General features: G+C 37.1%; 1 protein-coding gene and 2 long non-coding RNA genes across 4 annotated transcripts; 1 reads left to right on the top strand and 2 right to left on the bottom strand.

Moving 5' to 3' along the window:
• LOC110262075 lies at nt 58,313–75,453 on the bottom strand. Its single transcript, XR_002346600.1, has 3 exons — nt 71,337–75,453; nt 68,958–69,033; nt 58,313–61,848 (listed from the first exon to the last, which is right to left on the bottom strand). It is a non-coding gene; the product is annotated as an uncharacterized LOC110262075 (long non-coding RNA).
• LOC106504615 lies at nt 91,535–101,216 on the bottom strand. Its single transcript, XR_001298242.2, has 3 exons — nt 98,972–101,216; nt 94,860–95,010; nt 91,535–94,149 (listed from the first exon to the last, which is right to left on the bottom strand). It is a non-coding gene; the product is annotated as an uncharacterized LOC106504615 (long non-coding RNA).
• Nucleotides 101,681–105,643, top strand: LOC100520753 (macrosialin). 2 transcript variants are annotated; one of them, XM_013978575.2, is made up of 6 exons: nt 101,681–101,933; nt 102,018–102,514; nt 102,691–102,810; nt 102,942–103,014; nt 103,127–103,297; nt 105,310–105,643. In XM_013978575.2, exons 1-6 carry the CDS (start codon nt 101,696–101,698, stop codon nt 105,489–105,491), a joined length of 1,281 nt encoding a protein of 426 aa, XP_013834029.1. In that variant the 5' UTR covers nt 101,681–101,695; the 3' UTR covers nt 105,492–105,643. The 2 variants fall into 2 exon arrangements, with proteins under 2 accessions (XP_013834029.1, XP_003128950.2); XM_003128902.4 differs by lacking the exon at nt 105,310–105,643 and adding an exon at nt 103,596–103,997.

Genomic DNA, 144,179 nt, shown 5'->3' on the forward strand with positions numbered 1-144,179 from the left:
GGGGCACAAGTTGCTTATGCTTCTATTCCCATCCTACCCTGTTTCACATGGCTCTTTCTTATAGCCTTGTTTGGATAGTAGTCTTTTTTCTAGTCTCCAGTTCATGAAAATAAGAATTGTTCCATGCAGATGATTTTTTATGTCTTTTGGGGGTATGTGATTTCCAATATCTTCCAGCTTGTTCTTCCATATTGTTCTTAAGATCATTATTTTGTATGACTACGAATCCTCTAATTTTGGGCAGCAATGATGTTAGTTTAAACCACTGTTAAAAATTATGGCTTAATAAATCACTCTACCTCAACTAATGTCAAACAAAACTAAACTCCAGCTTTACAAATCATGCTTCCTGCCTTCAAGAAATACAGAGTGTAGTAGGGGAAAGGTGTAAACAAATTATGGTATAAGATGATAATTGTTGGTATAGATGTACAAATAACATGGTAGGTAAGAGAATGGAGCAACTATTTGTTCCTGCCACAACTATGAAAATTTAATGGAAGACCCAAAGAAAGAATGAGCTTTGTAGGATAAGAAATTTAGCTTTGGATGTGTTTTGTTGAAAATATTCATTAGTCATTCAAGTGGAGATATTAAGAAAACTGATTTTTAGGGAGTCTAGAGTTCAGAGAAGTCTTAGATGTAAATTACAAGGCATTTACATGGCTTTAAAATCCTGAGAGTACAGGAGATTATCAATGGAGCAGGTATACATTCCCAGAATGGAAAAATCCAAACATTATGATCTTTTAATTCAGCAGTCAAAAAAAAAAAGGTACAAGGCAGCTACCAAGAAGAATGTGAAGGTGTGGCTAATGATATGGAAGTAAGGCTGAGAGTTTTAGTAAGGCTATTGAGTTTTAGCAGTTAAGCAAAGAAGAAAATATTTGTATAACTTACCCAGTTCTGCTCTCTAAACTAAGTGTATTTGGCAATGGTTGTAAATATTATGCAGGATGGCCAAAACTATCCATATCTAATCTTAATCTGGAGGTCAGGATGGAATTCTAACAATCCTCAGTTATCTTCGGAGATTAGTAGATTAAGAAAGCAGCAGAGGTCCACAATACCTTATCTGCCTTTCCAAAATCCAAATCTGAAAACAAAAACGATTTCTAAAAATGACAGTCACAGAAATCAGGAATGTAGGGACATGAGGAACATAATCCACTTTCAACTGCACATGAAAGAAAGCCTCTCAAATTTCCAACAGAAAGAAATGTCAAGTTCATTTTAACAACATGATTTACAGCTGCATAGGGTAGGTAACTTAACAAAATAATTGGCAAAACACTTTTATTTTTATTACGTAGTTCTGTCACTTGTAAAATTATATCATTAGTTTTTAGATATATGTGGATTATATAAGAATACAAACTAGTTGAATTGTTTCCTCTATTCCTGCAGAAAAAAAAAATGCCACTGGGATTTTGATAAGGATTGCACTGTATCTATAGATGACTTTGGGTACTATGGCTATTTAACAATATTAAGTCTTCTAATGCAGGGACATGGATATCTTTATATTTGCCTTAGTCTTATTTAATTTATTCCATTAATGTTTTCAGTATACAAGCTTTTTACCTCTTTAGTTAAATTTATTCCTAGATTTTTTTTTTTTCTTTTTGTTTGGTACTGTTGGTAGGAATTCAAAATGGTTCAGTCACTATGGAAAACAGTGTGGAGATTCCTCAAAACTTAAAAACAGAACTACCGTATAATACAGAAAAAAATTCACGTACAGATGCTATTGTAAAATAATTGAAATCGGGATCTTGAAAAGATATTGGCACTATTATGTCCATTGAAGCATCATTTATATTAGCCAATATATGGAAACACCCTAAATTTCCATTGACAGATGAATGGATAAAGAAAATGTGGTATATGCATACAATGGAATACTGTAAAGCCTTAAAAAAGATAACCTGCAACATGCAATAACACAGATGAACTGTGAGGATAGCATTCTCACAAATAAGCCAATCACAGAAAGACATATTGTATGATTCTACTGAAGCATCTAAAGCATCAAATTCATAGAATCAAAGAATGGATCACTGGTTGCCAGGAGCTAGGGGAGGAGAAAAAGGAGAGTTATTAAACCAACAGGCATAGAGTTTTATTCATCAAGCAAGATGAATAAGCTCTAGAGGTTTTCTATACAATACTGTACCTACAGTCAACAATAATGTATTGTACACTTAAAATTTTATGAGGGTGGATCTTATGTTAAGTGTTCTTAGCATAATAAAATAAAAAAGAAAGTTTTAAAAATATACAAATGGTTCAAAATAAGTAGACTCTAAATTCTGAAGTTTTTCTAAAATATGCTTTAGAATTAGAGTATGACAAAAACTGAGAAATGGAGAAAAAAATAATAATTAGGTAGAGCTTTGATGATCAACAATATCTAAGTTATTATGCATTTTTAAAAAGTAATTGGAGTTGGGGAAGATTGAAAAACATTAATGGGAAAAGTCAAAAGGTACAATTAAAAGCAGTTCAAAGCCCAAGGCAGAATTACGCTTTTTTTTTTATAGCAAAGTGGATTAGTCTTTCAAAAGGTCAAAACAATTGTAAATTTGAGAACAAAGCAAATGTTAAAGGAAGAGAAAGTCAAGAGAGCAATCCTCTGACGCTATCTTGACAAGGCAAAGCTACAGACCACACCCAACTAACGCTTGGGTAGAATGTCTATATCATGAAATTATATAGCTATTGGCTTAAACATGCTAAGACAATCCAGGGAAACATGACAAGTTGGAATTAGGGAAAGGAAAGGGGACTTAAATTAAAAATTCCATAAGTTTAAATGGATGGAAATGTTGGTAAAAGAAAATCCAAAACTGAATTCTTTTTTTTTTTTTTTATCTTTGTAGGGCTGCACCTGTGGAATATGGATGTTTCCCAGGCCAGGGGTCAAATTGGAGCTGCAACTACAGGCCTACACCACAGCCACAGCACTGGATCCAAGTCACCTACTCACAGCTTGTGGCAACACTGGATCCTTAACCCTCTGAGCAAGGCCAGAAATCAAACCTACATCCTCAGGGAGACAACACTAGGTCCTTAACCCACTGAGCCACAATGGGAACTCCCCAACTTGAATCTCTAACTTCCTCTACCAAATTCAGAAGATAGAAAATATCACTAACCTAAAAAGATGGGCATGAGAGCCATACATATATAAGTCATCACCGTGCTACTCTGAAACAAAGCAAGTTGATATAAAGCCTCAGCAGAACAAATTCCTATCTCCCACGCAAATATGAAACCACATTTCCAAAGAAAATCTGAATCCCTAAACCTAATATATCCACTAGTAACAAGTAAGAAAAAGAAACAATATTTAATTTTAAGTATAATAGCATACTTCAAATTTGAATGAAAATAGGTTTCCCAAGACAGTTCCCCCACTTCTAGTGAAAAATTTTCAGACCTGATAAAAATGTTTATTAGCTCTTCTGCAAAACTGTGAAAAGCACATGGTTTAACTATTCTCTTTATAATCAGCAAGCAAAGTTGGAGCAAAATATTTGCCTACTTCTTTAGGCATTCTAGCATTATCAGAAGATACTGAAGGATGGAAAGTGGGCAATAGAAATAGAAATCAAGTTTCCCATGAAATAAAAACACTGGCAAAATGCAGACTTAATTTGAATTGCATATGCCAGTGATGGTTTTTAAAATAAGTGATTTGTGTTTGTACAGCTCTATAAGGCTGTGAAGACAGATTGTCAATAGTAGAATGGGAAATCTAAGCAACAGAATTCAGATGGTTCTTGAGAACATTAAAAATAAGATATATCATGCATTAACTGCTGCATATAAAGAACGGATGCACATAAAGCTGGAAACCAAATACGGCTACTTTTCAAGGTCATTGAATAGATTTATATAGACAGTACAAGCACAATTCCAGGGGGCACCATTTGAACAAGCTATAATATATAAGGCACCTTCGATAGCTGTTCCTTGGAAAAACTTACCAGGTAAAAAATGCAGAAATTATCTGAGGAATCATATATCCTAGGACTTTAACCTGGGACTACAAACTAGCAGAAATTTAATTTTTCTTCAGAGTTATAATGGCTGACTCAAATAGGCTAAATGTAAGATAGTTCAACCCCAAAGTATCTCCTGACCATTTTAACAAGTATTCCCTGGGCATCAGTTGTGTTCAGGATGAAGTTCCCTCACATTGAAACATTCCATTCGCCAAAACTTGCCACAATGGACTAACTGCAGCTTCTAATAAGGCCAATGACATGGCCTCTCCACTCTCTTCAACCATGACTGCCATCTGGTGTCTAGGATAGAAACTCAGTACATGGGGATTTTCTTATCTCCAACTCTCCAACAACCAAATTTAAACCAGAGCTGACTTTTATAAGGCTAAATGTGAATAAATAGTGAAAGAGGACCACCATAAGTCCTTAAATAGCTAAAACTACTGCCAAGGCCACACTTTTCCTGGATCAGTTCTTTGGTTTATATCAATTCTGTGTGATTTAGAGAAGATTATACCATTATTATTATTATTATTATTATTATTATTATTATTTACATCTGGAACCACTTAGAATCTAGGAGATTTCCTCTCTCTCATCTCCTGTTTCTACTTAAACCTGGAGAACGAATTTCCCCCACCTTTCAAAAAAGCCAGTCAACTCAGGATCTCAGTTTGTTCAGAATGAATAACAGTAGGAATATTAAATCCCTTAGGAAAAACTGCAGCAACTGAACTCACAGAATGTGTTCTGGCACCTATTGCCCTTCAACACAATGAAACAAATATAGACATGTTAGAAATTATATTAGTCTTATGTTCAGTCTCTTGTTTCAGGCTTATAGGTATATGATCACCCTGTTTGTTTTTCTTTATGCAAAAAAAGTACTAAAAATAAGAGTCATGTTTTCTATATTCAGGTTGGTTAATTTTTTGTGCTATTGAGTACACGACAACAAATAACATCAACTTGAAAAGAATAAAAGGCAATTTGACTAATTAAGGCCCATTTAGTTGAGCAGTCTATAAAGACCTAAAAGCTTCAATATCCTATTTCCATAACCATGAAGTTTGGGAAGAAACAGTACCTGGCACAGTGAATAGAAAATAGAAGAGAATTCAATTTGATCTTTAGGAACTGTCATCTGCATGAAAAAAATCATCATATGTGAGTTTTTTGTGCTTTAAATTCAGTTATCTAGGAGGGATTCATTTTCCCTCTGCAATGACAAAGCATGATGCTTCTGTCATAATTAATTTCCAAAATGATATCTTCAACATTTAGCATGGTACTTGGCACTCCCTCAATGTTTATTAAATGAATGCATGTGAAGTACGTCTTTTATAAATGTAGGAGTTCCCTGGTGGCCCAGCGGGTTAAGGTTCTGGCATTGTCACTGCTGTGATGCAAGTTTGATTTCTGCCCCAGGAACTTCCACAGGCCACTGGTGCAATCCCCTCAAAAAATTATAAATGTTAATGACCATACCCATAGCTCTCATTGAAGGATCATAATATGTGGCATGAAAATTATGCTGTATTTCTTTTACAAGGATAATCTAAAATATGACCTTCTTGAAAAACTCAAGGAAATACTTCTTAAGATTTTTTTTTGTTTATTTTAAATTCTATTTTTTAAACTCCCTTATGCTCACTTTGGGTATCTGTACTATTAGACACTTGTGTCTTTGGATGAAGATGATCGTAGGACTTAAGCAAAGAGGAAATTTTATGACTCCTTTGTTACCATACAGTAAAATCTGTCTTCACTTTCAAGGCCTACTTTATGACTTCTTTGAGTTAGGGCAGTGCTCTTCCCATCCTAAAAATTATCACACTATGCTTTTTATTATTTATGGCTACCTGTCTGTCATACTAATTCTGAGCTCCTTGTGATTAAAGGCTTGTCTTTGCTTTTGCAGTATCCAGGGTGAACTTAGCATGGAGAAGCTATTTATCTGATGTTTGCAGAAAGTAAGGATGAAGGAATCAATGTAACTTTAATGAGGCAAAAATAATAATAAATAGAGAAGGAGAGATGTCTTTGATTTTTTAGCATAAGGTTAAGGAACAAAATTCTTTAGCATTTATCCTTTTCTAACCTTTCACTCTTTCATTCCTCAGTACCACCAACCTATTTACCATGACTTACAATTTTTATCTGACATTAGTTTCACCTTTTATCCCATGAGGAAGCTCTCCATGGAGCAAAAATTGTTCTCAAGTAAGTAGATGGTCTGAACTGATAGCTTTTACAAGAAAAAACACAGTTTTTTTTTCTATTGTATTTATCAAGGACTTGGCAGAACTAATAAAAAAAGACAGAAAATAAATGATTTTGAGCTTCTGCTTTTGTTTGTGAAATCCGTATTTTATATTACAGTGGTTGCCAGGAGAGCTCCACACGGCTGAGAAGCATTAAAAAATAATACATGTAACCTTCACAAAAGCCCTCCTTCACAAATCCTTTCTTCTGAAAGATATTATTAACTGTATAGTTAAACTGAAACTGCAAAGATTGCTATAAGAAAGACAACTGTCAACATTTTAATTTCAGAAGTAAAGTTTCATTTCCATAGCTTTAATCACAAATTTTAAGACCATACAGTCCATGGTAAGTAAGAATAGAGTTTGGCTGCATAATTGTTCCTTGGAATATAACTTAGGGATCATATTTGGGTAGTTTTTGCTATAAATGCCTCCAATGATCTATGTGGCACAGCAGGTCCTTAAAGCTATAAAATTCCTGAATATTAATCTTTATCAGTAGGTAACATGACACTGCTTATGAATGACTGAGATAAATTATTTAATATTGAATGGAAAAATTCTGGGAGTTGTTGAAGAGAAATAATAGGAAAATCTGTAAAATGAAAATGACTGTATAAAAAAGAAATGCATTAAAAGGCTTGTGGTCTCACCTGTCAAGCGAGGACTTTATGTCACCTGTGCAGTGATACTGGCAATGCCCATCTGGCAGGTTCAGGCATCTATATCAGTCATCTCGCTTGTTTTCTTGGTAACCATCTCCTCCTACGGCCTTTACCAGCCCAATGATGGCCCCAGCTGCTGTCGATGTGTAGCTTCTTTAACCCATTAGGTGTATGTTCTCTTAGAACCTAAGATTCTTCAAAGATAAGCGAGGTCCAATATAAATGGGAAGAATATTCCATTATCAAAATCTTTTAAATTTACCCTTCGTCACGAAGACATAAAAGTGCTACTTGTGACTCACAACTGGATTGTTCTTTTGCGAGACGACTTCCTGCATGTTCTTCCTATGGAACTTTCTCCTTTAGGCTTTAGCTAGAAGATGATAACACATCAGGGCTCTAATCTCTGAGACAAACACTCTGTAGTACTATGAATTTCTTTCCTCCTTCTTTCACCCTATGCTTTCTCTCTCACCTATGGTCATTCAACTGGAGCTACACTTGTGCAACTTTTCCGATGCCCAAAGTAAGGTATGGGTTTCATTTTCACTATGCACAGACTGACCTGGTGAATATGTTCTGCTCTGAGAGGCAAGTAATATTTCAGCTTGGAAAATGAGTATATAAAACTTATTATAATAGCATTTTGACATTTACTTGTTCCTATCTTTGTCTAAAAATAAAACTTCATGTTTTTCAGACAGAAGTCTTCTGACTGAATGTTCATAAGCCTTTATCAAGCAACCTTGGAAATGAAAGTTATCTGTTTAATAATGTGTCAAGTGCTTATTCTTTCACATAGTTAAGATTTTTCCTAATTTCATAAATAAATGACAGAAGCACTTGTCAAAAGGAAAAAAAAATCTACTGTCATTTGGGAAAAAAGCCAGGCCTAATGCTTGTATGATTCCCAGTATAGGGATATTCATGCTGATCTGTTAGTGGAAGGAACTGGAAAGAGAGCATCTTAAGGGGTCCCCAGTGTCCTCTCAGTTCTACTCCACATTAATCTCATGGCCATTTTTAATCAAACTGTCATTCTGAGATCCAGTTGCTTCATTTGTACAATGAGGGTATTAACCCAGCACTATCTGAAAAGCACACTTATTGGAAATTGCTAAGGTTGTCTCAGATTAACATGAGTTGTTACATGAATCTGAGGTTTTGATTCTCAGTTTCCTGAGCGATAAAGGACATTTTAATATACACTTATTGTGGCATACACTTAGCCCACTTCTTAAGCCAGCTGTGCCCCCAAATTATATTCAGTAGAGTGTGGTAGCTCATACATGATCTCTGGAATCAGAGTCTTTGTTAGAATAAAAGCTCTATCACTTAAAAACTGTAACTTTGGGCAATTTTCTTACTGTATCTGTTTTATGGTTTCTTGTTTCTTTCTTTCTTTCTTTCTTTTTTTTTTTTTTTTTGGTCTTTTTGCCATTTCTTGGGCCACTACCACGGCATATGGAGGTTCCCAGGCTAGGGGTCTAATCGGAGCTGTAGCCACCGGCCTATGCCAGAGCCACAGCAATGCAGGATCCCAGCCTCGTCTGTGACCTACACCACAGCTCATGGAAATGTCAGATCCTTAACCCACTGAGCAAGGCCAGGGATCAAACCCACAACCTCATGGTTCCTAGTCAGATTGGTTAACCACTGCGCCATGACGGGAACTCCTGTTTTTCATTTCTTTATATGTAAAATGGTATAATAGTAAAGCGATTCTAGGGTCATTGAGCGGCTTGTGTAAGATACCTATAAAGCACTTGGAAGAGTGCCTAGTGCACAGTAAATGGCTGACAAGTATTAGGTGTCATTACCAGGCCACTATGTATTTGTTCTAAGATCCTGTCCAAGACCAGAGCTGAACAACTGAGATATAAACATGGGAATGATTTGGACCATTCAAATCTCCATCTCCCCTACATGCACCCCGCCCCCGGCTTTAGCACATGCACAAATGTGTGCCCATGCTCAAAAATTTCATCTGAGAGGCAGGACAGTTGGAAAGTTGGAAGCTGACATATACTGACCAAGTTGTTGGAAGTTCCAAAAATTTTGCCATTAAGGTCTCTGGCGCTCCCATCACAAAAGCAAAATGGTTTAGTTTCTTCCTTGGCTTCAGAGGGATTCTCCCAGTATGATTAGAATAGTTCTTGTTTTCAGGATTGTCTCTAAACTAGCTCAGTTAAACTCCTCTGTTTGGAACTAAAAGAAATAATTCACATAAATTGTATGTACTATTTAACTGTTTTAATAATTACTGTGTATAGTTCAGGGTACCGCATATAGTTACATGGCAGTACTTCTCCCTTTAAGCTATAATTAGTTCAATATGGAATAGATACTTCTAAATTGTCTAAATTAGAATTGTATTCTGCTAAACAAACAATGAAAACACTTGCCTTCTGGAAAACCAAGCAAAGTGACATTGGTAAAATATCAGAAAGAAACAAATAAGAAACAAGTTCTTAGCTTTTCAAATTCATTATGAAAGAAATGTATTTAGATTTCAAAAATAGAAAACCTTTTTTAAAATAAAAGGATCAAATACCGAACCTGATGAACATTTTTTTGAAGTTTGGATTTTACATTGTATGTTTTGCATGGAAATTTAGTTTTTTAGTTTTTCAGAAAAAAATGACTAATTTTTAAAATTATTCTACTTTATTTTTTGTTTTTTGGGTTTTTTGTTTTTTACATTTCTTTATTAAAGTATAGTTGATTTAAAATGTTATGCCAATTTCTACCAAGCAGCAAAGTGACTCAGACCAAGTAATCTATTCTGCTTCACAGGCTCTTCATCTTTTCAGAGTTGATATTACTCATGTTTATTTTTTTTGGCTACTTTCCCTACACTCTTGTAACTTCAGCAATTCTGACAATTCACTGATCACCAGCATCACCAGTATGTTAATAATCCTTCAATCCCTATCACCTGCCCTTACCTCTCTATTAACCTATTCATTTGTCTGTCATGTACACTGTCTACTAGATAGGACACCATCATTTTTTTTCTCTTAGGTCTGTTTCACTAGTCTATCAATTAGCAATTCTTCCATCACATTAATTCTCCAAACTAGAATACTGGAAATCAATTTCAGTTAATGCATGAAATCAGTTCTTGCTTATTGACGAACATACTTTCAATAACATATACTTTAACCAAAACTTAACTGTCTCAGTATCATCCAGTACAAAGCATTAAATATAGAAGTATCTCAGTAAACTCTCATTAGGTAGATTCCTCCATCCTAAGTTTTCAGGAACACTCTATAAAATATTGTGAGCCAAGTAAGAATGAGTTAATTTGGGAAGATGATGGAATATTTGGGAAAACAATTTGAAGCATTAAGAATAATTGAATCACATACATAAAGGCTAGATTACTTGAATTTTCTCATTGGAAACTGAGTGGTCTGAATTATTCTTTTTCCTATTACTTTAGGTATCAGATCTCTTGAATAATGTGGCTCATAAATGCTTATTCTTACAAATTCAGAATATGTTATAAAAAGTAAAGAAATATTTTTAAAGATTTCAAATAATTGTACTAAGAAAATGGAGTTTAGCTCCCTAATTTCAGTTTATTTATAGTGCTATCACCTTAAGAGAAAGCCTGAGATGGACACACAACACAACTCTACAATGCATGGATAAATCCTTAAATTTTAAGGATGAAACATATCTTTATACATTTACTAAATTCATAGTAAAATTATAAACCTAAGCATATGCTTCTATTTTAATGATTTTATTTTTTCCATTACAGTTGGTTTACAGTGTTGTGTCCATTTCAACTGTACAGCAAAGTGACCCAGTCACATAGGTATTTATATACATTCTTTTTCTCACATTATCCTCCATCATGTTCCACTATAAGTGACTAGATATAGTTCCCAGTGCTATACAGAAGGACGCCATTGCTTATCCACTCCAAATGCAAGAGTTGGCACCTATTAACCCCAGATTCCCAGTATATTCCACTTACTCCCCCTCCACCTTGGCAACCACACCTCTGTTCTCTATGTCCATGAGTTTTTTTTTCTGTGGAAAGGTTCATTTGTGCCATATACTAGATCACAGATATAAATTATATCATATGGTATTTGTCTTTCTCTTGTTGACTTTCTTCACTTAGTATGAGAGTCTCTAATTCCATCCATGTTGCTGCAAATAACATTATTTTGTTCTTTTTTGTGGCTGAGTAGTATTCCATTGTGTGTGTGTGTGTATGTGTGTGTACCACATCTTCTCTTTTTTATATAAGATTTTTTTTTCATTAGCGCTGGTTTGCAGTGTTCTGTCAATTTTCCACTGTACAGCATGGTGACCCAGTTACACATACATGTATACATTCTTTTTTCTCGCATTATCATGATCCATCATAAGTGACTAGATATAGTTCCCAGTACTATACACCAGGATATCATTGCTAATCCATTCCAAAGGCAATAGTTTACTTCCATTAACCCCAAGCTCCCCATCCATCCCACTCCCTTCCCCTCCCCCTTGGCAACCACAAGTCTATTCTCCAAGTCCATGATTTTCTTTTTTATGGAAAGGTTCATTTGTGCCATATATTAGATTCCAGATATAAGCGATATCATATGTTATTTTTCTTTCTCTTTCTGACTTACTTCACTCAGTAGGAGAGTCTCTAGTTCCATCCATGTTGCTGCAAATGGCATTATTTTGTTCTCTTTTATGGCCAAGTAGTATTCCATTGTGTATATATACCACATCTTCCTAATCCAATCATCTGTTGATGGACATTTGGGTTGTTTCCATGTCTTGGCTATTGCGAATAGTGCTGCAATGAACATGAGGGTGCATGTCTTTTTCAAGGAAAGTTTTGTCTGGATATATGCCCAAGAGTGGGATTTCTGGGTCATATGGTAGTTCTATATTTAGTTTTCTGCAGGACCCCATGCTGTTTCCCATAGTGGTTGTACCCATTTACATTCCCACCAACATTGTAGGAGGGTTCCCTTCTCTCCACATACTCTCAAGCACTTGCTATTTGTTGAACTGTTAATTATGGCCATTCTGACAGGTGTCAGGTGGTACCTCATAGTAGTTTGATTTGAATTTCTCTAATAATCAGTGATGTTGAACATTTTTTTATGTCTTTGATGGCCATTTGTATATCTTCTTTGGAGAACTGTTTATTCCGGTCCTTTCCCATTTTTCTATTTGGTTGTTGGTGTGTTTTTTTGGTTTGTTTTTGTTCTGTTTTGTTTTGTTTTGTTTTGCTAGTAAGTTGTATAAGTTGTTTGTATATTTTAGAGATTAATATATTTAGTACCTGTTTGATATTAATGAAATATTTTTCAGTTTAATCCTTTTCATAATATATCTAATACATTTCTATAGCAGCTCTAGGACCTGCTCCTCTTGATAAGGAAATTCTATAGCTAATAAACCATGGAAGTCTGTGTTGGTTCAGCACTAAGCAGATCACTAAACTCAGAATTCACTATAAACAAACCCTGTTTACTTTTTAAAAAATCAGTATAATTGATGACAGTTTTTAGGATGGCAGCTGTCATCTAGACCTTAGTAATTTTCCTCCTTTTCATCCTTCAAACTGCTGAGAATCATTTCCAAATGACTTGCTAACATCAGATTCAATCCCTTAACTCTGTTTGATAAAGACGGCCAAATGCACACAAGGTATACATACAGCAAAGCCTTATTAATAATGGCATTACCCAAACCAGTGATTCTCAACTCCTCTTGACATTAAAATTGCCTAAGGATATTTTTAAAAAATACATGTGCCTATATTCTAAAAAAAGAGATTCTGATTTAACTAACCTGATTTAAAGACCAAATCTCTTTTCCTTTAAGGCAACAAGGGTAAATCCATTATGTATCTAGGTTCGAGAATCACTGCTAATTTAGAGCAGTGGTCAACAAAATTTTAACAGAGATGAAATAGAGCAGAACCCTGTGTTCCCCCTCCCCCAAGTACAAAGGCTCCCCCTTGACCTCTGTCTTCTGTTTGTAGAAAAGCTGAACTCTCCCAGGCCTCTCTGAGTCACAAAAGTGCTGGCTCAAACAGTCAATGATTAGGACAATAAAATCACAGAATCCTTTAGTCTCTGATGCACATTTCTGAGTGGTTTTGCAGATACTATAACTTCTACCAGGGGGAAAAAGCTAACTGTATGATGGCCAGATTGCAGCCATAACATAAACTGTTCCATCTGGAGCTGTACTGAATCTACAGCTAGCACAATTCTAACAAATGGCTTTCTGAGAATGGGATTAACAGTACCGCTCATAATAATTTATATATTTGTGCCCACAAAATAATTATAGCTTGTTCTGCCCATGTATGTTAAAGGGCAACTAACATTGTCAGCAAAGAAAGGCTACAGACCCATATTGATATCTTCCACTTTGAGAATACGGTGCCCCATGTCAGTACAAAGAAATTACAGAAGATGGACCTTCACCCATAATCTCATAGAAATGTAATGATATCCTGACAAGCGGGTATTTTCAAAGCAGCTTTTGGCAGGAAAGAGCTCTCTGTAGGAGGCCACTTTTGCCTTGTCACTTTAGCAAAGCTATATTGTAACATCTTAAACCAGGCACCCCCATGGTCTACTCATCTCCAGCCCAAGCACACCTTTCAAATCTTTCAATTACACAATTTCTTACTTAACCATTTGGTTTTTTTTCAGTAGGTCAAATGTGTGAACAAGATTCTTAAGATCACAAGGAATCAACAGGGTGAACACAGTAGAAGATGATGACTAGTCTGATCCCCTATCTCAGTGACAGTTAAGAGAGTGTCACTTCCCCTTTTCCTTTAAAAACTTTCAGGGCTGAGCAGAATCATCCAAGTTGGTTTTGTGGACACAAGTCTGACACTCCCAGATAGCCAAATTTCTGATTAAAAGCAATGTTTTCCATTTCTACCAACACCTGCTCTTGAGTATTGATTTTCCAGTGAGGAGCAGCTGAACTTCAGGTGGGTAACAGAGATTAGATGTAACAGAGAGTAGATGTTTACAAACTGCAACAAAGTGAAAGAGTTAAAACTGAAATAAAATGTTTTGTTGTCTTAACCATGTTTTAAATGTGGTGCCTTATGGTTTACACTAACTGATTAGAAGATTGTTTAAGAAACTATAATTTTAAAGTAGCCAATTCAACACCACCAGGAGTTTTCCTTGGCCTACAAAAAATGTAAAAATTAAACACAATTCATATAAAACCTGAGACAACAATTTGGATCTACTAACTGAAAACAGGAATGGCCAAACCATGTGCCATACAGGAAATACATAATTGACAATGTTTGTCTTATAGCAGATTCAGAACAGGATATGCTTAAATCCATTTTCTTTTCTTCTTTTAAGATTCAATCTCTACGTCATTTTTCTTCCAAAAGAAACACCTGACATTGAATTAATTGCATTCATCTGTTGATATTTATCTACTTATATATTTTAATTATTTTAGAAAATTGTAACTTTATTGGGGAATGATTAAAAAATATATACACTTATATATATTTATAAAGTATACAACATGATTTACATACACATACATTGTAGAATGGTTATCAAAATTAAGATAATATAGTAATCACCCCCCATAATTAACACAGTTAACATGTGCAGGGGTACATGCATGTGTGTGATAAAAATACTAAAGATCAACTGCTCTTAAATATGGAGCATTGCTTTTTAGAAAGAGGTATCTGGTTTCTAAAACATGGAATGCTTCAGTGTGACTGCTCTCTGTGGGAAAATTTGGGGCTTCAAAGAATTCTGGACCAGCTCTACCCTTTGGAAACACAAAATAACTTGCTGAGAGTAAGTCCAACTTAAGTCTATTTGGTAGGGAGCTACAATTGAATCCTTAAAAAGAAAACCTAATTACTTTTATTTATTTTTATTTTTTGGTTGCATCCGTGGCAAGTGGAAGTTCTGGGGCCAGGGATAGAATCCATGGCACTACAGTGAGCTGAGCTACCCCAGTAACAATGCTGGATCCTTAACCTGTTGAGCCACCAAGGAACTCCCCTAGTTTCTCTTAGATGGCCTATCCAACTTTTTGTTTGTTTCACACTAAAATTGATTTTAAATAGAAATAAAAATATCATCAGTTTATGCGAAGAGTAAAGAGTAGATACCAGAGGAATGCTGGCGATGTGAACAAATTATTTTAAAATGAAGTTCTTTAGAGATTCAGGCATATATGTGATTCAGGTATATATATATATAAACACACACACTATATATATAGTGTGTGTGTGTGTGTGTGTGTGTGTGTGCACACACTGTGCACATGCACTGCCTATGGGCTCTTTGGACTCATAAATACAAAATGAAACTAAGACAAGGAGGTAATGAAGGGTAAGGTCATTATATTCACGGGCATAGTCAAATACAAATATAGACATATGTTTGCATATGTTACCTACATCAAGTAGTCAATGACATGTCAAATGGAGGTCAGAAAAGGTATTTCTGTCCTCTTCTACAGAAAACATCAGCAAGTTGAAGAGAATGATAGTCTTATTGGACAAGTGACTGCCTGATAATGACAAAGATGCTTTAAATGGAACACAGCTGATTCCTTATTTCAGGATCCAAGAAGTGGTTACATTATAAAACTGTGATTAAAAATTTAATGAAACTCTGTTTAGTAAAGATGGTGTATTACCTGTTATTTCCATGTTTTAATCATTGGAAAATATCAATTAAAAATTTACTAGTATTAACATCCTCAGATAACTTCACTTTAAAATTAAAATATTTAAGCAAGGTCAATACTAAATACTGGTAGGACATGGCTTTTTTCCTGATTAGGCCAACCTGCACTTTTACTTTTTGATAGAGAATGGAAGCTTTCAGAATCAATATCCAAGTGGGACCAGTTATAAAGTGGTAGTCAACTGCTATTTATGCCTACAGTTTCAATTCCTCAAAGGCCATTCATCTATCTGCCAGGAGTAATTAAATATGTGGAAGATGCATCGGAGGCAAGTATGTTCTCAAGTAGGAAGATTTTTAAACCATCAATATGAGTAAAAGGTGATGTGGAGAAAAGATACCACAGGAAGTTTCATATCTACAAAAATAAATAAATAAATAAAGGCAAAAAAAAACATTGCCTAAGGGAATAACCCCCAAGTGACTTTTGAATTGTTTAAACTGAGATTTTAGATGGCTCAATACATACTGCTCTTTGCTCCTATGAGGCTCTGAAAAATTAAGGGCAGACAAAGGGGTAAAGAGAAAAATCACCTTTACTGATGAGTATGTTTGAGACTATTCCTTAATGTCTGAGCTTGAAGTAGACTCATTAATACTACATCTGGGATTAAGGAAACTTGCCCCTCAGTTTCAGGCAGTCTCCCATGTGAGAGCTGGCCCCCAAAAAACTTATTTTGTCAAGGAACATCATCTGCAGGTGCAGGTATCCAGACTCTCAAAAGATGGAAGAGACTGATTTCCTCTTCCAAACTTACAAGTAATCTACTCTTCTACCTCTGAGGCAAGGAAGTATGTGTGCAGAGAGGTCATGAGTGTTACACTAATAATGAACCTGTGTGTAGAAATGTCCCACAAGAGAAAGGTGGCTCCTCCTCCCTGCAAATTAATACTCTGGGGTAATCAGCCTGTGGGCAGTATTCTGGGATTGTATCTGCCTGTTTAAAATGCTGTAGTGACTGGCTCTAACCTCCATAAGTCTACACATACATACAGCAAGAGGTAAGTGAAAAGAATTTGGAGTCAGGCACACATGACTCCAAATCCCAGCTCTGCAGCTCATTAATGTGAAAATGAGGGCAAAGGAATCACAGTTTCCAAGGTTTGGGTTCTTTTCTCTGTAAAATGAGGTTGTATTGGCTTTCTGCTGGTGCTATAACCTAGTGGCTTAAGACACTACACATTTTTATCTTAATAGTTCTGAAGGCCAGAAGTCTAATGGGTCTTACAGGAAAAAAAAAAAAAAAAAAAAAATCAAGGTATGAACAGAACTATACTCCTTCTCAAGGTTCTAGGGGGAGAATCTGTTTCCTGGCTTTCTAGAAGCTTCTAGAAGCACTTGCATTCCTTGAATTGTGGTCCCTTCCTCCTTCAAATTTCATCATCCCAACCTCTCATTCTATTGTCATGTTTTTTATTGTTTTTCTTCTTCTTTTTTTTTTTTTTTAACTTTGACATTCCTTCATATAAGGACCCTTGTGATTACATTTGGGCCTACTGGGATAATTCAGGATAGTCTTCTCATTTTAGAATCCTTAGTTTAATCACATTAACAATGATCCTTTCTACATGTGACATAACATATTCACAGATTTTGGTAATTAAAATGTGGATAACTTTGGAAAGCTATTAGTCAGCCTACCACAAGGGCAATAATAGTATCACCTCTTAGGCTCATTATAAAGATAAAATAATCCACACACAAAAAACGGTGACATAGTAAGTGCTCAACTAATATTTTTAAGTCTTGTTGCTCCTGTTAATGGAAACCTTAGAGGACATCGTGTAAACCACATAATTCAGCATTACATTTTCTACTATAATATAATGGGTGATTGAATTTAATTTGCCTTGGTGTTATCTAGTGAATATCAGCCACTCCTCTTGGCCCTTTGAAGCCTTTGAACATTCTTCCCCTACTTAGGGCAATTCCTCTCTTTGTGAATTTCAACCATGGAAGTCAGATACTGGTATTCCTGGACGCTCTTTCAGCTAAGGTGCAGACATGTGGCCTAGGCTCTGTTAATCAGATGGATTTGTGGTGATTTTTGAATCAGAAGATAGCAAAATCAAAATGAAGCCTTCATGTGGGAACCATTTCAGCAATGGTGGTGGCAGCCACATCTAGAAGAGTAGTGGAAGACCTTCAAGAAGGAAAAATCTAGAGCCTGCCAATCACAGGGTTCTGGCTGCAAGGCAGTGTTTGGTTGCAGTGGTGGCAGTAGGGTTTCCCTTTGAGCGGTACCAGTGTGATTTGGGGCACTGTTCCCGGTTCGACACCCCCAACCTTGGCTTCCCAGGAAGTTAGGTAGGGTATCTGATATCCTACTTAAACAGGTTTATGTCTTTTTTTACCCAACCACTACAAATGCAGACATTTTTATCTTGACTCTGCTATTAAATTGTTTTCTCTCTGAGGACAAGGATCCTAAGATGTGTAACCTAAGACGTGATTATATAGAATATGTATGGGAATCAAACACTGGGAGCTTGAAAATGGATAATAGGAAGTTGTATCCTCTATTGGCACAAGTCAGCAAATATAACTCAAATTATAACAAGGAACTCTTCTAAACAGCAATATCAGCAAATGACCAAGTAGAGGGAAAATAAGTAAAATCAGTATGAACACATAATCATCAGCCAAACACTGATGCCACGTAAAACTTATTTCCGGTCTTTGCGGTAAAGTGAATGGACTCCAGAAAGGGAAAATAGTATTAAGATGTGAAGTTCTCCAAAGTCAAGGCTTTTCCTCTTTGTAGCAATCAAACTATGCCCTGGCTGATGCAGTAGAGGTACAAATTGAGTGCTTTGGACAAAGTGGGTCCACTTGTGCTATTTTGAGCATCTTATGATGCTACAAGTTAAGAGGTACAAACTGTTGATTTAAGGTAGTGAAATTGCACAAAATGAAAGCAAGATGTATTTTTTCAATTTCACTAGAGCAAAATTTTTTTAAATGTCATTTTAAGGCAAAATCATCAAACTGCCTACTTCCTACTCTGCTGAGTGAGTAATAGAGAAATTTAAAAAGTATATGTGGCTGAGTGACTGTTTAGGCTTTTATTTTACAGAAATGTGAAAATCCTGATTTCATGTCTCCTTTATACGGTATAGTCCAGAACTTTACACCCCTAGCTAACCCTGGGCTCTGGTTAATAAAGATCCATTATCCTCAGAAGAGAATTTGAGAACGCAGGCTGTGCACTGATTAGAATAAAATACACAACAGAAGTAGTTAGAAATATTACTTCAACTTGCAAACAAAAGGCCTTTTTTGGAGAATAACATATTAATTGTGCCCTACTAGTTAAATAAAAATTTAACTAAATTGACCTATCATTAGGCCACGGATTATACCTACAGACATGTGAAATTAGTTTTAAATATTAACCTCTCTTTAATTGTTCAGTAAAATGCTCTCAAATGGACTTTGTTAGTATGGTAATTCTGCTGTTTTTATTTTTCACTCATACCTTTCCATCTTATCCCCTCCCCCCATTGATTGCCTTCTGTTTCTATCCATTTGGAAAAGAAGAAAGAGAGGAGGAATGAGGAATTTTCCAGATCCTGAACTGACTTTTTCTCAGTAATTACTGTTTCTAATATGGGGGATTTAATCAAATCCCTGTGTAAGCCAAAGGATTGAACGACCATGCAGAGCCTTTATGTAAAAAATAGATACAGGTCTTCTTAAGAGCTGAAGGATTTACACTGTTATGAAAATGAGTAAATATAACTGTCACCTGGGAAAAAGTTGTGTCAGGGCTTTGAGCACCTGCCTTGGGATTATTTACATGAACATCTCAGGGAGATGTGGATAAGGATTTGATTCTGGGAGCCTTGATATTACTCCTCTCCCTCCTCCTCTTCCCTCTTTTCTCAGTCAGAGGATTAGATTATGTATAGAAGAAGTAGGGAACTTGAAGGCGTGATAGGGCATAGGATGTTCATATACATGAAGACAAAGAACTGAGGGCCCCAAACTCAGAAGAGGTGGGTTAGGATATTCAACATACTCCTTCCAAGTTAAGAAATTTAGGATAGATAATGTCACCTCTCTGTGCCTTACTTTTAAAATAAGAAATGGGCATAATAGTAACTGTTTTTTAGGTTACTTAATGATGAATGTTTTAAACGAGTATATGAAAGATATTATCCTGCCAGAAAAGTTTAAAATGGTAAGACACTCAAATTCGAGCAAGTGGTATGGGAATAACTCCCAGTATATCTTCTATTTCAGTCATCTAATTTTATTCTTTTCCCTCCCCAGCAGCTCTTTTGCAATAAAAGCAAGGCCATGAAGCTTACTGTTCAATAAAGGAGATGGTGGCTTCATTGCAGAACATAGAGCAAAGGAATATATCACATGGAGAAACACTGAACCACTGAAAGCAGACATTAAAAGCCTTTCCTCTACAGACCATAGATGTCTGTTGAGAGATGAATAGTATAGTTTTAAAAAAGGCACTAGTTAACCGGTTTCTCTTTTTAGTTATAACACTGGAACTACTGAAGGTGTATTACAAATCAAGGAATCAAAGAAAGACTTAGATTTTTTTTTTTTCAGGGGCAAAACCCCAGGGTAAGAGATTAGCTTCTCATTATTTATCTATCTACCCATCTATCTATTCATCCACCCAGGCTATTTCCCTGGAAAATGCAAATCCTTCTAAGAAATCACATGGTGAGCAGGCTGCCATATCTAAAGAGACACAGGGAAGTAGATGAGAAATGGCCAATGGAGATGTCCATAGAAGTGTTTGTCCCCAACCTCCTAAGAGCCTGCATAGAATGGAGGGAGATGGATAGAATGGGAAGTGAATAAAATGGAGAGCTCCTAGGCTACGACTGACTGTGGTAGCTGGAGAACTCATCAGAAGAGAACCACCATGAAGGGAGAAGTGATCTTGAAGCAGAGGGCTTAAGGATGGTTTTCCCAAACCTAGAATTGTCCTAACTCAGGCCATCTGAACTGTCAGGGCAAGATGAGGTGCCTTGTCAGAGGGGGATGGCTAACCTCCCTGGAATCAACCACCCTATTTTGTCTTTATCAAAGAGAATGAAAAGACCCTGTCCATTGACACTCTAGTAGAAAAGGGATTGAGAATAGATGCTAAACTACATAGATATGTTGCATGGGTTTCCTCAGGCAGAGATATATGGAACACAGATGTCCGCCCAGTTCCCTAACAACATGAGGCTATGCATATTTCTTCCTATACCCACTTGTAACTTTGGAAATGAGGACTTGATGGGGCAGGACCCTGGGCAAAGAAAGGAAGACATAATGAAGGTTTTGAATTTTGCAAGGGCCATTTACCTAAAAGAAACTTCTAAACTGCATATGACGAAGTCATCTGTAATCTGAAATTGTATGTTCCTTCCATTAGAAAACTGGAGTTCCAGAGCAAAAGGAGACAGGGAATAAGGTCAAGAAAATTACATTTTTCCACTAGTTTATCTTATTCTTGATGCTACTACAACTTAATGTATTTTTAAGAATACTCTATGTGTGGGAGTTCCTATCGTGGTGCAGTGGTTAATGAATCCTACTAGGAACGATGAGGTTGCAGGTTCGATCCCTGGCCTTACTCAGTGGGTTAAGGATCTGGTGTTGCCATGAGCTGTGGTATAGGTCACAGACGCGGCTCGGATCCCATGTTGCTGTGGCTCTGGCGTAGGCCAGGGCTACAGCTCCAAATTAAACCCCTAGCCTGTAAACCTCCATATGCCACAGGAGCGGCCCTAGAAAAGGCAAAAAAAAAAAAAAAAGAATAATCTATGTGGAAAGTGGACGCTACAGGTCAAGGTTCTTAGATTGTATCAGAGTGGCTCAGAGGCACCCAGAGTGCTAGTCAGGTTGCACTGGTCAACGGCAACAATCAGTGAGAAGGGACAAGCATCCCTGGGTGCCTCACTGAGTGACTCACATGATATTGATGAGGATGATGGAGTTTCTTGAAGAAATCTAGCACGGAAAGGTAAGGGCGGCACTTCCTCTAGCAGAGAAGTGAAGATTTCCAACACAGCAAAGATTTCTATGATGAGAGGTACCAAGGGTACATACCAGGAGTCCATCAACAGTCTAGTTCTCACTATTTCCTAAAGAAAGTAGACATGCAAAAATCTATGAGACAGTCTCCAATTATCTGATTTTATCTCATTTTACCCCAGCCTCGACTTGGTTAATATATTTCATATATATTTTATCTTTATTCCCAATATAACATTAAATTAATTTTTTATCATTTATTTATATATATATATTTTATACTGTACAGCATGGTGACCCAGTTGCACTTACATGTATAAATTCTTTTTTCTCACATTACATGTTCCATCATAAGTGACTAGACAGAGTTCCCAGTGCTAAACAGGAGGATCCCATTGCTAATCCATCCCGAATTAATTTTCAATTAAATTAATGTTCAATTAGGCAAACTTGGAACATAAAAAAGGAATAGTAAAGAGTAACAACACCTCCTATGATGGATTACCCTCATTTCATATATATTGCTTTATATAGTTAAAATCATAATTTTCCTAATTTTAATGCTTTTTTAAAATTCCATTTTATTTAATATATTAGGAACTTTTTGTCCCTTTCATTTATTTGGAGGGGGGTTTCCCTTGAGAGGACTTTTTAGTAACCATTGAAAACCAAGATTGTCAGAGCACATCAGCGCTTGGCTTTTCTTTAGAATTTCAGAATCTTCTAACCCAGAAGCTAAGAACATATTAATTTAATAATACGAGCTTTGTGTTAGTTTAGGTCAGGTATCAAGATAAGAGTAACACGCAAGGATTACAACAGAAATGCTTCTGTAATGGAAAACAGGGAAGGAAAGGCTGGGAGACTCATGTGTCTAAGATGCTGGTTTGACAGTGGAGAGAGGGAGAGAAGACGGGTGAAGTACACTTAACTGCTATACAGAGGAGTCCTCGAGTTAGAAGAGGAATCTGCCTTGCCTTAACACACCTGTCCACCCCTCACCTTTCACCTCATTGGTTGATAGCAGTCAAGTGAGATGCATGCCCTCTGGGCAAACTAGACAACGGACTTCAAATCTCCGCAGTTGTGTTCTTGGGCGTCCTATTCCAGTCTGCCTGGGACATTCTTACAGTTGTTCCCAGTCATTTGTAGCTAAAGAAAGGGCATTCAAACTTTTCTCACAGATATTTATTTATAGAAGTGGTACCAATTCATCTTTGGGCCAATCTTCCTTTGCTTTAGGAAAATCATCAAAACAAATCTTTAATGCTGGTTGAAATTATTTAAAAATATAACATCTGGCATACCGAAAAAAATTTAACAAAGTTGGATCAGGGCTTGTTTCATATTTAAGACTGATAGAAAAGTGAGTTTGAAGCCTAATTCTAACCATCTCTACCCTTGTCTTTACATTTCAAAACTTGAAATGTGCACTGGTGTACATTTTTAAATGCTTGATTCCGTTTGCTTTCCTTCTATAACTTTATCTCAGATATCATTATTCTTTCCTACATATTTTCTCTACTCTTGGCAGCTTTTCTCTCCTGCTGTCTCGGTTGTGGCTTCTGCTCATGTATAATTGTAGCTCTTACCTGAAAGCACCTTTTAGGGTCTGTAAAATCTGTTCCATGTTTCCGCTGCAATTGAAGTCTATTGTTCAGCCATCCAATGCTACAAAGCAAAGCTTCTGGGATTCTGCTGCGGAAGGCATTACACGCTGCATTCTTTTGTGTAAGGGTGATTTGCTGCTCTTTCAAAAGGAGTTTTCTAGTGGAAATAATTATTTGAAGCTGCAGAAAGGACATTTAAATTTCTCACAGATTTCAGCGTATAGGAGTGGTAGCACCAATGTATCTTTTGACCAAACTGTCTTAACTTTAGGAAAATCAGTCAAATGAGCCTTTTAAAAAAAAATAAAAATGTTAAAGAAACAATGCCCCATTGTTCTTAGAATTATAAAGTTAAGACTAACCTTGAAGCAGATGGTTTAAACTGAAAATACTGAAGGTTTGCTTTAGACATTTAAATATGAAGTCTTTTAAAATTTTAGGAATATAGAGTTCTCTAAATATATATTTAGATTTAATGCTCTGAAATTTTGGGGGGTGATGTAGTTGTTGTTTTAATCCAATTATTTTATTGAAAAGATTTGGGGAACAGATATTTCTGAGAGCATTTGTATAATTGATGTTTCATATTACATGAAGGGCTGGACACAAAAGCTAAACCAGAATGCTGGGGTCTTATTCATGATGCTCCTTTTGAAAAAAATCTCTCAGAATTTAAGAATTGTTTTGTCATATGTTTTGATTTTCCTCTCTTAGCTACTTTCTGTTTCCAAAGAAGGAAATGCGTATTTCCATCACCAATCACTCTGCAGTAGGAAACTTAATGGCTGTTGGAAGTGGGAAGCCATAATTTTCCTCTAGTTCTAGGTCCAAAGTGGATCTCAGTTAGGATGGAGATTTCTGGGGAATCCCCCTCCTCCCCCGACTGGTGGAGGTTGAACAGACACCCACCAATTTTAAGTTCTAAAATTAGCCTTTCTGGTAGCTGGCGTACACTTTTCCCAATATTGTATTCGCTTATCTTCAACTTTTTGTAAAATATCATATATACTGTTTTTTCCAGGATAAAAATCACATAACTTTTCTTTTATATAAAAGAGTGCCATTATTTTCTCAATTAAAAAATGCCTCTGGCAGTTATAAGAATTTTGAATTCTTGGCTTCGACAATACTGATTGTGGTATGTGTGTGTGTACTTATGTATGTAAATACAAGTATGTCACCTAATATGTTCAGGTTACAGAAAACGGTTTTGGGTGCTAAATTCAAATTTATTCAATTTATTACCTTCCCCCCCTTATATCTTGATATATTGATACAAATATAACAACTGAACAGATTAGAATACTAAAGGATTCTATTTGTTGATGGTAATACAAACAATATGAATTCTGTAGTAGAATCTCTGTCATAAATGCAAGAACTGAAGGATAATGCTAACAGCTACCTTTTAGTACTGCCTCTTACAGAATTCATTGTCATGATTGTGGTGAACTGAATCAAGATAATTACAACAGATTCAGAACTCCATGTATGTCATGAAAGTTGGTGTGTTGGGGGAATGAGTGTGGGAAAGATTAGGGTGTCAATTTATCTTGATGACTATAGTATAGTGGTTCTAAACTGGTGAGATTTTTTGCCCCACATGGGACATTTGGTAATATCTGGAGACATTTTTTGATTGACACAACTGAATTGGGGGAGTGTTGCTACTGGCATCATGGGTAGAGGTGGGGATGCTGCTAAGCATCCTAAAATTATAGACATCCCTCTACAGCTACAGCAATAGTGCCATGGTGAGAAGCCCTGTTGGACTGAAGTCTGCCTTACTACAGAAAGGGGAGAAGGTAGAGCATGTCCATGTGCTGAAAAACACTCAAAGTGTTCCTAAATATATGGACAATCAGATAAAGGCAGGGTCTGGCTGCTTCATAGGAATGTCTTGCTTTCCATCATCTGCTTACATTTTATAAAAAGTTGTTCAAAAAAATTAGTATAGTAGTAGCTACCTATGATAGAGGAGAAGTCTTAGTACTGAGGAATGTGGCAAATGCCTCTCGAATTCTGTCATCGGGCATATATTTCTTTACATTCGTGTAATGATTAATGCAATACTGTTTGTTTTATGCTCTAAGATATTTTTTAACTTTAAAATTTGACACAAATTAAATGAGAATTATGGCCAAATATCCAAAGAATCTGAGCCTATCTGATATTTTTCTTATATTTTATTAAATAAAATTATATTTTTATAATAGAAATATGTTTATCAGTTAAAGTGGTTCCTTTAACTGCCATTGTTGAATCACAGTAGATTATTTTTTAATTCCTAATTTAAGATACGGCAATAGCTATTTTCACTTTTCTGTGGAATATGAGTCTAAATCTGCCAGAGTCTACATATAGCAGGTTGGTGATCATGATGGTGTATCTGCAATGCCAAAAACCTGGTAACTTCAGTTAAAAAATAGCCTAGTCAGTAAAAACCAATCTGGATATTTGACAACAAGCTGGAATGACATCCAGATGACTGAAATTGGTTTGTTGCCTGGTTTGTTTTGGCATCTGATGACACAATCTATATTTACAATTTCCTTCTAAGATTATGTCTTATATTTGGTTTTGAATTTTCCATTCCAAAATGAAAAGTAGCAATTATGTCAGTAGGCAAGGTGCTCTTGATTACATTTATTTTTGCACTCTGAATTAGAAAAAGACAACCCCTGTTTTCATTCACTTCTCAATGGTGGAGTTGCTATAAAATCCTAATTATTAAATCAAAGTATAAAAGCATTAAGAGACTGGGTAGACTTATTTTTAGCCAAAATATTTAAAGAATTTAGCAGCTATGTTTGAAGAAATGTCCCCTTAAGTCTAACATAGCAGAAAAAGTTCAAGCTAACAAGATTAATGGGGAATGATTAGTTTGATATTTATTAGTTTCTGCTAATGTTTAATTATCATATAATCTGTGCCAGCCTTTGATTATTTTATACAACTTACCATCAAGTGACATTTATTTAGTGTTATATATCAGGCATTGATCAAATTGTTCTATATATATTATGTTACTTCATTCTCATATAAGTCATTTACAATGAAAACTAAATTTTATAGTTGAGGGAACACAAAGGTTTAAATATATCCCAAGTTACAATACAAGTAAACAGTGAAGCTTGAGTAAACATGGCATAGATGAGTGAGATGCTGCTACCATCCTTTAGATATATAGTATAATAAGGGTTTAAGATACATTGTGGATCAGTTTCTTCATTATCCTTTGCACCATCAGAATTTGGATCATTAAAGAGGGATAGTGATCAAACTCTGCCACTACAGACTGCTTTATTCTAATGAAGTCTGTTAAATTTCCTAAACTCATGCCCTAATTGGTGAGAGAAAGATAACAGCTGTAAAAATGCTTAGCAATTTGAAAACAGAAGTTGTTATTTTCAGCCCCAACAGGCATAATGACACTAGTTTGTACATTAATTATTGTGACCTCCACGATGAGATGATTAACTTAACTTCTATTTTACTACCAGCCTTGAACCACTGGGGAGTGGGAAAATAAAACCCTCTAAGACGTACTCATTAAATAAATATGAATCAGCTTGGGTATCCTCCCGCCTTACTTCCTTCCTTTCTGTCCCTGAATGTTCAAATCTGTATCATTAGCTATTGCTGGTTAACCAACAACACCAATACAGTAGCTTTTAAACAAAACAAAACAAAACAAAACAAAACACCATTTGCTATTTCTCATAAACTGAAGAGGTGGTTAAGCAATTCTGCTGACCCAAGTCAGGAATGACTATAGCTTATGAGTTGACTGGGGGCTGGCTGGTCCAGGATGGCTTCAGTGAGTGATTCGTCACTGCTATAAGTGGTTTCTCATCTTCCAGCAATTTAACATTGTCTTGCTCTATGGCAGCAGTGGAATTTCAAGAGAGAGAATGAAAGTACACAAAAGTATACAAGGTTTTTTGAGATATACATTTGAAACTGGCACATTGTCACTTCTACCACACTCTATGGATCAAAGCAAGCCATAAGGTGAACCCAGAGGCAAGAGGCTCATAGACTCCTTTTTTTGAGAGATGGAGCTGCAGGATTCCATTACAAAGGGTGAGAATACAGGGAGATGTGGGGAACTGACACCATTTTTACAATCAATTTTTAAGGCCTCCCATGGTCAGTACCTACTAATCGGTCAGTTTTCCAAATTCCTTATACAATTTCACTCTGAATCCATTTGTTTTTTGTTGTTGTGGTTGTATGGCCTCTAGGACATACATGATTACTTACGTCCCTTCGAGATTGATACCCACCATTCTTACCTAGGGTATCTCCCAAACTGGTTTTGGCTGCTTCTAGGATCAAAGTCTGTATGTGGTAGCTTTCAGTACCATGGTTCCCTGGAATCAATCCAGCAGAGATATGGCCTGAAAAACTCATCCCTTCTTGCTGGACACCAAGGACCAACATATGGTCACTTGCTTTTATAGACTTTAAAACAAGCATTCGTGGATGTATGACTTATTAAAGCTTAGCAAGCCTCAGAAATATTGCTTTCATCATATTTTTAGATCTAGTAATCCCTCATTTCTGCTTCTGTATTTCTCCTAGTTGGTCTTTAAAGCTTTATGCCAGGTCAACATGGTTCTTTTTGAGTCATAAGGGAGGATCAGGATTCTACTTCTTCAAATGGCATGCTCAGTCAGGGATACTGTAAATCAATACTGCCTGGATCTCAAGACACATCTTTGAATACAGTTCTTTTTATTTACTACAGTCAACTATTTTTCCACCTAGATGAGCTGAGGAGGGGATGTTGGTGAACTTTTACATTCGCAGCTGTATTTGGACCCCAAGGCCTGGGTATTGATGATAAGGCAAGGATATTCATCTCAAATCATACCCTCTTTTATGCAACATTTAACACTTTTAAATGATTTGGCATTGCGGTATGTATGGTTCACAAAAATCTGTCATGCTTTATTTCCTTATCTCCCCAAATATGTAAAAACTGTTATGAGTCTCTTGCATATTTTTAATTATTTTTATACAAATATGAAAAAGCTATAAATACATAGTCTTATTTTCCAGTTTTCATGACAGATATATCATGCAAGCTTCTGTGAAGTTTTACTTCTTATATTTTAAAGATCATTTCGGGTTTGAGGGAGGTTAGTGGAATCAACTGTCACGGGCTTCTTTTCATCCGCTCTTACTAAATCCAGTGCCATCATGCTTCTTGTAAGGCCCAGAGGGAGAATGCGAAGGGGAGAGGCAGGACCAAAGTTGAAGTGAATTCATAGGTGTACCAGTGGGTCTTCGGTTCCCTTATGCGGAGACAGTGGTATGGTTGACCATGGGTATGTGATTGAATGAGAATCTCACATGAAGATATGTCAACTTTTATTTCAATGAACCCTTTTCTGCAAGAGCTTTTGCCTCAGTGGGGGAATTAAGGAGGAATTATATTCTTGGAGATGTTGAAAAACGATTCCTGTGTCTTAGAAGATAATTACCAGAAATATGCAGTTTTAGTAATTGGAAACCTTGTCTAACAACAAAAATAGCACGGAAAGCACAACCAGCTTTGATGTATTAAGATATGGTTACCCATCCCATGTCAGGCTTGATGTTCCAAAGACGACACCTCCAAATTAGCATAAGAAATAAATTGAAGGGTGGTTTTCTTAGAGAACACCATTTGTCAGATTTATCAAGAATTCTAAGATTTATATAATAAGAACTCAGGATTATTGAAATGATGGGAGGGGGCCTAATTCTCAAAAGGATGCCTTTGGACTGTCTGCAAATCCTAATTTGAAGAATTCTATGTTACATTATCTACACATTCTTCTTCTAGCTCCAATACAGGTAGTCCGTCCTTGGCACCATTTCAACATACATGAATATCAGTTTTCACACTGTGGTTAGACAACACCTGTCCCCCAACAACATGACTGAGCTTTTAGTTGTGACAATACCGACTGAATTATTGCATAAACGTTGCTGGTAGCTCTTTATTCCAAAATAATTATGCAAATAAAAGATGGGCCTCATGAGCAAGTTACCAGTGACATCACTTCTTTCAAAGTCTTGGTGATTGGTCACTGAAAACATCCATTAGCTACGGACAGTAAAGCTATGTTGCTTCCTTGTCTCCCATATGACATTTTACAAAAATGGATAATCAAAAGAGGGAATTGGTCAACGAATATAACAGAACAGCAAAGAAATGAAAAGTGCTGACACTGTAAGTGAAATTAGATGTCGTTAGAAGATTTGAAAATGGTCACAACAAAGCAAAAAATAGCACAAGACCTGGGCCTACATGAAGCTACAGTACAAACCATATTTAAAAGTCTGATGAGGAGGTCCTGCTGTGGCACAAAGGGATCAGCGGCCTCTTGGGAGTGCTGGGAGGTAGGTTTGATGCGGGGCACAGTGGGTTAAAGATACAGCATTGCTGCTGCTGCAGCTGCAGCTGCAGCTTTGGTTGCAACTGTGGCTTGGATCTGATCCCTGGCTTAGGAACTCCATATGCCTTGGGGAGGCCAAAAAAAAAAAAAAAAAAAAAAAAAAAAATGGTGCTTCGACAACTTGTATTTTAAATTGCATTAGAAGCAGAAAGCTGCTTACAGTCTAAATGGAACATTTAATTCTACTTTGGATTGAGGACTGTAATCAAAAACAAATCCCATTTACTTAGGCATTGAAGTTAGTTGCTACATTTAAGGAAAATGCTAATTACAAGGACATCTTTTTAGTGCCAGTAAAGGCTGGTTTCATCATTTCAGAAGATAACATAAATTCCTGAGCCTTGACAGGAAATCCCAATCACAGATTGTTAATCCCATTGATTATTGGGTAAATCTTGTACAGTTTAAACTTGCACAGTCAAATCCAGAACTGCCTACATAAAAAACAAGGAGCTTCTTTTTAATAATCAACCAGATATAAATACATCAAGTCTAGAAATTATAATTGATGTTTTTCATATTTCCTTTGCATGCTACTATATGAAGAAGGCTTTGAAATAAAGATTTAAAATTCTGAAAAAAAAAATAAAGACCATTTCATATCAGTCTAGAGATAGCGTCTTCATTCTTTTTTTTTATACAGTTGCAAAGTATGCCAGGGTATAGATGTATTATAATTTATTTAACCAATTCTCTTATTGATAGCCACATAAGTTGCTTTCAATTTATTGATATGATAAGTCATGTTTCAATTTTTTAATAAGCTTGATCATAAATCATTTCACATATATCTAATTATGTCCACAGGAAAAATTATTACTAGAATTTTGCCTGCTGGATTGAAAAGTCTACACCGTTATAAATGTCGCATGTTGCAAAAAATATCACCAGAGAAATTATACACCCAATATTAAAACAACCAATGATTGAGACAATTTCTCCAAGCCTTATCAACAAGATGAATTCTCAAGCATTTTATTATTTTTTTTTCCAGCTGGACAGTAGAAAGCAATATCTTAAAGTAATTTTAATTTGCATTTCTCTTCTTAGGAATAAAGTTGAATATCTGATATTTTTCTAAACTATTTGTATTTCACTTTCTTTGCATTGTCTACTCATATTCTTTAATTTTTTTGGTATTTTTCATATGTATTTCTAAAAGTTCTTTACATATTAGCATATGTTTGTGATATGAGTTTAAATACTTATTCACACTTTATTTTTCATCCCTTTATTTAAAAAATAGTGATTTTAGGGAGTTTTCTCTGTGGCACAATGGAAACAAATCTGACTAGTATCCATGAGGATGTGGGTTCAATCCTTGGCCTTGCTCAGTGGGTCGGGGATCCAATGTTGCCATGAGCTGTGGTGTAGGTCACAGACATGGCTCGGATCCGTGTTGCTGTGTCTGTGGCATATGCTGGTAGCTACAGCTCCAATTCAACCCCTAGCCTGGGAACTTCCATATGCCATGAGTATGGCTCTAAAAAGAAAAAAAAAAAAAGTAGTGATTTTATTTTAGGTTCTGCAGTGCAAAATTTATACACACATATACAAATGTGTACCAATCTTTTTCTTTATAATTTTTAGGCTTTGAGTATTGGAAAGAAGGTTGTCCCCAAAGCAAGATTTAATTTTATTTCCAATGTTTCATTATTTCATTTTTAAAGTTTAAATATTTGAGTATATTCTGGTGTACTGTATGAAATATAGGGCAGAATTACTTTTCTAGATGTTTATCCAGTTATTCTAAGACCATTTATTGAATCTTTCCTTTCCAAAATAATGAAGTTGCCATCTATTCCTAGTTTGCTGAGTTTTTAATATTAGTTTTTTTTTATTATTAGGGGTGTTGGATTTTATCAAATCACTTTTTTGCATCAATTAATATCATATCCAAGATAGCTTTTGTCTCTAGCATTGTCAACCCCAAGTCTCTCAAGAACCTCCATAATGGGACATAACTATGGTCTGCAGGTAAATTTTTGAGCTTCTACACATGTATGTCTCGTGGTGTTTGGGGATGTCTGCTGATATTAGCCTTTCTCCACACCCTTTGGACATCCGTCTCTCCTCCCCATACTCTGTTTCTGCTCCATCTCATTCTTGCTCACACCAGCGCTTGATATTGTTGTTATAAATTCAGGATATTGCTTTAGCTCTCTACAGTAAAACTTCCATAATCAGGAAGCAAATTCTGAGATCATTCTGTATGGTTTGCTGCCCCAGGAACCCTGGACATTCTTCACTTTTCTCCCCACTATGGCCTGGCCAGTCTCATCTGTTTTTCACTTGTGAAAGTAAAATAAACAAAGTTTAGTTTGTTTATTTTTTATCTTATTCTTTTGTTTGATTCCCAGGAGAAGGGGAAAAATAGTGAAATATGCTACAAGTACTCATACCATGGATTTTTTTCTGGTGAATCTTCTCTCAAAAACACAGTCCTTTTTCGCAATATGGGCTTAAGCCACACTGATTGATGGGACATGTTAGAATTTGTGTGTGTGTGTGTCTTTTTTGCCTTTACTTGAGCCACTCCTGCAGCATATGGAGGTCCTGGGCTAGGGGTCTAATCAGAGCTGCAGTGCCAGCCTATGCCAGAGCCACAGCAACGCATGATCCAAGCCACATCAGCAACCTACACCACAGCTCAGGGCAACACCAGATCCTTAACCCACTGAGCAAGGCCAGGGATTGAACCCACAACCTCATGGTTCCTAGTTGGAGTCATTAACCACTGCGCCACAACGGGAACTCTGGGACATGTTAGCATTTTTTAAACTTAAATAGTCTAGGTTTTGAATAGGAAGAAGTGGAGTCTTAATTCTCATCTCTCTTCAACAGGTGTCTTTCCTACCCTTAAGGAAATCCATATATTATAAATTTCAAATCAAATGTGAGGAAATAGCACTACCTAATTTTGATCAACTGCAAATATGTCAATAATCAGTTTCCACCAAATGTCAAGCCCCAAAATACTTTGAAAAGTTAAACTTCTTGAGAAAGATTAGTAAGTACAATTAAAAATTTCAAAATGAGATAGCAAATCAGGTTGGCCTATAGATTACCTTGCAGATAAATGTGATACTCTTCAAACTTAGAATCATCATGTTTACTGTTCTACTTGTCACTGCTTAGAACTGTATATGCTTCAGTTTTCCCAATGTTAATTTAATCATTTTATTCATATATTTACATATAAATTAGAGAATAATTCTTCGTAATATCTCCTTTATTTCTTTCACCCATTTTCAAAATACTCCTTTGTCTCCTCAGTTCTTTTTTGGATTTTTCAATAGAAACAATCTCCAATAATCCTTACACACTTAGAGTGGAACTAATTAAAGACTTTATCCTGATAAATCCTAGAAAGGGATTCATTTTCACTTTTTATTTTTTAGCTTATTTGAATGCATACTACCTGGTAGGTACACTAGTGCTATTTTTAATTTAATAGCTGTTGAAGAAGACAGTAATTTACACAGACATCACATGTAAAGAACAATCATTTTTATTTACTAATGTCTTTTAAGTAAAAACTCTTCTATATCAAGTAGTTTGTTATAAGGGACATGGATTAACAATCTATTTGACAAAGTGAAAATTGTATGACTTTCTAAGGTCAAATTTAATGTGGAACTTTGCTATTTAAATCCAATTCAACAACTAAATATTGAATATTGACTCCAAGCAGAGTTATATTAAATATTTAAAAAATAACTTCCTAAATATGAAGAAATTTGGCAATAAGATCATTATATAATTCTAAGATATAAGACAGGTTTTAAAAAGTGACACATGATAGCCATATGCAAAATAATTGAAGTGGGTCATTATCTTACATCCTACTCCCCCAAATTAACTCAAAATGAATTAAAGACTTAAATGTAACACTTGAAACCATAAATCCCCTAGAAAAAAAACATGAATGTAGGCAACCTGACATTAGTCTTGATGATGGTTTTTTGGATTTGATCCCCAAAGCAAAATTAAACAAGTAGGACTATATCAAACTAAAAAGCTTATGCATAGCAAAGGAAGTCATCAACAAAATGAAAAGGCAACTGAATGAATAAGAGAAAATATTTGTAAATCATAAAGGGTTAATATCCAAAATACAGAAAGAACTCATATAAATAGCAAAAACAATAACAACAACAAAACAAAACAAAAAACCCTAAACAATCCAATTGACAAATGGGCAGAGGATCTAAACAGGTGTTTGTCCAATCAAGATATACAGATGAATAGATGCTCAATGCCATTAACCACAGTGAAGTGCAAACCACAATAGATATCACCTCAAACCTTTTAGAATGGCTATTATTAAAAAGACAAAAAACAGCAAATGTTGGTGAGGATTTGGAGAAAAGGGAACCCTTGTGCATTGTTGATGAAAATGTAAATTGGTGCAGCCACTATGGAAAACAGTATAGAGGTTCCTCAAAATACTAAAAGTATAACCACGATGTGACCCAGCAATTTCACTCTTGGATATTTATGTGCAGAAAATCAAAGTACTGGAGAGGAGGTCAGGATGATGGAGTAAAAGGACTCAGTGTTTACTTCCCCCCATGAAGGCATTAAAAATGCATCTACATGTGCAGCAGTTCTCACTGACAACTAACTGGAGACTGGCAAAAAGACTTGTGCAACCAACACTGTAAGGAAGATCCACATAGAATAGGGTTGGAGGAGGAGCAAAGTGATCAGGTTGGGACCTGTGCTTCTGGAGGGGACACAGAACTGGAGGGAGATTACACAGCTGGAGATCCTCCCTACAGAGTGAGTGGTTCAAACAAATATTGGTGCCCTAGATGTGGGGGCCAACACCCAGAAGATGAGTCCCCTTAACTGGTTTGAAAGCCAGGAGGACAAATAGGAGGGCTGTAGGAAATCTAGATTTTGCTCAAGAAGACCATGTACATGCTTGCTGATTCTCAAAAGAAGGTTTAGGAAGCAAATTGAACCTATACAGGACTCTGGCCTGTTTCCTAAAACCCTTCATACAAGCCCCAGCCTGAGCCCAGCTCACCATCTGGCTCTGCCTGCTGCACAATGCAGCTTCACATTAGAGTGAGGAATGCCACTGCCAAGGGGGAGGCTAGGCTATGACGGATGGAGCCAGCTCTGACCCAGAATAGCATCTGAATGGGGTGGGGCAGTCAATACTGGCCCTCATGGAGGCAGAGCATCAGAAGCAGTCCTGAAATATGACTGGGGCCAGGACCTCTGCAGCTTGCACACTGACCCATGCTAAGTGCTGGGTCCAGTCCCTCTTGCTCTAGCACTGCTCCTCTCTAGAGCATAAGAAGTTTTTGTTTCTTACTTAAAACTTCTCCCATAAATTCTGTGATGTCCAAATGACATGATGTAACCTGTTTCCATCCTGATCGCTTTCCTCTCAGTCTCTTCCAGGTTGCTAATACTTCCAGGTTAGTGTTTTGGTGCCCAGTGCTAAAGAAAATTATCTGGATATAGGTGATTGGAGCAAGGTTATTTTATGTCCATCCCTTGGAAATGTTTCTAAAATTGGAATGTCTCATAAGAGAATAATGCTTAACTGTGGTTATTCTCTGTCACTTAAAATATTTTAGATATGGAATATTGGATCTTATTATTATTATGACAAATACACTGATAATATTATTAGTACAGAGATTTTAAACAAGTATATTAAATCCCTTGGGATAATTTACTCACATGACAGGCCACCACTCATATTTTTAACTTACCCTATGTAAACAGAAACAAAAAAGAAAATTGTTCAATAGAAACTTCAGTAATAGGAATTTAATTTTCTCCTTTACAGTTCCTCAGTGAGCCTAGTTAGCACAACCTCTCCTAACAATTCTTTAAAGTCAATTTGTTTCCAATCAGACATTCGATCAACCAGGTTCAAGTTAATACCTTCCATAACATCACCAAATACTGAGCAGAGATAAAAATGAAGGAGTTGCTATTGTGGCACAGCGGAGATGAATCTGACTAGTATTCATGAGGATGCAGGTTCGATCCCTGGCTTTGCTCAGTGGGTTAAGGATCTGGCATTGCCATGAACTGTGATATAGGCACAGATGTGGCTCAAATCCCACAATGCTGTGACTGTGGTATAAGCTGGTGGCTCCAACTCCGATTCAACACATACCCTGGGAACTTCCATATGCTGCTGGTGCAGCCCTAAAAAGCAAAAAGCAAAAAGCAAAAAAAAAAAAAAAAAAAAAAAAAGCATAAAACAAAGTTCTTTCCTCAACTCTGCCACAGCCCAGGGGGAGAGGAAGACAAGGGTATAAACAAAACTATTAGAAATACAACACAGTATATCTTTTACACTAAGTATGTGAAGTATCCTCTAAAAGATATTTGTCAATCATGCAGACTAGTAACAAATATGACCATCTACTCCATGTCCAGCACTATCATTTTTACCCTCAGTAATATCATCCAACAAATAAAAAGACATTCATAATACAGTATGATAAATAGTATGAAAGATAGAATTAACTGGAATCAAAATCTTAGTAAATGAAAGCAATTGATGATTTTGTTCAAAGGTGTTTTTCAATGTGACTATTGAATTGATATTTAGTTGAGATTCTTCATCTCCCTATGGTCTTTTATATTTAAAAGAAAGTTTGAAAAGTCACTTAATATCCCTCCTATCTAAATATTTAATAACTACACAACTCCTTCAAAATTTTATTGAGATTATAATTGACTAATTTGGTGTGTTTGGCCATTCAGGTGACAATGAACTACTCATCTCTGTAAGGCTCAGTGTTTTTTCCTTTATTATAAAAATTACATAAAATTACTTTATTTCCCGTAACTCTTATGTAAAGAAAGCACTTAAATTTGATTAAAATTATGTCCTACTGGTCCACGATACAGACCTATATCAAGACACACTTCACAGGAAATTTGAACTTAAATATCCTTCTACCTTAATACTGTTTTCAGTTTTCTTTGATAATTAGAAATTTAACAGTATAGTAACATTTGAAAAAATAAGATGATGGACTACATATATAACTTTTGAGTTTAGCTAATTTAGAGGCAACTGCCTAAAATTCAGGGGGCACTACTGCAAGTCAGGGTGATTTTCTATAAACGCTAATAAAAAGGCATTTGTATTCAATACAAATTAAATATTGGCTACCAAATAAATATCAATTAATATCCACTCACGATAAAAATAAACCTTATGCAAATTGGTATTGAGGGAACATATCTCAACATAATAAAGGCTATTTTTTACAGACCTACAGCAAATATAATACTCAACACTGAAAACCTGAAAGCCTTCTCATTAAAAGAATAGGATGCCCACCCTCTCCACTTCTCTTTACCACACTGGAAGTGCTAGTCACAGTAATCAGACAAGAAAAAGAAATAAAAGGTATTCAAAATGGTAGGAAAGAGGTAAAAATATCATTATACACAGATTCATTACCAGAACTAATGAATGAATTCAGTGAGACAGCAGAATACAAGATTAACATGCAGATATTGGTTGGTTTTCTTTACACTAACAATGAATTATCACAATGTGAATATAAACAAATAATCTTTTTAAAATCACATAAAAAATACTTAGGAATAAACCTTACCAAGGAAGTGAGAGACATATGTTGAAAACTGCAAAACATTTTAATAAAGGAAATTGAACATGATTCAAAGAAATGAAAGGTATTCCATGCTCTTAGATTGGAAGAATTAATATTGTTGAATGGCCATACTACCCAAAGCAATCTATACATTTAATGTGATCTCTATCAAATTACCCACGACATTTTTCACAGAACTAGAACCAACAATCCTAAAATTTGTATGGAGTATCTGTGGAAATTCAAGAGTGATATAGCTGTTTAATTTGGCTCAGTGTGTGTCTTGGGCTTGCAGTCACACCCTCAACCAGGGCTGTGGCCATTTCATGTTAGACTGAAAGACTTACTTTGTGGCTGACATAGCTGTTAGCAGGTCTTGAAAGATCTGCTTCTAAGCTCATTCATGTGGTGCTGGCAGACTTCTCACATGCCCTTTGCTTTGGCTTACAACATGGCAGCCAGTCCCCCCTCTCTAGGACTTCCTCAGAATAAGGCAGCTGGCTTCCTCTAGAGCATGTGTTTTGAGAGACAGAGAATAAGAGAACACAGTTAAGATAGTGATCACTGTCTTTTGAAAACATTACCTTTGCTTCTTTTTAGAATTCATATTGTTTAAAATTACTAGCAACAAATTATTAAGGGGTGATTTTAAAAGAGTAAAAATAACTCTTTTGGAGCAAAAAGTTAAAAAAAAACTAATGTTAACAATATCCTATAACTTCTGTTGTATTCTGCCTCCACTAAAACAGAGGAATTAAGAGTACCAAAGGATCTGTAGATAAGATTTAAAACAGCCACTTTTAATTACTAATTATAACTTGGGAAATCTTACAGAATTCTTAGAACTCTGTTAAAAGATCTCTCACATTTTATAACTGTAGAAGAAATGTATTAAAGGAAATATGTTGGATATACATTATTAAAATGTGTTCTCAGAGTTAGAAATCTACTTGGAATTTTTAGTTAGAAGACTTTAAGATGTGAGTAGAAAGTCATAAAAATGTGACTTTTTTCCTTGTTGCTGATAAATGACATTGTCATTGTCATAAAGTGTCTCTTCTATTTTCCCTTTATACCATTTCTTTTAACATGTTTAGGAAACAAACACTCCAAGTTTCCGAGAAAGTACACTATAGGTTTCTGAGAAAGTACCATATCTTTCTTTGATTTGTTGGTTTCTTCCTTCTTCAAATGTGGATAGATTTAGACAATTTTTATTGAGGGCCAAATCCATTTTCATTTTATAATTGTCTTCCCCAGAGAAAACCAAATAGCTTTTACATGTTCTTCCCTTCTTTTGAGATTAATTTACATTTTATAAACTATTTTTAAATGGACTTTCCAAAGGGAAGGATATTTAAAGGCACAGAAGCTTTTTTACCTCTTAGAAACATATTAAATATTTTGTGAACATTGAAAATAAGATTCCAGATTTATATTTAATTGGTCAATTTAGAAAGCTATTTTTCAATATTCAAGGAAGCTTCCAAATTTATCTTATGATCAGTGGCTAAATTAATATTAGTATAATATTTGAAATGTGGTAAAGAGAATATAGGTTCATTTACCACAACTAAGAAATTATTCTACTGATGAAATTGACAAAAGATACAACTGAAAATGAAAAGACAAAATTCAGGTATCATTTTCAATAAGAAGCAGAATGAAATTCCTTAAAAAATAAAAGAAACATTAGTGATATACAGAACTATTTCAAGAAACTGATAAGAAGGGAACCCATCATATTGAGTCAGGTACAGACCAAAGACCCGAGACTGACTGCAGGCAGAAGCCTGCAGCTTTGGAAATATTGTAAGACTACTACTGTATGAAAGATCCTTTAAGAATATAAATGTGTTTGGCCTGCATTTGACTACACTGTGGTCACAATAAAAGTAAATGTAATAAATTTTTCTACTTCTGTCATTTTCAGGTCCATATTTTTGAACCTGGCTTATACATATTGAAATTCTGAGGGACCTAAGCATACTTCAACAGTTTTATTTTGACTCTTCTAATTTGCCTTCATTTCATCCTAGTAAGCATTTTTTAAGATCACTGACCATTTCTTATTCATCTTGGTATTTCTCCACAGAGATTACATTATAATTTTACATGTATTAATTACTAAATTTAGTTTATTGAATCAAATACTTAAGTGTTAGCAATGAATATAGGCAAAAAGTGTCTAGAACACCATATGTAAATAGTTGACTAAGAGTTAAATTTTTTTAACTTCAAATAAAATTTAAATATTTTACATAATTTAAGAACTAGTTAAAACACTTGAAAGTAGATATACCCCTAAAACTAAACAAAATTTTGTATTTTTTATAAGTGATGAAACTCCTACATATAACCTAAGGATATCTGCTGACATAAAATATGGAAAATTATGACTATTTAATGACATTTTTTAATTACTTAATTGCCCACATGATCCAACAAACCCCATGGAAAACCTTCAACATCTGGTAAAATGAAAGGATGACAGCTGTTGTAATTACTCCAACTAATAAGCCTCTGATGGCTTTATTAAAGGCACTGCTTAATTAGGAAATGCAAACTATGCATACAGTTTTTCCTAGATTCTAATGCATGCACACCAAAACCTATTAAAGTTTACGAAATGCTGAGTTTGTTTGTGCCAACTTTTAGTCCATCAAAATTATCAGCTGACAGAGAAAGAATTGAGTTTTTTTTTTTAAATGTTTGAAACTAAGAGCAATTCTAGAAAAAAATATTGGCAAAACTAGTCTTTTCTAATTTTTTATCCTCTAACCTCCATTAGCAGCCCTTCATACTTACAATTATTTTCCACTTCAAAACTTATTTATTACACAACTTATAGGGCATCATGTTATTAACAGCCTTGCCTTTCTTCCTCTTATTTCTCCTCCTACCTCGGTATTTATTTTTGTAAGATAAGAATATTAGAATAAAAGTAACTACCACTGAGTAATACTATCACTCTCATTTAACACTAAAGGGCATATATGAGCAGCAAAGTAACATAAATGGCATAATCTCAGATTAAATAATTCTCAAACTTGCTATCTATTAAAAAAGAAAGAAAATTTATATTAAAACATGTTTAATGTAAGTAAATACAAAACATTTTCTCTAAAATATATATGATAATAACTAACATATGTTGAGTGGTCACCACGTACCAAACACCATGCTTTATCTATATGTTAGGTATATTAACAAATTAAGTATATTTAATTCTCAATCCCCTATGATGGAGAATTATTATTAACCCTACTTTAAAAAAGAAGCACTTAAATCATTGATTAATGACTAAGTAAGGTTTACAAAAATCATTTTGTCTAACTTCACACCCTAAACTGCAGACAAATGAAAAATATATTTATTCTTTTATTGGCATATTTTTGTCAAGTAGGAGACACTTCAAAGAAGAGTAGAGCCCAACACAAATTATTTTCAAATTTTATAAATGACTTTTTACAAAATCAATTTCACATGAGTAGATGATGAAATTCAATGCTTCCCCCTGCCCCCAGACTTTCCAGAGAATTAAGAGAGCTTCTTCCAGTTACTTCCTTAATTCTCTTATATTTCCATACTGGATCTCGAAAGTGAAAACTGGAGGGAAAGGCAAGATGCCTCCTTTTGAAATCTTTAAAGAGAGATAGAGGGCAATTTTCACTTTACAGTTCCTTATAACTTGAGGAGATCTTTATAACTATAGCCCTTGTTAGTTCAAATGGAACAAGGAGTACTCTCTGATAAGGAGCCATGGTTCAGTAAAAACTAAAAAAGCTACACCTCAAAAACATTAGATTTAGAACTGCCACTGTAGCACAGAGAGTTAATGATCCAGCATTGTCTCTATGGTGGCATGGGTTTGTTCCCCGGTCTGGCATGGTCGGTTAAGGATCCAGCATTAGAGCAGCTATGGCAAAGGTTGCAGCTGTGACTCAGATTCAGTCTCTGGCCCAGGAACTTCCATGTGCCATGGGTGTGGCCCAAAGAAACAAAACTAAACAATATTTTTAAAAAGCACTAGATTAAATAACGCTAAAAATTCGACTAAATCTATGACTCCATGCTTACATAATAAATTCAGGCATCTACTTTTGCTAAAAGAGGCAAATATAAAGTCTTTATTAAATAGAAGGTTCTGCTCCTTGAGGATAACCATGATGTCATGTAGTACAAAGAACATTATTGATAAATCTTGGCCTCTAGTATTGCCCAGTGTCTCTAATACTTCTAATGTATTTTTAATTATTGAAGTATAACTGACTTGCATTATATTAGTTTAAGGTGTACAACATAATAATTTGATGCTTTTATACATTATAAAACAATCATCAGTTACCATCTGTCACCATACAAAGTCATAACAATACTATTCACTATATCTCCTATGCTTTATTTACATTATATTCCCATCACTTAGTTTTACAACACAAAGTCTGTGCCTCTTAATACTCTTTACCTATTTTGCCAATTCCTCAACCCCCACTCTTCTCAGTAAACCACAAACTTATTCTTTATACACATGAGTCTGTTTCTGTTTTATGTTAATTTGTTTTGCTTTTAGATTCTACATAAAGTGAAATCATACTGTATCTGTCTTTTCTCTTATTTGACTTATTTCACTTAGTGTAACAACCCTCTAGGTCCTTCTTTGTTGATACAATGGCAAAATTTCATTCTTTTTATGGCTTAAAATTCCATTGTGTATATATACATCACATTTAAAGTCATTTTTTTAGTATTTTTTACTTTAATTTTTTTTTTATTTTTATTTCTTGGCCACACCCATGGCATATGGAAGTTCTCAGGTAGGATGGAATCCAAAAAACAATGCTGGATTCTTAAACTGTTGTGCCACAGTGGGAACTCCAAGTTGTTTTTTAAAAAACAATTTATTTTTATTAAAATTTAGTTGATTTACAGTGTTGTGCTAATTTCTTCTGTACAGTGTAGTGACCCAGTCATACAGATATAAACATGCTTTTTCTCATACTATCTTCCATCATGTTCTACAGCAAGAGATTGGATATATAGTTCCCTGTGCTGTAAAGTAGGACCTCATTGCTTATCCATTCTAAATGTAATAGTTTGCATCTACCGACCACAAACTCCCTCTCCATCCCATTCTCTTCTCCCCCCTCCCTTGGTAACCACAAGTCTGTTCTCTATGTCTTTGAGTCTGTTTCTGTTTTGTAGATAGGTTCATTTGTGCCATATTTTAGATTCTACATATAAGCGATATAATATAGTATTTGTCTTTCTCTTTTTGACTTAGTACAAGAATATCTAGTTGCAACCATGTTGCTGCAAATAGCATTATTTTGTTCATTTTTATGGCTGAGTAGTATTCCATTGTGCATATATACCACATCTTCTTAATCCGTTCATCTATTGGTGGACATTTATGTTGTTTCCATGTCCTGGCTATTGTGAAGAGTGCTACAATAAACATAGGGGTGCATGTATCTTTTTGAATTATATATCATATATTTTTATCCATTAATCTACCAGTGGACACTACCTTGGTATTGAGATAATGCTGCACAATGAAATACATGTATCTTTTTTTTTTTTCTTTCTCAGCTTCACTTGTGGCATATGGAAGTTCCCAGGCCAGGGACTGGGTTTGAAGTACAGCTGTGACCTACACCACAGTTGCGGCAATGTTGGATCCTTAACCCATTCTGATAGGGTGGAGATCAAACTTGCATCACAACAGAGACAATGCCAGATCCTTAACCTCTTGCACCGCAGCAAGAACTCCAGAAGTATCTTTTTGAATTAGTGTTTTTATTGTCTTCAGATAAAGGTCTAGAAGTGGAATTGCTGAATTATAAGGTAGTTCTGCTTTTAATTTTTTGAGGACTTTCCACACTGTTTTCCATGATGGATGTACTAATTTATATTTTTACCAATAGTACAATAGGGTTGCCTTTTCTTCAAATCTTCACCAAAACTTTTTTGTTGTCTTGACAGTAGCCATTATGACAGGTATATGATGATATCTCATCATAGTTTTGATTTGCATTTTCCTGATGATTAGTGATGTTAAGCATTTTTTCACGTGTGTTTGGATATCTGTATGTCTTCTTTGTAAAAATGCATATTCAGATCCACTGCCCATTTTTAAATTGTATTGTGTGGGGATTTTTGACAGTGAATTGCATGAGTATTTTATATATTTTGGATAAGTCCTTATCAGTAATATTATCTGCAAATATCTTCTCCTATTCAATAGGTTGTCTTTGTCTTTCATTAATGATTTCCTTTGCTGTGCAAAAGATTTTTAATTTGATGTGGCCCCTTTTGTTTATTTTTGCCCTTGGTGCCTTTCCTCAAAAGACAGATTCAAAATATATTTTTAAGTATTTAATCCAATTTGAGTTAATTTTGTACATGATGTAAGAATGTGATCTAGTTTCATTCTTTTACATGTAAATATTTCAGTTTTGCCAACACTGTTTATTGAAGAAACTGTCATTTCCCCAATGGATATCCATGCTTTCTTTCTCATATATTAATTAACCATATATGCATTGGTTCATTTCTAGGCTTTCTATTTTGTTCCCTTGATCTGTGTACCTGTGTTTGTGTGATTACCATATTTTTTGGTTACTATAGCTTTGTAGTATAGTTCCAAATTCGGGGCCATGATACCTCCAGGCTACATCTTTCTCAAGATTTCTCTGTTTAGGAGTTTCCACTATGGCTTGGGGAAATGAATCTGACTAGCATCCATGAGGACAGAGGCTTGATCCCTGGCCTTGCTCAATGGGTTAAACATCTGGCATTGCCATGAGCTGTGTGTAGGCAGTGGTTAAGGATCTGGTGTTGCCATGAGCCATGGAGTAAGTCACAGGTGTGGCTTGGATCTGGCATTGCTGTGGCTGTGGCATAGGCCAGCAGCTATAGCTCTGATTCGACCCCTAGCCTGGGAACCTCCATATGCCTTGGGTGTGGCCCTAAAAAGACAAAAAAAAAAAAAAAAAAAAAAAAAGATTTCTCTGTTTATTCTAAACACATTTTAGTATTATTTCTTCTGGTTCTGTGAAAATTGCCATGAGTATTTTGATAGGGATTACCTTGAATCTGTAGATTGTTTTGAGTAGGATGGACATTTTAACAATATTAATTATTTCAGTCCATGTGCAGAGTACATTTTTCCAATTATCTGTGTCATCTTCAAATTTTTTCATCAATGTCTTCCATAGAATACAATACTTTTATTTCCTAGGTATTTTACTCTTTTTGATGGAATCGTACATGGGATTGTTTTCTTAATTCCTCTCTCTGATAGCTTGTTATTAGTGTATAAAAATGCAACATATTTCTGTATTTAATTTTGTATCTTTAAACTTTTGAATTCATTTGTTATCTCAAAAAATTTGTTTTCAGTAAATTCTTCAAAGTTTTCTATATAGAGAGTATCATGTTATCTACAAATAATGAGTTTTTACCTCTCCTTTTACAATTTGAATATCTTTTATTTTCCTTTTATGATTACTGTAGCTAGGACTTCTAATATCATGTTGAATAAAAGTGATGAGACTGGTCATCTTTGTCTTATTCCTGATCTTAAAGGAAAAGGCTTCAACTTTTCACCATTGAATTAGTTTTGTTTTGTCATATATGGCCTTTGTTATGTTGAGTTATATTCCCTCCATACCCACTTTGTTGAATTTTTATTATAAATGTTAAATTTTATTAAACACTTTTTATTCATCTATCAAACAATAATGTGGTTTTATATTTTGTTTTGCTCTATGGTGCATCATATTGATTGATCTGTAGATACTGAATCATGCTTATACCTCTGGAATAAATCCAACTAGACCATGGTGTATAATGCTTTTAATGTATTATTGAACTTTGTTAATATTTTAAGAATTTTTGTACCTACGTTCATCAGAGATACTAGCTTGTAATTATCCTTTTTGTAGGGTTTTGCTTTTGGTGTTGGGTAATGCTGGCTTTGTAGAATGCATTTGGCAGCATTTTTTATGCTTCAATTTTTGGAACAGCTTGAGAAGAATAGGTATTAACTCTTCTTTAACAGTTTGGTAGAATTCACTTGTAAATCTATCTCACCCTAGACTTTTGTCAGGGTTATTTAATTACTGATTCAATTTTATTACTAGCAATTGGTCTGTTCATATTTTCTATTTCTTCCTGATTCAGTCTTGGAAGATTGCATATTTCTAGTAATTTTGTCCATTGATTCTAGATTGTCCAGTTTTTTAGTATATAAATAAATGTCTCATTATTCTCCGTATTTCTATGATGTTGGTTGTAACTTTTTCATTTCTATTTTATTTGGTCCCTCCATTTTTCTTGAGCCTGGCTAAAGGTTTGTTAGTTTTGTTTATATTTCCAAAAAACCAACTCTTATTTTCATTGATCTTCTCTATTGCTTTTTTGTTTTTCTTGTTCTCGATTTCACTCATTTCCACTCTAATATTTATTATTTCCTTCCTTCCTTCCTTCCTTCCTTCTACTTGGGGGTGCTTGTTCCTTCCTTTTACTTTGGGGTGCTTGCTCTTCTTTCTCTAGGTCTTTTAAAGGTACATTTAGAAAGTTTATTAGATATTTTACTTTTTTTTCCTTGAGGTATTCTTTTTTTTTTTTTTTTTGTCTTTTTGCCTTTTTTTGATCCACTCCCATGGCATATGGAGGTTCCCAGGCTAGGGGTCTAATTGGAGCTGTAGCTACTGGCCTACACCAGAGCCACAGCAACATGGGATCCGAGCCGTGTCTGCAACTTACACCACAGCTCACGGCAATGCCAGATCCATAACCCACTGAGCAAGGCCAGGGAACAAACCCTCAACCTCATGGTTCCTAGTCGGATTTGTTAACCACTGCGCCACGATGGGAACTCCTCTTGAGGTATTCTTGTATCACTATGAACTTCTTACATAAAACTGTTTTTGTTACATCCTATAGATTTTCGAAAGTTGTGTTTCCATTTTCATTTGTCTTCAAGGTAACTAGATTTCACTATTGTGGGAACTTTACATTCTTCATCCTTTGCCTTTCAGGTGGTAGAGTACCTGCATTCAGAACCTTGGGACAGTTACCTTAATATCTCTATACCCTGGGTTTCTTGTTTGTAAAAATAGGGGAAATAATTATAACTATCACAGTTGTGCTCTTTCATGAATTAAATAGGCTAATGAATGTAAAAGAATTAAAAGAGTGCCTGGCAGGAGTTCCTGCTGTGGCACAGCAAGTTAAAGATTTGGCACTGTCTCCGTGGTGGTGTGGGTTCAATTCCTGGTCTGACACAGTGGATTAAGGAATCAGCATTTCTGCAGCTGTGGTGTGGGTTGCAGCTGTGACTTGGCTTCAGTCCCTGTCCTGGAAACTTCAATATGCCACAAGTGTAGCCAAAACAACAACAACAACAACAACAAAAGAGTGCCTGGCAAATTTAGGCACTCAGTAAGTAAGTGGTGGGTTTGTGGTAGTGTTGGGAGTAGTATCTTATGATAGAGTAGTAGTTAGTAAAGAGGCCCTCAGGTCTACTGTCTACTCCTATAGCACCAATTTAACTTCAAATATAATCTTAGATTATTGAAGTAAAAAACATGATTCATTAATTTGACACCACTAAATCTCTTTCTGTGCATGGTGGAAAGTAGTATAATACTAGTTTATCTTCCTAATGAGGTTTAAATCTCACCAACAACAAACTCTTTCTCTTGTATTTTATTTGTATTCTCCACTGTGCCTTACACAGTTCTTAGGGTATAGCAGATTCCAAGAAATTACAACTTTAATAAATTTCCAACACTTTTATTTTGTTTTATTCCGCCCATATTTTCCTTGTCCTATTTTGATAATTCATTCAAAGAATATTGCCCTCTTTTCTTGCCAAACTCATTTCCTTCAAGAACAGACTTAATTTTTATCTTGCCTATTGAGCTTTTATTAAGTAAATAAAAACTAAATGCTTTCTTTGCAAACACTAGAAATGCTGGCTATAATGAAAGATGGTTAGAAAATTTGAGTGCAGTAAGAGAAAATAAAGAACATCAAATTACACAGATTTAATTTGTTTCTCAAAGAAAAGTTTTTAAAATGTCTTTTTGTTGTGTCCATGGAGTTATTTTGCAATCATCAAGCTGTTTTCTGATCTTTATTCTTAGTCACAGGGAATTCTGAGAGTCTTGGCCATGAGATGAGGGGTGTAGGGATTTTCATAAGAAAAGACCTATTTATTTTCCTCTGCCCTGACACACAGAATTTATTATGTGATTCAATCAACACTTGCTCAAAACACTTCTGACAAGATAGATGTAAAATGTTCCGTATTTTTCTAATTATGGTGTTTATATTTAGCACTTATTAATATAGAGAAAACACAATCATCACTTGCCTATGACCCACTTAAGGGAATGATGCCAAGGAAGTATACAACACCCAACCTCTATTGCCTTTTTATATCCATAAGTCATGAATTAAAGGATGGAAAACTACTTGCCATAAAGTTAAATCTAATTTTCTCTCCAGTATGTTATGTCAAAATCTATATTATTTGCTCTGTGGGAGTGAATGTTAGTTGCATCTTCTCTTCAGTTGTCTAAGCTCTGCTAACAGTGTACAACTTAAAGAGCAATTTTCCCCTTTGGTAAAGCAGTTGGGAACCTTTCGGTTAATCTAGTCTCGTTTAAATTTATTTTTATCATTTCAGGAAAGTCATACTGCTCAACAGTCAGGAATAAGGATGAAATAGTTTTTCTTTAAAAAGAAATAGTCTTTAAGAAATTTCTTGTTGTAAAATTGCAAAAGCATATAGAAACCAGGTGCTTTCAATGGCAAATAATTTTCAACTGTACTTCTGTTACAGTGGTTGAGCTAAAAGTAAGACAAATCTTTCCTGATTTAGTTTTCCTATGGAATTTAAGCAGGAACTATTTTATTTATTTTTTAAAAACTGCCAGAGTCTAACTGGCTCTTTTGCTTTATTTAAAAGCCTCTTAAGATCTCTGAATTTGGTGATGTTACCGTAGAGTAAATAATATGTATATAATCAGTAATGATGAAATATTCATTTTAGTTCTTCCTTGACAAAATACAAGATTGGAAATAATAATAATTATTATCTCTTCTGCACAAATGTATGCTACTTGAGGTAAACACGAAGAGTTCCCTAATAAAAATGAGTTTTCCTCTTCCAGATCCCTTTGCCCACGTTGCCTGTCCTTTTATTTTATAGATGAATTTGAGATCTAATTAATTTTCTCCTATGTTTTAAAGGAGGCCTCTGGCCATGCAATGACAAGGACAAATTTGCCCTACGCTGTGTTCTATGGACACCAGGATTTAGATGACTGCATTAGCAAATGCAGCTTGGCAACAGATTTTCTGGAATCGATAGTGAGAGTGACTCATTCATTTTGACACACTCTCCAAAGGCAGACCCTCCTGCAAGAAATCTTTACCTTGTTCTGAATATTGATACACATGGCCAGAATGTTGGTGAGGGGAAGATAGTATAGACAGACTAAGACAAAATGCTAGGGGTCACTCTAAGCACAGCCTCAAAAGAACAATCATAACAACAGTAACCCCCTTAAGTTTTTACCATATAATTGTTTTTCCTTTTAGAACTCCATTTTGATATTGTTTTGTGACAAAGAAAATGTATCTTAACTCTAAGTTTTTAGATTTATAAAGCATTTTCCTAACTATGAGCCACATATTCAGAGGCCATGTTCCTTAAGGTATAATTCGTATGCTTGTCATATAAATGCTTAATGTCAATGGAACACATCTTCTTTCCTTTTTCAAACATACATAAGCAACAATCAAAATTAATCTGAAGAGAACATTAACATTAATGTAAGTGATAAAAATATTTGTTCACAGAACCAATGCTGATTAAATTTCCCACCAATCTAGTTAAATTTTTTTTTATAATGTAAAATGCAAACTTACCATATGACAAGGGTCTGACTAGATTCTTTCACATATTTTATCCTATTCTGGCATATTTTCAGCATTTTTGCAGTTAAATATACAATTCACACTTCTAGAAAATTATGGACCAGAAAAGGAAGCCCTAAGCTACATAATCCATATTCAATATTGTTTTTATCAAGTACCACCAATATTGAAAAATAATAAAAATGATACTTATTGAACACTTACTCTGAAATTGTATATGTGCACGACTCTAGAGGCTTCATTTCATTTAATTCTCACAAAAAATGACAACTACTATAGTTAGTCCCATTCTATAAATGGAGGAATCAAAATTCAAAGAATCACTGACCTAAGATGTATTCTAGTAGTGGGGTCCACAGCACACATAGCTAACTATCGTGCTGCACTGATCCTGAACATCTCATTTAAGAAGAATGGGCACAAACTATTACATTTAGAATGGAAAACCAATGAGGTCTTACTGCACAGCACAAGGAATTATATTGGGTCTCCTGCAATGGAACATGATGGAACAAAATATGAGAGAAAGAATGTATATATATGTATAACTGGGTCACTTTGCTGTACAGAAGAAATTGAAACACATTGTAAACCAACTAAACTTTAAAATTTTTAACAAATATTTTAAAAAATTAAAAATTAAAAAAACCCCAAACAGAATGGAAACACAATAACTTGGTTATTCCTTAACTATGCTGCAGCCAGTTGCATGATAAAATCATCATAAAATTCACAGAATCATATATCAGCCATAAGTTCTATCCTTTAGAAGCTCCAGGCACCCACAAGAATTTGAATTTCACTTCTGTCTCTATACCATTTTTCCTTTAAAAGTAGAAATGGTAGAAAAGACAAAGGGAAGTAGGTAAAGAGAGGGTAAATGAAAAACCAACTCATCCCCTTTTCTTTCCTCATTCATACTGAGCCTTGCCAAGATGCTGATTGAGAAAGGGTGGTGGGAAATCTCTGCATACTTATGCCCTAGCTGTTCCCTATTCGGGATTTGAATTTCAAAATCCTGAAGGCTTTAGTTTATTTCCTAAAGGCTAGTCTATGTATGGCAAGGCTTTCTAGAGACAGTATTTGAACAAAGCCTAACCCCTTGACTTATTTTAAATGTTTTTGTTGAAGTGCAATACATGAATATAAAAGGAACCAAACAATAAATACTAAGCTTGATATATTTTCATAAACACCCAGATCAAGATACAATCTCACTGGTATCCCAAGAGCCACACTCATCTTCATTGTAGTCACTGCCCTTAGAAGTAAGCACTAACTTCTTTTCCAATGATGTAAATTACTTTTGTATTATATACTTTATATAAATGGAATAAAGGGTTACATACTATCTATTACTCAAAACAATGTTTGTGACTTCACAGCATTATATTTAATTGCAAAATTAAATGAGAATGGTCACTCTTGTTGCTGTATAATATTTCACTGTGGGAATATATGACTATGAATTTATTTATTTATTGAACTACTTATGAGTATTTGGGTAGTTTTCAGTTAGGAGCTAATGCAAACAGTTCTGCCCCTGGACTGCTGTCTTTGAAAATGATGACACGCTCTACTCAGGAGGTGAAAGTGCTGATTTAATATTACTTCTTTAAACACAGTAGCTTACAATATATGATTCAGGGGGTACTGGACAACTTCAATTGTTTGTGATTAATTACCTGATTTTTAAATTTGACATGTGACATTCCACCACTATTAACCCAATCCTTGAAAGTAAATATTGTTTTTTCCTAAAACTTTAATTTTAAATGCAATCTCCTTTGGAACAGATTAGCAATGAGATCCTGATGTGTAGCACTGGGAACTATGTCTGCAGGTCACTTATGATGAAGCATGATAATGTGAGAAAAAAGAATGTATATGTATATGTTTAACTGGGTCACCATGCTATGCAGTAGAAAATTGACAGAACACTGTAAACCAGCTATAATGGAAAAAAATAAAAATCACTATATATAAAAAATTTTTTTAAAATGCAATCTCATTTTGCAATACCTTAGAATACTTTAATCTCTAGGGTCCAGGAACCCATGGTTGTAATTTACAACAACATCAACCATTGTACACATTAAAATTTTTTTGTGTGCATTGGAAATTAGTAGACATTTCCAGTTCCCTGCCCATATCATCTTGGAATTCATTTCAACACACCTAAAGTTTGTTTACTTGAAAAACCGCAACTTTATCTGAGGCTTGTTTATAGCTGTGTATGCACATGTGACTTACACATAGAACAAGCCAGAAGTTCTGTGAAGTTAATAACCCCAGAAGCAGTGGCCCCTGACAAATGATAGATTGGGATTGGAGGATAAATATTTCCATTCCTCTATTTCCTGCTGGGATAACTCTGCAGAGTGTAGAATGCCATCTCCAGATTGCTTCAGCAGATTTCCCATAGTGATAACTGGATTGATTGTACGCCTTTATTGGCTTTCTACCTTTAGCTCTCTTACTTCCATACTCCTCTGCCTTTATTTCCTGGGGTCATCTCCCAAACAGACTTTTTGTACTTGAATCCTGACAGGTTATATACCATGTTGTGTGTGTATGTGTATGCATGTGTATTTACATGTGCATACACATTTTGTCGAATAAAATGCCCAGTTTCATCAAATATGTTTAAAAATGACTGTCTTACCATGATTTTTTTTTTTCTCAAATCTTTCAAAAGCAGCACTCAACTCTAAAGGGAGCACTGTGAGAAAAGTCATCACAGCAAGACTGGTTGCTTGCTCCTTGCATATCTCCAAGGGATTTTGGAACAACAACTGACCTTTGGCCAACCCCTGGGAATTTGGCCCTCAAAAGACTCATGTTAATGGTTGATAGTTCTGTTGTGTACACCTGGAGTAAGAGACCATGCTCTTTGAGGTTGTCAGGAATCTTCTGCAGAAACATCAAAACTGATGATGTGCACCAGGTTATAAGGTTGCGGTATTGAGTTCTGCTATCATTGCTGATTGTGTGGCAGAGTGTGCCTAATGGCCAGCTCTCCAATAAAAGCCTCCCCTCAGGCAAGTCTCCTAATTTATCCTTTCAGTTTCCACACAAAGAAAAAACACATCCTATACAATGAACCTACATATGAGAGGACTTGAAAAACCCGTGCTTGGCCTCTCTGAAATCTACTCAATGTATAGCTTCTTGTTGTTCTTACTCCCTGTCCTTTCAATGTACTAAACCTGCATGGGCATAACCTGCTATTATATCTTATGAATCCTTCCAGAGAACTGGCACTCATAAGGATGGTCTTGAGACATCTGAAACAATCACCAAGTGAATTTTGGTAGGAATGGAGAGAGCAGAAATTTTGACCCCTAGGACACTTTCTAAAAAAGGCATAACTAGGTGACAGTTTCATAACTGGGGTCGCAGTCTGGAAGTCTAGTGTTTAATCCTGGGCTACTGGATTCTCTCCAAAGAGATGCATGTAGAAGACTTTCATAAACAACTTTACTGCCCTTTATAAACTCTGCTTAGGATTCACATTCAAGGTAAACAACAAAGAATAAGTATCTGCTGTTGGTGTCCAACTATGGAAAAAAATTGTTAGCTCTTTTTGTCATCACCATCTATAAGACCAGCAACTAATAAAAATGCTTATAAATGTATTACCCCCCTATACCACAAGAACCGTAGTAGCTGGAATTGTTAATACAGAAGTCAGAAATCTCTCCTGGGCTAACTTGGGAAATGGGGACTTGAAATAGGTTTGAGCAGGAATTTAAACAGACTGATGCACACAGTTGGGGCCAGCCTTCTATTAGAACTGGCAGGCAGGAAAGGCACATGCCTGAGCATTTAAAAATCACCAAGTCAGAAAATGTCTCAACTTCAAAAGTGCTTTGGATACTTCTAGATGAATTCCTGAATGCCAAGTAAATCAGATAAATTTTATAATATTTAAAATATAAGTTGTAGAGTAAGTCTATTGTGCTGGGGTTATAAACGGAAAAATTTTGAAAGAAAATTTCTTTAGGGCTTACTAAAACTTGTGGGATGTAGAATCATGTATTTTGACCCACATCTTATTTTCAACTTAACGTCTGTCACAGAACTGTCAGAAATACTTGATCAAAATAACATTTCACTCTGTTAAAATCACTAACAGCTTTTTAGGGGGAAAAAAAAATCGGAGGCAGTTCAAATTGGCAATATAGGAAGAGCCAGAACTCACCTCCTCCTGTGGACACACCCAATCCAAATGAAACAACTTCCTCCGGAAAAAGTCTGAAAACTAGGTGAGCAATTCCTTCACATCAGACAAATGAGAAAAAGGCCTCATAGAAGAGCCTAGGAGAGGCTAATAAACAACTTTCCAATAAACATCACCCCTAGTGTGGTGACCCACAATTGGAAGGAAACTCATACACCCAGAGCTTCCCTCTGAGGACTGAAGGGCATCTATTCCACATCATGTACCTCAGCTTTTAAGACGTGCATCTGGCTTTGAAATTAATAGAATGTGGATCTATAAGACCCAAAGGCCCATAGCAAACTGAGAAAAGGCTCTCAAAGGGCTCATGCATGGATTCATTCACCCCAGGGCCTGGTGCAAAAGCATCCATATGAAAAAATACCCAGACTTTATGTGAAAGAGATTAATTTGCTAATCTTAAAGCACTGTTTAGAGGCACAGAGGCTTGCTGGGGTACTCTCTGGAAATGGCGGTTGGTGGGCACAATTTCATGCTCTCTTTCTGCCCTGCTAAAGCTGGTGGCTGCTGTCCTGTTTTTACTCTAGACTTTTTGTCCCTTCAGCCAGTGCCATCTTTAGCCTCCAAACAGAAGGCACCATTTTCACTCTCTCCCTCTGCCATGTGCCAGGATACCACTATCTCCCAAAGCGGAGATTTTTCTTATATCTGGGCCCTAGTAATTGCATCGGGTGACTTGGATTTTGCAGCTGTCACCCAGGGGACATCTCTTGATCACTTGATTCTGAAGGCCAGGAAAGGCTTGCACTCCTAGGTCCGATAGGACTGTAAGAATTGGAGAGACAAATCTTGGCAGACTACCACCCCCAGGGCACTGCAGAGAGAGGAGACAGACAGAGTCGCAGCCTTTCTAACAAAGAGGTAGGCTTATCCAGGAGCTTTGGACCAAGGGGCAGGCTTCTGATGTGGCACACATCTAGAGGCCTATGGAGGTATTTCAGGAAGCAGAGGCCAGTGGCCACCATCTTTGCTCTCTCCCTCTGCCTCATTCCAGCTTGCTGGTACCTCCCAGGGAGTAGCTCATAAATCTGTCTGACACCCCAATTTTTACAGCTGCTGTCAGGAGACACTTCTACATTTCCTGGCTGTGGCATCCAACAAGGCTTATGCTCATAGATCTCAGAGGACTATAACTAATGGGAAAGAGTTCTTAAATAGCTACCACAGGGAACAGCAAGAGGCAACCAACCCCAGTGCTCAGTCTTTCTGTGAAAGAGGCCTATGAGCTTATCATCATGGCTGCTGCCTGAGGGGAAGGATTCTAATTAAACACACATCTAAGCACTGTGTGCAAATCTCTCCCGAGGTCTTGGAGGACAGGGGCCATCTTTGTGTTCCCCTCCTGCCTCACTACAGCTCATCAGTATCTTCCAGAAAGGAGATTAAACAATTGTCTGGAACCTCGATTTTTGAGACTAACACCCAGGCGATGCCTTCAATTGGCCTGGCTCTGGTGGCCAGCAGGGCATATATTTGCAATTCCACAGAACTGTATACATCTGAAAATTTTTAAAGCTGCCATCTGAGGGTCTGGCTTCCAATCAGCCTGAATCTAGGTGCTGGCAAAGATCTTCACCTCTGGGACAATGACAGGTTTTGGCACACCCTCCACTATGGGAGTTGCTAAAAATAAAATAGGTTGCTTGGACAATTACAAAGTTTTGAGAGATATCCCAGAACTGGGGCAAATTTGAATATTACATTTTATCTACTATATGAGGCCACTTCCTCCAAACTGGGAGAGATGGCTGTTTCACCCTGTGTGTACAAACCAAGATACAAAGAATCAAGCAAAATGAAGAAACAGAGGAGTATGTTCCAAACAAAAGAACAAAATAAAATTTCAGGGAAAAACTTTAATAAAATTAGATAAGCAGTTTGCCTGATAAAGTTAAAATAATGACTATAAAGATGTTCACTGAATGTAGGAGAAGAACTGATGAACACAGAGAGAACTTCAACAAAATAATAGAAAAATACACAAAAGTATGAAAAAGAAGTCACAGAGTTAAAGAATACAATGAATGAACAGAAAAGTACACTAGAGGTGTTCACAAGCAGACTAAATGAACCAAGAAGGATGAATGAATTCAAAGACAGGGTAGTAAGTCTCATTCAATCCTAGCACCAAAAAGAAAAAATGAAAGAGGAGTTGCCACTATGCCACAGTAGGTTAAGGATCCAGTGTTTTTTCTGTAATGGTGGGTGTTCAATCCCCAACCTGGGTCAGTGGATTTAAAGGTCTGGCGTTGCTGTAGCTATGGCATAGGTCACAACTGCAGCTCAGATTTGATCCCTGGCCTGGGAAATTCCATATGCCATGGTTGCAGCCAAAAAAGAAAGAAGAGAAAAGAGAAATGAAAGAAACTAAGGTGGCTTAGGGACTTATGGGACAGTATTAAGCACACTAACATTCACATAGTAGGGGTACCAGAAAGAAAACTTACTTGAAGAAATAATGGTTGAAAACATCCCTATATTTGGGAAGAAAACAGACATTCAGATACTGGAAGTAGAGAGAATTCCAATAGTGTGAAACAAAGAGACCTGCACCAAGACACATTATAATTAAACTGTTGAAATTTAAAGACAAGGAGAGAATCTTAAAACTAGCAAGAGGAAAAAAAAAAAAACTTGTTATGTATAAGAGAACCACCTTAAGACTATTAGATTTTTCAGCAGAAATTTTACAGGCCAGAAGAGAGTGGCATGGTATATTCCAATGACGATTAAAAAAAAGTTCCCAGCCAAGAATACACAGTAAAATTATCATTCATAATTGAAGAACAGATAAAGAGTTTTCCAGACAAACAAAAGGAGTTCATTACCACTAAAATAGCAATACAAGAAAATACTGCTGAAAAGGGGATAAAATTTAGCAATAGGAAACATATGAAAATATAAATCTCACAGGTAAAGGTAAATATATAGTACAGGTAGTGGATTAGTCATTTATAAAGGTATTATAAAAGTTAGAAGAGGTAAAAATAATTGTAACTACAATAATTAAGGGATAATGATTAAAACGTGTACAAGGTGATATCAAAAACAAAAGGGAGATGTGGGGCAAAAATGTAGAGCTTTAGAATATGTTCAAATTTAAGCTGTCAAGTTAAAATAGATGAGTATAAATATTTATATTGTTTTATACAATCCTCAGTACAATCACAAAGCAAAAACCTATAAAGATACACAAAGACAATGAGAAAGGAATCTAAGCAAACCAGTAAACTATGTCATCAAACCACAAAGCAAGAGAAAATAAGAAGGAACAGAGAGGACCTACAAAATGTCAAAAAACAATTAACAAAATGGCGTAAATACATACCTATCAATAATTAATTTAAATTCAAATGGAATAAATGCTCCAATCAAAATACAAAGTGGCTGAATGGATTAAAAAACAAACCCATCTATATGCTGCCTTCAAAAGATTCACTTCAGCAGTTCTCTTGTGGTGCATCGAGTTAAGACAGTGGCTTGGGTCATTGCTATAGTGCAGGTTTAATCCCTGACCCAGGAACTCTCACATGCTGTGGGCATGGCCAAAAAAAAGGAGACTCACTTCAGATATAAGGACATAAATAGACTAAAAGTGAAGTGATGAAAAAAGACATTTCATGCAAATAGAAATATAAAGAATGTCAGGGTAGCTCTATTTTATCAGATAAAATAGACTTTATAAATACTGTAATAAGAAACAAAGAAGGGCATTACATAATAATAAATTGGTCACTATAACAAGAGGATGTGACATTTGTAAATATTTGTGCACCTAACATAGTAGCACCAAAATAAAGTAAAGCAAATAATATCAGATCTAAGGGAGAACGAGACTGCAATACAATAATAGTAGAGGACTTTGATACCCTACTTACATCAAAGGATAGATCATCCAGACAGAAAATCAATAAGGAAACACTGGTCTTAAATGACACATTAAACCGGATAGACTTAACAGCTATATAAAGAACATTTCACCCCAAAGCAATGAAATACAAATTCTTCTCAGGTGTACATCAAACAGTCTACAGGATAGAGTATGTTAGGCCACAAAAGAAATCTTAACAAAATTTAAGAAGACTGAAGTCATTTCAAGCATCTTTTCTGAGCACAATGATATAAAAATACACCTCAATTACAAACATGTGGAGGTTAAATAACATTTGCCAAACAACCAATGGGTTGGTGAACAAGTCAGAAGAGAAATAAAAACATACCTTGAGACAAATGAAAATGGAAATATAACATACCAAAATTTATGGAATGCAGCAAGAGCAATTCTAGGAAGAAAGTTCATGGTGGTAAATGCCTACATCAAAAAACAGTAAAAATCTCAAATAACCCAACTTTATACCTCAAAGAACAACAAAAAGATACCAAACATAGCCCGAAGTTAGTGGAACAAAAAATTAACAAAGATCAGTGTGAAAATAAATAAAATAGAGACTAAAAATAAAATAGAAAACATAAGTAAAATAGCTGGTTCTTTAAAAACATAAACAAATGGACAAACATTTAGCTAGACTTACCAAGAAAAAAAGAGAGAGCTCAAATAAATAAAATCAGACATGAAAGAGGAGATATTACAACTGATACCACAGAAACACAGACTATCATAAGAGACTATTATTAACAACTACACACCAACAAATTGGACAACCTAGAAGAAATGGAGAAACTCCCGGAAACATACCACCTTCCAAGACTGAATTATGATGAAATAGAAAATCTGAATAGACTAATTACTAATAAGGAGGTTGAATCAATAATCAAAAACCTCTTAACAAATGAAAGTCCAGGACCAGATGACTTCACAGGTGAACTCTACCAAACATTCAAAGAATTAATACCAACCCTTCTCAAACCCCTGCAAAAACTAGAAGAGGAGAAAATGCTTCCAATCTTATTTTACAAAGCCAGTATTAGTCTGATCACAAAACCAGAGAAGGACAGTACGAAAAAGAACATTGCAGGCCAATATTCTTGACAAACATAGATACAAAAATCCTCAACAAAATACTAGCAAACTGAATTCAACAGTACATTAAAAAGGTCATTCACCATGATCAAGTGAGATTTACTTCAGGGATGCCAGGATGATACAACATCTGCAAACCAATCAATGTAAAAAACCACATTAACCAAAGAAAGGGTAAAAATTATATAATCAGCTCAATACATGCGGAAAAAGCATTTTACAAAATTCATCATCTTTTATGTTTAAAAAATCTCAGCAAAGTGAGTATAGAGGGAATATTCCTCAAGGTAATAAAAGCTACAAATGACAAGCCTGCAGCTGATATTATACTCAATGGTGAAAAGCTGAAATCTTTTCCTCTAAGATCAGAAAACAGACAGGATGCCTGCTCTCACCACTTTGAATCAACATGTTATTTAAAGTTCTAGCTATAGCAATTAGGCAACAAAAGAATAAACATCCAAATCAGAAAATAAATAGAGTGGTCACTATTTGCAGATGACATGATTTTATATATAGAACATACTAAAGACTTTATCAAAAACTCTTAGAACTAATAACAAAATTCAGTAAAGTGTTAGGATATAAAAATCAATATATGGAAATCTGTGGCATCTTTTACACTAATAATAACCTATAAGAAAAAGAAATTAATGATACAGTCAAATTGACGATTGCACTAGAAAGAATAACACCTAGGCAAAACTTTAAGGAAGTGAAAGGCCTGCACAGTGAAAACTATAAAACACTGATGAAAGAAACTGAACAAGACACAAGAAAATGTAATGATATTTTTTCATGAATTATAAAAATTAATATTGTTAAAATCTCTCTTCCAACCAAAGCAACCTACAGATCCAGTGCAATTTCTATCCAAATGCCAATCATATTTTCACAGATATAGAATAATATAAAATTCATATGGAACTACAAGATCTAAACGAGCCAAGAGAATCCTGAGAAAAAAGACCAAAGATGGAGGCATCATTCTGCCTGATATAAAAAATAAGTCATGAGGACGTAATATAAGCTTGATGACTATAGTTAATAATACTGTGCATATGTGAAAGATGCTTAGGGGATTAGATCTTAAAAGTTCTTATCAAAAGAAAAAACATTTTATAACAATGCATAGTGACAGATTTTAACTATACTTATTGTGGTAAACAATTTGCAATGTAAACAAATATTGAACCATTATGTTGTACACCTGAAACTAATCTAATGTCATGTCAATTATACCTCAATGAAAAAATAAAATTTAAAAATTTTTATAAAAGAAAAAAATTTCCAGCAAACTCAAGCCAGTACAACACCTTCCCTATGCTGTAAATTTTGTATGCCCTCGAAAAGCAAGACAAACTAAATATCATTCTAATCTTAAGTACTGTTATTAAACATAAATATCCATGCTACCATCTGATTTAAAATTTGGTGATATTATAATAAAACAGTTTTGAATCGTATTTGTTTCATAAGCAAAATGTAAAGTGATTTTCTAATTTTATTTAGATTTGAACAAGTGTTACCTTGAATTAAAAAAAACAAATACCTAAGGCATCTTTCCAGCTATCTGATGGGTACTCTGCTGGGACACTACCACCCGCTGTCTTTGAAGCTTCTGGCCATGGTCCTACCAAGCATCTGCCACCTGCATTGGATTCCCTACTGAGCTCGAGACCCAGAGTCCTTGGTTACATGTTGGGACTAACCACAGGGAAGGCCAGCGCCTATTCCTCCCACAGGCCACCTCTATTCGCCTCAGACTTGTGTAGTCTCCAATGCTGGAACTGGCTTAATATGACCATCAGGCCTGCCACTGGGACCATGTACCCAGGAGCTGCTGTAGATGCATGTATCCCAGGGAAAGGAGCAGAAAGTCTGCTGCAGGCTGAACTGGCTAGAGAACCTTCTGAAACAGGCACTGGTGTGAATCCCCTAGCTGCAGTAGGTCACAGAAAGACCAGTGGGAGCAACCAGGTTAGGATGCCCTCTCCAGGGAGCTCTGCCAGGGCCTGTCTCTACCCCAGCGACAGCTGTACTGGCTTCAGGTACTGGGGGCTCTGCAGCAGTTGTGCAGTGAAGAGGGATCTCAAACAGGAGTCAAGAGCTTTCTAAACAATTGTTCACCCCAACATCCCATTTTTCCTAATTAAAGCTTCCTCACAGAGGAATTTTAGGGCAGTGAAACTTCTCTGTAAAATACTACAATGGTAGATCTATGTCACTTACATTTGTCTAAACTCCTAGAATGTACAGCATCAAGAGTGAACCCTAATGCAAACCGTGGACTTTAGGTGATTATGATGCATCAATTGTCACACATGTACCACTCTGGTGGGGAATATTGATAATGAGGAGACTACACATGCAAAGGGAAAGGAAGTAAATGGGGAAGCTCTATATCTTTTCAATTTTGCTGTGAACTTAGAACGGCTCTGAAAAATAAAATCTAATTAAAAATTATAAATAAAAAAAAAACATGGAAAAAAAGTAAAAAGGACTTTGCTCTAATATCTCCTGGGGCACTTGAACAAAGTACCTTGTAGTGAGTCTGTTCATAGTCCTTCACTTTTAAGCCAAAGTACATTGTTTAGGGAAAATATTTTACAATTGGATCCCAAACTCATGGGATCTTTAATAGCTCCTTGTTTCATCTTCCTCCTGCCCTCAGACATTCAGCATCTGTATTTCCCATAAAAATTCTTACCTCCTATTTCTTCCTGGGAAACTTCATACTCTGTTTTGTTTTGTTTTTTTACTTTCACCCTATACATTGACAACTTATAAACACAGTCCAATTCATTAGATTCATAAGAACAATTAATTTCCTCCTAGGAATAAAGGGAAATATTTATATTCTATTTTTCTAGTGCACCAAAGAAAAGAGAACTTTTTAAAAATCAAGTAATTCTCCATAAAAATGCAGTGGCATACTTCCTTTCCCTCACTGACTATTCAGGTCCCTAACCAAGTAGTGCCAGCTTGGCTGTACGTATAAATCACATCTTAAATCAATACACTTATATCTAACACATCTGCCACTGCAGAATAATCTAATTCATTATCATCTTTTACTTCTATCTCTGCATCCTGAAATACACAACCTTTTCTTCTTCCTTTATTGAATCATTGGTCCTTAAAAAGATATGAAATTCATATACCTGAAGAACAATTTGAGAAGGGGATATCCACCATGGCTTTAGCACATTGCTTTCTGTGGTAAGAGTCACTTCAGAGCAGCAATTTGGTGTCATGGTGATAGAGTGAGGAATGAGGGAAAATATCTTGGCGTTTCTCAGCAGAAAATATCTTCCTAAATAAAATAAAATAAAATAAAATATCAAAAATACAACAGCAGTTCTGACTACTGCTGGTGCTCCCAATGTATTTAAAATTTAAGTGCAAGGAGAGAATGAAAAAGTCCTCTCAGACCTGTGGTTTTCAATTGTTGGAGGTTTCGTATCCCCAAAGGACTTTTGGTATCATCCAGAGACATTCTTGATTATTCAGGACATGCTACTCGCATATAATGGGCAGAAAACAGGGATGCTGATAAGCACACGACTATATAGAGGGCAGGCCTTCACAACAAAGAATTATCTAGCCCACAATGTCCATAGTTACATTTGAGAATCTCTGTGTAGACTAACCCTCTCATTTTACATATGATGAATCTAGAGCCCAGATTCTCAAAAGTCTGCAAAGAAGTAGGATTTTCCCTCCCTGCCTAATGTGCACAGCAGGTTATGCTCCTAACAAGCCTTACAATCAAAACTATTGAATCCCAATAGCAGGAAAGACCTAGTTCTCAAAGGAATCCAGGTATCTACCAACATGATCAATAACCTCCTTTTATGGAAATGTTAAATCTCATTGCTTTTCCTCTGGGAAAGAAAAAAAAAATACCAAGAAACGAAAGACAAAATGGTTTGATTTTAGAAGAAAATAATAGGTAGCCAAGGGTTTTCTAAATTCAGTTCCTTCCAAGAAACCACAGAACTCTTGAGAATCTGAAGCTTTCTTCTGGGATATAAATAAAATTCATATAAGCTTTGGAGAATCTTAATCACCTACTCTTTTGATTCCTAAAATTTCACTTACCCTAACAGTGTCTGTAGTATGTGTATGTGTGTGTTTGTGTGTGTTTTAAACCACTAACCCAATCAAATCACTCCCCTGCTTAAAACCCACCAATGACTTCTCATTGCAATTCCCATAAATCCTTCTTTTATCAGTTGCCTGTAAGACTCTACAGATTCTAATCTTACCATTCTGACCTTACATTTTACCCCTTTTCCCCTTGTCTCTACCTCAGGACTTTGAACTTCTTCTCTGCAAAGGAAGTGCTATTTCCCCAGAGAATTTTATTTTTAGCTCCTTCTCATCATTCATTCAGGCCTTGGCAAAAATGGCATCTCTTCAGAAAAGATCACCCTATTTAAAGAACGTCACCCCATGATTACCTCACATAGTCACTATTTATTTCCTTTATAATAATCAGAAAAATCTAGAATTATTTATGCATTGTTTTGGTTAACTTTTTCCTCCTACTAGAATGTAATTTCCAAGAGCATGGGACTGTGTCTGTCTTGCTCAGCGTGATATCCACTGCATCTAGAATAGCCTATGGCACTTAGTAGAGCACAATCAGTTTGTTAAATGTATGAATGAAGGAAGTCAATGGAAATACTGAGAAAGGAAAAGGGATTTTAATGTGAGACTACAGGGGAATAGAAAAAATTGAGGGACAGAATAAGTTCTTATAGGGGAAAACAATGGTTAAATGAAGGGAAAAGAATTACTTTGTCAGGAGTGACATCTTATAAAAAGTCAGTCCTGAAACAACAGTCTAAACCAAACACTAGTTAATTCTGAATAAATGAAACAGTGAAAGCAGGAATAGGAGAGATGTTATTTAAGGGTACAAACTCACAACTGGTAGGTAAGTCCTAGAGACCTAACACAGGGAACACAGACAACAATATTGTATTATAATCATCAAACTGGCTAAGAGACTAGATCTTAGTTATTCTGACCACACACACATGATGATTATGTGATGACACTGGGTGCTAACTATAGCTTCAATGACAATCATATTACAATATGTGAATATATCAGATTCACATGTTGTGCACTTTAAATTTACACAATACATAAAAAAAGAACAATGAAAACAATTTCTCCATTCTTTTTAGATTTCCTGCAGTTCTATAACTTTGAGTTTATCACTTTATAACTCAATGACTTGGGTTCCTCCTCTGCAAAAGAGGATAACACAAATGTCTCAAAGCTAACACAATCTCATAGGACTGTTGTTAGGATTAAATTGTTTGTTAAATGCACCGGTCTTATCAAGAAGTCTGGCACCTAGAATTTAATAATCATGGTTACTGTTAGTTGGCGACACAGTTTATTAATGGTTTATTTTTATGTGCTTTGATTTAATTACTATTAGTAACAAAAACAAACAAGAAAAGACATTTTTTAAAAAACTCATAAAGAACTGTGTGACTGTTTCAAAAACAGCAGCCTAGGGAGAAATTAGGAACTGGCATATTGCATCAAGCAGAGCCCAAGTAGAATATAACCCAGATGGAAGAGTTGATGATGGAAACAGTGAGGAAGAAGGCAGACAAATCCTTTTGGCCTGTGGGAGGAGGAGGGATGGGTAGTACAATGAATCCCCGAAGGTTTACTGCCCACAGATGAGCAAAGAGTTTGTCTAGGGTCACGCTGGTTGTGGATGGAAAGGAGAGGTATAATGAATTTGAGAAAATTTTTCAGGGAAATAGCCAGAATTAGGAGCTAAATACATATGTGAAACAGAAAAACATAAAGGGGGAAAAACTGAACTTAAAAACACTGCAAAAGTATAAAATGTAAAACCTTTCTAGTTCTTTCTTAAACTTTCCAATTTACCAGTATACATGCATCTCCATAGCAATATGTTTTTTTCTGTTTCCTTTTGTGTCTGTGTTATTTTCTTCTTCCCATCCCTTTTCTTCTCCATCTCTCTATTTCTTGGTTTTTTTTTTTCTTCATTTGTCCTTTTTTTTTTATATTTTGAGTATGTTCTCAGATGGTTTCCATGGGGAATAACTAAAATGAGAGACACATTCTCTTCTAGAGGCACTTCTAACATGAGCTTCATGGCTCCTTATGATTAAAATAATCTTTATTTGCTTCAAAATAGTCATGAGGCTGTATCTCCCACAAATTTATAAACAACTTGAAGTAAGAGCCTGTGGTATCTGCTTTTCATTCCTGTTGCTGAGTATGTCTGCTTGACATACTGTAAGCATCTAGTAAATGAATATGTTGATATTAAGTGAATAAGCAGTATTTGTTTATTTTCCATCTGCTAAAGGACCCAAAGTTCATGAAAGAGAAACTATGCATATAATGAAATGGTAGCAAGTTTATTCAATGGAATTCCTCATAGGGAATATCTTGAAGGGCCTTGAGGCAGAAGGTGAGAGCCCAAAGGACGTGAGTGTGGTCAGAACCAATCTGGGGAAAGAAATGAAGAGACCATGGAGGGCAGGTATGAGAATTACTAGAGGGTAGATACAATAATTTTGTGGTCTACCCTTTCTTTTCCTATGATCTTCTAAATCTCCAGTAAAATTTATGAGCTGATGAAATGCCCAAGGGAATCTTTTGTGGAAGCCAGGGAGAGAGCTAACAGGTGAAGGGTCTAACTGACATTTGCATTTATTTGGATATGGCAAATAAACAATGAAGTGACATTCAAATTCCTTAGAAATAAAAGATGCAAATTAAAAGTGCAAAGAAATAATACCCTTCTAATCAATTAACATTTAAAAATTATTGTTTATTGACCTTTAGGGTATGGAAAGATGAACAGTCTCATACACTAATATTGGTAATAAACATTGTTAGCTCTCTGGAAAAATAAAGTAGATAAAATACACCTTGCCTTGTGAGTATAAACTTCCTTGACCAGAAATTCCACTTTTAGAACTCTAAGTAAGCCATTGGAAATTAATAAAAGTAGCCTTTCCACTTAAAATGTTGAAAATTGAAGCTACCTAAAGGTACAACTTTAGAAAGAGAAATACACGCATTCATTGAATATTATACAAACATAGACATTAGAAATTATGTTTGGGAGTTCCCATTGTGGCTCAGTGGTTAATGGATCCTACTAGGAACCATGAGGTTACGGGTTTGATCCCTGACCTCACTCAGTGGGTTGAGGATCCAGCGTCACCATGAGCTGTGGTGTTGGTTGCAGAAATGGCTCGGATCCCACATTGCTGTGGCTCTGGCGTAGGCTGGTGGCTACAGCTCTGATTGGACCCCTAACCTGGGAACCTCCAAATGTCATGGGTGCAGCCCTAGAAAAGACAAAAAGACAAAAAAAAAAGAAAAAAGATAAAAAAAGAAATTATGTTTCTAAAAAGTTTTAAATGACAAAAAAGTAAATATTATTTAAAAGTAATAAAAAAGAACAAGATAAAAATTAAGCATTGATTTTAAGGAGTTCTTGTCATGGCTCAGTGGTTAACGAATCTGACTCGCATCCATGAGGACACAGGTTCAATCCCTGGCCTTGCTCAGTAGGTTAAGGATCTGGCGTTGCCATAAGCTGTGGTATAGGTTGCAGATATAGCACAGATCCTGCGTTTCTGTGGCTGGCAGCTACACCTCCGATTTGACCCCTAGCCTGGGAACCTCCATATGCCATGGTGTGGCCCTAAAAAAGAAAAAAAATTAAGTTTTGATTTTGAGCCTATTTACCTATATGTAAAACATATACATATTTCTGTACTTTCTGAATTGTAAATAATGAGCAGCAAGAGAAAGAAAACAAGTAGGTAAAACTTTAAGTAGATGTCTCCTTGGTCTTTATTAGCTTATATAATCATAAAAACTGAGTGATAGCCCTAGTAGCATAGAGTACAACTGGTGCCCACATCTTAGCTTCTAACACCATTCTCCAACAGGAGGAACCACTGCTCCTTGGAAAAATGACTGATGTAGGACAGGAGCAAGGAATTCACAGATGAGTCTGGAGCATTGTGTAGTGCCAAAAAGAAAAGCAGTGCTAAAAAAAAAAATTAAAAAAGAAAAAACACTGTATTGGGGTGTGTGTCAGGATTCAACTCAAAGATGGCTCAATAGCCAAAGCTGGGACAATTTGAGGAACAAAATAGGGTAGTATTGGATTATAACCCAAAGTATGAAATAAATATCCATGAGTTCATACTGATACAAATGAATGATCAAATGAATAGATGAAGGAGAATAGACAAATATCCATTGCGGAAGAATTCTGCATAATTTATATAGATAATCAGCCATCATAAGAGATAGCCCAGACCAAAGAGTACAGTATGGCAACAGGAATAAAAGAGTACCTTTCTAATGAAGACAGCACATAAACACCATCTCTCCTAGGTAATTATAGTCAATAGGAACAGTGAAAAATCCTGGTGATAACATGTATCCTTCATACGAATGATAAACAGGTCACTTTTTTCTTTATGGTCTTTTTATTAAAAAAACCACATAAATCTAGTCTAAAAAGAAGAAAAACATCAATCAAATTACGAGAGAGAAGCATCCTGCAAAATACCTGACCAATACTATGAAAAACCATCAAGGTCATCAAAAACAAGGAAAGTCTGAAAAACTGTCATAGCCAAGAGGCACATAAGGAGATGTGGCAAGTAAGTAAAAGCTGATATCTGGATGGAATCCTGGAATAGAAAAGGACACTAGGTAAAAGCTAGGGAAATCTGAATAAACTATGGACTTTAGATAATATATTAGTAATAATGTATCAATATTGGTTCATTATCTGTAAATAAAAGAAAGTCCCATACTAATGTAAGATGTTAATAATGGGGGAACAGGGTGAAAGGGGTCTATGGGAACCCTCCGCACTATGTTCTCAAGTTTTCTATAAACTAAAAACTGTCCTACAAAACAAAGTCTATTAAAAAAATGTTGTGATTTTAGGTTAAAATACCTTATCAAGTGTGACACATCTCAAAATGATCACATTCCGTACATATTTTCTTGGGAAAATCCTAGAAAGAAAATGCTCTACCAAAAAAAGAAGGTGGCAAATAAGAAAACAGAACAATGAATGGAATCAGAACAATGGAATTTAGACAAAGGAGACAACAAAGCAATCCTTAAGATGATGGAATAAGAAAACCCTAAGACAAGTCTGAGTAGCCAGTGTGGACAGCAACCAGTCTGGACCTTCATGGAAGGAATAGAAAAAGTTGCACAGAAAAGGAAATATAATATTACCAAAGTCATGATACGATAACTTATGGAAATACTCTCTAAAAGTTACACAAGTATCCTGCATGAGGATGCACATTCGATCCCTGGCCTTGCTCAGTGAGTTAAGGATCCGGTGTTGCTGTGAGCTGTGGTGTAGATCACAAACGTGGCTCAGATCTGCATTGCTGTGGTTGTGGCGTAGGCTGGCTGCTGTAGCTCCAATTAGACCCCTAGCCTGGGAACCTCCATATGCCTCGGGGTGTGGCCCTAAAAAGACAAAAGACCAAACAAAAAAAAAAAAAAAGAAAGAAAAGAAACATGAATGAGACTACATCTTTGTGGAAGGAAAGAGATTTTCATTTTCATCAAACAAAGAGAAAAATTCATAACAGATAAATTTTGATGCATTAAACTAAAAACTTCTGCATGATGAAAAAGATCAGACATAAATTGAGATCTTAAGTTGTAAACTGGAAGAAGATACTTATAATCCATTTAGCAGACAAAGAATTAGCAATTGGAAAATACAATGAATATCTTCAAATCAATAGCTAAAAATGAAGCATATCCAATAAAAACAATCCAAGGATAAAAACAGGTAATTCACAGCTGAGGAAATCAAGATAGACAATAAGCATAAATATATGAAATATCCAACATCACTCATAGGAAGTTAAATGCAAATATCAACAGTAAGAATCTCTCTCACATCAAGCTGTCAAAATTAATAAGTATGGGAAGATTAGGTGTTGATGAAAATCAAAGAGACTTATTAGTAGATTACAAAATATTAGAACCATTTGGTTACCAATTTGCTTAAGGTAGACACATGCTATACTATAACCCAGATTTTCATTCTAATTTGCTATCCTGGAGACAGGGCCACACATGTGAAGTATAAACATACATGAATAAAGGTTGATTTAAATGAACTTAAATGAACCTTAAGTTTTGACAGCTTTTATTTGCATAGGCCTCTTTCCAGGGAGGATTTTTTTTTTCTGAATATTAATCCATGGTTAAACATAAAATCCTTGATTTCTGGATATTTAAAGGTATCGAATATGATGACAGACACTCAGTGCATCATTTATATTCTGTTCTTTTAATAAGCTAAATAGGAAACAAAATAGTGGGGCCATAGGCATGCATTACCTTCTTGAGACAGGTCAGTGCTCCTTAAGCAGCTGGTAATGACCTCCACTAGCAAGAGTTTCTTCCTCTTGGGTCCCTGGATGTGTTGGACATAAAGCTGCATCAGTACAATAACAAGGAAGCTTGTGTGTGAAGTACTGAGTTTAATGCACTCCGACTATCAATAATAAAAATATAAATTTAGTTCATCCATGCTAGAGGGAAAATGATTTTCTTTCTAATTGCTCCATAGAGATATTTTAAAATGTCATGGGAAGAAGTAATAAAGGACTATGGTCACAAACGTAGACAAAAATGTATTATAGAGGTAGATTGGGCAATTTATTTGAAAATACGTAACTTTTGTGGATTGCGTGATGTTTGTGTCATTTATTAGCTTTTTTTCATTTTAAGTGTATTGGGATTTCTTATTCTAAACACATATTTACTTTTAAATTTGTCTTGTAATTGTGTATTTTTCCTTAAATAAGGGATCCAGGGGGCACATATAAAATAACAGTTAAATTGTTTTTATGTACAAGATGACATACACAGGAAAGATACACAAGATTAAGATACTGCCTATTGATGGGAAGGAAAGAAGACAGAGGAGGAGGAATTTAGCTGAATCTGTACTATTTTAAATTGCTTAATTTTTATATTTCTTTTCTTTCTAAATATCTTCTGCTTAGATTTATATTACTAATGTTTTGGAGAAAAAAAAATTCCTCAGAACATGACTGGTTGAACTTAGGATGCAAAGGGCTACACAATGCATTCATTAATTTATCAAATATCTACTGAGCTAGTACCATGCTCTAATGCTAGTCCTGGGTGTAGAGACCTGATCCCAAATTTTATAGAGCTTACAGTTAACTAGAGAACTCAAACAATACATCAACAAGAATATAAGTATATATGGATTATACATTGTGATAAATGTTCTGAAAGGAAGGAAGAGGCCATTACTGGAGTAAAGTAAGTCAGGGGGTGAGGAGCCTATTTTAGGAATGTCACCATCTTTGAAGATGACATTTTAGCACAGACGTAAAGACTGACACGGACCCAGTGTTCAATGAATTGATCAATAACAAAAATAACATGTCGAGATAATCCCAAAGTTTTGAAGCTGGAAGGATTTGGGGGTGTAAATGCCATTGGCAAAAACAAGATCAATTATAGGAGCCATTGTAAAAGGTCAGGGGAAATTATAAATTTAATTATTAGCATACTGATTTTGAGATGTTATTAGAAAATCAATCCTTGGACACAACCTCAGGAGGGAAATGGTATAATCAGCCAATGGAAAATCATATATAAGTTAAAATAAATTAAGTGCATCTATACGTTAAAACATAGCAAAATATCAGAAACAACACTGACTGAAAGAGCAAGTTGGGAAACTTGATTTATAAAATGTAAAACAATTTATACAGAGCATAAAAATACAAAATAATACACACTGGTATGAGTTCATATATATATGTATGGGAAAAGCATAAAAATATGCATGGAATACATTTGTATATATTTTACAAGACATTGGTTACCTCTGAAGACATAAAAGTAAGTGGGATTAGAGAGGGATTTAGATATGTCTGCAATATTTTAGTCAAGAAACAAGATTTAAAAGCAAATATTTTCAAATATCAATATCTGATCAACTTGCAGTGGATACTTAAAGATGTGTTACATTATTTTTCATACTCTATGATCTTGAAATATTTCATAATCTTGAAGAGCAGTAAACAAAAGGGAACACAATAAAATTAATGAAGTAATAGCATAAATCCATTTTTTAAAATTTTTGTAATTATCTCCTTTATTATCTTTTTTTTTTCTTCTTCTTTTTAGGGCTTCACTTGCAGCATATGGAAATTCCCAGGCTAGGGGTCAAATCAGAGCTACAGCTGCTGGCCTACACTACAGCCACAGCAACGCCAGATCTGAGCCACATCTGCGACTTACACCACAGTTCACGGAAACCCCCGATCCTTAACCCACTGAGTGAGACCAGGGATCGAACCCACATCCTCATGAATCCTAGAAAGGTTCTTTACTGCTGAGCCACGACGGGAACTCCCTATCTTTTCTTTTTTTTTTTTTTTTGGTAAGTGTATTTTGCATTTCACTTTTGGTGGTAAAGTGAGGAGGCAACTAACTTACATCTTTGGTTTCAGCATGATTCTATCAGTCATGATTCAGCAGCAGATAACAGAAAGAAGCATAGGTATTTTAAGCAGAAAGGCATTTAACAAAAGGAAATACATGCTTACAAAAACCACTGGAAGGTTAAAAAGCTAGTTCTTTAGGAATTAGGTCCATACCAGCACTATAAAGCTAGGCCAGAGAGAGCTGTTATCCTTACTATAATAGAGAAATGAGAAAGTGGAAACTTACCACCATAAATTGTGGAATGTGCTCCACACATGCACAGTCATAGCGTCTGTCCTGAAATCGGGAAGGCACGGTTGACCACACCCTGCCTCTCAAGTCACACACCTAATAAGACCCGGGAAGCAGCGCTTGGAAGGTCTTACTGAGGAGACGTAAGGCGGCCATTTTCCCTTTCTTCCTCTGTGTTTGTCAGTGATAATGGAGATTGAGAAGTTAAATCAATGTTTCCAACACCTGACAACTGCTCATGTGAAACTTCCAACACCTGAGCACCGTTCACAGTGGCTTCTACAATTGCTCTCCAGCTAAAGTAGCTACAGACAATCCCAGAAATTTCCTGACTAAACTTTCCAGCAGTCATAGCAGCAGTTGCAAAAGTATGGCTCTGTTTCCTTCTATGTCCCAACCTAATTGGATGCACTGTATCACATCAAGAACATTCTGCAAAAAGACCTTGGAAATGTAGATTTTAGCTTCACAATCTCCACATTTCTCACAAACACAGAAGAAGGGACAGATGGCCTCTGTGTTCTCCTGAATGGAACCCTCCAAGTGTGTCATTCTGTTTTACACAAAGACCAGGGAGATTTTGACATTTTCTTTTAGGATCAACCCAGGTACAGTATAAATAAGGGATAATACCTAGAATATTTAGAAAGAAGTATGAACTCCTTCCAAACTCAAATGTCAGCAACAAGACCAGCTGGCTGCAGAACTGAGAGCTGCAGCTGGTCAGTGCTGGTCAGCAGCCAGGCAAATGCAGAGTAAGCTGGGGAAGAAACAAACAGACTTTGTTTCCATACTCATTAGGAAATTCCATTTGGAGGTCTAGCAGCTGTTCATGGTGATAAGAAACCTCAAAATTGTTTTCTTTTTACATCTATAATAAGCTGAATTTATACAATCTACCTAAAAGATTTTTACCTGTTTGGCTTGGGCCCTGAATTTTAATTATCCAGAGGTCTTATTTTCTGGCTCATTTCCTTTGTCATTTCATTTTCACTTTTATCTCCTTACAACACTCCAACATTCAAGGGAACATTACTATATACTTGTCATTAAATAATGTCAGGTAATACTTCAAGCCATGAAAAAAAAGAGGCAAATAAAACTCACCCCCCCCCCCAAAAAAAAGAAAATTCCTGCATGGATGGAAAGGAAGACAAGCATAGGTAACATTCATTTCTGACAGCACTAATAAGGTCAAGAAATTCTCCTCCCATGGGGAAGATTAATTAGGCATTACTAGATCCATGAGTCCTATGAGAGCATGAACTATATCATTTTCTAGTCCTAAAAGGTAGATAGAACAGAACTCTGTGCTGGAGCCATTGCAATATGGCCCTAATTCTTCACTTTTCCCTATGTCAATTCTCTTTGCTAGGTAACTCTGGAGTGCCCTCCTCCTCTGACTCTACCGTCAGCCACTGGCTTGCTTTGGTTGGTAGGAAGCCAGCAAATGTGACCAAAATGAGGTTTGAAAGATACTTTTTGAATTCAGCTTACCTTCTTTTGTACCTCTGTCATTTTGATAAGAACATGCCAGGGAGTTCTCTTGTAGCATAGCGGGTAAAGGATCTAGCTTTACCACTGAAGCAGCTTGGGTTGCTCCTGTAGCATGGGTTTGATCCCTGCCCAGGAACTTTCCCATCAGTAAACTTCCTAAACCAAAAAAAGGGAGGGGGGATGGCTCACTGAAGTCATCCCAGAGAAGGCTGTCCTAGATCAGCTAACAGACAACTTCCATGTAAGTCTATGAGCCCTGACAGTAACAGCAGTGCTGCCTGGATGACCTGCAGCTGACATAGATGCATGAACGAGCCAGGGCTAATTTAGCTAAAACTTACACACAAGCTAATTAATGTCTCTGTGTAGGCCACCAAGTTGTCTGTGATGCAGCATTCATGTGGCAATAGATAGCCAGTACAGTGACCAATGAGTATTACATGGTGGAAACTGATGATGATGTGTGAATATACAAGATATTCAAGTTTCATTTATAGGTTTTTAACCTGACTTTAGTAAACCAAGAAATCAGATCTGAGTTGATTCTATAGGTGCTTTGAATCAAAAGCTGTAATAAAAGGTGCAAATTATTTAGTACGTGAAATGTTTCTTTTCTATATTTCAAAACAATTGTTATGACCAAGGTCCTAGTCATGGTCACAATATCTTTCCAAAGTTCTGATGCTTGAGAAGAGAAGCCCTTTTTGCAACTAGCTTTTAACAACTGCTTTGACTTACTACAATCCTTTAGGCAACCATATATTTACCGTAATTATTCCTAAAATGAAGGTAAAATAAGGAATGTTTAGTGTCAAGAAAACCCAAGATGTCTGAGATTTGAAGAGAAGGACTATAGTCTCAGCAAATTGATTGGGTTTAGCTTGTTTTCCATCTGCCTTCTCTTTGCATCATGCTTCTCCTTTTTCATAGTAAGGAACACAAAAGAATATAATTAAATAATATCCTGACACAGGAGACTCCTGTAGTCTCTATTTGTACTTTTTTCTTGACCACCATGAAAATTTCCAATCTTGTATCCTCAAGGCTGTTTTTGGACTTTTAAGGTTTGCCTATGTATAGAATTTTTCATGAATAAGACTCCAAGTATTCTGAAGCATTTATATTAAAATTCCTTCATTAAAAAATGAAGCTGTTTGCCAGAAACATAGAATTGCAATAATATAATGGCAAAAAAACAGAGTGAAAAGATAATGGTAGAAAAATAATGAAATGAGGTCAAAGTGTGCTATATGCAGAAAGACAAGCTTTAAAGCCATGTATGATAATTCAAAGAGGGCAAGAAATGTGACAAACTTTCTAGTTGCCAAAGCAAGGGAGAAATATTATTCTTTATAAGAGTAGTTTGGTTCATAAAACAAAAATATATCCTCAGGATCAATAAACTTCCTAAAAATGATCTGAGACAAAGATCTTCCAGGTACCTTTATTTGGATTAAGACCTCAAGTATATCCTCTGTAGTAAATAGAAATTACAATGAGACATTAAAAAAAAAACCTACATGAATACCAAAGTAAAAGCAACAATATGAATGATGACAAATGTAGTCAAATTGTGCAGCTTTCTGGTTGTCATATTGATCCAGAAACAAATGCGAGATTACCCAAAGAGATGCATGAACTGCTTATCCTTCAAGCAATCTTTATAAATATAGCTTCTCACTACCTAACTCCTGTTACACATTGATCTATAGACACTTTGCAGTCTCACATGCTAAAATAAGTTCAACTAAAAAGAAAATGTGGAGTTCCCATTGTGGCTCAGCAGTAAGGAACCCAACTAGTATCCATGAGGATGACGATTTGATCCCTGGCCTCAATCAGTGGGTTAAGGATCTGTGTTGCCTCGAGCTATTGTGTAGGTTGCAGACGTGGCTTGGACCTGGCATTGCTGTGACTGTGGCGTAGGAAGTGACATCCCTCATCTCACTAGAAAAGTAGCACCGATTACTTCTTAATTGTCCATGAGCTTGCAGTAGATAGGATTACATTCAAAATGCATTTTTATAAAATTGTGTGGATAGTCAAAATAAATTTGATTCTGTTTATGATTCAATTTTGTATTTTTCCTGTTGGTTTGATTCCCAGTAGATTGTTATATATACTCCATAGAAATCTGGGTTTAAGACCAGCTCTTTCAACTATGAGTTCTAGGTTAATAGTCAATTTAGTTCCTTCCCTAAACCTAATTCCTTATTCAAAGAGTGAGCAAAAGAATAATAACTAAGTTAATAGGATTTTACAAGAATTAAATGGGTAGTTATATTTGAAATGCCTCATACATGGTAAATATTCAATACATGTGGTTAGCAGTAGGGGCTGTCATTAACATCAACTTTGGTGTCATCACTGCCACCACCATGCCTATCACCATGGCCTTAAACTGCTTTATATAAAGAAGACAGCCCCTTTTTAAGGTATTTGGTAAATGTATGGCTATGTTAAGAGTACTCATGACTCACATTTTTATATACTTAATTTCACCAGTAACTTTTTGTATGTGCCCTGGCCATATTATGATAAAAAATATAGATAGATAGATAGATAGCTATTACCAAGCAACTATTTCAAAATCATTTTCAATTAAAAAAAGCAAAATCTGGAGTTCCTATTGTGGCTCAGCAGATTAAGAACCTGACATAGTATCCGTGAGGATACAGGTTCATTCCCTGGCCTCACTCAGTGGGTTGAGGATCAGACGCTGGCACAAGCTGCAGCGTAGGTCATAGATGTGGCTTGGATCCTACTGTGGTTGTGGCACAGGCCAGCAGCTGCAGCTCAGATCCCACCCACAGCACAGAACTTCCATATGCTGCAGGTGCAGCCTTAAAAAAAAAAGACAAGAAAAAAATAAAAAGAAAACTCTACCTACAAAAAAACAGAATTAAATTGTAGAATATTATGGATTATGGGGGAAATGTCTTAGCAGATAATGCTACCTTGAAAATACTTTATATATTTTGTGTTTGTTTTTTATTATCTAGAAAGTAAGACTGTCATAATTTATTCTCTGAAGTAACAATTTCTTTTTTAAACTACTCTATAAGTGTTAGTTCACTCTCACTCATTCATTTATTCAAACATTTCATGAGTGTCAAATCTATGTTGAGCAAGCACTAGCAATTAGAAACCAAGTTAGACACTGCCCTCAAGGAACTCAAATTTGGGGAGAGAGATAAGACAGAGAACTGTACAACTGATCCTAAAACAAAGAGATGATTGCTCCAAGAAAGGTGTGCTTGAGGTGTTACTAATAAAAAAAAGCAAAGTGTGATTTATCATGGAGAGGGGTTGAGAGGAGAAGTCAATAATTTTTTTTTTGTCTTATTTCCAGGGCTGCATTCGCAGCATATGGAGGTTCTCTGGCTAGGGGTCTAATCAGAGCTGTTGCTGCTGGCTTACACCACAGCCACAGCAATGCAGGATCTGTAACCCATTGAGCGAGACCAGGGATCAAACCGGCAACCTCATGGTTCCCAGTCGGATTTGTAAACCACAACGGGAGCTCCCAAAGAATTTTTAAGTGTGTCTTCTAAAATAATGGATTCAATACTATAATTAAATGGATGCCTTTTTAAATATTTGTAGCTGTTTAATTTTAAATATTTGTAGCTGTTTAATACATGAGTCTATTTTTTGTCAACTAGACTTTTTGTCTCCCAGGGAGGAGGAAACATAATAAAGTTAGAATTTTAGAGCCAACAATGACTTTTAAAAAAGCTTTAGAAGTTCCCATCCATCGTGGCTCAGTGGTTAACGAACCCAACTAGTATCCATGAGGACGCGGTTCGATCCCTGGCCTCACTCAGTGAGTTAAGGATCTGGCATTGCTGTGAGCCGTGGTGTAGGTTGCAGATGCAACTCGGATCCTGCATTTCTGTGGCTGTGGTGTAGCTGGCAGCTCTAGCTCCGATTCAACCCCTAGCCTGGGAACATCCATATGCCACAGGTGTGGCTCTAAAAAGACAAAAAAAAAAAGAAGAAAAGAGCTTTAACTCAGCATTCCTGTTGATTAAACAAAACAAAACAAAACAAAACAAAACAAACCTGTTCCCAGGTAGTTTAGGATATGCCTGATGTAGGGGTACATACTTGGTTGGTAGGAGAGGCAAAGCTATAACCCATGTCTCCTATTTCAACTCCCAAGACAGGATTTGGTCTGTAGCATGGCTCTTCTTTTCACTCTTATGTCTTCATTTGGCTAAGTGCCTAGTACAATGCTAACTTTCAGAGGATGCTTACAAGAGATAATTGTAAAAGAGTAAATAGACTCCTTTTGGCCACTAGAATTCAGTGCAGCACCATAACATTTTATTTAAAAAGTGTGGTTGTTCTCAAACAGTTAATACAGCTCCAAAAATGCATACCTATGCCTTCAGAGTAATTTATGCACTGCCAGATCTACTGTAAATCTCATTTCACAAGCCATGCTTGAGGAATACTGAAATTAGTGCTATTCACGAGACAATATTAGCAAATGTATTTTTCCTATGCTAAATATATCCTTGTCATTTTTATTACCTACTTGTATGCTTATTTTTATTACTTACAAGAAAGATTTATTTAAATATTTCCCTGTGGCCATTAGAGGCTGCAGAACAAATTTATCTTGTTTTCCATTAATTTATTCCCTATCTTGTCATTATACTGGCAGCTCTATTACTATAGGTTTCGGTAACTATCCCAAAATGTCCATAAGATGAAGGTCTAAAAAGATAAGAGACAAAATTAACAAAGTCAATGAATCCCCCCAAAGTTTCTTTTGTTTATAAATGTCTATTTCATAAATTAAAAGCTTTCAAATTTATTAGGTTTACCTAGGGAAAGCTATTATACTGCAAACTGTATCCTTAAGCTGCATTCTGTTAGGCTTTTTTGTTTTAAGCTACTCAACTAATTTCCTAGCATTAGTAAATAACAATAATCCTACATACAAAGTTTCAAAAGCAAATTGTTAATATTCAAAAAATATACACAACCTTAATTGTCCTTTATTAATCAAATGGTGGCACACTGAACATAAGCTTGAGCGACAGTCACAATTCTAAATCTTTAGATGAAAAAGAGTTTACTGTAGGTTGAAACTATTGCCAGGCTCCATATTCAATTTTCACACTTCACAAATAAGAAATTTCAATTATTATTAAGGAAAATGCAATTTATTTATCATTTGAATGACATTACAAAATTTTATTTTTGAAAATCATAACAAACTTAATTTTAATAATATTTGCATAAAGTATAAATACGATATATGATTTTAGGAACTCACTATCCTGTAATTGATATAACAGTATTGCTAAAATTTCTGGAGAGCTTTTAAAGGTACTATTCTAAATTATATATTTCTGATAACTGTAACTCTTTTTTTTAAATGATTTTTATTTTCTCCATTATAGCTGGTTTACAGTGTTCTGTCAATTTTCTACTGTACAGCAAAGTGACTCAGTCACACACACACACATATATATATACACACACACATTCTTTTTCTCACATTATCCTCCATCACGCTCCATCATAAGTGTCTAGATATAGTTTCCAGTGCTATACAGCAGGATCTCATTGCTTATCCATTCCAAGGGCAATAGTTTGCATCTATTAACCATCCCACTCCCTCCCCTTCCCCCTTGACAACCACACATCTGTTCTCCAAGTCCATGAGTTTCTTTTCTGTGGAAAGGTTCATTTGTGCCATATATTAGATTCCAGATATAAGTGATATCATATGGTATTGTCTTTCTCTTTCTGACTTTCTTCACTTAGTATGAGAGTCTCTAGTTCCATCCATGTTGGTACAAATGGCATTATTTTGTTCTTTTTTATGGCTGAGTAGTATTCCATCGTGTATCTACCACATCTTCTTAATCAGATTCCTCTGTCAATGGACATTTAGGTTGTTTCCATGTCTTGGCTATTGTGAATAGTGCTACAATGAACATGCGGGTGCATGTGTCTTTTTCAAGGAAAGTTTTGTCCGGATATATGCCTAGGAGTGAGATTGCTGGGTCATATGGTAGTTGTATGCATAGTTTTTTAAGGTACCTCCATACTGTTTTCCATAGTGGTTGTATCAATTTACATTCCCACCAACAGTGTAGGAGGGTTCCCTTTTCATCACACCCTCTCCAGCATTTGTTATTTGTGAAGTTATTAATGATGGCCATTCTGACTGGTGTGAGTTGGTGCCTCATAGTAGTTTTGATTTGCATTAGAACTATAATTCTTGGAGTACCTCATTTTGTCTTTATAACTTGTCTTTAACATTTCTGGCTTTATAATATTTATATTTTACAGATGTTTATATTTCTAAGTTCTCATACCAACATTTTTTTCAATATAAGTCTCTTTCATGAAGTATTCAAAGAGCTTTATAAATATTTCATTACCTATTTTTATCTCAAGTTGCTATAATGAGAAAATCTTTTGGACCATTTTGGTTGAAAAAATATGAATTCTACCCAACTATATCGAGTTTGTGCCAAAAGGAAATTTGGAGGCTTATGCAACCAAAAGTTCTAGGGTATATTTGATTTAAGATATGTCAGTGTTCAAGGACACAAATATATCACCAAGTTTCTGTCTTTTTCCCTGGGTAGTCTTCATTCTCAGGAATGTGTTTCCTTTTGTTGGCAAATATGACCACTGGAAGCACTAGTGTTGCTAATATTTTATTTTATTTTTGTTGCTAATACTTTAGAGAGAAGAGTCCTATTTTTCTCATAAGTCTAGAAAAAGAGTCCAGAAATGACTCTCATTGGCTCACCTGGGGTCACTGTCTATTCCTGAATTAGTAACTTTGGCCAGTTCTGAGCTGCTCTGTGAAGGACTGGGCTTGGACCCACATGCCCTGGATTGAAGCCAGAAGGGGGAGTCAGTCTCACTGAAGCCATACTAATGGGGAGGGATAAAGTCATGATTTCTCAAAATAAAGGGGTACAGAGGAAACAAGCTCACTAACTCACATAGGCTTATATTGCCACAAGTAACATGTAAAGCATTATCTTTATCTCTGCCTTTGGAGATATACAAAAGATGATGTGATATCCCTGGGACATTTACACCCACTGGCATACCTAACAAAAAACATATCATGAAAATCATCATCATTGGAAATCTGCACTCCTCACCGGATTCTCAAAATCCACTAAAATACCTGAATTTCAGAGCTAATGTGTTCTATAATTTATCTAAAGCTAAGACGAGTATAAAAGGAAACCTTAGTCACATAAACTTTGTACCTGAGAGAGTTGGTTGTCTAATATTTTAGGTCATGGTGATACTCTTAGGAATGGAAGACTTCAGCTAGAAAATGATGATACATATAGTGGAAGACAAATTATGTGTGGATATTCAAGTTTTTGTTTTTTAATTGCTGCATGAATTTTATTACATTTATAGTTGTACAACAATCATCACAACCCAATTTTATAGCATTTCCAACCAAAACCCCCAGCGCATCCCCCCACCCCCCCCAACCTGTCTCCTTTGGAAACCATAAGTTTTTAAGTCTGTGAGTCAGTATCTGTTCTGCAAAGAAGCTCACTGTGTCCTTTTTTTTAGATTCCACATGTAAGTGACAGCATTTGATGTTAGTGTCTCACCATCTCACTGACTTCACTTCACATGGTAATTCCTAGGTCTATCCATGTTGCTGCAAATGCCATTATTTCTTTCCTTTTAATAGCTGAGTGATATTCCATTGTGTATATGTATCACATCCTCTTTAGTCACTCCTCTGTCAATGGACATTTAGGTTGTTCCCATGTCTTGACTATTGCAAATAGTGCTGCAGTGAACACTGGAATACATGCATCTTTTTGAGTCATGATTTTCTCCGGATAGATGCCCAGGAGTGGGATTACTGGATCAAATGGTAATTCTATTTTTAGTTTTCTAAGGACTCTCCATACTGTTTTCCACAGTGGTTACCAATTTACATTCCCACCAACAGTGTAAGAGGGTTCCCTTTTCTCCACACCCTCTCCAGCATTTATTGTTTGTAGACTTTTTGAGGATGGCCATTCTGGCTGGTGTAAGGTGGTACCTCATAGTGATTTTGATTTGCATTTCTCTAATAATTAGTGATGTTGAGCTTTTCATGTGTTTTTTGGCCATCTGTATATCTTCTTTGGAGAATTGTCTGTTTAGATCTTCTGCCCATTTTTTTGATGGGGTTGTTTGTGTTTTTTGGGGATTGAGCTGCAGAGGGTGTTTATAAATTTTGGTGATTAATCCCTTGCCAGTTGCTTCATTTGCAAATACTTTCTCCCATTGTGTGGGTTATCTTTTCATTTTGTTTAGTGTTTCCTTTGCTGTGCAAAACCTTTTAAGTTTAATAAAGTCCCATTTGTTTATTTTTGTTTTTATTGTCATTACTATTGGAGGTGGATCTGAAAAGATGTTGTGGTTTATGTCAGAAAGTGTGTGGCCTATGTTTTCCTCTAAGAGTTTTATAGTATCTGGTCTTATACTAGGTCTTTAATCCATTTTGAGTTTATTTTTGTGTATGGTGTTAGGAAGTATTCTAATTTCATTCTTTTACATGTGGCTGTCCAGTTTTCCCAACACGACTTATTGAAGGGGCTGTTTTTTCTCCATTGCATATGATATTCAAATTTTAATGACTGTCCATTTTACAGTCAATCTGAAGGTCATCCTACCATTCAGTATCATAATGAACTCAATATATCCCTTTTTCCTAGCCACACAATACCCAGAATAACAGCAGTATCTCAGGCAGCCAGATCAGTTGTCCAAAGAAAACACTCTACTTGCAGGGAATACAATAAAAAAAAGGATGCCCATCTATTATTCAACATTACATATGGACATCTATTCTGTGTTGGTTACTGGGAAGGAATTAGTCAATAAAACAAAAATCCCTGCCCTTATAGAGGTTATATTCTAATGGATCAAGATATATTGAGCCCACTGTTAACTTTCCTTCTCACTTCCGAAATGGTGTTTTTTTTTTTTTTTTTTTTTTTTTTTTTCTCTAGTGTTGCATATTGAGCATCTCTGCTTGTTAGCACTGATTGAAGCACTACTGGCGGTGTGTAATCTCCTCCATGATGCAGACTAACTTGAAGAAGTCATGGCTTTAGTTATGCTATCACACAGAAGATGTCTGAATTTAGAGAAGAGTAACCCCATAACATTCCACTCCCGCCATCTTTTTGTTAAGCTTAGCATATATTTTTTTTAAGTAACAATTAGGTAAAGTTAATAGTTGTACCAATATTTAATTTTTTTTCTGAAAGCAGAGGGTGAGGAGCTTTTGTGCTTATTTGTGGGATTTTTAAAACATTAATGGTGATACTTTGATAATCTTTATACAGGAAGAAGAACAAGAGAGAAGCATGCTGAGAACTGATTGAAAGAGGATATAGGAGTATGGTCTGCAGACAAGCAGAGGACTCAAGTGGACAAAAATAGGACCACCTCTTTCTGAAAGAGCCTTTCCCCGCTGCATTAATGAGGTTCCTATAAGGCTTCCAAGTTCTTTTATGACCCCAATTTTGGCCACAGATTAGTGGTTCAGAAATTATTCCACAATCCAAACTAGGAAAGTAGGTAAGATTGCCTGCATTCCTGGGATTTTTAAATTGCGGGCTATGAAAATCAACTTTTCTCCTATGTTTGAAAGTATGAAACTTAGGTGCTGTTTTGGCTTTACATTTTCAACCATGAAGAGAGAAACCTCGTCTGAGAGCATAAAGCTGTCCCAAAGAAAAACAATGATAAAAGGAAGCAAACCATTATGTTTGAAATGGACGGGCAATGAGGTCCTACTGTAAAGCACAGGGAAATATGTGTGATTGGGTCACTTTGTTGTACAACAGAACCTGATGAAACATTGTAAATCAACTATAATAATTTTTTAAAAAGGAAGCAAGTTATTTTTTCTTCTTTTATTTTTTTATTTTTATTTTTTTGTATTTTTAGGGCTGCACCCGCGGCATATGGAGGTTTCCAGGCTAGGGGTAGAATCAGAGATGCATCTGCCAGCCTATGCCACTGCCACAGCAACTCGGGATCCGAGTGACTTACACCACAGCTCACAGCAATGGTGGGTCCTTTAACCCACCGAGCAAGGCCAGGGATCGAACCTGCATCTTCATGGATGCTAGTTAGATTTGTTTCCACTGAGCCACAGCGAGAACTCCAGGAAGCAAGTTCTAATGGCCCTCTTGCTCCTGCTGCAAGTACTTCTCTTTTTACTGAAGATGATAAGCTGGTTTTCTGTCACTTTCATAATGTGCTAAGTAATGCACAATTAAAGGTCACCAGGTGTCATTAAAAGTACTCAGACTTTGTTCTTAAAGTTCTTTCCTTTCTTTTCTGTCAGTTTCACTCACCTCTTTCAGCTCCTTCCTGTTTGTTGGGAAGCCAATTAACAAATTTTCTTATAATTGTATCTAAACTAAGGTTTCTAATTGCATCTAAACTAAGATTTCTAACTGTATCTAAATTAAGTTTAGGTGCACTTTGTAAGGATGTGGACAGTTCTCTCTTAATTAGAATGCCTGAGCATTACTGAGTGCATCTTGGACAGCTGTTTCAAGAGTTAGGGGTCTTTTTGCTTCCTTCTACAGGGCAAACATCATGTATGTGAGGTTTGTTAGGGCAACCAATTGTCCTGGTTAACCTGGGACCAAGGGGGCTTCCAGGATATAGGCTTCCAGTACTAAAACTTTAATAAAAGTCCCAGGCAACCTGGGATGAGTTGGTTACCCAGGTTTTAGAAGTGACCTCGTGAAATGTAAGGCATCATTGTGTTTAGGCTCTGGAGACAAATCCTCTGGGTGAAAATTCTGGCTCTGTTACTTAAGGCATCATCTTCAACAAAGTATTTAACTTGTTTAAATGTCAGATTTCTTTTTCTTTTTTTTTTTTTTTTTTTTTTTTTGTCTTTTTTTGTCTTTCTCTAGGACCGCACCTGCGGCATATGGAGCTTCCCAGGCTAGGGGTTTAATCAGAGCTGCAGCCACCGGCCACAGCCACAGCCACAGCAACATGGGATCCCAGCCACATCTGTGACCTACACCATAGCTCACGGCAACTCCAGATCCTCAACCCACTGAACGAGGCAAGGGATTGAACCCATAATCTCATGGTTCCTAGTTGGATTTGTTAACTACTGAGCCATGATGGGAGCTCCATATGTCAGATTTCTTAATATAAAATGAGGATAATGGAGGTTCACATGTGGCACCACAGGTTAAGGATCCTGCATTGCTGCAGCTATAGTGCAGGCTGCAACTATGGTGCAGGTTTGATTCCTAGCCCAGGAACTTCCACATGTTGTAGTTGCAGCCAAAATAAATGAATACATCAATTAAATTAAATTAAATGGGGGTAATAATTATATGGTCTTATTAAGCACATTTTGCATATTGTTAGTTAACATATGTTGCCTTGAATGCCTTGAACACAGTAAGAATGCATTTTTGGCTACTGTTGCTATTGTTGCTGTTATTACAAAGTTTCTAGTTTGTATGATGAAACTGATGGTACACACTTTAAAGGAAATTTCAGTACTGGACTTAACCTCAAGATTTGAGAAGAACATTTGTTATAAAATACTCTAAACTTTTACTGCTACCCAGATTTTAGTTCTTCCATTAATTTTTCACAGTATCAGAATGGGTTTTTTTGTTTGTTTCCTTTTCTCTAAATTCACTGTATCATTACAGATTATTCTGTATTTATTTATAAAACAAAACACTTAATTTTTCTTATAAAGTTTCCCACTCTTTTTTTCCCTTAAGACCAGGCAAAAAAGAAAATGAGGAAAATGAATAAGAAGAGAAAGAGGTGAAAGAAATAATTATATGGTCATATTCTAATTCAAAAAGAATTTGGCATTTGGTCTAAATTTAAATTCAGTTGAATTTGAACTGAATCTATACCCAATGGCATTCTTTTTACTTCTCCTTTTCTTCTTTCTTCTTACTGCACCTGCAGCATGAAGAATTTCCAGAGCCAGGGATCAAACTCACACCACAGCAGTGACCTGGGCCACAGCAAACCAGATCCTTAATCCACTGATCCACCAGGGAACTCCAATTTCTCCTTTCCTTCCTTCCTCCCTCTCTCTCTTCCTTTCTTTCTTTCTTTCTTTCTTTCTTTCTTTCTTTCTTTCTTTCTTTCTTTCTTTCTTTCTTTCCTTTTTTTACAGCTGCACCTGTGGCATATGGAAGTTCCCTGGATAGGGGTCAAATTGGAATTACAACTGCAGGCCTATGCCACAGCAACACCAGATCTGAGTCACATTTGCAACCTATGCCTGAGCTTGTGACAACACCAGATCTTTAACCCACTAAACTGAGTGAGGCCAGGAACTGAATCTACATCCTCATTCTATGTTCTTAACCTGTTGAGCCAAAAGGGAACTCCCAATTTCTCCTTTTCTTTAATGGAAAAAAACAGTAGTTTTAAAATATTAAACAGAACATGAGAAGGTATCTTTTTTAAGTACAATAAAAATTGATTTCATACACACAAAAATAATAATAACAATGTCTTTTATTTTCTACTGAGGGACTTGATGAGTCCAAATACTGGTTTAAATGCTTTACATATATCAGATCTCATTTTAGCCTTTACAATACTTTGTGACTTAAATACTCTCGATAGCACCTTTACACAAAAGATGGAACTGCAGATGAGTCTCAGCTGAGAGAATAAGTAATGTCTCAAGTAAGATAAAGAGTATTTGAATATGCATTATCTTTTATTTTGCTCAGGCTAAATTTACAATATTCTTTTTCTATTACTTATGAGACTTTCTTTTTTTAATATATTTATGTAATGATTTTTATTTTTTTCCATTATAGCTGGTTTACAGTGTTCTATCAATTTTCTACTATACAGCATGGTGACCCAGCTACACATACATGTATATATTCTTTTTTCTCACATTATTATGCTCCACCATTAAGTGGCCAGACATAATTCCCAGTGCTACACAGCAGGATCTCATTGCTAATACATTCCAAAGATGATGGAGTGCTTGGGGTTAATAGATGCAGATTTTCTGTCTTTCTAATTCCACGAATCTTCTAATATTCCAGGCTTACAATAATTATAATTACTTTTGGATTACATGAAATGGCCCCCATTTGTATATACAGCGTCACCTAGATTTGATTATCACTTAAAATTTTTTTTTTAAATCACAACAGCAGGGCTTCTAAGAAGCTGCTTGTCTGTCAGATAAGCTCAACTAACTCTTACTAGTGATTCTGTTCTGAAATTATATTGTGTTTGCATAACTGACCCAATATCCTGTGACTCCCAAACTAAGTCATTGTGAACCACTCTGGTTTGTCTTTGACAAGACCTATGCTTCTCCTCACTCTGCTTTATTCCTTCAGACACTAGACCTGGGTCAGAAAACCGAAGCCAGGAGGCCAAATCTCACTCACTGCCTGTTTTTGTAAATAAAGTCTTATTGGCACATGGCCATGCCATTCATTTACATGCTATAATGACAGAGTTGAGTAGTTATGTTACTGACCAGGGTTCTTGGCCTTTCTCAATCAACAGAAATTAATAAGAGGCCAGACAAGAAAGTCAGCTACGCCTTTATTGGGGGCTCCTGCTGAATCAGGAGGGGGCAGAAACAATTAACATGTTTCCTTGCTCATTCCCTGAGGAAGGCTGAGCTGGTTCTTATATGGGGTGAGAGTAGAGGAGGGTCAGAGGTCAGCTCAGAGGGGTGGCTTAGGTGGTTTGCCCACCTATTTTCTGGTATTATGTGCAGGGAGCATGCATAGTACCCTGCTTTTGCTCCTGGCTCTTCAGAAGTGAAAGCTGGGAGTTTTTTTGGTCTTTTTTTTTTTTTTTTTTTTTTTGTCTTTTTGTCTTTTTAGGGCTGCACCCATGGCATATTGAGGTTCCCAGGCTGGGGTTGGAATCAGAGCTGTAGCCACTGGCCTACACCACAGCCACAGCAACTTCAGATCTGAGCTGCGTCTGTGACCTACACCACAGCTCACAGCAACAATGGATCCTTAACCCACTGAGAGAGGCCAGGGATCTAACCTGCGTCCTCATGGATACTAGTCGGATTCATTTCCACTGTGCCATGACGGGAACTACCATTTATTGGTCTTTTAGTATCTTGCCCATAATTTGCCCCAATTGTGCATGCAGGCAGTTATTTTCCATCCCTTCTAGTTTCTCTGTATTTTGTTGCTTGTGGAGACATTTGTCCATGTGCAAGTGCTGCAGCAAAGGGTCCCAGGTCCCAGATCCCAGCCTAACCCAGCTACAAAAGACACTCTATGGACCAAAAAGCTAAATTATTTATAATCTGGGCATCAACATAAAAAATTTGCTAACCCTTGGTCAACAAATCTGTTAGATTCTGTCTGATCTGATTTTCCATTCACTATATCCATACCTACTATTTTTTCCTGTAGTTGAGAAGCCTTCTTGTGACCATCTACCTCAAATATGATTAAACTTTCCTTAATTGTCTCCTTGATCAGTCTATACTCACTGACATGGTCATTGCCTCTGTGCCATTGCAAAAAACATAGCCTTATGTATGACATGTTTCAATGAAGCAACTTTGTCTTATCCCTCAATAGTCTAGTTGTTCCTATTGTCGGGTTCATCTGCTCTGTGCTATCTCCCTCGGTCCTTGTCTACACAAAACAAGGATTTGGAGGTGTAGGCTGAGAAGCATGGTAGTGGTACAGAGATAGAGCCAGTGGGCTTTGTTGCGAAAGGATGGACGCAGGCGGTCTGGCGGGAGGGTGTTCTGGCTGGGAGGAGCTGCAGGAGCACCAGGATAGACACAGGGATGGAGGCAGGCAGTCTGTCCAAGTGGGAGAAATCAGCTCAGAATAGAAGCGGTTCTGGGTAGAAGGGAATTTCCCCTAGACCCGACACCTCGGTGTAATAGCTCTGACTTGGGCTCTTTTAATGGGCTGCTCAGGTCCATCCCCCAGAGCCTGTCTGCCTGAGACTCCTGCCGGTTGCCTTGGGGGTCACAATCAAGAGTCAGGTAGCAGTGTACAGCAAGTTTTATTTATGCCCTCAGAGAGAGAGGGCTGCCCTGGGTAGGGACTGGCCCTGGCTACAACTGGGTCTCTTTTTATATTCCTCTATTGTGGACCTGTTTGGGGACCCCTATTCCCTTGCCCCAGGCCCACAAATTTTCCTGTCCCAGCTCCCAGCGGCGCCGTGAGTGTGGAAGGAGGCACATTTAGATCTTCTGGTTTGGGTTGAGGATGCCTTATTTGCATGGGAAAAGATTATAGGGAGATGCTCCAAAAATCATTCCTCTAGTATCTGCATGTGTCTTCATTGTTTGATAGCAGGCCTCCTGTTTTTAGTAACAATAAATTGCCTGGTTTTGAATCACCTGGGTCAGAGTCCCTATCCTATCCTACCTAACACTATCAGCTCAACAAGAAGGGGAGAAGAAACGGGTTAGCATCCTACAGGTAGGCTGACTTAGGGAGATGAGGTCATTAATTTGTTATTTATTATTATTTTTAACATGCATTATATTCATGGTGTTTTTATTTCCTTGGTTTTAAATGGTATTTAGGAAGGGGAAATATAGAGACATTATTCTTTTTAATTTTTGGCATATTCTGATCTTTATTACTTTCTTAAAGAGTAATAAGAACAGAATTCTAAATAAGACTCCAATACACACATCTTTCCATGGAAGGATAGGACTTCATCAAGCAGGGAAGCTATTAGAGGATAATGACTGTTATATCAACTTAGAGCATTTAAAAAATCACAGCCACAGCTGTAGAACTCCCACTGAAAATGAGCTAAAATTAAAAATTCTCAGGTCCATAACTGAGGCTCCCTGTTGATGGGCTGCACTCCAGATGACTTGCCAACTGCCTGCAGTTTGCATGATTGTTCTTTGAGGCCAGAAATTTTCCCTTGTTTCTTAATCCTAATTGGTCTAGTTAGAACAGGGCAGGCTGCTGCTGATTCAGACAACTCTCTGAGAATTTGGATCAAGCAATGAACTGTACAACTGAGGTCTGGTGCTTATGGCCAGGATGTCTCAGGGACATGGCTGTTTCTAGAATAAGCAGCAGAAGGCCTGCAAATTCTTAGATAAAGACTCTGCTTCTGTGAATTCCTTATAAATACTTTTGCTGGCACAGATTATAGGAAGAACAATGTTCCCACTTGAATTTGGAGAGATTTCTATTTGCTGAAAATTGAGAAAACAGGGGAAGAGCTGCTTTGTAATTAAGGATTTGTATTCTACTGTCATTGTTACCATGGAGGACATGAACCACATTTAATTTCTTCTCTGATACAGAGCTCTCCTTGAAAAACCTGAGGCTGAGAGCAGCACCTGTTGTATAGAGGTGATTTTCCTCTCTTGGTAGCTTCAAATTGCTGGCTTGATCTTCTGATTACCTAAAGCTGTTTCTCATCCATCTGTCATAACACATAACAAGATATTTAAAAGAATGTCTGACAACCAATGTGAAAAGCTATTCAGTTCCTCGTCTAGCTTTTCCAAATGGTAGTACATTGATCAGCCAGGCAGTTTAATGAGTCTGCCATCTTGCATCAGCAGTTATTCTCTAAATTAAGTCATATTCCATATAAAAGCCTGATTGTTATTCAGGGTGCTTCCCAACTACAGCTGTAGGATTCGATTAAATCAATATGTTCCTGTGAGGAACAGCTTGTTGGGGGAAGACAATGTGAAAATGCACAAGGTAACAATAGAAAAAAAAAGGGGGTTTCATTTTACTAATCAAGTTTCAAGGTATGTTTTCATATCCTTGTAATGTATCTTTTCAAAGACTCCTCCTTTGGAATCTAAAGTTTTCTTGCCCCCAAAGGATGTAGATAAGAACGCTCTGAAAGTGAGAAAACGGGTTTCAGGAGATTGTCTTAGCTAAAAGCAGTATGTCTTATACATATAAGCAGAGATGTCTGGCCTGAAATAGTCTGCAAACTGAGCAAGTACCCTTATTTATCCAACGATATTAACATAAAACAGAGTTACATCATCATTGTCCTTATTTCGGCATTTAAATGATGGGCTCTGAGTGGCATCTAATCCTGTCAGAATTACAGGTACATTAGGAAGTAATACAGAATTTATTTTTAAGAAGGACCAGCCTCTATTCAATTCCAGACCCTCCCTCCACGTGTGTGAACTAAGCCATCACTTAACTCTTTTGTAGAATGAGTCACTGCTTCCTTGTTTCTTTCGCAATGTTGTTGTGTCTCTTGTTCATTTTTGTATCCTCAGGAGCTAGACCAGTGTCTGGAACACAGCAGGTACTTAAAATTTTTGAGGAATGAATGAAAGGGCTGTGAAGCCCTGTAAAGCTTCATGCTCTGGTATTATTATCATACATTTGAAGCCAGTGCATGTGATTGGTTGGATTACTGGCCCAAGTTCCTCACCCTGACATTTCCTCACCATTTGTCTTATGACTCTGCGGTTCCTCCTCCCACTGTCAGAGTGTATTTCTTAACCTCTTGACTTCTGGCTTCGACATGAAAATCATGTTGACAAGTGGGAATGGGTGAAATGGCAATTGTTCTAATTAGGCCTAGACAAAAAGAAGCATTGCATGGTTCAGCTGACTCTCTTGCTCTCTGCCATTACCATGAGAGCATAGCCCACCTAACCCACTCATCCAAGGAAGATGAGAAACTTGTGGAACATTTCCAAACAGAACCTGCTGTTGAGAACCTCCCAGGCAAGCCCCAAGCTGGATTAGCTGAACCCCTGCTAAACTGCAAAAGCATAAGCAAAGCAAATGTTTATCACTGAGTGCCTCAGAGATTCTATAGTTGTTTGTTAAAGCAGCAACAGCTAATGAATATATTTTGCAATTTAAACACTTACTGACTCTGCTGGGAAGTAACACCCTCCTAGGGAAGGAAGGGGGAAAGAACAAACACAGAGATAGATATAGCCTGATTTTCAAGAAGCTTATATGCTATTATGGATACAGACAAATATAACACCAGAAAAGCACAAGAAATGTACTATAAAGTCAAAGATGGCAATAGTAGAGGTAATGTGGCGGTCAGGGAAGATCCAGTCATTCATTCAATAAGTATTTATATAACGCTTATGCTTATTATGTGCTAGGTACTGGGAAACAATGGTTTGCAAAAAAGACTCATTATCTATCTTCAAAGAGATTACCATCTAGTAAACACAAAGAGGAGGTAATATTTGATCCTGGATAAAGAAGATACACATCTCCCCCCACACACACACACACTAGCAAAGATGAAGGAATGAGGACCCAAGCAGAATACATAGCTTGTGTCCAGGAGCACAAAAGTGGATGGAGTGATCTGAGAGAGGAAAGGATGCTGTCTCTACTTGAATGTACAGTGGAAGATTCAGGTTCTCAGAGATTATTAATCAAAGGCCAAATTTTCTCCTACAATGCTCACCAAGTCTTCTAGATTTCTAAATCTCTCTTTATTCTGAAATTTAATGTTATTATTCCATTCAGTCTTTTGCCACTTAAGTGTTAACCTTGTTCTCTCTCTCTCTCTCTCTCTCTCTCTATATATATATATATATATATATATATATATATATATAATATATATATATAATGTGTTCCATATATATATAAAATAAGTGCACATATATAAAGGCACTATACACATATACAAATATATCATATATATACATATGGTGTTAAGAAGTTATGATATAGCAATGAAGCAGACAACAAAATCTCTGATCTCACAGAGCGTACATTAAAGTGCAGTCAAGAAACAAAGTCAACAAGTTAATTATATGTTAGGTGGTGATAGTTATAATAAAGAAAAAATAAAGCAGCACATAGGAAGAAGAAATTATGAAGAGGTATAATTTTAAATAGAGAGATCACAAAATCCTTATTAATTTTTTTATGGCTGTGCCCATGGCACATGGAGGTTACATGAGGCACAGCTGGGCACTGAACCAGTGCCTCCACAGTAATGTGAGCCACTACAATCGGATTCTTAAACCACTGTGCCACAGTGGGAACTCCAAAATGTTGGTATTTTCTGAAGAAAGTAAGGAAGCAGGCCATAAGGATATCTGGGAGGTAAGCATGCCCAGTGAAGAGAACAGCACGTGCAAAGAGAGGTGGGATCATACTTAATTGATCAAAACATTGTCATGATATCACCATGGCTGGCATGGAGTGAGAGGGAAATAAGACACTGTCAGAGTGAATAGGAGCTAGACTGTGTGGGTACAGTGTTCTTGGGTCTTTCTCTGAGTTAGAGGAGGAACTATAGGAGGTTTTTGAGCAGGCAAGTTCATGATCTGATTTACATTTTAACAGGTCGTATGCTAAAGAGGTAGCAGTATAGTTTGGAGGCTACAATTCAAGTGAAAAACGAGGATGTCTTGGACCTGGGCAGCAGCAACAAAGGATGTGAGAAATGGTCCATATTGAGTGTATTCTGCAGGTAGAGTCAACAAGATTTGATCCATGATTGAAAGTATAGTGTGAGGCGATAAAAAGTAAAGGATCAGTTTAATGTGTCTGGCCCCAGTAACTGCCAATTACTGAAATAGAGTAGATTGTGAGATGAGCTACTTTCATGGAGATATATCATGAATTTAGTTTTAGACAGATTATGTTTGAGATATTTATCTCTAAATGGGGATGTAGAGACATCAATTTCATTAACCAAGAATTCAGGGAAGAGAGCTGTGCCATGGACATAAATTTGGGAGTTGTTGGCATATTAGAAGAATTTAGGACCATGGACTGGATGAGATCACCAAGTATATAACTGAAGTAGAAAAGAGAAAATGTCTTAGGAGAATACCCTGGGAATTCTACACTTTAAGTGTCAGTGATAGTAGATTTCACTAACAAAGAAGACAAAGAAGGAGATGTCTATGAAGGAAAAGAAAAATTTAGTAGAGTATGATGTCCTAAAAGCCAAGAATTAAGCAATGATCGACTGGGTCAAATGCTGACAGGCCAAAGTGAAATAGGACAATGGCATCAAGGAAGGTGATAGAGAAAAATAAAGCTGCACATAGGAGCAGGGAATTCTGAGGCAGGGTATAATGCTTTTATTACATCGGCGTGTTTGTAAGTTGATGGGAATATTAATAGAAAGAAACAATAGGATTCAGGAGAGGCAAAGGACAACTGCCAGGGCTTTGTCCTTGAGAAGCCAAGAAGGGATAGGACCTAGAGAGTTGTTACAATTTCTGTATTCCCATGGCCTAGCACAAGGCTAACGAGTTCAAAACGCTTGTTGACAGACTAATTTCTCTCATGGATGAAAAAAACAAGGAAGATGATAAGGCTAAAAAAATAACTCTTTGGAAGATATTTCATTATCCATTCAATTTTGCTGATGTTGACTACTTGTCAGGTATATGAACAAATACATTCAATTTCCTGAAGTGTGGAGTTCAAAAACATTATTGTATTTTCTTGGTATCAGAATACAAATTTCCCTATGGAACATAATGCAATTCTAATGAAAATGATGCATTTCTCTAACTAGCTATTCATGACACTATAAATACCTACAGCTAATCAACATTATGTTGAGGACTGTTACACAAGTTGATGAATATTAATTACTAATTAGTATGCATCTGGATTTCAATGTTCACATGGAACATGCACATAAAAGGGTAAAATGAAAATGTGTCCTAGAAATGGAATTACTGCTTTATTACCTAATTTCATCAAACTCTAACCCCACCAGATCCCTATCTCAAATGCAGATTTTTTTCTTCAATTTATTTTTATTTGAATGATTACATTGAAATGAAGAGTGATGTCATTGATCCTTAAAATAGTAATATTTGCCAAGGTAATTATTCAGATCTAAATATTTTTTCTATGGCTCTTTTGACATCTGGAAAAAAAGAGGTTTTCCTTTCAATGTCTCAACATCTTGCAAGTCCTCCTGGTACAATTCTAATGGGATCTACAAAAACCCTTCAAGAGGGTGGGGGGGAAAGAAAAGCATTACAAAGAATCTCTTACAGGTCTAGAGCACTTTATAGCCTTTCAAGTGTTTTCAAATAATGTCCTCTCAGTTGATTGGATCCTCATAAGTCTCTTGGGTCTCAGGGGCCAGCCAGAAAGGGTCTAAGAGCAGCTGGTAGAGCAGGAGTCAAAGATTTATCAGGAATGCCTGCTGAGGGTTATGCCCACAGAAGTGGTGCTGAAGGCACAGGTTATGGGATAGTTACCATGCTTGCTAGAGAGCAGCTGTGCCAGAAGTTGGGGTGGGTTGTTGATATGCGTAGCCATTGTCAGAGGGGTTCCTGGAAAGAGAAAACCAGTGCTGGACTCAGGAAGGTGCAGGCTGTGAAAATGAGGCTCAGATTCTGACTTTCCACCTAGAGTTATACAAGTGCAGAGTCCTAGAGTTTGTCTTGGTTGTTTAGGAGAGCCATGGTAGGAGATGACGGCTTTGTCTCAAAAGGAGGCTCAAAGATGGTAAACTAAGTGTTTTCTGTGTTACTGAGATACAACATCAAAAACCACTTTGTCCTCTTCTACGATTTCCCTCCTGACATTTGGAGATAATTCTATGGTATGTTTTACCAATTTCCACTTTGAAAATTTAAAGCAAAATTTTTTTTGAATATTGATTAAAAGCATTCAGAGCTTCCATCTTTATTCAAGCCAATGTTTTTATGAAAAAAGAGTGGTAAGAAATAAAAATAGTTAAAAGATGTCTGTGAAACCATTTTATAATTTAAAAATTGTTTTTCATGAGTTAAAATGTCACGGTTTCTTCACTTTGAAAAGAGCACTAGCATTTTGATAGTCCTCATTCGTTTTATTCAAATAGAATACAAGGGTTTTTTTTCAAAGTAATATTTGAAGTCCTTGCAGATTTGGTTTCCTCTCTCTCTCTTATAAATGTAAATTTAAGGATGATTGTGGATGGAAATCATCTTGGATACACAATTTAAAAATATGACCATATAGTATTATAGTAACAGGAAATAAAATGCATTTGGCTTACAGTTGGATGGGCTTCCCAACTCTACCGCTTTCTTGCACTGTGATTTGGTCATGTTTGAGCCTTCATTTATTCATCTATTAAGAAGCGTAATAATACTTCCCTATAAGTGTGCTTGTGAGGTTTAAATTACAATGGTTATTCCATTCTTAGCCTGTAAACAAACACACAGATACTCAATTACATGTTAGTTGTCTTCAAGTATCATTAGGTCACAAACCTACCTTTTTCTAATCTATGGGTTTTAGTGACAGCTCAAATTCAGTTTTCAAAGGTCCTCCACCAATTGCATATTTCTTAAGTGATGTTATAACACTCATGTTCTCCATCTAATCCAAGTAAGCCCACTTAATACCTTGCCTTTACTATTTCTCAAATTTAACAAAACTACCTCCAAAATTAGTTTTCCATTTTCTCCCTGAAAAATGAAAATAAAACTAAAAATGTTCAAGTTACTGTAAGTATTGCTCAGTATTAGCCAGCTTCCTGTGAGAGTCTTCCCAAAGAAAGCCTAGCAGATTGCAATCACTTAAACTCACTTAGCGACTCTCAGACCTTACTTGTAACGAAACTGTGTTCATATTTATTTGTCATTTTCTTAGTTATTTTCATCTAGGGAATGCTCTATTTCATCCCTTAAAAACTAATTTTGGGTCAGGTCCCTTCTAATATGTAATTATGTATTCCCCATAGTGATTACTGAATATATTCCCCAAGATAAGAAGTGTATTTTTTTTTTTTTTTTTTTTTTTGCCTCACATGTGGCAAATGGAAGTTCCTGGGGCTAGGGGTCAAATTAGAGCAACAGCTGCCAGCCTATGCCACAGCCACAGGAATCCAAGCCACATCTGTAACCTACACAACAGCTTGCAGCAACGCTGGATCCTTAACTCATGGAGTCAGGCCAGGGATACAACTAGCACCCTCACAAGCACTATGTTGGGTTCTTAACCTGCTGAGCCACAACGGGAACTTCAAGAACCATATTTAATAAATTATCTTACCTAAATGACAGTACCCTGTGCTTTCCAAACTTATCTGAAGATGAGAATCATCTGTTGTCCTGGCTAAAATGCAATTTCCTAGGCCCCAACCCAACCTGACAGATTTAAATTTCTAGGGAAAAAAGCACCCTAAATGATTCTTCTCATTAGAGAGGTTTGGGAAACTCTTAACTCATTTTGGAAAACAGAGATAAGCTGCTTCCATCTACCCGGAAAGGACTAGTTAAAGGTACAAGAAGAGGAATAAAAATCTTCTTGTGAGATGCACAAAGAAAGAAATGAGAAAGAGTATAAGCCCTGATCAATGTCTGTGTTTGGGGATGTGGTAGGAAGTTGAGAATGTTCAAGCTTAAATGCCTAATGAAGTTTAATTTTTCTGAGGGATAAAAATGTACAGACATCTGCTAGGGAAGAGGCAGGAAACCCATCAGGGGGTTGAAGGGCATGGTGAAAGCTGGACATATGTAAGAATGGGAGAGGGGACAGGTAAGAATCACAAAGAGTTTGAAGTGATAACTGAGTACTCTTCTCCCATAGGAATGCATTGCAGATATTAGGATAAATTCATGTTGATATAGACGGCTACAAATAACCTAACTAGGTGGAAAATTTCCTAAAGAAGGCCAACATGTATGGTAGGCAGCCTCTGATAGAACCTCCAGGGATCTTAGTCTGTTAACCACTTTCTTGTGGAATCCCCCCCCTACCCTTGTTTGTGAGTTGGACTTACTGCTTCATCTAGTGGATACAATGTGGCAGAGGTAATGGGATATCACTTCCAAGATTGGGTATTAAAAAGTCTGTTAGGAAAAGCTTTCAACTTGGATCTCTCACTCACTTTTGGACTACTCCCACTAGGGGAAAGGAGGTGCCAAAGAACCCCTGCAGAGAGGCCACATGAGTGAGACTGGAAACGGTCATCTGAGGCCTGCCAGGGGTCACATGAGTGAGCTTAGAAGTGGGTATTTTGATGGAAGGGAGTCTTGAGATGACTGCAGATCTGGTCAACAGCTTGAGTACAACCACAGTATAGATCCTGGGCCAGAGTGGCCCAGCTAAACCACATCCGGATTTCTTACCCACAGAAACTGTGAGAATGTTGCTATTACATTGCAGGAGATATACAAATGAGCATATAAAGACAGAATTAAGCAAAACAAAGAAATTAGCTAGAAATTAACCCTTTACAATATGGAATAATTTTTGTAATTGTAATTCTATTTCATTAAACACTATTCTATTTTTTTTTTTTCTTTTTAGGACTGCACCCATGGCATATGATATGGAGGTTCCCAGGCTAGGGGTCTAATTGGAGCTACAGGTGCCGGCCTATGCTACAGCCACAGGATCCAAGCTGTGTCTACAACCTACACCACAGCTCATGGCAATGCTAGATCTTTTTTTTTTTTTTTCCCACAAGTGAAATTTTATTGGTAAGCAATAATATTATTAATTATATCATAATTTTTCTTTATTCAAATTATTACTTTAATTTCAGTTTTAGAGGTAACTTTCTTTCTTTTTTTGTCTTTTTAGGGCCACACTTGCAGCATATGGAGATTCCCAAGCTAGGGGTCAAATCAGAGCTTTAGCCGCCGGCCTACACCATAGCCACAGCAATGCAGAATCCGAGCTGCATTTGTGACCTACACCACATCTCACATCAACACCAGATCCTTCAGCCACTGAGCGAAGCCAGGAATCAAACCTACATCCTCATGAATGCTAGTCAGATTGGTTTCCATTGAGCCATGATAGGAACTCGAGAGGTAACTTTTATTTCTCCTTCTCCATGTCTCTCCTTCAAATATCCATGAGCTTTCTTTGTCTTCAGAGACCTTTAATCTAGCTGACCTCTCTTAGTTGTAGAATGATTCCCTCCCTCCTTTGACTCCCAATGTTCCCTGAAAATTAATCAACCTGTTATCATTTTTTTCCCTCACCTCTATTCATCCTTCAGACAGCAGAAGTTTGATTCCTGCCTTGACTCCTTCATTGACAATGACCAGCTGAGGCCCCAGATATTATGTTACCGAGACCCTTTCTCCCTTTTCTACTGGCCACTGAATATTCCCATGACTTTCTTTCTTTCTTTCTTTTTTTTAAATCTTATTTTTTTTTAATTGTTATTTTCCCAACACAATTTTTTTTCTACTGTACAGCATGGTGACCCAGTTACACATACATGTACACATTCTATTTTCTCACGTTACCATACTCCATCATAAGTGACTAGACATAGTTCCCCATGCTACACAGCAGGATCTCATTGCTAATCCATTCCAAAGGCAATAGTTTGCATCTATTAACTCTAAACACCCAATCCACCCACTCTTCCCCTCTCCTTCCTCTCCCCATCCCCCTTGCAATGCCAGATCTTTAACCCACTGAGTGAGGCTAGGGTTGGAACCCACAACCTCGTGGTTCCCAGTCAGATTCGTTTCTGCTGAGCCACAACAGGAACTCCAACTCTATTCCATTTTTAAATACCTACAAAGTTGATTGGTACTATTTTCTATTTTTCATTAAATCCATAATTTAATTTCTTATTTATGAGGCATGTGGTATATTATTATTTTGATTTTTTCCCTTGCATATAGAAATTTTGGCCTGATGTGACAGCTGCACTCTCCTGTTCAAGTACCAATCAAAAAAAAAAAAAAAAAAAAAAAACTGTCAGAAATAAAAGCAGAGGATTAAGGAAATAACCCATTTTTAAATATTTTCTAAATCTTTAATCCTTTATTCATGACAGGAATACTGAAACAATGTAGCACTTGGTAATGACTGCAATTGTATAAATAGCATCTTTTAAATATGTAGATTTATTGGTTCTTAATATCCAGATGCTCTCAAACTCCTAAGTATCTAATATAGAAATATTTTCCACTTTATATTTTAGCCTACCAATTAATTTATCTCAAAACTAGTTTTGTATAGGCAATGATATTTATAACAATAACAACTATGTAAGAAGAATGAAACATGTTTTCTACAAGTTATGGCCAATGAAATTAATAATTATCCTGGAAAGTTAAAGTTAATATATAAAAGAAAATTCAGGAATGATATGACAGATTTATATATATAGCTCTTAAACCTAGCACTTACCTGATTTAGGTAATGTGATTCTCTGAACCCTGCTTGGCTATTAATAGATTTTCATCTATTACATCACAAATACTGATTAGATTGGTTTGAGTAATGAGCAGTCTTTATAGAATTATAAATATCCTCTAGCTTTTTATATTACCATAATGTTCTTGCTTAAGCTTACCATGTGCTCAGAGATCTTTGGAAATAATCCTTGACACTTGATGTATGAAATAATGAACACAGACTTCATAGGGTATATTGTAATAGCACACACACACACACACACACATTCAAGAATTGTAATTTCTCTTCTACTACAAAATAATGCAGGGGAATACCCATTTATAACAGTGAACATGGACACGTATTTTTTAAATTAAACTACAATTTGTGTGAACTAACAGAACTCTGAACAGCAGCGGTTTATTTTCTATATAATAATGGCAAAAAGGGCAGCAATTTCTGAAAATTAAAAATTCAGCATTTTGAGGAACCAGACAGAAGATATAAACTTATATTTAAAGTATCCTTTGCTTAATATAAGTTAAAAGTAGTAAAAATAAAATAGGACCCTTAATAAATTTTCATGAAAATTTTTAACAAATGGGACAATCATCTAATCACATGAGTTTCTTTAAAGGACAGAACTGGTATATTTGGCTTATCAAATATCTACTTGAAATATATCATCCTATTTTAGTTTAAGTTAGGCATGCTATACTCAGTTGGATTACAAAATAGCATACTGAGTCTTGAATGTTGTTTCCAAAGATATTTTATGTTAGAATTACATCTTTATACTTATCTTGCAACATCATTTTAGAATTTTAGTTCTTAGCCAAGTTAATTCATCAAATAACTTGAACTAGATTGATTGACTTTTGCATCATTTTGGGTGATTTTGGTTTGGAAGAAAGTGATTACAGTCATACCCACATATGTACACACAAGCATATGTATGCTATAAACATACAAGCTACACATACAAGCTACAACACACACACACACAAGCACAGATACACATGCCACATATGTCCACCACACAAAAAGCAGGAGTAGGTGCCTGGAATCTTGACACAGATGGCTTTAGAGCCCCGGGCCCAACTGCAGGTGATATTGTCAAACTGGAGAAGCTCAGATCATGCTGAGACTGTTTTTCTACGGCTCACACTCCATAATGAGGGAATGTAGACTACCCATCCATTCACTACCACTTAAGGAAACACTAATAACTAAAGGGCTCTTCTTTATTAAAACAAAAATCAAGACACACTTTGGGTAGAAAAATATTCAGTTAGTGCTCCAGCTTTCCAGAATTCTGTAAAACCTCTCAGTAATGCCCTTGATAGCACTAAAATATCATCTAGATAATTTTAGAGGGTTAAATTACAATAGTTCTCACTTTTTTACTTTCTCTTCAAGAATCTGTTTTGAAATTTGTATTTAATATCAGAGTCAGCTAAAAAGATTTTGCTGCTGTTTCTCAGCTGTGTATCTCTAGTGTAGACATCCATCCTAAACACAAGGTCTATAGTTTTCTAGAACTATCCATCTGGAAGTACCATAAGAACAAGAGATGCAGAAAGGCTAAAACCAAACATATCAACATTGTTCCCCTTCTCCTGCTTGTCCCCAAACCTGCCTCTGTTCCCATTTTGCCTGTGTATGACCATGGCCTGAATCAGGGGCAAAATCTGAGTCTTAATAGTCCTTGAATCTGTATTTTCTTCTCCCGCCTCACTGACAATCTTTGTACATGCCTGTATTATTTATTATTTCAGTTATTTTAGTCACAGTCTAAGTGGCCTCCTTTCCTTCACATGAGCCCCTTCTGCTTATCCTCCATATTATAAGGCAGAATCATTTATCGTAATGCAAATCAGAACATACCCCTCTCCTGCTTGGGAAAGTCATCAGTGACCCATCATTGATTTCAGAATAAAGTAAAACATGATAAGCAATTTATTTTATGGTGTTGTCTTTCTGGTCCCCATACACATCTTGCCACAAATACCAGTTTCTATTTCCTATGTGTATTGTGTGATCTTACAGAGCCCTGGATTCACACACAGTGTTCCACTAGTTAACTACTTCCCTCGCTCTTGAAAAACTCCAGACTTGAGGACTCAGGGAACATTTCAACTCATTCCTATTGAGGAAGCAGAATTATATGCATTTTTTGGTATTTGTTTTTTTGTGTTTTTGTTTGTTTTCTTTTTTTTACATTGTTTTGTATAGTATTTATTAATTCAGGAAAGAAACACAAAATTTTTAGTAAAATAACTTGAAACTGCCTGCTTTGCTTTCTCATTTCTTACTTCCCTTTCCCTCCCACCCGCCATAGGGTATAGCTCTGCTCCCCTGCTTCAGCTAATACTTACCCTTCTGTTGTGCTTTTTTTGTTGCCTAGAAAATGGTCTTGTTTACTGGGTAATATGACCTTTCTATAAGGTGTTGGGCAAGGACTATCATAAGTATCTCACATGTCTCAACAAAGAGGAAGTGATAGATGGAGCCGAGAGAGTAGAAATAAAATTTCTAATTTTACATCAAGGAGAGGGGTAGCTGCTGGCTCTGTAATCAGTTGCTAAAACTACTGGGCATGTTTTGCTGAGGTAGAAAAATGAGTCCTCAAGGAGGCCCCCAAACTCCCTCTCATTGCCCACATGACACATGACACTGACAGCTCCCACTTTGGTGACACCAGGGCCAATCATCTAACTTAATGACAAAAACCTAATGACCAAGAGACTGGTGGCTGGGGCTGAGATGCCTGAGTCAGGCTGGGGGTGCGGTTGTCTCAGTTACAGGAAGTCAAAGATTTATTTCCTCTTTTTCCAAACAAAGGCTGAGGGAAAAGGGTTGATTGAGCAGGTAGCTGGTAGGGACACAGAACCTAGATGGACTCTGGGTGGAGGCTGTTCAGTCATGAGGTTGGCTGTGATCTTCTCTGGGGCCCTGCTGGGACTTCTGGCAGGTAAGGAGACAGGCGGCTGAAGGGGAGGGACCCTGGGAAGGAGACTGCCCCAGGGTTGCTAACCAGTCTTTCCTCTGCTGAAAGCCCAGGACACAGGGAACGAATGTCCTCATAAAAAATCAGCCACTCTGCTACCATCCTTCACTGTGACACCTACGGCTACAGAAAGCACAGGGACACCTACGGCCACAGAAAGCACAGGGACACCTACGGCCACAGAAAGCACAGGGACACCTACGGCCACAGAAAGCACAGCCAGCCCTGAAACAACCAGACACAGAAGCACCACTCAAAGAACCACCACTGCAGGCACCCCCAGCCACAAGTCCACAACAGCTACTCACAATCCTGCTACCGCCACCAGTCACACAGTTCACCCAACAAGCAACAGCACTGCCACCAGCCCAGAATCCTCCACCGGATCCCCCCACCCAGGACCACCTCCACCCACTCCAAGTCCTAGCCCATGCTCCAAGGAGGTGAAAGGAGACTACACTTGGACGAATGGCTCCCAGCCCTGCGTCCACCTCCAAGCCCAGATTCAGATTCGAGTTCTATACCCAACCCAGGGTGGAGGAAAGGTAAAGCTAAAGACAGTGGAGGACATGAGGGGAAGGTGATGAGGCTTTCTGCTGTGGTTTGGAAGGGAAGGAAGAGTAGAGAAGGGGACATATACAGGATGAAGATGATAGGAACAAGGGACCTTGAATGGCACAGCTGTGTAATCCTGTGGCGCTCCCATCTTTAACTTCTACAGGCCTGGGGCATCTCTGTAGTGAACCCCAACAAAACCAAGGTCCAGGGAGGCTGTGAAGGTGCCCATGCCCACTTGCTCCTCTCATTCCCCTATGGACAGCTCAGCTTTGGATTCAAGCAGGTACTAACTCCTCATCCTTCACTCTCACTCTCCAAGTGCCTTATCCCTACCAACCCCTTGCCACACTCCTTACTCTATATCTGGTTGTCACTCTCCCCTGCTGCCCTGAGTCTTCCTGGTCACTTCCCCAGGAGCCACTGAAGAGCACTGTCTACCTGAACTATATGGCTATTGAGCACAACGTGTCCTTCCCCGGGGCAGTGCGTGAGTAACCTTCCCTCTTTCATCATTTGCACTTCATGTCTGGGCTCCTGAAAGGACCTATGCTGGGCTGTGAGGATATGGACATGGAGCTGACTTTTCCTCATTCTTTTAGAGTGGACATTCTCAGTTCAGAATTCATCCCTTCGAGAGCTCCAAACCCCTCTGGGCCAGAGCTACAGTTGCAGAAATGCAAGCATCATTCTTTCACCAGCTTTCCACCTCGACCTGCTCTCCCTGAAGCTACAAGCTGCTCAGCTGCCCCCCACAGGGGCCTTTGGACCAAGTAAGACCTAGTCCTTCCCTCCTAGAATTCTCCCACTGCACTGAAAACCCCCACCCAGGCCTATAATCTCCCTTCTTGCACCCCCCGAGTTTCCTCCCCCTCTCAAGTTTGTCATAGCGAGGGCAATTGTCCTCCCCTCTGCTACACTCTGCCCATTCTCTCTCTTTATTTCCTGCTGGGTCATCTAGGTGAGCTTCTCACCAACTTCCAACTTCCCAATATGCCCTGTGTTCCCTCCTCTCACCTTTATCCACCCCCACCACCATTATGATGTCTATGTGCCCTTTCTTTCTTCCAGATTTCTTTTGTCCCAGTGACAAATCCAACATGCGGCCTCTCATCATCAGCCTGATTTTAATTGGCATCATAATCTCGATGTTCGTTACCTTCCCCTTCATACGGAGACGCCGACGCATCTACCAGCTCCTCTGAACATCTGCCCCAATGAGGGCCCCAGAGGGTGCCCTCATTTCTCTCCACTCTACTGACTCAGGGACAAAGTTACCGTCCTTCTCTGTCTTGATGAACAAAAGCAGAGATAGTGCATTTGAGAGGGATGAGGGAAGAGATGTTTATTAAATAGGACTGATTCCCCCTTCCCCATCTCCAGTGCGAGAACAGTAAAACCTGCTCACATCTTTATCTTTGTTTTTTTCTTGTCCTTCCTGCCAGGATTAAAAGCCATGAGTTTTGTGTCACATGCCTTTCTGCACCTTCCATGTCTCAGGGAGCCAGAAACAGCTGGTGAGGAAGGATGAAAATGTCACTCTGTGACCCAGTGCCCTCATGGGTCCATCCCCCAAAGCCTGTCACGCCTGGTGTCAAATCCCTTCTCCCTTTTCTTCTGGGGCCTCTGGCTGCTCCAGATCCCTGTCTCCTCCCAACCTGGAGCCACCTTCGCAGGAGCCTCCTTCCTGACCCTCACATACAATTCTACATAAAACAAGCAGCAATAGCAATGAGTGTGGGTGGGAAGGTCACAGATGTGTTCATTTCTTTCCAAAGGCTGAACTGGTGGCTCCTTAGCAACAAGAATGTGTCCATGCTAGAGAACAGCCCAGATTAAACCCTTCTGCACCTGGGATGCTCCTAGCTCAACTGCAAAGGGTTTTTGTCAACCATGGGAGGGGTGGGCACTCTGACTTCCGCGTACAATTACCCTCTAAACTGCTGGGAACAACATGCCTCTAGCCTGGGAAGCCAACCCTGAAGTCCTAGTGGTGGTGGGTGGCACCCTCCAGGGCAGCCTGTGTTCGTATTATAAAAAGTACCTCCCAGACCATCAAGCCTGCATGACCAATGAGTGCCACTACCCCTTTTACAGCTGACCATGGACAATCCCAGGGGCTAGAATAGGGCCCTTCCTATTCTAGCTGTGTAAGGAGAATTGCAAACCTTGTAAAGAGTCTTGTATGGCTGCAAAAACAACCACCACCGGGACCTGGAGACACACCACTTTGAGGGCAACTTTGACATTGATGGCAGCACACCACATGGCAGAGAAACAGTAACCTCGCTACCATGTTGCAGATACTACGTATGACCTTGCAGAACATGGCACAGGAGTCCCTGAAGGGTACAGGACTTTGGAAGGCATCCAGCCACCTGAGCGGGATGGCCAGGCCCAGGTCCATTGAGAGTTGGAATCCTGGTGCTGCATGGCAGAGAGAACCCCGGGCCCTTGTCTCACAGAGGTAGCTAGGAATGGGCCCTCAGCAGGGTGGGGGCTCTGCTGTCGCCCCAAACTGGGCTTGCCTTCCCCACCTCCCCCGCTGGCCTCTGCTTCACTGTCCTGGCCAAGCAGTGGCTGGCACACCTATCCACCAAGGCCTGAGCAAAGCTGAGGAGGGAGAAGCATGGATCCGGCACCTAAGGAGGGCTGCCTGGCTCATGCCGTCCTGCTCCCATCCCATAGGATGCTGTGTCCTCTGCAGATGCTGAGTACAGGAGATAGAAAACTACAGAGCTCCCACTCAATGCCATTTTACAGATGCATGCTTCTTCTCCCTCAGCTTCTAACAATGAAAATCAGCTGGAAGAAGGCAAAACGGTGCCCAGAAGGAAGAGCGGAGAAATGCGGGAGGATAAATCCTGCTGCCAAAGGGAAAGTATAAACCAAGATGCAAACAAGGGAACTGCCCAGGCCTACAGCTTCAGCACCTTAAAACTCCAGCACAGGGCGGGTGCCTCCTGAAAACATGGTCCCCAGAAAGAGATGCCTTTGTCTTTTAGGTACTGGGAAGATTTATTTTATAGATCTGTATTGATTTTTAGTTAGCTCTCGCTCTGTACTTTTCTTGAAAACAAATAAATAGTGGCAGAAATTTATTACTGCACAGAACTGAAGCAGGAAATGGCAGAAATTTCAACACCATTAAGCTTCATGTTTGCATGCACATGCTCTTGTTCTCTTCCTCTCTTCCTCTCTTTCTCTTGCTTCACATTAGAATATTTACTTCATTTTCTCCACTGAATAACATGGTGATGAACATGGGAATATGATCTCACTGTATTACACTGATAAACTATCAGTACACAAGAGCCAAAAAGCAAGAGTTTTTTGTTTTTTGATTTTTTCTCTAGGTGTATTAGAAAAAAAAACTTGGAGAAGACGTGTATTGGTTTTCTTGTGGTGCATGTCCACCTCTGGACTGTCACTGTGGGCAGGCAGGATGACTGAGTACTAGGACTGATTGTTCCTGACACACATCTCCCCCTGATGTGGCCCAAGATTTAGGATGTCTTCTGTACCAATGCCATGTAAAGAAATTCTGGCCCTCCTGGGTTACCTACCACCCTGTCCATTGATTACTCCGGGGCAAGGACATTGGGCTCTGTTACCAGAAAGTGGATTGGACTGAGAGAGTCCTAGGTCAACTAAAACAAGACTCAGAACTGCCTCCAAACACTCCATAAATCAGATTAAGAGAGTCAGAGTAACAGTCCTAAAGCATGGTTTAAGTTATACAGCCATCTGCCCTCACTCTACAATCCTTTGTTAAATAAATTTCACATCCCTAGTAAGTCATTCAACCTCCCTCTGCAACAGATTAGGTTGAAATAGGTTATGATTATCAGTAACTTTCTTTTTTCCTTTGGAAACCTCCATTTGATTAACCTAAACAAGAAGGGAAAAATGTTTGTTAGTGAAGAAGGAGAATTCTCAAAGATGATACTGCTTCTAATACATGCCATTTCACATAATGAGTTCAGGGAAAAGTTATAAACCCACATTCCTTTCAGTCCTGTGAAATTTTGAAAACTGTCTTTCTGGTGGGACAAAGGAGTCTGTCACACATCAGCAGTGTTTCTGTCTTTTGACAAACTGCTCTTTATGTTTCCTTTACCTTATGTAAGATCTCACCTGTTCAAGTCTTTAAAGGTGATGAAGGCATCATCATGGATGACACGTCTTTCTGGAATTTTAAGTGAGAAATGTTTATTTTAATACAGATATGATCTCATAGCTGACAATTATGTTGTTACGTATATCCAAGTGCCAGGGAAATGATAAGTATTTCTAGTGGTAAAAAATGACTTTCCTCTAGTAACTATTTATACATCTTATAAATAGAATAATTGCATGAAGAATGAATTCAAATTAGACGAAAAAAAAAAAAGATTTGTAAAAAGGAGACAGCACCTAAGAGATTTATCCAAAGGTCTGAAAGGTTTATACTAAATATATAATTATTCACTGTCCAGTGCTTCCTGAAAGGACCACAGTAGCTGTCTAAAGGAAAGGGTACATTAAAATGGGGGTGAGTTCTCAATTATAGGTAATCGAGCTGTGATTTTTCTATTTAAAAGCATCAGGATATTAGTAGACAGATTCAGAAAGGCAGCAATGACTTGAGGTTAAGAGTTCAGTACTCAGAGAAAAAAAAATCTAGCTTTAAACTTCTAATTAACTTAAATTCTCTCTCTACTTTGCTAATCCTAGGTAAAGGATCTGTTGCCTGGAGGCACTGCCCTCTAGCTACTAAAGAGCTAGTGGCACTGCATTCTAGCTATTGAAGAATTCTAATTACTTTTTTGTTGTTGTTTCTCTCTTTTTCCGCCACTCCCACAGCATATGGAAGTTCCCTGGCTAGGGATCAAATCCACAGCTGTCATGACTGATGCCATAGTTTTGTCAACACCATATCCTTAATCCACTGCCCTGGGCCAGGGATTGAACCTGCACTGCCACAGAAACAACAGCTGATCCTTAACCTGATGAATTGTCATTACATTTTATCTTTCTAGAATTGGTTGCTCTTTAGGGCTTGGCTTGCCCCCAAACAACTACAGCAGATCAACCTGACAATTGTCGAGTCAAGTGGGGAAATGTTCCCCACATTGTTTAAAGGCTGGTTTCAGCTTCCCTTGATATTTGTTTCCACTCTACCATGCTGTTAATAACTCAATATCCTACTTCAATCTAGACAATGATATCAGAGTCGATGCATCAGATAACTACCACATTTTATTTAAGGGCTACAGTGTGATGGGATTCTCAGTGTCCCCATCTTTAGAAGAAAACATTGCCTTCCCATCATTCATGTTTCCATAGGGGAATATTACCTGCACTTTGAGCTTTTATTTCATTAATTGCTTCCTGGAGGAGGAATAGTGCTTTTTCTAATAGATAAAACATTTTACTTATATGTCTTCACTCCCTCCTGTGTGTGTGTGTGTGTGTGTGTGTGTGTGTGTCCATGTGTGTGTGAGACTACAGTTGCCTGTGTTAAAGTGCAGTCTAGTCTGCTCTCTCCAAACTAGGGTTAACTTTATGAGAACAGGCTCTTCTGAGGTAGCAAAGTCTTGGATCTCTCTTTTTTTTTTTTTTTTTTTTTTTTAGTGTTTAGGGGGGTGGGATATATGGTTAATATCATCAATAACTTGACATTTTTATCTTTATCTGATAAACTCTAGTGTCAAGTAGTTCAGAACTCAAACACAGAACAAACATGGGTTTTGTTTAGTAGTTTCTCTAAGATACATACTTTGGGACATTGGTTGGAAACTTTGGGAAAAATGATACAAAGCAAAGGCTGGAGACCAAATAACTGGCAGCACCAGGGGGTGTGGCTTTAGGCATTAGCTTAAGTAAGATTAACAACGACTGGCTGAAACCTTAGCAATTTTCAGGGGCTCTGCTGCCCCAGGTGCCTGAATTTTACATTGGTGGAGATAATTTCTCATTTGTATAACCTGGACAAATATGTGAGAATCAGACTCTGGTAAATATGATTTCTGTGGAATCTGGACCTTCTCAGAGCCCTGAAGTTTTGACAGTGTTGATTGCAACACTGGTTGTTTGTATCTGGTGTGGGATTCCGCAGGTAGAGGCCATGGACATAAGACTCCACAAGCCTAAGAAGGAGGGCTCCTGACACGCAGTCCCTGCAGCAAGACCTTGACTTCCTCAGGCATCTGTGCCACAGGCACAATAGCTGCATGGATTATTAGCAAAGAAAACCTTTTAGTCCCAGGGAAAGCTCACTTTACAAACAGCGGAGTCTCAGTTATTGCTTCTGTTGGACTTTTCAGCCATGTATGCAGGTCAAGACACTGGGGCTTTGAACAAAAAAGGTGTCTGAAATCTATAAGAGCATTTGAGGCTTAAATTGTTATTATCAGATAGCTCTAAATTCTGCTGTCCTTTCATGTTGTTTTTAATTACCTCCTGGGCCAAGGAAAGGAACTGCAGTTTCTCCACAGGTTCTTAAGGGCAATACTGAACCAGACAGCCTCAAATATGTTAATTACACTCAGAAGTTACTATGCTTTTAGATTTAAGAAACTGAAAATTAAGGCTTACAGCCGCATAAGGATGGCAATTTGTATTAATACATAAGAAAAGGGATGTCCTTATTATAAGAAAATATGTCATCTGCTTGAAAGAAGTTGAGAAATAATACAGTAAAAATATTATAGGACGGCTGACATCACCAAGATGGCAAATAGGAGGTCCTGGACTCTCTTTTCCCTCATGACATGGATCCAACAGAAACACATGTATCAACTCTCTTCGTGAGAAATCAAGAATATAGTAAGAGGATTCTGCACCCCAGGTGAGTTAAAAACTAGCACCACCAAGACTGGTAGGTAAAGCAGAGACATGCTTTCACCAAAATGCCCACTCCCAGAACAGTCCCCTATAGCTAGAAGAAAGCCTCCAGCTCCCAGCTTCTCCTGAAGAGCAAGTGAGGCTGCACATCTAACACCCCACTTCCCTGGGTTCTGCCTGAGTGAATGACTTCTCTCTTTCCTTTGAGAACTGATGTAGTCTGGAATTATTGTAGTCCCTCATGGGCTACAGAGAACAAAACAGCAGTCAGAACAACATGCAGGCACTCACCACAGCTCTTCTCTCTGGCTCAATGCAGGGTAGGTGGTGATACACCCCAGCTTCCAACTTCCACTACCAAAGAAACTGGCTTCTATCTTGCCTGTCTCAGACATCTGACAGGGCCCATCATATACTAGTCCCTGATACAGAGCTCAAAGCCATTTTTTATTCATTTTTTATTTTTTTCTCAACGAATTTATTACATTTATAATTGTACAATGATCATCACAATCCAATTTTATAGGATTTCCATCCCACAACCCAGCACCACCCCCACACCCTCTGAACTGTCTCCTTTGGAAACCATAAGTTTTTCAAAGTCTGTGAGTCAGTATCTGTTCTGCAAAGAAGTTCATTCTGTCCTTTTTTCAGATTGTACATGTCAGTGAAAGCATTTGATGTTGGTGTCTCATTGTTTGACTGACCTCACTTAGCATGATAGTTTCTAGGTCCATCCATGTTGCTAAAAATGCCAGTATTTCATTCCTTTTAGTGGCTGAGTAATATTCCACTGTGTATATGTACCACATCTTCTTGATCCACTCCTCTGTCAGTGGGCATTTAGGTTGTTTCCATGTCTTGGCTATTGCAAATAGTGCTCCAATGAACACTGGAGTACATGTGTCTTTTCGAGTCATGGTTTTCTCTGAATAGATGCCCAGGAGTGGGAGAAGGAGAAATTGCCAACTAAGAATACTATTCTTTACAAAACTGTTTTTTTCAAAAATGAAAGAGAGATAAAGACTTTCTCTGACAAACAAAAGCTGAAGGCCTTCACCAGACTTGCCTTACAAGAAATGCTAAAGGGAATTCTTCAACTTAAAATAAAAGACACAGACACCAACATGATAATATAGAAAGTACAGAATTCATTGCTAAAGATAAGTATATTGACAAATATTAACATATTAGTATTACAATGCTAGGTAAATCGCTTTTAATTCTCATATAAAAGTTTTTAAAGGTATTAAAATAACTATAACACATTAATGAACATATATATAAGTTGTGATATCAATGACAAAGTGTTGAAAGGAATAAAACTGTAGAAATTTTGTATGCAATAAAAATTAACTTGCGAGAGAAGGCAAGATGGTGGAAGAGTAGGGGGACACGCTCACCCTCTCCCACAAATACAACAAAAAAAAAACACATCTACATGTTAAATGACTTGCATAGAACAACAACTAAATGCTGGCAGAAGAACTTAAACTTCCAATAATGGCAAGAATCTGATGACATAACTGGGTAAAATAAGAGAAAAGAGAGTGAGAGAAGGGGAATCGGGACCAGACGGGCACTCCCAAAAGGGAACTGTGAAAGGAGAAAAGGAACCCACACCCTGGAAAGTCACCTAATTGATGGAAAGATCAACCGAGTTGGAGGGATCTCCAGACACCGAGAAGAGCACAGCAATAAGTCTGGGATCTGAAAAGCAGAGTGAGAGCCGAACAGATCATCTGAACTACTGGCACAGTCACCAAAAACCAAGATGTTTGGGTGGGGGCTGGGCACGAAGACCTCGGCTCTCCTGAGGTTAGTCCCCAGGAGCGTGCTGGGGTTGGCGGTGCGGAGACATCCTGGGGAACTAGGAAGCGGTTGGTCAGGTTGGCAGTGTGGAGATAGCTTGGGGGACTAGGAAGCGGTGGGTCGGCTTGGTGGTGAGGAGACAGCCTGAGGGATTAGAAAGCCGTGCCTCACAGGTGGAGGGAGCAATATACTAAGGGCTGGGGAGTGGAAAGCCACAACAGAGGAAGCCTGGGAAAAGAGCTGGACCCACAGGAGAGACAAGGCACCAGTGTTGGGGAGGGGAGGAGAGGAGAGGAGGGGCCAGCCGCCATAGAATACTCTTTGCACCCCAGTGAGCATGCTTGCCCACCAGCTAACAGAGAGCAGTGCTACCCAGTGCATACCCCCTCCCCTACCCTGGTGCCTGACCTGAGGTTGCCTGCCATCCTAGAGGGCTGGCCTCACCACTTGCAGGAAGTCAACCACCTCAGGGGCTTTCCCCACCCTGGCCTGCCCACCCTCTGGAGGGGATACATTCTCACTGAGCAGCACCCAGCACCACCAGCCCCCTGGAAGAGCTCTGCAGCCCAGAAACGCCAGAGGAAGCTCTGCCAGGCCACAGGAAGTCTGCCTCCATCGTGCTGGGCAGTCCTGCCAGTTCCAGCTGCCCAAAGTGCCCCTTTGTCTCCCAGTGGCCCGGCTAGCCGCTCCCACCTTCAGGAGGTGCTGCACTCCCGTGGAGCAGTTGCCCAGCACCACCAACCCCCTGGAAGAGCTCTGTGGCCCAGAAGCACTAGGGCAAGACCCGCTGGGCAACAGGAAGTGTGCCTCCATCGTGGGGCTCCTGCCAGTTCTGGCTGCCCTGGGGAAGTGCTTCTTTGTCTCCCAGCAGCCTGCCTAGCCACTCCTGCCCTCGGAAGGTGCTGCACTCCCATGGAGCAGCTGCCCATAACTGCGTGCCCCCTGGAAGAGCTCCACAGCCCAGAAATGCCAGAGCAAGCTCTGCCCAGCACAGGAAGACTGCCTCCATCATGGTGTGGACCTGCCAGTCCCACCTTCCCTCAGGAAGTCCTCCTTTGCTTCACAGTGACCCTGCTAGCCCCCCCACCACCCTCAGGAAATGCCCTGCTGCCTCAAAGAAGACCGGCCAACACTGCCAGCCCTTGGGAAACACTCCACAGCAATGCCAGGGCAAACACTGCCCGGCCACGGAGAGTACACCTCCACCAAGAAAAAGAAAATAACAAGCAAGATGAAGAAGCTCAGAAACCATTCCCAGTTAAACCAACAGGAGAACTCACCTAAAGCAGTCAAAAATGAAACAGACCTCTGCAGTCTGACAGACTTTGAGTTCAAAAGGGAGATAGTGAAAATACTGAAGGAATTAAGAGAAGATATGAACAGTAATGCAGACACTCTCAGAAAGGAGCTAGAAAATATCAGGAGGAGCCAAGAAAAACTAGAACATTCATTTGCAGAGATACAAACTGAGCTAAGAGCAGTAAAAACCAGAATGAATAATGCAGAAGAACGAATTAGTGATGTGGAAGAGAGAATAATGGAAATCACCCAATCAGGACAGCAGACAGAAAACCAAATGAAAAAAACATGAAAGCAATATAAGAGATCTATGGGATAATATAAAGTGGGCCAATCTATGCATAATAGAAATTCCAGAAGGAGTAGAAAAAGATAAGGGGATGGAAGATATATTTGAAGAAATTATTGCTGGAAACTTCACAAATCTAAAGGAAACTGATTTCAAGATACAGGAAGCACAGAGAGCCCCAAACAAGTTGAACCCAAATAGACCCACACCAAGACACATTATAATAAAAATGGCAAAAGTTATTGATAAAGGGAAGATCCTAAAGGCAGCAAGAGAAAAGCAAAATGTCACTTATAAGGGAACCCCCATAAGGCTATCATCTGATTTCTCTATAGAAACTCTACAGGCCAGGAGGGAATGGCAAGAGATATTTAAAACACTGAGAAAAAATATGCAACCTAGAATACTCTCTCCAGCAAGAATATCATTTAAAATAGAAGGGAAAATATAAATTTTTTCCAACAAATAAAAGCTAAAATAATACAGCAATACAAAACCCATTCTAAAAAAATATCGAAAGGGTTTCTTTAAATCAAAAAAAAAAAAAAAAAAAAAAAAAAAGAGAGAGAGAGAGAGAGAGGAAGGACTAGGATGGAGGAAACCACAATCAGAGAGCAGTCACTCAAATAAGTCAGCCTACAGATCTAATCATGAACAGGTATAAAACAAAATAAAATTAAAAAGAAAGAAAGAGACATCCAAAATCATAAAATGTGGATAAGGGAAGTAGGAAATAAAAAGATTATTTTTTAAAATTTCTTTCTTTTTTTAATTTTAGTATGGTAGTGAAGTGTTTGAACCTACAGGACTATCAGGCTAAAACACACAATTATAAGAAGGGGTTAACATACTTAAAAAACAGGGCAACCACAAGCCAAAACCAAACATTGCATTCACAAAAAATCAAAGAAAAACACTCGAGCAGAAAATAATTGGAGACCATCCAACTAAAAAAGGAAAGAATGGAGAATCATAGAATCAACTGGAAAATGAGGTTTAAAATGGCAATAAATAATCATCTACCAATTATCACTTTAAATGTCAATGGACTGAATGCTCCAATCAAAAGACACAGAGTGGCTAATTGGATAAAAAAATAAAAATCTTCAATCTGCTGCCTACAGGAAACTCACCTTAGGACGAAGGACACATATAGATTGAAAGTGAGGGGGTGGGAAAAAAATATTTCATGCCAATAGACATGACAGGAAAGCAGGAGTTGCAATACTCATATCAGACAAAATAAACTTTAAAAATGAAAGCCATAAAGAAAGACAAAGAAGGACACTATTTAATGATTAAAGGATCCATTCAAGAAAAGGATATTACTATCATCAACATATATGCCCCAAATATAGGAGCACCCAGATGCATACAACAAATATTAACAGACATAAATGGAGAAATTGATGGGAATACAATCATAGTAGGAGACTTTAATACCCCACTCACACCAATGGACAGATCCTGTAGACATAAAACCAATAAAGCAACAGAGATCTTGAAGGAAACAATAGAAAAGTTAGACTTAATTGACATCTTCAGGACACTACATCCAAAAAAATCAGAATACACACTCTTCTCAAGTGTACATGGAACATTCTAAAGAATTGATCACATACTGGGGCACAAAGCTAACCTCAACAAATTTAGGAGCATAGAAATTATTTCAAGTATCTTCTCTGACCACAATGGCATGAAACTAGAAATAAACCACAGGAAAAGAAATGAGAAAAAACCTACTACATGGAGACTAAAAACCATGCTACTAAAAAACCAATGGGTCGATGAGGAAATCAAGAAGGAAATTAAAAGATACCTCAAGACAAATGATAACGAAGGCACAACCACTCAAAATCTATGGGACACCACAAAAGCAGTGCTCAGAGGGAAATTCATAGCAATACAGGCCTTCCTCAAAAAATAAGAAAGATCTCAAATTGACAACTTAACCCAACACCTAAATGAATTAGGAAAAGAAGAACAAAAAAGACCTAAAGTCAGCAGAAGGAAGGAAATTATAACGATCAAAGAGGAAATCAATAAAATAGAGATTCAAAAAACAATAGAAAAAATTAATAAAACCAAGAGCTGGTTCTTTGAAAAGGTAAACAAAATTGACAAACCCCTGGTGAGACTCACTAAGAAGAGGAGAGAAAGAACCCAAATAAACAAAATTAGAAATGAAAAGGAGAAATCACAACCGATACTGAAGAAATACAAAAAAACATGAGAGAATACTATCAGCAATTATATGCCAACAAATTTGACAACCTAGAAGAAATGGATAACTTTGTAGAGACATGTAGCCTGCTAAAACTGAATCAAGAAGAAACAGATCAGTTGAACAGACCGATCACTAGAAGTGAAACTGAATATGTCATAAACACACTCCCTACAAATAAAAGGACCAGATGGCTTCACAGGTGAATTCTACCAAACATACAAAGAGGATCTGGTGCCCATCCTCCTTAAACTTTTTCAAAAGGTTGAGGAAGAAGGAACACTCCCAAACACATTCTATGATGCCACCATCACCCTAATTCCAAAACCAGACAAATATACCACCAAAAAAGAAAACTATAGGCCAATATCTTTGATGAATATAGACGCAAAAATTCTCAACAAAATTTTAGCCAATTGAATCCAACAACATACCAAAAAGATCATACACCATGACCAAGTGGGGTTCATTCCAGGTTCACAAGGATGGCTCAACATAAGTAAACCAATCAACATCATACACCACATTAACAAAAGAAAAGTCAAAAACCACATGATCATCTCAGTAGATGCAGAAAAAGCATTTGACAAAGTCCAACATCCATTTATGATCAAAACTCTTACCAAAGTGGGTATAGAAGGAACATTCCCGAACATAATAAAAGCCATTTATGACAAACCCACAGCAAATATAATACTCAATGGAGAAAAACTGAAAGTCTTCTCACTCAAATTTGGAATAAGACAGGGATGGCCACTCTCACTACTGCTATTCAACATAGTTTTGGAAGTCCTAGCCACAGCAATTAGACAAACAAAAGAAATAAGAGGTGCCCAAACAGGAAGAGTAGAGATAAAATTGTCACTGTATGCAGGTGACATGATACTATACATAGAAAACCCTAAAGACTCAACCCAAAACCTACTTGAACTGATTAACAAATTCAGCAAAGTAGCAGAATATAAGATTAACATTCAGAAATCAGTCGCGTTTCTGTTTACTAACAATGAAATATTAGAAAAGGAATACAAAAATACGATACCTTTTAAAATTGCACCCCAAAAACTTAAATACCTGGGAATATACCTGACCAAGGAGGTAAAGGACTTATATGCCAAGAACTATAAACCATTAATCAAGGAAATTAAAGAAGATGTAAAGAAATGGAAAGATATACCATGTTCATGGATTGGAAAAATTAATATTGTAAAAATGGCCATACTACCCAAAGCAATCTACAGATTCAATGCAATCCCTATCAAATTGCCCATGATATTTTCCACAGAACTAGAACAAACAATCCAAAAACTTATATGGAACCACAAAAGACCCAGAATCACCAAAGCAATCCAGAGGAACAAAAATCAAGCAGGAGGAATAACTATCCCAGATTTCAAGCAATATTAAAGATCCACAGTCATCAAGACAGTGTAGTACTGTTATGAAAACAGACTTACCAATGGAACAGAATAGAGAACCCAGAAATAAACCCTGACACCTATGGTCAGTTACTCTTTGACGAAGGAGGCAAGAACATAAAATGGGAAAAGAAAGTCTATTCAGCCAGCATTGTTGGGAAACCTGGACAGCTGCATACAAAGCAATGAAACTAGAACACACCCTCACACCATGCACAAAAATAAAGTCAAAATGTCTTAAAGACTTAAATATAAAACAAGACACCATCAAACTCCTGGAAGAGAATATAGGCAAAACATTCTCTGACATCAACCTCATGAATATTTTCTCAGGTCATTCTTCCAAGGCAACAGAAATAAGAGCAAAAATAAACCAATGGGACCTAATCAAACTGACAAGATTTTGCACAGCAAAGGAAACCAAAAAGAAAACAAAAAGACAACTTACAGAATGGGAGAAAATAGTTTCAAACGAGGAAACTGACAAGGGCTTGATCTCTAAAATATACAGACAACTGATACAACTCAACAGCAAAAAGCCAACAACCAAATGGAAAAATGGGCAAAAGACCTGAATAGACCATTCTCCAAGGAAAATATACAGATGGCCAACAAGCGCATGAAAAAAATGCTCAGCATCACTGATTATTAGAGAAACGTAAATCACAACTACCATGAGATTCCACTTCACACCAGTCAGAATGGCCATCATTAATGAGTCCACAAATAACAAGTGCTAGAGATGGTGTGGAGAAAAGGGAACCCTCCTGCACTGTTGGTGGGGATGTAAGCTGGTACAACCACTTTGGAGAACAGTATGGAGGTACCTTATAAATCAATACATAGAACTACCATATGACCCAGCAATACCACTCTTGGGCATATATCTGGACAAAACTTTCCTTAAAAAAGACACATGCACCCACATGTTTATAGCAACTCTGTTCACAATAGTCAAGAGCTGGAAACAACCCAAATATCCATCAACAGATGACTGGATTAGGAAAAAGTGGTATATATACACACTGGAATACTATTCAGTCATAAAAGAGAACGACATAATGCCATTTGCAGCAACATGGATGGAACTAGAGACTCTCATGCTGAGTGGAATAAGTCAGAAAGAAAGGTAAATGCCATATGATATCACTGGTATCTGGAATCTAATATATAGCACAAATGACCATTTCCACAGAAAATAAAATCATAGACTTGGAGAACAGACTTGTGGCTGCCTGGGGGGAGAGGGGGGGAGTGGGAGGGATCGGGAGCTTGGGGTTAGCAGATGCAAACTATTGCTCTTGGAATGGATTTACAATGAGATCCTGGTATGTAGCATTGAGAACTATGTCTAGATACTTACATCACAACACAGCAATGGGAAGAAAAAGTATGTATACATGTATGTGTAACTTGGTCCCCATGCTGTACAGCTGAAAAAAATAAATAGATTAAAAAAAATTAACTTTCTATCAGCAAACTGTTATAATTATGGTATTTTACATAGGCTCCATGGTAAGTACAAAGAACTACAAAGAAAGTACTGCAGTTGTTAATACAAAAGAATAATAAAAAGGATTCTAAACATATCAATACAAACAAAATACAAAAGAAGATGGCAACAGAAGAAAGAGGAACAAAAGAAAAACAAGACAGAAAAAACAATAAAATGTCTGTAATAAATCCTTTCCTATAGTATTTTCTTTTGTTGTTGTTGTTGTTGTTGTTGCTATTTCTTGGGCCGCTCCCGCGGCATATGGAGGTTCCCAGGCTAGGGGTTGAATCGGAGCTGTAGCCTCTGGCCTACGCCAGAGCCACAGCAACGCGGGATCCGAGCCGCGTCTGTAACCTACACCACAGCTCACGGCAACGCCAGATCGTTAACCCACTGAGCAAGGGCAGGGATCGAACCCGCAACCTCATGGTTCCTAGTCGGATTCGTTAACCACTGCGCCACGACGGGAACTCCCTATAGTAATTTCTTAAAATAAAAATAGATTAATCTTTCCAACCAAAAAAAAAGTCAGAGAATAGCTGAATATATTTTTAAAAAATAAAAAACAAATAAAAAAACAAATATATGCTCATTATAAGAGTCTCACACACACATAGGCTGAAAGTAGGATGGGGAAAGATATTCCATGCAGGAGCTCCCACTCAGGAGCTCCCACTGGCCCCACTCAGTGGGTGAAGGATCTGGCATTGCTGTGAGCTACAGTGTAGGCTGCATGCAGGTGCAGCTCAGATCTGGCATTGCCGTGGCTGTGGCTGTGGCCAGCAGCTGCAGCTCTGATTTGACCCCTAGCCTGAGAACTTCTATATGCTGCAGGTGCAGCCCTTTAAAAAAGAAAAAAAAAATAATAATCCATGCAAATGGTAACCAAAAGAGAGCATGATTGGTTACACGTAATAACAGACAAAATAGACTTTAAGTCAGAAACTGTCACAAGACACAAAGGACATGAGATAATAATTAAAAGGGTTGATTCACTAGGAAGATATATTAATTATTTAATTATTTAATTATTTACATAGACATAACAACCATCAGCACATCTGTTAATATTAACAGAATGAAGGGAGAAATGATAGTAAAATAATAGTGGGAGACTTTAACATCCCATTCTCAATAACAGGTAGAACAACTGGACAGCAAATAAACAGTGGACTTGAACAACATTATAGATGGATCTAACAGATGTATATAGAACATTCAACCAAACAGCATTAAAAAAAATAAAATGCATTCTTCTCAAGCACACACAAAAATTCTCCAGGATAAAGCACATGATATTTCATAAAACAAGTTTTAACAAATTTAAGAAGATTGAAATCATATCAAGGATCTTCTCTAATCATTATGGGATGAAAGTAGAAATATAGCAGAGGGAAAACCAGAAAATTCACCAATAGGTGGAAATCAAACAATACACTGAACAATCAGTGGATGAGAAATGAAATGAGAAATTTAAAAATATTATTTTTTAAAAATTTAGACAAATGGAAGCACAACATACCAAAATTTGTGAGTTTCAGGAAAAGCAGTACTAAAAGGGAAGTTAATAGTGATAAATGCCTATATTTAAAAAAAAGATCTCAAATAAACAACTTTATATCTCAAATAGCTAGAAAAACAAGATAAATGAAAACCAGTTAGCAGAAGGAAGGAAGGAATAAGGAGCAAAAATAAATGAAATAGAGAATTGAAAAACAATAGAAAAAGTCAATGAAACTGAGCTGTTTTTTGAAAAGATAAACAAAATTAACATCTTTTAGCCAGAATAATTAAGAAAAAAGAGAAGGAGTTCCTGTCGTGGCTCAGTGGTTAAGGAATCCAACTAGGAGCCATGAGGCTGCAGGTTTGATTCCTGGCCTTGTTCAGTGGGTTAAGGATCCGGTGTTGCCCTGAGCTGTTGTGTGGGTCACAGACATGGCTCAGATCTGATGTTCCTGTGGCTCTTGCATAGGCTGGAGGCTACAGCTCCAATTAGACCCCTAGCCTGGGAACTTCCACATGCCGCGGGTGTGGCCCCAGAAACAGACAAAAAGACAAAAAAGAAAAAAGAAAAAAGAGAAGACAAATTAAATCAAAAATAAGTGTTACTACTGATGCCACAAATAAAGAGGATCATACAAAGCTACTATAAATAATTGCATGCCAGGAAGTGGAATAACCTAACAAAATTTAATAAATTCCTAGAAACATTCAACCTATCAAGACTGAATCATAAAGAAAGAGAAAGTCTGAATAGACCTATAATTAATAGGGCGATTGAATTAGTAATGTAAAACATCCCCAAACAAAGCCCCAAAATGGATGGCTTCACTAGTAAATTGTACCAAACTTTCAAAGAAGAATTAATGCCAATCCTTCTCAAATTCTTTCTAAAAAGTCAAAAGGAGACAACACTTTGAATTTCATTTTATGAGGTCAGCATTACCATGATACCAAAGCCAGACAAAGACACACCAAGAAAAGAAAACTACAGGCCAATATCCCTGAAGAATATAGATGCAAAAATCTTCAACAAAGTACTAGCAAATTGAATTCAACAGCACATTAAAAGGGTCATACACTATTCCAAATATCCATTAAAAATCTTAAAAAGAATGAAACTGACTCATCATCCTTCCTGATTTCAATATATTTGCAAAGCTGCCATAATTAGGGCAGTATTGTACTTTTATAAAGACAGACATATAGACTATCTGAACAAAACAGCCCTGAAATTCATGCATATATGGTCAACTTATCTTTGACAAGGGTGCCAAGAATAAACGATGGGGTAAGGATAGTCTCTCCAACAGTGGAAAAAATGGATAACTGCATTCAAAACAATGAAACTGGACATCATCACAAAAATCAGTTCAAAATGGATTAAAAACCTAAACATGGACCTGAAACTGTAAAATTCTTAGAAGAAAACACAGAGGGAAAAATAATTTTTTTGGCTTTTTCTGGGCCACAGCTTATAGAAGTTCCTGGACTAGGGGTCAAATCAGAGCTGCAGCTGCCAGCCTACCTCACAGCCACAGCAATATAGGAACCAAGCCACATCCATGACCTATATCACACATAGCACATGGAAACACCAGATCCTTAACCCAATGATTTAGCCCAGGGATAGAACCCACAACCCCACGGACACTAGTCAGGTTCATCACGGCTGAGCCACAATGGCAACTTCAGAAAATTTTTCATGATTTTGGTCTTAGCCATGATTCATGGTCATGGGACAAAAAAGCACAGACAATTAAAGCAATAAGATAGATAAAGATGATGATATTAAACTAAAACACTTCTACCCTAGCAAAGGATATAATCAATAAAGTGAAAAGGAAACTTACAGAATGGAAACAAAAACTTGAAAACCATAACCTATCAGGTTAATATCCAAAAATATATAAAGAACTCCTACATATCAGTGGCAAAGAAGAACCCCAAATAACCCAATTTAAAAATGGGTCAAGTACTTGAGTAAACATTTTTGCAAAGAAGATACCCAACAAGGACATATAAAGATGGTCAAAGTCATTAATCATCAGGGAAATGCAAATCAAAATCACAATGAGATATCACCTCGCATTTGTTAGCATGGATATTATCAGTAAAAACAAAAGACAACAAATATTGGTGAGGACGTGGAGAGATTGGATCCCTTCTACACTGTTGGTGAGAATGCAAAATAAAGCAGCTGTTTTGAAAACATTATAAAAATTCCTCAAAAAATTAAACACAGAACTATAATATGAGAAATTTCACTTTAGGTTGTCTAACGTAAAAACAATGAAATCAGAATTTCAAAGATATATAAGCTCCCCTATGTTCACTGCAGTTCTACTCATGACAGCAAAAATGTGGAAACAACCTAAATATCCACTGATGGAGAATGGATTTTTAAATGTAGTATACACATACAGTGGAATATTATTCAGCTTAAAAGTGAAGGAACTTCTGCAATATGGTAGTCTGTATGAACCTGGAGGACATAATGCTAAATAAAACAAGCCAGTCACAGAAGGACAAATACTGCATCATCCACTAATCAAATCACAGAAATACAGAACAAGATAGTGTTTGCTAGGGGCTGGTGGGATGGAAAAATGGGGATCTTGCTAATCATTAGATATCAAATTTTAAGTTATACAAGTTGAATAAGTTCTGGAGATCTGATGTACAACATGGTGCCTAAAGATAAGAGTATCATATTATATAATTTAAATATCTGTCAAGTGACTAGATCTCATGTTAAGTATTCTTCCCACAATACATCTTTAGGAGCTATATAAAAATTTAAATGCTGCAAATGAAAATTTAAGATGACAATTTAAAAGGCTAGGAATCAGATCTCTAGGAATCCGATCTTCACGGCGACTCAGGAAGTCAACTCAAGGAGGGGTTGGAGTGTTTTGGAAAATATGTTTCATAATGACCATTAAAACAGGAGCAATAGAAGACTGCAAGTTCAGTAAAGGAAGATGGGCTGATTAGGATGGAATAAGAGAGATTCTTTTAGGAAAAAGGTTGGCTTTAAAGAGAATAGACAAGAGTTAGATGAAGTGGAAAATAAGAACTTGAATGTGTATGTACACAGGAAACAAAAAAGAAGTTGCGCCAGATTTCTGTATCTATTTTGAATTGATTTAAGAGTGCCTGGATGAAAAGAGTATTATAATGTATTGCGTAGCTCTACCCTGTCATATCTAAACATTTGTTTCAGCCTACAAGTTATTTTTACAAATGTAGACACCCTCCTATTTTCTACACAAAATCCTTAGCATTGAATTGAAGGCCTCTCCAATTTGGATCTAGCCTGTCCTCCATATCTCATTTGTTCATACATTCACTTACTCAACAGCATTTATTTGGAACTTACCCATGCCAGCCACTTTTCTAGTACATGGAAGACTAACAAGACAAATGCGGTCTCCTACAACATAAATTTATTATCTTGATGGAAAGACAAATATTGCAGACAATTTCCGAAGTTGGTTTTCAGTTGGAATTTTAATAAGAGTAAAGGGGACGCACAACTATTCCATAGTCATATAAGGAAAGGACTTAACCTAGTCTTCCCTGTCAAATTCGATGCCCCGAGGAAATGGGGGTTAGGCTTAGCTCTAAATTTGAGGGGGTATTAGCTGGAAGATAGAAGCTTTGGAGGTAGAGGGAGAGAGATATTTCCAAGCAAAAGAGAGAAAACACGTAGGGTAGTCGGGAGCAGACATAGCCGACTCGAGGATGTAAACTGTGTGTAAGGCTGTACAGTTATAGCTCAAGAGAATCCTCAAGGATGAGCAAGTACTAAAGTGACCAAAAGGAAGTTTAGTCATTACAGCTGTATTGGTTGTGTGAAAAGAAGAAGTTTGTTATGAGACCATGGGGGCTCTGTACCAGAGGAAGGCAGCAGGAAGTGGTTGAAAGCAGGTTATGAGGGCTCCTAATGTAAGTGGAAATAAATAATGAGGCTGGAAGCTTCCACAAAGGACAGATGTGGGGACATTATAAGGCTTGTGGTCTTCAACAGAGCAACTGGAAACCACTGACGTTATCTAAGGTGGGAAAGACAGGATCACACTTGCATTTTAATTCATTTTCATCGAAGTAAAGATGACTTAAAATATTGCATTAGTTTCAGGTATGTAACATAGTGATTTGATATTTTTCTATATTACGAATGATCACCGCTATGAGTCTAGCTACCATCTGTTGCATACGAAGTTTTTACAATATTATTGACTATATTCCCTATGCTGTCCCAATTTATTTATTTTATAACTGGAAGTTTATACCTCTTAATCCCCTTTACCTATTCTGTCCATCCCTTCACCTCCCTCCCCTTCGCTGGCATAATGGCACTTTTTAAGAACATCAGCATGGGTCTACAAAGTGAAGAATGGTGGCCGGAGACGTGTGGAGAAAGAATAAGCAGATTGAGGCCACTGCCGTCATTCACAATTCCCTGAATGTGCCTTAAGATATCTCACATCTACACCACTGTTCACTCTTTCTTCCTTCTGAAATATGTTGCCTCTCTCAACCCCTTTCCCTGTTTCAACATATCCAAGTTTCATGTGTCCTTCATTGTGCAACCAAACTTCTGCTCCTTCATAAATCTCACCATCAATTAAACTCAAAACGGTCCTGAAAGATCATCCTATCCTCCAGGAATTAATTCCTCTTACTCTCAATTGGCCCGTTTATACTTAAAACATTTTTGCACCATTTTATCATACTTCAGACAGTTTACCTTTATTGAGTGTTAGCTGTAAAGATTTTTCTCATCCTCAATATTTTTCAGGGCATAAATCATATCTTTATCTCTATATATCCTCCTAGCATCTAGGATAGTGACTTACAAATAGCAGATGATAATTTTTAAAAAATTTAGCAATCTATCGACAGAGATTTTTTTTAAGGGTCATATCTGTGGCATATAGAAGTTCCCAGGCTAGGGGCTGAATCAGAGCTGCAGCTGCCCACTTACACCATAGCCACAGCAATGCCAGATCTGAGCCACTTCCGCAAGCTACACCACAGTTCACAGCAACACTGGATCCTTAACCCACTGAGTGAGGCCACGGATTGAACCACATCCTCATGGATCCTAGTTGGGTTCATTATTGCTGAGCCACGACATGGGAACTCCGTGGACAAAGAACAAGCAAATGGAGGCTTACTGCTGTCTTTTACAATTCCCTGAACGTGCCTTGAGATTTCTTATTCCTGCACCACTGCCAGGTTTGTAACCCACTGAGCCACAATGGGAACTCCCCACACAGAGATTCTTAATGCATAATTTGGAAAGATGTTGGGGGACTCACCAGAGACTTCCCGATGGAGAGTTCAGCAGAGAACCCAACTGATTTCTGCCTAGACTGTTTCCTTACTCCCTTGCTGGGCTGTCAATATCACCTGATCCAGATGTTAAGACCTGGATTTTAGAGATTTCTTCAATTAGTATTTGCTTCATGGATTGAGAAATAAATGCATCGTTTTAAATGTTTTACTTCCACTAAAAGCTGTTTGTATGGCTGAAGGATGTGATTAATAAAATCCATTAGGAAAAAAAGACTATAAATAATTGCTTTGTGAAATGGAAAATGCTAATTGCTAGAGACAATCAACAAGAATCCTTGTGCTTGGATAGGCAGCACCAAACTATGTAATTGCTTAGTGCTTTCCCTTTGTGTTTTACAGGAGCGAAGACCAGTGATTTCTTGTTAGTCCATAGTTTTATCTGTACTATGCACCCCCTGATTTTGAATAGAATAATTGAATTGTTCAATTTACAATTCTATACCTTCTTTAAAACTGTCATAACTCTGCTTAGTTAAAAAGAATTAAAATGATAGCTTGCAAAGTATCTGTTTTAGGTTGTACTACTTAATTACTGAGATAGATCTCAACTTCCACAGGTAAAAAAACAGTCTTACTTTCCTTAACTACTTCTTTGAAGGGCAACTTCCTTAGGTACTTGTATTTTTTCCCTCCAAACTATTTTATCTGACACCAAACATAGGTTTTACATTTCCAAGCAAAGTACAACATCTCTCAAGGTTTGTTGACATGTTTCCAGTCCTGTGGGTGTCTCCCAGGCAACAGAAATTTAGGGGAACTAAACATAGTATATGAAAAACAGATGGAAATTGAGATGTTGATCAAATGAACAGTGAAAATGGAAACTAGGAAAATGCCAGGCCTCACATAGATGCTTGTAACCTGATGATACCGCAAGACGCAAGTGGTGAAGACTGGCTGCTGAAATACCAGCTTGTATTAGGCAGAGCTGGAGGTAGGCTGTGGGGTTGAGGGCCTTGATCAGTGTGGTAGGCAGAATTTTCCCAACCCCCTAAATATGGACACACCCTAGTTCCCAGAATCTATGAATATGTTAGGTAACATGAACAATGGGAATTAAGGTTGTTAATCAGCTGACTTTAAAATAAGGAAATTGTCTTGGGTTATCTAGGTGAGCCCAGTGTAATCACAAGAATCCTTAGAAGTGGGGGTGGGGAGGTGGGCATTAAGAGTCAGAGAGAACTCTGACTACAAACAGACAGAGAGAAATGCAGCATTGCTGGCTTTGAAGATGGGGGAAGGGATCCAAGAGCTGAGGAAGGCTGGTGGCCTCTTAGAAATGAATTCTCCCCCAGAATCTCCAGAAAGAAAGGAAGCCTTGCCAGTATCTTAATTTTAGCCCAGTGACACCCAGTTTGCATTTCTGACCTCCAGCACTGTAAGGTAACAAATTTGTGTTGTTACAGCCACAATAGGGAAATAGTACAACTAGCATTGTCTCTGCTTCACGGTTACAGGGCTTGGAGCTTAAGGGAATCCTCAGGATTAAAATAAGCAGTCAAAAGATGGGTCACTACATATGTGCAGAGCAGGTGGGAAAACAGAACTATACTAAAAGGTCTAGTAGTTTTTAAACCATGGGGGATCCAAAATATGCAGTAGTTTGGGCTTACACAAAAATAGGGAATGGGAATTCTCCTTGACATAGAGATTTTTATAGAATCAACACCACACCCTCTTCAGAATCCTCTCCCCATATTTTTCTGAGGCATCTAGATGGACTAAGACACATATATAAGTATCTGAAGCAGAAAGATATTTCTCCTGACTCACAACTCCCAGACAACCCCTTTCTAGATACCTGACACTGCCACCGGCTGGGGAGCTATGATATTCTTATGCTGAAAACTGAGGCAGGTTATTATGATACAAGATGGAAAATGGGAGTCTCAATGAATTAAACATAGCCTAAAATTGTGAAGCATGAAAAGGATCTGAAAGAAAAGTGGAAGCCAGAGTCAGTAGGCCACATTACTGACAAACTCCTTAATCTCAAATATCCCCAGGTAGGGTTCCCTATCTTCTGGCTTGGACAAACTGTTTCTGGATGCTGGGGAAAAGCTTGGCTACACATCTCACTCAGAATGTCTCCCTTAAGAGTCATCATTTCTGGAAGTGCTTCCAGGTATGATTCTTCCAGTTACTTACTGACCACTAGTTATAAAATGGAGATTGAAGGACATTTAAGGAAGACCATCATACATTGTTATATACAAGTGCTGCTATGAAGAGAACAGTGCTAAGGGGTGTTAACAGTAGAAGTAGTTTTCTATCATGAAACTAGTATAATTTCATTAGGCTGAGGTTGGCGGGGGGGGGGGGACATGTAGCTGTTACTCGAATGCAAGTCTCTGTGCCCAATGCTCAGTGAGGCCAAACTACACCAAAACATCAGAATTTGGAGCAGAGAAAGGTTTATTGCTGAGCCATGCAAGGAGATGGGTGTTTTGCACCTCCCAAACCCTGAACTCTCTGAAGACGTTCAACAATGCTCTTTTAAAGGCAAGGTGAGGAAGGGGCATGGTTAGTTGTTGCAAATTTTTTGGTGCTGGATCCTTTGCTCTTAGAGCTGTCTGCTTAAGTCAGGTCACAATGCTCCTATAAACCTTCAATAAAACATATGCTATTCTCTGTTCTGCAACTTTTTACCTAAAAATGTAATATTTAAGAATAAAATGTAAGCCTTAAGAACAGGCTGTGTTTTATATTTCAGGCTATAGGCAGCATCCTTTTGCAAAACTTGTGGAGCTAGGATGATTAAGTACAAGTGGCAGACGTTAAAGTAAGGTTAAAATAAAAAGGACAGATCTAATACGGAATCAGATTTGTTCTTCCCTACTACATGGGCATGGTCTTGGAGAAAGGTGAGCATGAATATGAAAGATGTAGACTTTAACTATCTAAAATCAGGATACTATCTAAAATTAGAAAATAAGTATGTGAAGTTAGATATCTGGATCTTACAAGTCCCAGGAAAAAGAGAACTTGTTCATAGACACACACACAGAGGTATCTTGAGGAAAATAATATAGAGTGATATTACATATAATTATGTAATTGTGTAACACATTATGAATATGTTCATGCCAACTATGGGTATAACTATGATAAATGGTAAAACCAGAGATTTAGGCTATAATGGACCTTTGAGTAACAAAAGATGTGTACCAGATCCAGGTTTGTGCATTGAGCTATTAAATTTTATTTACATAACATTCGGTATGTTTTTTTCTTTGTTTTTTGTTTTTTTGTATTTTGTTTTGTTTTGGCTGCTCCTGCAGCATGCAGCAATTCCAGGGCCAGGGATCAAACATGTGCCACATCAGTGACAACACTGGGTTCTTAACCCACTGAACCACCAGGGAACACCATTCAATATTTTGAATAGATAAAAAGAGGTAGTCAAAAATGCTAATACAAGAAGCCTAATACAAGGGGTTAAAATGAGAGTTGTTGTAGTTGTTTAGTTTTTTGGGTTTTTTTTTTTAAATCATTTGCTATGCATAGCTAGAGACTAAGGGAGAGTTTAATTGAATCATGTGTTGCCTATATCCCCTCTAAATCATAAAATCCCCAGGGGAAAAATACACCTCAGGTAAATAAGGAATGAAAAGCAAAGCCACCCATCCCTTATTAGTAGCTGAGCCTCCTATGTATTTCTCATAGTAGAACTCCAATAAAGCTTGATCTGGAATTTCAACTCAACTTGGAGACCTAAGCCAAGAGTTAAATCATATAATCTTATCATCCTCTGATCAGCCACATAGTATAGAAAAATAAAGCAAAGAAGCTTAGTCTGAAACAGAGTGTGATCAGGCACTGAACAGGCCTTGGGTCTGGTTCAGCTTAGATTTCAGTTCATGGAAGAAAGGATAAGAAAAAGAAGAGAGATTCGAGCACAGGACATTTTATCACAATAATTCCATGCATTTATAAAGTAGCATCTGGGAGTTCCCTGGTGGCTCAGCAGGTTAAGGATCCAGCATTGTCACTGCTGTAGCTCCAGTTTAATCCTGGGCTTGGGAACTTCCATATGCTGTAGGCACAGCCAAAAAAACAAATAAATAAAATAAAATAGGGCCTAAATTTTATCTTGTCACTTAACATTAATATGTCCTACCTTTGTGAAGAAGCACAGAAGAAGGTGGGCAGTAAAAAGGAGCAGAGAGATGCCTTCTCTCTCATAATTTGTGGTGGCAAATGTAGAATGCTTAAGTGTGAGTTGTTCTAGCAGTACTATTCAAAGTGTATTAGTTAGGAGAGCCCTGGTGGCTACAACAAATAATACTCCTTTATTTTTCAGTGCTTTAAAGATAGGATTTTATTTCCTCCTCACATAATATTCCACATGGAAAATCAAGGACCCAAGCTCCTTCCATCATGTGGCTTAGCCGTGGGTCCTCTCTTTGCAGCTAGCAGAAGAAAAAGAGGGTGGAGAAGGCATTCTTAATTAATTTTGCTTTTTAGGGGGGCACTTGCAGCATATGGAAGTTCCCAGGTTAGGGGTCAAATTGGAGCTACAGCTGCTGGCCTACATCGCAGCCACAGCAATGCCAGATCCAAGCCGCATCTGCTACCTATGCCACAGCTTACGGCAATGTTGGTTGGATCTTTAACCCATTAAGCAGGGCCAGGGATTAAACCTGCATCTTCCTGAATACTAGCCCTGTTCTTAACCTGCTAAGCCACAACAGGAACTACCGGCACTCTTCTTAAACACTTTGGCCATGAGGTAATTCCATGTCACTTCTCACCTTCCACTGATGAGAACCCGACCATATCTGAATGGAACTGTGACCAGATTATACTGTTCCTGCCTGGGCAGCCACCTCCTAATGACAACTGCACTCTGTGGAAGGGGAAACAAAGAGGTTTGGGTTTCGACAGTCAGCCAATTACCACACCCACTTTTGGCAATTCACCAAGCAATTCAGCCAACTCATGTGGATTTTTTATTTTTTGTTTTATTTTATTTCATTTTTTGTCTAAGCAATTTTTTCCTTGCTGTCTGAAACCAGTTGCTAAATTCACTCTGTTATCCTGATCCCTAGCACCATCTTAAGCTACTTTAATTTACTATTTGTTTAAATGTCTTAGTGGAAGCATCTATTTTTGAGTTTTCTTATTAGAAATAAACATAGCATCTGCCACTTTACTCCAAAAACGTCAGCTAAAAATAATTATTGACTAAAAATAAGAAAAAAAACCTTCCCAACCTTTTCTTCTTCCCTAGTCAGTCAGGGTTCCAATTAAATACCTGGATTATTATTGCAATGAGAAAGGAAAGGAAAAGGGGTCAAAATCAGAATAATGAGCTCATCTTCTGATGGTCTTTCTTTCATTATCAGAGTTTAGATTTAAATCAAAATCTGAAAAACAAATATCAGACAAATTCTTATCTAGAATACGTGGCCGTGAAGTTATGTTCAAATTACAATGCATAGCGGTTTGAAGGGATAAGGAAGGGGCAGTCCCTCCTCTTTATCTCTCAACCACATTGACTGAGTCTAGTGAGAGTAGAACTTTCTGATTAGCCCAGGATGCAGACACAGTTTTTCACCTGCATTCTCCTACTACTACTACCACCACCTGGATAGGTTTAGAAGTAAGGACTCATCAGTGCCGAAAATATTGTGGAGGAATGCTTGGATCCAAAAGAAAAACAAGATAAGTTTAATACATAAAATATTGAAAAATGTTAGTGCAAGAAAAATCATATTTTCAGACCCAGAGTATAGTATTTTTAAGTCTTTTTTAAATTGAACTTTTTGAACAGCTTGATATAGAAACAGTGCCCTATTTAGGAAAGTGTCAGTTCCAGGATCTTCCTTGATAGACATATTGTGTGAAATGCTAATAAGTACATATCCAATCCATTGCTAAGGATTTCCAATCAACCTGGACCTTAATACACAGAGCAAAATGATTGCTTCGAAAAGACACTAAGAAACAATCAAAATGAAGATAGCTCTCTAATCCTGGTATTATGTGAAAATAACTTCAGGGGCCAGATTAAACATTAATAATTACTCTTATGAAAGTCAGGGGAAATGGCGTAAGGTGATATCTTAGTTTGGGTTGCTATAACATAGTACATTAGGCTGGGTGGCTTAAACAATATTTATTTTTCACAGTCTGGAGGCTGAAAGTCTGAGATCAGGGCCTCGGCACAGTCGGGTTCTTGGTGATGGCCCTTTTCCTTATCATGTGCTCGCCTGGCCTTTGCTGGTGAGTGCTTGCACAGAGGGTGATCTTGTATCTCTTCCTCTTTTTATAAGGGCATTCATTTCATCACTGGGCCTCCACCCTCAGGACCTCATCAAACCCTCATTACTTTCCAAAGTTCCACTTCCAAATACCATCACACTGGGGATTAGGACTTCAACGTATGAATCTGAGGAAGACAAATATTCAGTCCATAACATCTAACAATTGTTAAAGAAGTGCTGCTTATATAGTTCATGTGTTCTGGGAAAACTCCTATGCCAATCTTCCAATAAAGCTTAAAAGACACATTTCTGTCTCTCTCTCTCTCCTCTCTTTCTCCCTCTCTCTGTCTCTCTCTCACAATCAAGAAAATATCTCAACTAGAGCTTATTTGATAGGAAACAAAAGGTGAGGAAAACTAAAAGATACTTTTTTATTATATTTCATGAGTTACACAGAATGCATACATTCACATCCTCAAGAGGGTGTGATATGTGTGTGTATGCTTGTGTGTGTGTTTATTACTTTAAAATAAGTTTAAGGGGACCTTAGCATAAAAATTAATTATATTTATTTTAATTAGAAGATAAACTTCACAAAGGATATGCAATGAAATTAAAAAGTGTACATGGAAAGGAAGGTACCAGCTTTGGCTTCCAGAATAGAGGGGCATTAGTTCTCTTTGGTTAAGCACTCAGGTGGCTATAGCAATGGATTTGACTTTAAAGTTGGTTTTTCCATTACTAGGTGTATGAACTCAAACTATTACTCAATCTCAGGAGCCTCAGTTATCACATTAGATAAAGTGGGAATCATAAGCTTGTTGCGAGAATTCAATGAGTTAAATATGTAAAGTACTTAGTCCTTGGAACACAGCAGGAGCTATGTAAGCATTTTCTATCATTATTATTATTATTATTATTATTATTATTACTACTACTGCTGCTGCTGCTGCTGCTGCTGCTACTAGTACAAGGGCACAAGAAGGCTCCCAGAGAATTCACATAGTTCACATAGTAGCCAACAGTGACTTAAGGCAAAACAAGGTAGAATTTAAAGTTCAGGGAAGAAATTAGTTCTTAGTACTCAAGAAAATATAAACAATTTCATCTAGTTTCAAGGTACAGAACTAATGGAAAACAGGGGAAAGGATGAAGATAGAGTTTGAAAAATGTAAATCAAAGAAAAAGAAAGTAATAATCACACAGCCAGGTCACACAAAGAAATACACCTATAGGAGTCCCCGCTGTGGCTCAGCAGGATAAGAACTTGATTAAGATCCACAGGGATGCGGGTTCAATCTCTGGCCTTGCTCCATGGGTTAAGGATCTGGCGTTGCCGTAGGCTGTGGTGTAGGTTACAGATGCGGCTTAGATTTGGTGTTGCTGTGGCTGTGGTGTAGGCCAGCATCTTGCAGCTCTGATTCAACCCCTAGCTTGGCAAATTTCGTATGCTGCAAGTGCAGCCCTTAAAAAATCACATGTAAAAATAAAAGGAGGACACTACTAACTAGCCACCAGGGCCACGAAGTGACGAGAACACGATCCTGACAAGGCAGCCCTGGTCAACTGGCTCAGGTAATTACGGCGATGGGAAAGAAGAACCCAAGCAAAGTCTGACCTTGTGGCTCCATCTTGTAGGCCTTTCAAGCAGCCCAGTTTCCTCTTGGTGGTATGCAGTGGTAGGGAAGACCCCAAGAGATGTCCCCTTTGTTTCTCATCAGTTCTGGAAGATGGGTAAGGAGCTAAATTTACCTGGACTCTCCTTTTGAAAATTTGGGACAAAATGAAGATTAAAAAGCTCCTGACAGTAGGAAAGAAAGTAAAGATGTATTTGGAAACTTCGACAAATTATTTTCTGGGATGGCTTTGAATAAAAGTAAAAAGAACTAACTGCATCTCTCTGCCTCATATTGTTTTCAGAAAGAGCTAGATATACAGTAAGTTTTTACAAGTAAAGGGCAAACAAAATAGAATATAGTCTCATAATCATCTTTTAAAACTACACATTCATGGAACAGCAAATATTGGAAAAACATCGTTTCATGCTCAAGAGAGTTATCCCTGTTCTTATTAATATCTTTGATTCAGAGGGTGATGGCAGTGGGTTGGGGACATGGTTACCCAAAAGGCAGAATGCAGGGAGAAGGTGATGGTCTTGCTACCTGGTACTAAAAAGTAAAAATTTATGCGTAAAAAAAAAAAAAAAATACTAGCAAGTGATAAGCTCCACTTCTTCTGCTCCACCATCACTGATATTTAAAGATTTACTTCTTTTAAAATAATTATATTTTCCTTTAAATAAAGATAAAGCTACTTCTGCTTGCAGTACAACGCTTAGGATCTCCTCTCTACTTAATGATTTTTTTAAACTTGATGTGGAGATGACCAGTGATCATCTGGTGAGGCAATGTGATTTCACCTAGGACCTGGCTCTCCTAGGGAATGTAGGGCTTGCAGGGCTTGCTATTCATATCCCGCTCTCCTCTCCTTCTCCTCGATCTACCCTCCCCTCACCTTATCCCTCTCTCCTCTTTCTCTCCCCATCCCTCTCTCTCCCCCTCTTTCTTTCCCTCTTTCCCTCCTTCTTTTCCATTTTCCTCCTCTCTGAAAACTTCTAGGTACCCCTTCACAGGAAGGGCATAGCTATTTCACTGTTCTGTGCTTTAATTCTCTCTCTCATCTATAAAATAGAACCAAGAATAACTTTAGGTTATTGTGAAAATTATATAAAATATTCTACAGTAATGGACTTGGCAAAGCATTTGGTGCATAGTAAGTGATCCAAAAATAATGGCAATACTAGTGATGGCGATTACCAAAGAAAAATTGTACCAGACGGAGTTAAAGATACAAGACTTTATTCAAGACTATTGCCAACAGGTGAGGGAGAATGAACTCCAGTGAAAAGAGGGAGAAAGCTCCCACTGTGGCACAGCAGGACTGGCAGCTTCTTGGGAGTGCTGGGATGCAGGTTCATTCCTAGGCCTGGCACAGTGGGTTAAGGATCCTGTGTTGCCACAGTTTTGGCTTAGGTCGAGGCTGTGGCTAGGATCTCATCCCTGGCTCAGGAGCCAAGGGGCCAAGGGGGAAAAAAAAAGAAAAAGGAAAAGAAAAAAGGGAGTAATTTTTAAGCATTGGGATGAGTTAATAGATTAGTATTGGAGATTGTTGGGTGAGTAAATCATCAATGTGATTAGGCTATGGGTGTTTGCTAATTGGCCTAAATTAAGCCCCAGCCCTCCCACACAGACTGGGAGATAGGGGCTGGATAACCTTTAACGATTCCATTTGAAAGGGATAGCTCCCAGGGCTGTGAGAAAGACATTCCTAGGCTGTAAAACTGGCTAGAGTCTGGGTGAAGAATTGTCTTAAAGGGGCTGAGAAAGGATTTACAATGAAAAGTTTAGCTCAGTTAAGTATTCTAGGAAAAGGGAAATTAGGGACCTAGAATCATGAAGAAGTCTGTCTAAAGTCTAAACTGAGAGGGACACTAAAGCCATCTTGGTCATAATATTCAGGATGAAGAGAAAAGTAACTGCAAATGCACGTGGATTATGGGAAAAACGAATTAACAATAAAACGATATATATTTCATATTTATTTTCTTTTAGAAAAACATAGCATAATTTGAGCACAATGACACAGAATCTATAAGGCCCTCATTGTGAGCTTTTGTGGAGTGTTAATTATGTAGGTTGAAATCTTCAATAAACCAGATTTCTATTCTTTTTAATTTTAAATTTAGAGATTTAATATCAAAGCCAGCCACAGAGGATATATTTATTATGGGAAATGAGAGGGAATGTATAATCCATTAGTGCCTCATGCCGGAGTTAAAATATTTCAAAGGCAAATCCTCATCATTCACCTCTAAATTGACATGTGAATGTGTTATTAGTATACCTTCAGTATTAACCTTGCAATGTGTAGCCTCAGGCACCCTGACAAGAGTATCAGAATAACTACTCATTGTTTACAAAGGACTGACAAGATTTGAGTCTGAAAATATTTCCTCATTATGCTCTATAAAATTTCCTTTCTTGAATTGTGTTGAAGCTAAAGTTAATTCTGATTATGAGTAGAAAAGGCCACCTATTCTCAGCAACTAGACTAACAGGAATATGCAGATGAATTGGATGTGCTGGCAAAATTAGATAGAAAAATGCAAATATTCTGGCAATTAGGTATTTAAGTCAAAGGAATATATGCAAATTACTTTGTTTTCACACTAGAGACTTTTATTAAAATCCTGTTTTTGAATTTAGGAAAATGTTAATTATTTCTTTCATGCTTAAGATGTAAATGAGTTTTTCCTGTAATTATATCCATAATAATTGTTTTAAAATATACTAAACAATGACACAATGACAGACAACATTTAGTAATGAGGGTGAGACAGTCTGTGTTAACACTCGCATGACCTTTGGCAACTTTCTTAGTCTTTCTGGACCTCAGGTTCTCACCTGTAAAATAAAGATAAAGGGTACCTCTTCTACTATTATCACATTACCCATCTCAGGAGAACTGATGGAGGTGGTATTCCACTTAAAAATGATATTTATTTATTTATTTACTTACTTATTTTAGGGCCACACCTACACCATAGGGAAGGTCCCATGCTAGGAGTCTAATCAGAGCTACAGCTGCTGGCCTACACCACAGCCACATCAATGTGGCATCCGAGCTGTGTCTGCGACGTACACCACCGCTCACCACAATGCCGGATCCCAGACCCACTAAGCGAGGCCAGGGATCGAACCTGCATCCTCAGGGATACTAGTCAGATTCGTTTCCGATGAGCCACAATGGGAACTCCCTAAAAATGATTTTTAAATTTCCAAATAATGAATACATTTCATTGTGGCCATTAATTATTGGGTTCCATGTGAATCTCAACTGAATTCTAAGTATATCTCATATTGATTTTTCTGTAGAACTATCCTAGGGTCTGTATATATGAAATAGACTTCAGTCCTAGAGGGAACTGGAAGTCCTAAGACTTTTGCAGATGGGTAGTGCGCTTACCTTCTTGAAGTTGTCTCTGTTTACTCTTATTTCTGCCTGTGTTTTTCCTGTTCCTCACTGAGTACTGCTGATCTAAATGTAAAAATCCTCCATTGTTTTCCAAAAAACAAAATGACAAAAACAGAGAAACATGCACCAAAAACATTTTTAGTAGATTTTACAGATAATTTTGGAGTTCCATAGTTTAAACAGTATAGTAGGCATTTCAATTCTTATCACTCTAGCCCTACTGCCTCTAGAGCTTACTGACCTATACCCAAGCATCTAATTGTTTTGCTGCTGTTTCTCCTTTTCTTCTATTTGTACTTTTCCTAGGAGCCACTAAAAATATCAGGAAACAAATATAAAATTCCTGTCTTTTTCTCATACAGAAAAGCTTGATTTTATTTTTATTGCTTGCCTCTAGGTAATCCACAAGCCTTTGGGGTCTCACACTGCACCCCAGTAGACTACCCTAATGTTTATCAAATAGCACCTGACTTAAAAAAAAATGTTTGGGTTCCAATTGCCACAATTAAAAGGTTGCTTTGCCTTGCTTACACAAGGAAGAACTGTAATCATTAAAACAAATTTTTGGAAAATGTTAATATACTTCTTGTCTTTTTCTGATGAGGATAATGGACCATAGTGACATTTTAGATACTTTTAGATGAGGAGTTCAGAGCTCTTTTAGTGTCCAATGTGAGATAGCTAGCTTTTTTGGAGTCAATTCTGAATATGTGCAGGTGGTTCATTTCCATAACACTGTGATATAATTCTAGGTTTTGTGGAGGCCTTTCTTGGTATAGATGGAGATCCTATTCAAGATAGTAATTTTCTAGTAGAAGTAATTGTGAAATTATTAAGTTATATATAAGACCCATAAGCTCTTATTTCCTCTTCTATTCTCAGAGCCAAGTTCAGCACCCAGTATTGAATAAAAGTTTAATAAAGTATGTCATGATAACAGAATGAGAAAATAAAGCAGAAACATAGTATTTTATCAGTACCGTAATATCAGTGCCCCCTTTTGGAAATTTTGACTTCCATCCCTTTATTAATATTGTTTGACATTCATTTTTGTGAATATTTCCTATTATAATTTTGTATCCTAATTTCCTCAGTCTATCCAATCTCTTTCTGCCTTTCTCTTTTTTCTTGCTCCCTTTTTTTACCTTCTTGCTTGTGAAGCAAATATTTCAAATACTGATTCAACCCCCTAGAAGAATAAAACCAGATGAATCAGCTGAGAGTCTCTATTAAACACATGACTCACTGTTCAGTCCCAATAACCACAGATATTAATGAAGGCATTTGTTGGTATGAAAATGTGCATGAGGAACAGAAAGTACTGCTATGTAAAAGGGTATGAGCTGGCCTGCTCACTCTGCCTATTCTCTAGAATAGCTTGTTACTGCAGATTCAGCAGGAAAATATGCCAATTCCGACAGGCTTTCATTACAATTTTTAGCTAACATGGTCACAATGTTTATTTTGATAGATTCATAGTGAACACAACACAAGCAGGGGAACTAAGAATTAATATTCTTAGGATGAAGAAAAAGCATCCAAGGAACAGGAACATGGAATATAGCTCATCATTCTGATTTTCAACAGCATAAATACATGCAATGTAATTGTCAAAAAAAAAAAGAAAGAAAAAAGTGAAATGGATGTTTTGCAAATAAACTATAAATTTGGAGGAGAGACTATTCTTTTGGCTTTTATGGTAATGATCTTCACAGATTGTTTTTGTGATGTTTTCCTCCATTCCAACAACTCTGTTGATGACCAAAAATCATTCTTCTCCTCAGAAGAACATTGTTGAGATGATTAAGATGAGGAGTTACCTTGTGGTGCAGTGGATTAAGGATCCAGCTAGTGGCTCAGTTTGACCCCTGGCCTAGGAACTTCCACATTCCACAGGTGCAGCCAAAAAAAAAAAAAAAAAAAAAAAGGATGATCAAGATCAAGACTATATCAGGATGTTTTCTGTAATTTACTCATCCTGGATTAGAGATGTCTGTATGGAATTTGTGTTTATTGCTAAAAGAGAAAAGGAAGAGGTTATCTCTTGGTAATGGTGGGTGATTAGTAGGGAAAAGAGGTGGGGAGTGGTTGTTATATTAGACAATTGAGAGGTAGGTTGCTAAAGAGTATAGCAAAAGCATCCTGTGATTTTTTTTATGAACTACATGTTCCTTGGTTATCTGGCTTGTCCCTCAGAAGTGACCCATTTCCTGGTGTAAAAGGCCACTAAAAGAAATTGGGCTAAAAAGAGAAGGTACTTGAGAACATTAGATCCCTAATGGAAAATATTTCTTTTGAAGTCACTTCCACAAATATAAATCAGAACCCCAAATAACAAATTGAAGAAGGATGAAAAATTGTGTCTAGATAATTAAGCTTTTTGCAGCTGTTATTTCAATTTGTAGGAAATAACATCTACTGACACCTCAATTCCCCATGGGTGAGACTGAATTGATGTGTTATTTTTCCAGCACCTTTTTTTTCCTAAATAAAGTTAATAAGACTGATGTTATAAATTTCATTTAGATTCTGGTAGGAGTAACTATTTGGAGTTCAATTTAAAAGAGTTTCTTAAATGTGTCAAAATGAAGATGTATGGGAGTTCCAACTGTGATGCAGTGGGTTAAGGTTCTGGCATCGCCACAGCTATGGCATAGGTAGCAGCTGCAGCTCAGGTTACAGCTATGGCATAGGTAGCAGCTGCAGCTCAGGTTCAATCTCTGGCCTGGGAACTTCCATATGCTAAGAGTGTAGTCAAAAAAGAGAGAAAGAAAAGAATATTTACAGAACTAAATAATAAAAATCCTAGTAATAATATTTCACATTTATAGTTAACTGCTTTGTAATGAGAATTTAATAAATTATTAGATGACTAATTACACTTTTATTTTATAATAATTGAGATATAGCATATTGTACTTGTTAAGAACATGAAAGACAGGTTCACATGTTCATACATGGGCATATTGCATAGTTTTCTATGCCTCAGTTACCTCAACTATAAAATTGAAATTAGAAAAGAGTTTCAAATGATGCAACTGACAAGGGCTTAATCTCTCAAGTATTCAAACAACTTATACAACTCAACAGCAAAAAAAGCCAACAACCCAATGGAAAAATGGGCAAAAGACCTGAATAGACATTTCTCCAAGAAAGATGTACAGATGGCCAACAAGCACATGAAAAAATGCTCAACATCCCTGATTAGTAGAGAAATGCACATCAAAACTACCACGAGATACCACCTCACAACAGTCAGAATGGCCACCATTAATAAGTCCACAAATAACAAGTGCTGGAGAGGGTGGGGAGAAAAGGGAACCCTCTTGCACTCTTGGTGGGGATGTAAGCTGGTACAACCACTTTGGAGAACAGTATGGAGGTACCTTAGAAAACTATACACAGAAGTACCATATGACCCAGCAATCCCACTTTTGGGTGTATATCTGGACAAAACGTTCCTTGAAAAAGACACATGCACCCGCATGTTCATTGCAGCACTATTCACAATAGTCAAGACATGGAAACAACCCAAATGTCCATCAACAGATGATTGTATTAGGAAGAAGTGGTATATATACACAATGGAATACTACTTAGCCATAAAAAAGAACAAAATAATGCCATTTGCAGCAACATGGATGGAACTAGAGACTCTCATACTGAGTGAAGTCAGAAAGAGAAAGACAAATACCACATGATATCACTTATATCTAGAATATAATATATGGCACAAATGAACCTTTCCACAGAAAAGAAAATTATGGACTTGGAGAAAAGACTTGTGGTTGCCAAGGGGGAGGGGAAGGGAGTGGGACGGATGGGGAGCTTGGGGTTAAGAGATGCAGACTATTGCCTTTGGAATGGATTAGCAATGAGATCCTGCTGTGTAGCACTGGGAACTATGTCCAGTCACTTATGATGGATCATGATAATGCAAGAAAAAAGAATGTATACATGTATGTGTAACTGGGTCACCATGCTGTACAGTAGAAAATTGACAGAACACTGTAAACCAGCTATGATGGAAAAAAAAATCATTACACAAAAAAAGAAAAAAAAAATGAAATTACTAACAGCACCCATTTAGTATCTTTGAAAGGAAAAATCTAATAAATAGCAATTTCTTTCCCTACCTAAATGCTATACCAATTGGGAAATGAGATGAAAGATTCAGAAGAGAAATTGAATATCATAAAGTCTCAGTAAGAAGAATCAGTTAAGGGGAACAGCCTAAATGGAATTGTTCCTGCCTGTTCACTCAGGCTACATCTTGGACAAGGGCATTAGAGAGCAAATTAAATCTTCAGACCAGTCTCCCTTCCAGAAACTGTTTCCTCTTATAGATTGATAAAGAGCCAAAATATCAGAAATCAAATCCCCCATTCAGGAATTTTGAAAAACAAGCTCCACACATTTGAGTACATGGATTAGTGGCTGTAGCCTAATGACGAGGTAATGAACTACTTTCATGGGAAACAATAAGAAAGTCAAGGAATATTTCGCAAAAATCAGCCCTTAGTTTCCCACTAGCAGTCCCCATTTTGTATCTTCTTAGCACATTGCTATTAACCTTTCAGATTATGCTTTTGCAGAAGTATGCCTAGTCCTTTGGAGAAATTCCTACCTTCTTGAAGTCATTCGCTCAACCCCAACCCCTTTCCTATGGATATTCTCCTAGAACTGCTGGTGGGGAGTATAGATTTTGCCCCCAGACACTGTGAGGAGATACCAGAATGGAATGGACCAGAACAGAGCTTTACTAAAATCTGCTCACATCCCAAAATATGTCAAAACTATATTTTCAATATGCAAGGAAATTAAATGAAAACATTAATGAATAAAGAATTAGATGACAATTTGCAGTAATGAATAATAAATTGCATGAAGATTCTCCAATTATACAATTCGAACACCACAGAGAAACTTCAATTTTTAATACAAATCCCATACTATGATCAAGCTGAAATTCCAAAATTAAATGCCTAGATTTGAACTGGACTTCCTGGATTTTCCCAGAAAGCACAGATATCAAGTTTCCCACCTCATGGTTAGAACATGTGTTGTACTTTTTGGTTTAGAGAAGATAATTGCTACGTGCCAAGGCCCAGTAGGCATTTATAGCTCTGTGTCTCTAGTTAAAGCTCATTTTCTGGGAGCTTTCTGGGAGCTCTCTGGGACCTGAGACTGAAGGTCTCTTAGGCTTTGAATAATTTAGGTAAGAAGAATTTGAGAATGTTCTTTTCAACTCTCCTTTCCCAACTGGTTAAAATAACTGTGAACAAACTTAAGAAGATACCCCCCCCCCCAGAAAAAGATAAAAAATGCAGTGTCAAGGCCAGTCCTGGTCAAGTGGACTCCAGAGCAGAGCAGGACTGCCTCTTTACTTTCTTACACTGTGGTCCCTGCATGGCCCTCTCCCACCCAATCAGCTAATACTTATCACAGAAATAGTACTATGTTAAGAATCACATACAGTCAAAATTAAACATATAAGTCTATCAATTTTGAGTTGTTTGTTTCTAACACATTGAGAATAATGCACAACGGCCATTTTAGAAATCAATTTTTTTTAAGCAAGGTAACCTGCTTTTTAGAATTTGGACTCATGGGATTTCCATCTTTAAATTTCTAATTTGTTTTCCACTGCTTTGTCTGCTCCGTTAAAAACACTGGAAATAGTAAATAGTAAAATACAACACGATTACTTGTGTAAATGCTAAACATTTCATATGATCTTATGTGGCCATTAAAAATGTGCTAAAAAAGAAATTCCTGTAAAACTTTGAAAATGCCTAAAATTAAGTAGCACAGTTTGATTTTTTAATGATGTTCCCAATAGATAGCTCAGTAAGAAAAACATGTAACCTTATAATGTTCAGCTTTACTTTTCTAAAAAAAAATCACATGTAGATGTATGCATCTTATTTATGCATGAGGCCTAACCACCATCATGTATGAATAGAAAAAATCTAGAAGCATATACTCTGAACTGGTAATAATGACTTGTTGAGGAGATAGGATTATGTGTGTATATATTTTTCTCTTGATTTTTCTGTAATTATTATATGAAAAATAATAAAAATGAAAATATAAAAATAAATAAAAATTAGAACTATTTGCAATTTTAAAGATATTTTCTTATGTAATTGCTTTATAATTTGAAATTAATTTTTAGACAATTGTGATTATGCCAATTGTTTCTGAAAAATCATTTCATGATTTTTATAATTAGTACTATAGAAAAGGTATAATATGATAGAATATCTGTTGTTATGATATGAAAAGTGTATAAATACATGTAATATATAGTACAGATATATTTTAAATATATGTGCACATATATTTTTTAAGAACTTATAAATTTATAAAGTAAGAAATTGGGGGAATAAACTCCCCTAAAAACCTTGATTAAAGGCATGTGAAGTTTCCTGTAGCATATCTCAATTTCATGATATCCCCATATCATCAATATGCAAATGATGTCTCTAAGAATCATTTTCGATCATTTGATTCTTTCAAGGAATTTTTACCCAGTCATCTGCATCTACTATACCTTTTAAAACATGAGGGAAAAAGAAGAGTTTGGGATATTGCATGAGATTCTTAAGCCCAGTGAATTCTTCTGGACCATGTTTATGCCAAATACCCCCTTGTCTGATAGGTCCTGTCATTATCTGGGCTAAATCCTGTGCCCAGTGTGTGTGGTGTATGTGCATATATATTTCAATGAGTAACAAGAGATTTTTTTACAGCCATCCAGTCACCTTCCTTCACCTCATTCTGCCTTGCAACTCTCGCTTGTGAAATGATCACCTGCATTTGGACAAATTCTAAAATGAAAGTTATCAAGGTTTAGCAAAGGACAGAGCAGGCAAGTGGTAAAGCAGGAACTGGCTGAAATGTATGGCCCAGGGTGTCCACTGACTCACAGGACTCCTGCCCCACCTGGCTTTTCTGCTGATCAGACCACTCGGATGTCATGTCCTTACTTCTTTTCTCCTCTTTTCAGGATTAGCCTATATAATCTGGCCTGGAATTCTTTCTTCCTTTTTTATTTTTAATGTTGAAAATTTTCTATTTTCTCCTCTTGTAGCATTTAGATGCCTAACTCAGAGTATCTTTTTCTGTACCCTGTTAGGCCCAGGGCACAAGATCTTGGTGTCTTAAAATACTGCAAAAAAAACCCCCCAGTAAAGTCAGTCAAAATTCAATCTTGGAATATATACTCATTCATTATTTCATTCATTTATTTAGTAAAAACACAGCACCTGCGCTGCCATGTTTTGTCTAAGTGCTATGGATAAACTAGGAAACAACACAGACAAACTCTCTGCCCTCACGAAGGTTACAACTGAATAGGACACACTAAAAATTCATAAACAAGTAACTGTATAGCAGAGTTTCAAGTGATGATAAATGCCATGCAGAAAAATAATGAAGGAAAAGTAGATAGAGATTGATGGATGATCAGGGAAGGGCCCCCTGGGAAGGACGTGAAGAAGAAGGGAGAGAGAGGCAAGCAGAGGACTATAGGAAGACATTTCCTGGTTGAGGGAAAGAGCAGGTCCAAAGTCCATAATGCAGGAAAGTATTCAGCATATCTGGACATCTGAAAAGCAAGAAGATGGCCAGGATCAATGGAGAGAAATAAGCAAGGGATAAGCAGTAGGAAACAAAGACAGAGATATTCTCAGAGATCAGATTTATAGGGCTTTGTAGGCCATGGGAAGAATTTTGGATTTTTAATTGAGCATGATAGGATGAGACCGAGGGAGGGGTTTTGAACCTGGGCATGACTTCATCTGACCCCTGTATTTAAAACGGAATTACTCAGTGGACACTCCATTATGGGAGGGCAAGCATGCAAGCAGGAGACCACAGGAGGCCAGGCCAGAGATGATAATGGCTTAGACCACAGTGATAGCATGAAAGGGCTGTGTGGATGTGATCTGAGATGGAAAGGGTGAAACTGAGTCTGACTCTGGGAGTTTTGGCCATTTACAAAGATGGGAACAACAGAGTAGCTGGCCTATAGGGCTGTTAATGAAGTGACAAAGAGACAAGCTACACAGATTCTGTGGGACTACTCAGTCATAATAAGATTGGTATATATTTAGGATAAAGCAACTGAAATTCAACATTGATCTATTTTTTAATCCTTCATAAACCCATTATCT

This window comes from Sus scrofa, chromosome 8, assembly GCF_000003025.6.
Source record: "Sus scrofa isolate TJ Tabasco breed Duroc chromosome 8, Sscrofa11.1, whole genome shotgun sequence".
Classification (NCBI taxonomy): Eukaryota; Metazoa; Chordata; class Mammalia; order Artiodactyla; family Suidae; genus Sus; species Sus scrofa.

Coding starts and splice junctions, on each gene's coding strand:
- LOC100520753 (XM_013978575.2), top strand. CDS start 101,696: ATGACCAAGAGACTGGTGGCTGGGGCTGAGATGCCTGAGTCAGGCTGG. Junction 102,515..102,690: donor CAACCCAGGGTGGAGGAAAG/GTAAAGCTAAAG, acceptor TAACTTCTACAG/GCCTGGGGCATCTCTGTAGT. Junction 102,811..102,941: donor TCAGCTTTGGATTCAAGCAG/GTACTAACTCCT, acceptor TCACTTCCCCAG/GAGCCACTGAAGAGCACTGT.